General features: G+C 42.7%; 2 protein-coding genes across 10 annotated transcripts; one reads left to right on the top strand and one right to left on the bottom strand.

Moving 5' to 3' along the window:
* The first annotated feature begins 12,733 nt into the window (after positions 1-12,733).
* C33H2orf76 (chromosome 33 C2orf76 homolog) lies at positions 12,734-101,879 on the top strand. Of its 9 annotated transcripts, XM_061135593.1 has the most exons (8): positions 31,367-31,475; positions 67,154-67,223; positions 67,896-67,944; positions 68,526-68,670; positions 78,324-78,374; positions 86,716-86,753; positions 93,727-93,808; positions 101,703-101,879. In XM_061135593.1, exons 4-8 carry the CDS (start codon positions 68,538-68,540, stop codon positions 101,777-101,779), a joined length of 381 nt encoding a protein of 126 aa, XP_060991576.1. In that variant the 5' UTR covers positions 31,367-31,475; positions 67,154-67,223; positions 67,896-67,944; positions 68,526-68,537; the 3' UTR covers positions 101,780-101,879. The 9 variants fall into 9 exon arrangements, with proteins under 9 accessions (XP_060991573.1, XP_060991571.1, XP_060991569.1 ...); XM_061135590.1 differs by lacking the exons at positions 31,367-31,475; positions 67,896-67,944 and adding an exon at positions 12,734-12,756; XM_061135588.1 differs by lacking the exons at positions 31,367-31,475; positions 67,896-67,944 and adding an exon at positions 23,702-23,771.
* DBI (diazepam binding inhibitor, acyl-CoA binding protein) lies at positions 26,208-31,347 on the bottom strand. Its single transcript, XM_061135596.1, has 4 exons — positions 31,200-31,347; positions 30,064-30,181; positions 27,833-27,895; positions 26,208-26,494 (listed from the first exon to the last, which is right to left on the bottom strand). The coding sequence occupies exons 1-4, from the start codon at positions 31,206-31,208 to the stop codon at positions 26,421-26,423; spliced, it is 264 nt and encodes an 87-aa protein (XP_060991579.1). The 5' UTR covers positions 31,209-31,347; the 3' UTR covers positions 26,208-26,420.
* Positions 101,880-116,455: the final 14,576 nt, after the last annotated feature.

The raw sequence follows: 116,455 nt of genomic DNA, 5'->3' as shown, positions 1-116,455 counted from the left end.
AGGTTCACCACAGGGATGGGGGTACTGGCAGCAGCAGTCTGGGAAGGTCCCCCTTGGCATAAATCCTCTTGGACGTCACCAATAGGTCTACCATGGGGCTCGTAGAACCCAAGGCTGGGTCACCTCAGGCCAAAGAACTACCAGGGAGGAAGTGCAACCCCACTCATCAGCAGATAATTGGATTACAGCTTTACTGAGCAAATCCCTGCCCACCAGAGCAAGACCAGGTCACTCCCATCAGGAAGCTTACACAAGCCTTTTAGCCTCTTCCATTAGAGGCCAGACAGAAGAAGCAAGTAGAACCACAGTCCCACAGAGGCTAGAACAAAAGCCACATTACAGAAAGTAAATCAGCATGAGAAAGAAAGTTTTGTCCCAGATGAAGGGACAAAGTAAAGCCCCAGGAAAACAACCAAATGAAGTGGAGATAGGCCATGTTCTGGAAAAAGAATTCAAAATAATGATAGTGAAGATGATTCAGGATCTCAGGAAAACAATGGATAAGATACAAGAAATGTTTACCCAAGACCTAGAAGAGCTAAAGAACAGAGATGAATGATACACTAGAAGGAATTGATAGAGTAACTGAGGCAGAAGAGCAGATAAATGGCCCGGAGGACAGCACGGTGGAAATCACTGCTGCAGAACAGAAAATAGAAAAACGAATGAAAAGGAATGAAGACAGCCTAAGAGACCTCGCGGACAACGAAAAACACACCAACATTTGCATCACAGGGGCCCTAGAAGGAAAAAAGATAAAGAGCCTGAGAAAATATTTGAAGGGATAGTGGCTGAAAACTTCCCTAACATGGGAAAAGAAATAGTCAACCAAGTCCAGAAAGCACAGAGTCCCAGGCAGGTTAAACCCAAGGAGGAACACACCAAGACACTAGTAATAAAATTGGCAAAAATTAAAGACAAAGATTAAAGATTGAAAACAACAAGGGAAAAATGACAAATACCATACAAGAGAACTCCCATCAGGCTATCAACCGATTTCTCAACAGAAACTCTACAAGCCAGAAGGGAATGGCATGATATATTTAAAGTTATGAAAGGGAAGAATCTATAACCAAGAATACTCTACCCAGCAAGACTCTCATTCAGAATTGATGGAGAAATCAAAAGCTTTCCAGAGAAGTAAAAGTTAAGAGAATTCAGCACCACCAAAAGCTTTACAATAAATGCTAAAGGAACCCCTCTAAGCAGGAAATAAGAGAAGGAAAAGACCTACAGAAAATAAACCCCAAACAATTAAGAAAATGGTAATAGGATCACATATGTTGATAATTACCTTAAATGTAAATGGATTAAATGCACCAACCAAAAGGCATAGCCTGGCTAAGTGGATGAAAACATATGCATGTATGTACTTCCACTTACCACATCACTCTGCTTGACCCCCCCCCCCGCAAATTGTATGTAATTATTTTATATTGTTAAGTTAATCATGTTCCCATTATGGCCTGTGATTGTAATTATCTTTTATGCTTTTGTCTGGCTGTTGATTGTGAGGGCTTCCCTGGTGATAAAGAATGTGCCTGCAATTCAGGAAACCTGGGCTCGATCCCTGGGTTGGGAAGATCTCCTGGAGGAGGGCTTGGCAACTCACCCCAGTATTCTTGCCTGGAGAATCCCTGTGAGCAGAGAAGGGAGTCTGTGGGCTACAGTCCATGGGGTTGCAAAGAGGTGGACACGACTGAGTGACTAAGCCGAGCACATTGATTGTGAAAATCGATAAAGATTTTTTACTGTTGTGATTATGTAACTATTACCCACTTAATACCATTGTTTCATGATTGGTCAACAGAAAAATAATAGAACCCAATATGACCAAAACTATCATTTAATAGAAAAACCTGTAATCACTTTTTAAAATCCAGATGCATATCAGAATTATCTTAGAATTTTTTGAAAAATCCCCAGAAAAAAAGAAAAAGCCCAGGTATTGCTTTTTCTCTCCGGAGCTCCAGATATGTTTCTAATGAGCAACCAAGGACTGGACTATATGACACTCTTTCACTTTTATCTAGATTCTTTCACTTTTTCTATTTTATATTCAGTGCTCCCATTTCATTTAGTTTACGTTTTCCAGCTTCTCCATCTCTGTCTCTTTTTTTGTTTTTTGATGTTCTTTCTCAAGACTTTATCAAACATAGTAGAAAAGCTTTTGTATACATATATGTAAATAGTATGTATAATACATATTTTAGAAAGCTTATGAATTTTTGCCTGACTAAAAAATTATGACATTTTGATTCCACTTGTTTGACAGTATGAATAGAATGTTAGATTTCTAATTAAAAAACTAGATATGCAGCAAGCGACAAACATTTACTGTATAGCATGGGGAACTATAGTCAATATCTTGTGATAACCTGTAATGGAAAATAAGCAGAAAAATAATATGTGTGTGTGCATAACTGAATCATCTTGCTGTACGCCTGAAACACTGTAGGTCAATTATACCTTCAATAAAGAATATATATTAAAAAAAAGAATATATATTAAGAAAGAAGAAATTAATCCACTTCTTTCCTATAACTTTGTCTCTCAGCAAATTCTTTCTGCGATGAGACATGAAGAGCTTTCATCAAATCCTGAAACCAGGTGTGTGACCTCAGTTGGAAGACTGGGTTTTGGCTGGGTTCGCGTCCCGGCCACATGGGTTCGAGTCCCAACCTGAGTTGCATGATTGCACCAGGTCTGAGCAGAGCAGGTTGGCAGTGCCCACTGCATTCCCAGGTGAGGCAGTGAGAGGCTGGCAGTCCTCTCAGCAGGAGGTGACCATCTGGAGGGGCAGGGCTTCCCAGTGCGGGGTGGGAGCGGGGAGTTGGCAGGGGCAGAGGTGCGGGGGAACGAGAGGGCGGGCCCTTCCGGGGTGAAAAGCAGAGCAGCCTGGAGTGAGTGGTGGGACAGCAGAGAAGCTACCTTCTTGCTTGGCTCCATCTGCCTTTTCTCCACCTGTCCTACTTCTAGGCCTGGCCAGTGTCGGGGAAAGGGGACCAGTATAAAGAAAGCAAGGATGTGGCCCCCACTTGCCCCTCTGACCACTCTTGTCTGATTAGAAAGACTCAGGCACTTGTCTTTTTTTTTTTAATTTTTTTTATTTTTAGTTTTTTTTTTTTTTAGTTTTATTTATTTTTTTTATTATTATTATTATTTTTTTTTTGTCATACATTGATATGAATCAGCCATAGATTTACACATATTCCCCATCCCGATCCCCTCTCCCACCTCCCTCTCCACCCGATTCCTCTGGGTCTTCCCAGTGCACCAGGTCCGAGCACTTGTCTCATGTATCCCACCTGGGCTGGTGATCTGTTTCACCATAGATAGTATACATGCTGTTCTTTTGAAATATCCCACCCTCACATTCTCCCACAGAGTTCAAAAGTCTGTTCTGTATTTCTGAGGCACTTGTCTTATAATAGAACATCCCAAGGCAAGGGCACAGGTATCATTTAATGACTCAACTGGCTCCGTCAGCAAGTACCGCCCACCTCTAGACCTTCTTACTCTAGGCTGCTTCCTCTGCCCAAAATATACTTCCTCAAGACCCTCACATCTAAGACCCACCACCTCACCCCTCTGCCGTGATTGCCACATCTGAAACAGAGCTTCTTTGTTCTCTTTTCGCTTCCCCCTTACCAGCCCCCACACACATCTCCTCTCCCTCCACAGTGTAAACTCCAAGAGGCCAAGGGCTCTGCCGTGTTCACTACTATATCCCTGGTGCCTAGGGCAGAGCCAGGCACATGTGCTGTTGTTTAGTTGCTAAGTCGTGTCTCTTTGTGACCCTGTGGACTGTAGCACGCCAGGCTCCTCTGTCTTCCACTATCTCCCAGAGCGTGTCCATTGAGTCTGTGATGCTGTCTAACCATCTCATCCTCTGCCGCCCCCTTCTCCTTTTGCCTTCAATCTTTCCTAGCATCAGGATCTTTTCCAATGAGTCAGTTCTTCACATCAGGTGGCCAAAGTATTGGCGCTTCAACTTTAGCAACCGGCACATAGGTGCTCAATAAATATTGACTATATGGATGAGTTAACTGTATACCTCTTGTGTTTCCACTGTCCTGGCTAATGAGAGACAAAGAAGCAAAAGATAAAGTTCCTGTCAGGGGTAAGACGCTTGGGTTTTAGGGTCAAAATCTGCCTCCCCTTCATTTCAGCTTCCTCCCCAGCCCCCCCACCCCAGTTCAGGCCCACATCCTCCTCCTGTCTGTTCCCTCACATCCTGTTCCACACCATCCTCTTCTGTCCCCGGCTCTAGGCTCCAGCACCTAACATGGGTGACGTTTAACAGCCTCCTGCTGGACCCGCCTGCCTTCACTCTCAAGCTTCTCTGTCCCTGCATGCAGCTTCCCATTCCTTCCTTCCCCAGGCCCGCGAGGCTGCTGGCTGCTCTGCCCTCAGAGCCTCATGCTCTCGGCTGGCTCGGGCTGCATGTGCCCACTGGCACCCTGCGTGGGCAGCTCTGTCCAGTCCCTATGCTCATGGTCCCCTGGCGTGACAGGCCTTCCCTGGTGACAGCTGGACAGGCTGTTACCTCTTCAAGGACCTCCGTTGACTTCGCCAGCCAGAGTAGCACCCCCACACACTTGAGCCTGTTACTTTCATATTTTTTTTCTTTTCTTTTGTATACATTATCTCACTCTTTTAAAAAAAAAATGTATTGAAGTACTGTTGATTTACAATGCTGTAGACCTTCATATTCTCTTGATCATTAGCTAAACTTCTCCACTGGTCTGTTTCCCTCTCTAAAATACAACATACAAACTCAGCACTAGGCCTCTCTCTCACCCCTGCAGGCCCATGGCCGTAGCAGGGACTGGTCCATACAGCTTGCTATTTGATGAAGCAGCCTCAGATGCACTATGGGCAAATCACTTTTCTGTGAGCCTTGTCTTTCTGTCAAATGGGGAAACGCATCCTTCTTTGTGGGGGTCATGGGATTGGATGGGAGCAGTGGGTGTGTGGGGTCCGGCCAACTGCCCGGCACAGAGTATGGACTGACCCCTGACCCCAAGGAAGCTTAGAGGGGGCAGGCGGCTCTGCTTGGACATTTAGTAGGCTCCTGCCCTGGGGCTTTCTCTTTTCAGGAGCTGGGGCACAGGGTCTACAAGATGAGGTGGGGCAGACACCCAGGGAGACTCAGAGGCAATAATGGGGAATCTGTTACGAGTTGCCTAGTTCACTGGGCAATGTCAAAGCTGATGACTACCTCTGCCTGCCCTAAGCCTGGACGTCGGTTCCCTCCAACTCTCACCTGCCTTATGGGTCAGCCCCCTTGCCTGACCCCTGTCCTCCCCACCCTCTCCCCACCACTCTGCCCTCACCCACCGGGTCTTCCTTTTCTCCTTGCCCCCTCCTTGAGGTTTCTTGATTCCAGCCCAGTCCCATCCCCTCCATGCCAGACCTCCCTCGTACTTTGTCTCTCTTCCTGAAGGTCCAGCCCCGCATTCTGACCTCCTCCAGGGTGCCTGATTGCAACACAGACTTTGTTTACTGCATTCTAGTGGCCCAGGGGCTTCTCTGCCTGCCCTGGGGCTTTACTCTATAGCACGTCCCCCATGGCCAGGCAGGCAGCAGGTGTGAGGGCCCTAGGGCATCAGTGATGGTGACGGGGAGGTGGGGGAGGGGACTGAACTGACCAGTGGAAGGGATGAATGAATGAAGCAGGAACCAGACATCTTACCTGAGTATCCCTGTATATCAGAACCACCTCTCTGCCATGTTGTCTGAAGGTGAAAGGGAGTGATGTAGGTGGGCTTGGAGGGTGGTCTTTCTGTAGGGTCTCCCCTGTCTAAATTCAGGTCTGCCCTTGAAAATGGGTGCCCCTTGAGGGCACCAGTACCTGCATATTTTCAGGCAGAGTCAGAGATATTTCTAGCGCCTTCTCTCTCTTTTTTTTTTTTTTTGGCTATACCGCAGGGCCTAGGAGATCTTAAGTTCCCAGACCAGGGATTGAACCCATGCTCCCTGAAGTAGAAGCGCAGAGTCTTAACCACAGGACCACCAGGGAAGTCCCTCTAGCATCTTCTTTGCAGGGTTGGGCCTTGGACTTACCAGCACTCACTCTGAGACACCAGTCTCTAGGGGATGGTCTCCACTAACCAGACACACTCGACATATCCAGGGTGCTTATACAGAGCAGACTTCAGGCCTGTCCCTTCTCAACATGCACTGGTGCTCTTTCCTAATCAGTGTACCCCACCTGTCAGATCAAAGGGTCCAAAAAGCAAAATTAGATGCCAGGAATTGATCATGAGCACGAATGGTGACAAGGGAATTTAAATGATTTGGACAGGGCTTCACCTAACTCCTGGGGAGGCCCAGGCAATATCCTACCACCCACTTAATAAGATTTGATGTTTACAAGGAAGGCAGACTTTCCTTCCCTCAGAAGGTCCAGAGGAGTGGTAAGGGAGAGAGGTATGGTCTCCCTGGGGAAGTAGAGGGATGGGGTGGGGGGTAGCTTCCAGGCTTTGAGCCAGCAGGGTCTGGGAGTCTGGCTACTTACCACCTCAGTCTGTAGACACGTTAAAAGCAAAAAATGTCAATTCAAAACTTGGGAGGTTTGGGGGACTTCCCTGGTGGACCAGGGGTTAAGAGTCTTCCTGCTAATGAAGGGGACACAGGTTCAATCCCTGGCCCGGGAAGATCCTCCATGCCTTGGAGCAACTAATCCCATGCCTCACAACTACTGAGCAGAATCTAGAAAGAAGATGATTTGGACCTCCAAGGGTCCTTTCACTGTGTGAACAGTGGCCACTTTGGATGACTGCCCTTTGGATGGATGGCCTTCCCAGGAGGTGCTAGTGGTAAAAGAACTCGCTTGCCAATGCAGGAGACATAAGAGATGCAGGTTTGATTTCTGGGTCAGGAAGATGCCCTGGAGGAGGGCACGGCAACCCAATCCAGTATTCTTGCCTGGAAAATCCCATGGACAGAGGAGCCTGGCAGGTTATAGTCCATGGGACTGCAAAGGAGTCAGGCACAACTTATCAACTGAGCACGCATGCCTTTGGATGGACTGTTCTCTCTGGGGCCCCCAATCTTACCCTCAGATCTGTTCACTTCACCATGTTGCATGCCTGGCCCTTGTAGAATTTAAGTTGATAAGCCCAGACCTGTGTTGTGCTGGTAAATAACCCAGCCACACCTTCAGGGTCTGTTTCCACCACTTCTTCCCTGCCAGGCCCCAGATTTTATTCTCTGTAACTCTGCCTGCTTGAGACCCAGCCATCTCTCTTGTTCAGATTTCAGAACTTCTGCTGCAGTTTCACCCCCATGGCAGTGATTGCCCCCTTCCTGGCTCAGGTTCCTGAGAGAGAATCTCCTTAGTCCAGGAAAGTGAGGTTGCTCGATGTAAAGGAAGCAGATGGCCTGAGTAGGTCACTCTGGGGCTAGGGGTCCAATCTTGTCCAAAAGAGCTGTAACCAAGAGCTGGGGTCAGGGCATCCTCCTGAGCAGCAGAGGCTCTGGGCAAGAAAGCAATGAGGCAAGGGCTGTACGCTCAACAGAGAACCCCTCCCTGGAATAATGGTACCCCCCATCCTGGTTCCCTCCCCCGAAGTGGCGGAGGGTACGCTGTCCAGCCAGGCCTCTCAGACTCTCCTCTGTGCCAGCCTCCAAGCAGACTGCCTCCTTTCCATCTGGTATCAACTCGTGCGTGGTGAGAGGACCCTTGCTCCTCTCTTCAAGCTTTGCTCTGGGTGATATTTTGTCTCTGACCTCGTGAACTGATCGTTTATTTACACTTCAAGAATTCTAAATGCAGCATTTTCCAACTTCGATATGTCTCCTGGCTATTCATGTGATTCTCAAACTTCTCCTGTAAATGACCCACCCTCATCTTGTGTTGGACTGAGGTTCAGAGCCCAGCCGATCATTCTTAGACCGTAGCACTTGAACATCCAGATCCTCTTGGAATTTCTTTTCCTTTTTTCATTTCTCCAATGGGACTGCCTCTATGTATTTGATGTATATCCTTAACCATTGTGTATCCTTATGTGTGTGTGTGTGATTTTTGCTTTCCTAAGTGGCATTATGCTATAAATCTTGTTCTGTTTCCCACTATTCTCACCCAACAGCATCATGAGAGGCCATCCTTATTGATAATATGTATAAATCTGACTCAATGTTTTATACATAATACGTTGGGTCCCAGTAGTGGCTGGTGAGATCAATTCTGCTGGGGCATGATCTCCATATACAGGAAGTGAATACAATATACAAGACAATATCAGAGTGCCTCAAACATCATTGGGGTAAATATTGTTTCATGGGAGCTTCCCAGGTGGTTCAGTTGTAAAGAATCTACCTGCTAATGCAGGAGCCACAGGAGACCCAGGTTCAATCCCTGGGTGCAGAAGATCCCCTGGAGGAGGGCATGGCAACCCACTGAAGTATTCTTGCCTGGGAAATCTCATGGACAGAGGAGCCTGGTGTGGTATGGTCCATGGGATCACAGAATCAGACACAACTTAGTGACTGAACACACACACATTGTTCCATGGATTTTTTTCCAAAAATAGATTGATTAGACTTCCTTGATGGTCCAGTGGTTAAGAATCTGCCTGCCAATGCAGGGGACATGTGTTCGATTCTTGGTCCAGGAAGACTTCACAAGCCACCGGGCAACTAAGCCGATGCACAACTACTACTGAAGGCCGCTGCTGCCTAGAGCCAGTGCTCTGAAACAAGAGAAGCCACCGACAGAAGAAGCCCTCACCCCGCACCTGAGGAGTCGCTCCTGCTTGCTGCAACTAGAGGAAGCCCGAATGCAGCATTAAAGACCCAGTGGAGCCAAAAATAATACATAAAATGTTAAAAAAAATACTAATAAAAAATAGATCGACAGATATAGGTTGCATTGTAAAAAGTATTCTTTACTGAGGGTCCCAATAAGAAAACTTTAAACAGTCAAGTTCATTGCTGCTTATTGCTTTCGATGGCTCTGTTATTCATCCACTGCATTTTATTTCTTCACCTTCGTGATGAACAAGAGGTCACTCCAGGACCCACAGCCTACCACCAGCCACACTGATGGATATCTTAATGCATGTCAGTCATGTGAGCCCTTATGTCTTGGATGCCTCCAAGCATAACACCAAACTGGCTGAGCCAGAGTTCACAAAATAGAAAGGCTCATAGGCCAAATTAGACGCCTGGATCACACAGACTAATAAGTCAATTTAAAGCACACAGCGAGAAGACCAGGTGGGCAGGAGAGATGGAGTGGGTTCACCTGCAGACCTAGGATGCCGAACAAGAGGCTGGGAGGTATGTACCACCTGAACCTTGGTATGTGGTCCCCAGCTGTCTTTTCCTTCTTACTCGCTCTGGTATTAGCCTTTTCCAAAGAAGGTGAATTGTTAGTGCAGCTGTTGAGGTTTGAGCCAGGGTCCCAGCAGACAGGTGACGGAGGGCAAACACTCACCCTATGAGAGCCAAAGGACAAAGGATGAGTAGGTCTGGCCACAGCTGTAACTCAACATTTAGTCTGGTAGACAGCCCTGGGCTTTTGCAGCAGAGGACCCTTAGGGCAGAATGGATGTCACCGAATAATAGCTGCATCCAGATCATGACTATTATGTGCCTTGTATGTACCTAATGTTTTATAGTCTGTGCCTCATGAAAACGGAATGGGGCATCTTCTGAGCATCTTCTGGGCCCTCCACCTCCTTTCATCTATATTCACAGTGTGTTCTCTGGATCTGTCTCATAGCTCGTATCTACCTATACTTCACAAACCTTCTGAGTTTCAGCCTTCCCATTTGCCTGACGGAGCGGAATGTTCTCCAGCACCCTGGCCGATGCACATTACCTGCTCCCTGGCCGCCAGGTCAGGGGCACATGTTACACTCAGATTTGTTACACGTGCCCGTGGCTGCACAGAACGACCCCTCAGTGGACACGAGCACCCAAAGCTGCAGAGTTTTCATCACCCAACATCCTTGCCAAATGTGATTTTCTCCTCCTGCTAACATTTGCTATTTTGATGGGTATAAAATATTGTGATGGGTACATAACTTCATAACCTCACCGCTTGGTATCCTGGGTGCTCTTCTTAAAGGGTTTCACAAATCTATCTCAGATATTTCCTAGAGACTTTGCAGAATGCCAAGCCATTGAGATGGTGAGCGGGGAACCAGAAAATGCCTCTCTCTGGGGAAAGTATCAGTGGGGACTGGACAGAGCGGGAGAATTGTGGATCTGGGGCTCTCAGCCTACCTGTCCCGTCGCCCCAGGCAGTCTGGCCTGGCTAGGCAGTGCTACAGACAAGGGAAGACCCCTCTGTCACTCTTCCCTCCCTTGCCACTCACTCCAGGTTGCCACCCACAGAACTGGTCCCAACTGGGAATACATGGGGCTTCCCAAGGCTTGTCTACTTGGGCAGGATGCCACAAAATCCCAGCAAATCACTACACCTCCCTCTGCTGGCCTCTGCCTGGTATTGTTACTGAAAGGAATTCGTGGGTCCGGCTGCTCTCCACTCAAAAGGCAACAAACAGGTCAGGTTGGTGGAAAGTTTGTTTTATTTCAGAGCAGGGCAGGGTGGCGGACATCTGTCCAAAGGCCCCCTCTCTGCCCCTGTCAAGCGGGGGGTGAGAGCTTTTACTGACAGAGTTGCCAGGGGCGGGGTTTGCGAGGGGGCGGGGGGCATGTTACAGGCAGAAACAGCACAGTCATCTCTAACAGTCGTCTTCAAATTGGTTATCAGTGGTCTGACCAGCATCATCTTGATTGTTTTAGGTCCAGTTAATTTTCAGTTCCGGGGTGCACCTGTTCCCACTTCTCTGTGGTCCATTCTCAGAACTGTGGCGGCTCAAGTCCTGGGTATGGTCATCATGTAATTAACTCCTCCACCTGGGGTTTTGGTATCTCTAAGACAGCTCACAGGATATGGCTCAGAATATTATCTATAGCCCTTGAGAAAGAACTGAAGGTCCTTGACCATGTTTAATGACTACGTTATTATTATTTAGTCTCCTTTGACTGTTTTCCTCTGTTTCCGTATTTCTCACATCTCTGATTAAACTTACAGTTTGACTAAAGTTTTCCACGGGCAAAAGGCAGGCAGAGGGCATGGCGCGGGGTGGGGGGCCTATGGTCCTGCTCTGTTCCAGCACTACAGTCAAAGAATCCACTTGTAAGTCCCCCAGCAAAGCCTGGCCCCCCGCTGCCTCCTCTAAACACACACCTCTGCTGACGCTGCCCGGTTCTCCTGGACAGGTACGGGCGTGGGGGTTGTGGGTGGAGTCTTGTCCTCTTGTCCACGTCACTCCATCCCACTGAAGCCAGGATCTCAGAATCCACGCCCTGACTGCGACAATAGGCACACAGTCCGGGGCAGCAACAGTGATGGGCCTGATGGGCGGACACATAACCCAGAGGGGGCAGTCCCGGGCTCCACACATACACACTGTGCCAGTCCCCTTGCCCTGGGTCTCTCAGGCGGGTCGTCAGCCTGGGCTGTGTGTGGCCTCAGCCCTCCTTCTGGCGTTAGGTAACCCATCCCGGGCAGGAGGGAAGCAGGCCAATGTCTATTTTCCATAGCAGAGCATCACAGCTCCTGGATCCAGTCAGTGTGGGCTGCCCAGTTCCTTTCTTGAGAGCAGGGTTTGCTGTGGGAGTTGAAACAAGTGGAGAAGACCCCGTAGGAGGAAGCTGGGGGCTCCGTAGAGGGGTGGTCACTTTCCATCCTATTTTTTGGATATTCAAGATGTATCATATACGAACATATATTTTTTGGCTGGCAGGATCTTAGTTCCCTGACCAGGGATCGAACTTGGCCCCTCGACAGTGAAAGAGCCAAATCCTAACCACTGGACAGCCAGGGAATTCCCAAGATGTATCATATTTTAAATCTATGATTATCATTTTGTTTCCAGATATTTTACAGCTGGTATGAATGCAGATTACTTTCTTATACATAATAATACAATTGAATAGAGAAGGTCATGAGCATAATGTTCTTCCTTATTTCTTTGTATTTTGAGAGAAATTGTTAGGTGAGAGAAAAACACAGTTTGAGCCCCTTCCTGGCAAGGTCCAAGGCATGACAACTGTGTCCTAGTGCTTCAGATAGTTGTCTCTTTCTTGGAGTCATCTCTGGCTCTCAGTTTCCAAATTGAGACAAGTCCAGAGTTTTCCACCTTTATCTTCTGCTTCAGTTACTTGTGACTATGATCAAGACTGCATCGTAGTTAACCACGGAGGATTTTATTCCAATCAGAGTTGCCATACCATGTATCTTAATAGGTTGACGATCCAGCAAAGAATGTGATGGTGGAAATGGGCATCTCTTTTCTAGGAGAGAATAGGTTTTCCTTTCCAGTGGCCTAAAAGACTGATGACGCTCTTGTTCTTCAGGCTGTGGCTCCAAAGAATGAGGCATGTCCCTGGCAGGAAAGCAGGCATGGCTGGAGCAGGGCATCACCAGCTCCATCAGCGGAGAGGCTGAGGCACTAGTACATTGAATGGCTTTGCACCCCGGCCAGGAGGGGGCGCGTGTCCTCCGACTGCTGACCCTGAGCGTCCTGCTCGGCCTTCAGTGGCCGGCAGGTGGCGCCAGAGGCCTCCTGTCCTCGGCACGGGCGCATGCGCACCTCTCCGGCGTCCTTGGCAACGGAGCGGATTTTCCCTCAGGAAGACCGAGGGCCCGCCACGGTGGCTCTGGGGCAGTTGCCTGGCTTGGTCGCGTCCGAGGCGGCAAAGCGCTTCCGGCTACGCCGCGCGTCTGAGGAGGTGATCCTGTGAAGGGGCTGGTTGTGCAGCGGGAGCCGGGACGGAGGTCGTGCTGCCGAGACGTCGGTCAGGCGCAGGGTGGTTTGTGGGGGACCGCACTGACGTGTCGTCCTGGAGGGAGATGCGTGCTGGGACCCCGCAGCCCCGGGAGAGGGGTGAGCGGGACTCGGGGCCGGCCTGGGGAGACGCGGGATCCCTGGGCAGAAGGGAAGTTTACAGTTAGCCCCGTTCTTCCGTTGCTGTTTCCTCACCTGCCCTCGAAAGGATATAAAAACCTCTGTTTTCCTTAGTGACTGAGAGTGTTTGCCTCCCCTGGTCCTTAGGGCACTGAGCTCTTCAGTCACTGGCGCAAAGATCTTTACTAAATTCCTGATACGTGCGGACAATACGGATACAATGGATTAGTAGTTGAAAAATACATTACTTTAATATTTTAAGTATGCAAAAACCAGAATTTTCTATAACTTTAATTTCCTGACTTTAAAGGAACACAAATTATCTAAAATACACTTAATATACTTCTTAACCTCATTTCCAGATTAAGATATTGCCTTGCTTGACAGTTACTTTTAACACACTGACCATCTTAGATATGTGTAAATATTAGGTCATTGAAACATCTTTTGCAGAATGACAATGCAACTAGACATGTTAAAATAATAATATCCAGGCCACTACCAAGTTTTTATAAGAATATAATGAAGCTATGGCAAATCACTTTTAGAAGATCCAAAGACAGTTGTGATTAAAAAAAAAAAAAAAAACTAGCCATTGTGTATTACTTAAGACAATTTAAGATGAAATATATTAAAACTCAAAACTGTAGCATATTTAAGAGCTGAGACAATGGGTGCTTTTTGTAAATTGGACACTTTTGTTGCAAATTAGAAACTTTTGTAAATTATAAGCTTTCTCCTAATAACTTCAATATCTGAAGGCATTTAGATTAATTTTGTATATCTCTATTTGAATGGTAAATTAGAGTGTCTATAATCTTATTTTTTAATAAGCTCCTTTCCCAAAAGAATTGATGTTTTTATATGTAGTTCTTCATTCCCCATTTCTTTACTTTTCCTTTTTGTTATTTTTTAGATCAGAAAATGTATGTCTGTGTCTTGTTAAAGCTTTTCATTCTTCTGACGTATTTCAGGAGGTGCATTCTCTTCCTGTAAACAAGGAGAGAGCCCTTCTAATAAGCATGTATTATATATATAATCAGGATTTTTCCAAGGAGCACGTAACAGTTTCCACTTGGCTTACAGTATCATCCTGTTTTGAATCCTGCATAAATATTTGTACAATAATGTCCTGTTACCAACACGCTTCTGGTTTCACCATAGTGTATTTCCTGATATGACTTTATCTTATTTTTCATTTCACTTTATGTTCTTTATTGGAGTGGAGTTGCTTTACACTGCCGTGTCAGTTTCTGCCGTGCAGCAAAGTGAATCAGCCACATGCACACAGATATCCCCCCACATATCCTGTTTTTGGATTTCCTTCCCATCTAGGTCGCTACAGGGCACCATGTAGAGTTACCTGTGCTATCCAGTAGGTTCTTCTTCTTAGTTGTCTACTTTATACCTCAGAGGTTAAACCATCTGCCTGCAATGCAGGCAGGAGACCTGGGTTCAATCCCTGGGTTGGGAAGATCCCCTGGAGAAGGAAATGGCAACCCACTCCAGTATTCTTGCCTGGAGAATCCCATGGATAGAGGAGCCTGGCAGGCTACAGTCCACAGGGTCACAAAGAATCAACATGAGTGAAGCAACTTTGCACACACGTGGTGTATATATGGCGATCCCAATCTCACAATTGATCCCACCCCATTGACCCCATTAGTGCCCATATGTTTGTTCCCTACATCTGTGTCTCTATTTCTACTTTGCAAATAAGACCATCTATACCATTTTTCTAGATTTCAAATAATGGTTTTATTTTAAATATTAATCTAATAATACAGTATTTTTTACTTTGTTTTGTATCATATACTAATATATGCTTTAAGAGGACACATATTAATATTTGCTAAATGTGGTTAGTTTTCATGAGATGGTAGCTGATTGCATTTCATCTTGATGCCCATTGGACATTCTTATGAGTGTTTAAAGTACTTTTTAGAACAGATATGAAAATATCTCCCATCAGGAAGCTTCCAGAAGCCTCTTATCCTTATCCAGAGGACAGACAGAATGAAAACCACAATCACAGAAAACTAATCAAACTGATCATATGGACCACAGCCTTGTCTAACTCAATGAAACTATGAGCCATGACATGTAGGGCCACCCAAGACAGACAGGTCATGGTGGAGAGCTCCGTCAGAATGTGGTCCACTGTAGAAGGGAATGGCAAACCACTTCAGTATTCTTGCCTCGAGAACCCCATGAACAGTATGAAAAGGCAAAAAGATAGGACACGGAAAGATGAACTCCCCAGGTTGGTAGGTGCCCAATATGTTACTGGAGATCAGTGGAGAAATAACTCCAGAAAGAATGAAGGGGTGGAGCCAAAGCATAAAACAACACCTAGTTGTGGATGGGACTGGTGATGGAAGCAAGGTCTGATGCCGTAAAGAGCAGTATTGCATAGGAACCTGGAATGTTAGGTCCACGACTCAAGGCAAATTGGAAGTGGTCAAACAGGAGATGGCAAGAGTGAACATCGACATTCTAGGAATCAGTGAATTAAGATGGACTGGAATGGGTGAATTGAACTCAGATGACCATTATATCTGCTACTGTGGGCAGAAATCCCTTAGAAGAAACGGAGTAGCCATCATAGTCAACAAAAGAGTCCCAAATGTAGTACTTGGATGCAATCTCAAAAATGACAGAATGATCTCTGTTCGTTTCCAAGGCAAACTATTCAATATCACAGTAATCCAAGTCTACACCCCAACCAATAATGCTGAAGAAGCTGAAGTTGAATGGTTCTATGAAGACCTACAAGACCTTCTAGAACTAACACCCAAAAAAGATGTCCTTTTCATTATAGGGGACTGGAATACAAAAGTAGGAAGTCAAGAAACACCTGGAGCAACAGGCAAATTTGGCCTTGGAGTACAGAATGAAGCAGGGCAAAGGCTAATAGCATTCTTCCAAGAGAATGCACTGGTCATAGCAAACATCCTCTTCCAACAACACAAGAGAAGATTCTACACATGGACATCACCAGTTGGTCAATACCGAAATCAAATTGATTATATTCTTTTCAGCCAAAGATGGAAAAGCTCTATACAGTCAGCAAAAACAAGACCAGGAGCTGACTGTGGCTCAGATCATAAATTCTTTATTGCAAAATTCAGACTTAAATTGAAGAAACTAGGGAAAACCACTAAACCATTCAGGTATGACCTAAATCAAATCCCTTACGATTATACCGTAGAAGTGACAAATAGATTGAAGGGATTAGATTTTATAGACAGAGTGCTTGAAGAACTGTGGATGGAGGTTCATGACATTGTACAGGAGGCAGTGATCAAGACCATCCCCAAGAAAAAGAAATGCAAAAAGGCAAAATGGTTGTCTGAGGAGGCCTTACAAATAACTGAGAAAAGTAGAGAAGCTAAAGGCAAGGGAGAAAAGGAAAGATATACCCATTTGAGTGTAGAGTTCCAAAGAATAGCAAGGAGAGATAAGAAAGCCTTCCTCAGTGATCAATGCAAAGAAATAGAGGAAAGCAATAGAATGGGAAAGACTAGAGATCTTTTCAAGAAAATTAGTAATATCAAAGGAACATTTCATGCAAAAATGGGCACAATAAAGGACAGAAATGGTATGGATCTAAGAGAAGCAGAAGATATGGCAAAAATACACAGAAGAACTATACAAAAAACATCTTTATGACCCAGATAATCATGATGGTGTGATCACTCACCCAGAGCCAGATATCCTGGAATGTGAAGTCAAGTGGGCCTTAGAAAGCATCTTTGTACTCTCTTAATGGTGTTTCCCACTGTGGTTTCAAATGAAATTCTAGGTAATGAACAGTTTTCTTTCGTCTCAAGTGAAAACTTGCTGGTGGGCCCTATAGTTTGATACTTTCCTCTCACATAATAAAGTGTCCTTAGATGAAGTGAAATAAGCCTTACACAAAGGATATACAGGTATGATTTCATTCACATGAAGTTGTAGAACAGGCAAGGGAGAAAAAAATGAGAGTGATGTTTGCCTCTGGGAGCATGATGACAGACAGTGACTGGAAAGGAACGTGAAGGAACTTTTTGGATCAATGATAGCGTTCTATATTTTTGTTGCAGGAAGGGGGACCCCTTCCAGGGCCCTAGACTGAGCTCTTGTCTAACACTCAGAAATGGATTGTCCAGTGCTAATAAAGCAAGAGACTTTATTGGGAAGGGGCACCCCAGTGGAGAGCAGGAGGGTAAATGAACCCAGGAGAACTGTCTACCATGTGGTTTGCAGTCTCCGGTTTTAGGTGATGTACTGTCCAGATTCTCTCTGGTCAGTCATTCTGGCTCCAGGTCCTTTGTGGTATACACATTGCTTAGCCAAGATGGATTCCAGCAAGGAGGACTGTGGGAGATTGGTAGGACTTTTGGCGTCTCTTGTTGACCTTTCCCGAATTCCTGTGGTTGGTGGTGGCTTGTTAGTTCCATGTTCCTTGCCAGGACCTCCTGTTGTAAAGTAACTGGTGCAGATGATTGCTATCTGGGTGCCTGGCCCAGGGCGAGTGGTTTCAGTCAGCGTTTCCCCTAAGATTTTGATAGGGATCTGGGTTGTACAGGTCCGTGTACTTGTTGAAACTTACCAGCTGGTATATTTAAGATTTTGCATTTTATTATAAATAAATTTTATCCCAAAGAAATAATAAAACTGTAAGCAAGTGTTGAACTGTAATTAATAATATTCCGTAACATCTTACAGAAACACCAGAATGAACTTTTTGGCCAACCCTATATATACGCTTAAGTATTCAGGGAGAAGCATATGAATGCCTGCAAGTTACTTTGAATGGCATCCAAAAAATGGCTCAGGTTGCTGGATAGAGTAGTGGATCTAGCTATATGATAAAACAGCTAGAGTAAAATGCTGTGGTAAAAATCTAGGTAGGGAGTACTCGAGAGCTCACTGTAAAAAATAGTATTTTCACTTCATGTTTTCAGTTTCATTAAAAATGGGCAGGAATAAGTTGAAAGTCCTTGAAAAGTCCTTTAAGGTTCAGTGAGGCTAAAAGAAGGCCAGCTTCTCTTGCTCTGCTGTGCTGTGCTTAGTCGCATCGGACTGTTTGCAACCCCATGAACTGTAACTCGCCAGGCTCCTCTATCCAGGGGAGTCTCCAGGCAAGAATACTGGAGCGGGTTGCCATGCCCTCCTCCACGGGACCTTCCCAACCCAGGAATTGAACCCAGGTCTCCCACATTGCAGGCGATTCTTTACTATCTGAGCCACTAGGGAAGCCCAAGAATACTGGAGTGGGTAGCCTATCCTTCTCCAGAGCATCTTCCCAACCCAGGAATCGAACTGGGGTCTCCTGTATTGCAGGTGGATTCTTTACCAGCTGAGCCACCAGAAACTCCCCTCTTGCTCTGCAGTCACCTGTTTCTGCAGATTCTTTCTCAGTCTGTGTCCTCCTGTCCTGCGGCTGCCAATGCAGGAGAGCGGCTTCCTCCCTCCTAGCCAGGAGCTCGTATTCCCATGCAGGCTTGTGTGTCTTGACCGGTTGGCCTGGTGTAGAAGGACTGAGTCCTCACCTACCGCCTGCGGTGACTTCAGGAAAAGCTAGGCACTTAGCCTTCTTCTCCCAGCCTGTGGCATCCGGCCTGCCCAGCCCCAGGGGAGGCACCTCCGCCCCATGCCGCTTTCCTGGGCGCAGTCCAGCTCTGCACTCCTGCCATCTCCAGGGGCTTCCTAGTTGACCATTTCACATACATGGCCTTGCTTAATGGAAAACGTCTGGCCTTGTGCTCCCTGGCAGAATGAGACTTTGGAGAGCAGAGGTGAAACCGAGAAAGAAATGTCTGCTCCGAAGAAATGAGCAGAAACTGTGCAAGATGGTGAAAGATGGCCAGGAGGTTGAGAGAGAGAGAGAGAGAGAGGGAGAAAGAATCTGTAGGAGCAGAGGTCACTAAAGAACCTGGAAAAGACAGCCCTCAAGCACTCTCACTTTCAAGGAAGTCTCAAACTGCAAGACACCACTTTTTACCTGCCAGATTGTAAAAACAAAAGAAATTTTAAGTGATAATATTCAATGCTGGCAAGGAAGTGATAGTGAAAAGGCACTATTGTACATTAGCAGTAAGAACTTTTTATGGAAATAATTTAAAAATATGTATAAAAATGATACATTTTGAATCAATAAATTACATTCTAAGAGTGAAAAATCAAAATGTTTTCAAAGATTTGTATATAAAGATGTTTAACAAATTATCATACTAATAGCAAAAAGTGGATATTATCTATCAGGTTACAAATTAAATTATAGTCCAACAAAGTAATGCAACTATTTTGCAAACATTTTTCACGAAATGGTTTTAGGAGAGAAAAATCAGGTTACAGAATTTTATATACATGTGATTGCCATTGTATGCTATAAGATTATGAGTTAACTTGTTCTCTTTTTCACATTTCTGGCATTTCCCAAGTTTTCTGCAATGCATGCGCATTGTTTTTCAAATCAGAAAATTTGCTTAATTTTTATTATTTATTTCATTTTTGGCTGCGCTGGGTCTTCATTGCTTTGCACGGGCTCTCTCTGGTTTCTGAGAGTGGGGGCTGCTCTTGATTGTGGTGCGCCAGCTTCATGCGGTGGCTTCTCTTGTTGTAGCGCACAGGCTCTGGGAAGCTTGGACTTCAGCAGTTGCGGCATGTGGGCTCAGTAGCTGCTGAGCACAGGCTTAGTTGCTCCGAGCATATGAAATCCTCCTGGACCAGGGATTGAACCTGTGCTCCCTGGATTGGCAGGCGGACTCCTGTTCACTATGCCACCAGGGGTGTCCAGAAAAAAATTGTTTTTAAATGCCGCACAGCCTGGGACTGGGATATGAGAGCGATGTCTGCATAGGGATTTGGGATATGTTGTAAAGAAACTGTATCTGAAAAGACTTGTTTAAAAACTCTTAAAAAAATCAATTTCCAAAATCTTTTGCTTATAATATAAAAGTGCAGGTCCCAGTTTTGGATCGTATTGATGTCAATGTTAAGTTGATAGGTAGAAGGAACAAAGATTACTGCTTATGAGCAGAGCTCTGTCTGTACTGGGCTGGAGCCATGTATTACAAATTTCCTGAGTGTACTTGTAGGCACAGGGTATGAACTGCCCATGATGATAAAGGTTGCTGCTACCGCTGTTTTGCAACATAGATGGCATTAGTTGCAGATTCTCACTATCCACAGGGGAAATCAGTCATTGGAAGGAGTGGGGGTAAGAGAACTTCCAATTATGGAGCTCCTATAGTTTGCACTGTGCTGTGAGTTTTGCAAGCATTAGCAACCATCTAATCCTTAGAGTAGCCCTGTGACATATTGTTATAGTGTTGTAACCAGGAAGTGACAGAAACCCATGTTAAACCAGCTGAAGCAGAATGGGAGTGTAGTGGTTCAGTTATCTGGAAAAGACAGTTTGATGGCAGCCACATGCTATATGGTCATAAATCTCTGGCAGGTTATATTAATATTTTCCCAAAAGAGCAGCAACAGTGTCTCCCATCTCACCAGCCTTTCCATCAAGAATGGGGTCCGTGTTCTTCCTTCTTGAATTTGGGTTGGCTTGTGACTATGGTAGAGGTCATGCCATGAGACTTTCCAGGCTAGGTTATAAAAGGCAGTACGGATTCACCCTGAGTCTCTTGGGACACTCACTCTGGGAACTCAGCCACCACGCTGTGAGGAAGTCCAAGCCACGTGGAGAATTGTGGGTCGGGGTCCTGCAACAGCCAGCATTAACCACTAGACATGCGGGTGAGGAAGCTCTGAGGTGACCCCCATCCCCACCATCATCTAGCCTCAACCGCATGAGCCATCCCGGACAAGAGCCACTCAGCTGAGCCTAGTTAAGTCCAGAACCAGGAGAATGATAATGAAATCGTTAAGTCACTAACCTTGGGGGTGACTTAACAGCAACAGATATCTTTTTTCTTCTGGTATCCAAATAGAATCTCAGTTAAGAGATTTTATTGAAATCATTCTTTGCTATGCCAAACAGCTTCTTCCATGCTTCTGGGAAAGATGGCAGCAAGCAGCTCCCACTTATAAAGTCCCTACAGTTAGAGATTTTGGAGGATGGGCGAACTTTCCAACAAGGCCTGGCCACTTAGGTTCTATGCCCCTGGCCTTGAGATTGGTACAAAGACAGTCAAGTGACCCAGGCAATCATTTTTCCCTAGGATTTTCATGCTGGGACCTTCAGGAAAAATGACCCCTCTTATACTCTAGGACTCTGGTGGACTAATTGCCCTGGAATAGGGGAGGGGGCGTTATTCCTCAAAAGCAGAAATGCCGGTCCAAGCACACACGAGCACAAAAGGTACACAGTTTAAGATCAGGGAAGAGTCTGGGCTATCTCAACCAGAACCTCTCAAATTTTAATACTCTAAATAGATGGATCCATTCCTTAGTCGTCCTAAATGCTTTTGTTGATAGTGTGTATTCATTTTTCTTTTTTGTGTTAGGCGTTTATTAAAATCTCCCCTCAATTCTGCACCATAGAGATTATCCCTATTTTACAGACCAAAAAAAGAAAAAATTGAGGCTCAGAGAAAATAAGCTGGCTCAAGGTCAGAAAAAGCAAAAGTAGCCACTTTGTGGTTCAAATTTAAATCTTTCTGGGAAGCCCATGCTATTTCCACCACTACATATCTTCTGGTGAACTGAGTGTCCCTCAGGGCCACACTTAGGCAAAGCTGTGTGAAGGGCTGAGGTAATCCTTCTCTCCGACCCCCTCTCACTTTGCAGTCCCCACCCTCTTTTGGTAAGTTTCATGCCCTGGTGCCCGTGGGTGATTTCTAAGTGTGGTCACGTTAGCGGCAACCTGAGCTCTAGCTTTTTCTTGATTTCCACCAAAACCGTGCTGGCTCCCATACCTTAAGGCTGGTGATTTTTAACTGCTGCTGCTGCTAAGTCGCTTCAGTCGTGTCCAACTCTTCGTGACCCCACGGACTGCAGCCCACCAGGCTCCTCCGTCCATGGGGGTTTTCCAGGCAAGAGTACTGGAGTGGGGTGCCATTGCCTTCTCCGGACTTTTAACTGAGGTGAGCCCGATCAGGTATTCGCCAGAGAGCCCTCCGGCTACTGGTGTCTCATTTGCACTTGACAAAGACCTTAAGGGTCTTCTGAAGAAGGGCCACTGCTGGACGAGACCAGCCCACCGACAGCCATATGAGGATTATTAGCAGGCATATTAGTTTCCTGGGGCTCCTCTGACAAATCACATAAACTGGATAGTTTAAAACCACAGACATTTATTTTACTACAGTTCTGGATGCTAGAAATCCAGATTCAAGGTGTCGGCAGGCCTGGTTCCGTCTGGAGACCTAGAGAAGATCTGTCCCAGGCCTCTCTCTTAGCCTCTGGTGTTGCTGGTAGCCCTTGGCATTCCTTGGCTCCTAGATGCCTAATTCTAGTCTCTGCCCCCGCATTTACATTGTCTTTCTCTCTCTGCATATCTGTGTCTCAAATTTCACTTTCTTTTCTCTTATAGGAACAACAGTTATTGGATTAGGGCCCAGCCTTAATCCAGGATGATCTTGTCTTGAGATCCTTATCTCAATTGCAACTGCAAAGATCCTCTTTCCAAATAAGGTCACATCCTGAGGTGTGGTGTGTGTATTTGGGGGCAGTGGTGCTTAGGACTTGGACCTATATCCTGAGGGAACACCGTCTATCCCACTCTAGCAGAGCATTTGGAAGCCCCACAAGTTACACGCTGAACCTGTTTGATATTACCCCTCCTACCAAGTGCAGAGTCCTTTACCGTCTTTGATATCTCACTGATTACTCTGGAAAGGCTTTGCAGGGGTATCTAAACGTTTGCAGGCTAGACTTATATTAGTTTGTTCATTCCTTACTCACACTCACTCCTGAGCAAGGATACTTATCAAAACATCATAAAACAAAAAAGGTGTAGGTCTTCTATTCCTGGTCCTCCAAGGATCGAGTTGCATCCGAGGCAGGAGGGTGTTGTGAAGCAAGGGGGGTTCTCTGCTTGGAGGTGCACAGAGGGCACTCCCGGGCCCTCCTGGCGCGCTTCCTGGTTTACGGCTTTCAGAACAAGGAGGGCATCTGGTGGGGCTTTGCTCATTTGGGGGGGTCTGTTCTTAGCTACCCCACGTCCCTTCAAAAGACAGGTTGTGTGTACTCACGCAAATAAATAAAAGGGAAGAACCGTTCTGCCCCTTTCTTTCCTGGGAGCTGCTGAGGGCAGAGGCGCTGTCCTGCCCTGAGCCAGTCCAAAGCCTCAGCTCTTTAAAGCCTGCCTCCGCTGGTTATTTCTTTTGGTTCATCCTCAACTCTGAATACCTGTAATTTTACTTTATACCTTTATGCTGCTTAAACTGCCCCCTCAAAACTTTCCAGCCTGATTCCTGCAAGCCAGGAACCCCTGGGGCCTTCTCATTCCCCTATTCTGCTCCCCTTCCTTTCTGTACTGGACCCCACGACCTTCTGCTCAGCCCCACTTTACTGATGAAGAAGCTGAGGCTTACAGAGTTGACACAACTTGCCCTATGTCTGTGTGACTTGGGCAGTGCTTAGCCAAGGTCCAGTTGCAATCCAGGGGCCTTTCTGTGGCCCCTAAGATGCCTGGTCTCTAGCAGCAGTTCCCAGGCTTTTTGGATCTTGGAACTACTTTAGTGTAGGGAAAACATGGTGACCTGGCACCCCCCCCCCACCCCCGCCCCCGGCTAGGGAAGGCCTCCAGGCTGCTAGCAGTCGCTGTTTGCTGGGCATTGTGCCAAGCACTTAACCCATTTTATCGGCTCATTTTCCAGATGGAAGAAAGTGTGGCTCAAAGAAGATAGATGATTCAGCACCTGAGAGAGGCTGGAGTGGGATTCACATGTGAGTCTGTCAATCACCTGCAATGCAGGAGATCTGGGTTCAATTCCTGGGTCGGGAAGATCCCCTGGAGGAAGGCATGGTGACCCACTCTATATTGTTGCCTGAAGAATTCCATAGACAGAGGAGCCTGGTGGGTTGCAGTCCATGGGGACTGCAAAGAGTTGGACACGACTGAGTGACTTTGACTTTATGTTAGCCTAGCGAGACAGGGGTCACCAGGTAATGAGTGGTGACTAGAGGGGATGTGACAGACGTGGACAAGCAAGGCCTTCCTGGTCAGAGAGCCCTGGGTTTGGATCAACTCATCACCTGAGCCTTCTTTTCCTCATTTGAATAATGGGCATGGTAACACAGCAAAGAGGTACAGTTCCCACCTCAAGGCACTGTGGATAATTTCAGAACTGAAGCAAAGAGCCTGACCCTGCAGGTCCTTTGCAAATAATGGCCATTCATCAGAGGCCATGCCTTTGGTGGGCAGAGGGGTCTTGGGTCTGTCTTTTCACTCCAGTGTCTCTCCCATTGGTATCCACTGGAGAAGAGATAAGAGTCGTCATAGTACCATCTAAGCAGTAACTGCAGAGGGCCACACTGTGCTCTTTGTCAGGGCTTCCCTAAGCTCAGGTCCACTCTTCTGGGATCCTGGCTGGCAACGAGGCAATGACATGTCTGAGCACAAGTCTGCGCTGCCTTTCCAAGCTAGAAATAGGGCAGGGTACCAGGTAGTTGATTTTCTTACCCACACCATCTCCAGTGTTAGACTCGGGCTAGGTCCCTGACTGATAGATACTGCAAGGGATGCTGCCAGGGACAAAAACTGGTTTGAAGGAGGGTGAGAGAGAAATTCCTGATAAAGTGCCACACACGTGGTACCTCCTTTATGGCAGGACCTTCTCACACCCCCTGGAGGCTACACCAGGCCTGACCCTGGAGCCAGGTCTATTTAAGACAAGCGCCATACCTTGGACTTTGTTTTTCCTCTGGCTTACTCCCCAAAACAGCCAATAACTGAGCAAAGATGATCTAAATATGGGTCCAGGTGGGTGGCTACGGCTCCTTACTGCCTCCCTTGGGGCTCAGAGGTGCCCCCTGCGCTGGGTGGTCTTGGCAGCCTGGGTGGAGTGGAGCTGGGTGGGAGGCCAGGTTCCCTGCCTCGTATGCCCTTGATCACATCAGCACCTAGGAACTGGCACTGCTCTTCAGGGCATCCCCTCACCTCCACCGCACATCTGAACTGTGGGGCTTCGTTTTCCATGGGCAGCCTGGGCTGGAACTGGATGACTCAGTATTCTCAATAATCACCGACAGTCAGACTGACCATCTGAACGCCTTGACCCCTGCAGCTCCCCAGCACCTATGGCCAAATTCTGTACTTTTAAACTTGGCTGTCAACTTCCCACTACCTAGTCTCCTTCCACACTGAAGGCACGCTGTATTCCAGCCATACCAGATGCCCTCCCTGCTTCCTCCTGCTTTTCCCACCAGTGCTACTCACTCCTTTGAGGCCACCTTGGCTGGTACAGGTATCTGATCCAAGAAGACCTGCACCTGAATGCTGGTCCTGGGTTTCTTTACCAGCTGAGTGACCTTAGGCAAGTTACTGCAGTGCTCAGGTCTCACTGCTTTGGAGCAAGGCTGACTATGTCTAGGAGCAGGGCACTGGCTCTGGAGGGGAGATCTAAGAGCTGCCTGGCCTCAGAGAGCCTCTTTAAATTCCTTTTTGCCTCAGCATCCTCACCTGCAAAATGGAAATATGACTGCCTCCCTGGCAGGACTTTGGAAGTGACTGAAGGGGAACATGAGGCACAGAGGGTCTGACTGCTGTCTCCTTTTATTCTTACTATTCAGCCACCTGCAAAGTCAGGCCTCAGCCTGTCTTCTTTGCAGCCTTAACCCCTTGCCCTTCCGAGGTCCTGACTGCCCTTCTCCCTGCTGAGCCCTCACTTCCCCTACTTGCTTTTTGCCTGCCCAGCTGCATGTCACCAAGCTTCCCCGATGGACACTGGGGATGCTCCCTGAAAATGCATGTTTCACCCTGACTGGGGCTTCCCTCCTTGCTTGTTTACCCTGCAACCATGGACTGGTTGGACCTCAGCCAGACCTCAAATGCTCATCAACCCTGCCTTCCTCAGAGTATGAGGCCAGCAGTGTTCTTGACAGAGGGCTGGCAGTACCTGCAGATTGACGTCTCAGCCCACCTGACTGGTGTAGTTGAAGTTGGGGAAGATGGAGACAGCGAAGGCCACTTCTGTGATAACTCCTCTGCACCAAGGTGAACACATGCCAGGTCTGAACAGGTGGGTGCGCCTGCCCACTCCAGCAAAGTGTACAGGGGGAGCTAGAGAAGTTCGAACACTTCTAGATGAAATCTTTAGAAAAAGTGAGGAAGAGAGATTGGAACAGAGGACATTATTTCAAGAGCCCAAGTTATCAAAGACGTAAAGTAACAAAGATACTTTTAATTCATCTACTGATAAAAATTACTCAGCAAGGATTAATAACTGTTTCAGCTCCTAATCTGTTAGAGTCATATCCTGGGCTGTCTTGAGCTCCTGGTTTAGCTAGTTATCTATTAACTTCATCCACAGTATTAGAAAAACAAGGCATTAAGTCAGTTTAGGTGAAATGAATGGCTGGCAGCCAAACCCACTCTTATATTCCATATTTTTTCTTTAGTTCTTCTACTTTGTCAACGTAAGCTTTCATGGCATCTTCTTTAGAAGTCCCTGCAAGGCATCAACAAGATTATTTGTCAGAGAGGCAGTGCTGTAGAAAGGCAGCAAACTTTAGAGCCCCAGGTTAATGCTGCGAGCCTCAGTTTCTCACCTGTGAAAGGGCTGGGGGTTCTACCACCTACACCGCACAGACCTGGCCAGGACGTGACTTTTGAAGTCCTTAAGGAGCTTGGCCCGCAGGGAAGGCTCCATAAAGCACTGAGCTCATAATGTGTGTGCAGCTGCCCGAGGCCTGTCACTGGCTTGCTGGCCAGGTGAGTATCCCACTGGGGACACAGGTTGTGTCCCACTGACTTTCACGATTGGCTTTGATCTATCAAATGTTTCTCTGTTGGGCCCTTATCTCTCAGAGGTGTTAAGCTGCCAGGGAAGAAACAAAGCCAGATACCCTCTTCTCCCCAGAGAGCAGCTTTGGGAGCTCTGAAAACAAGCAGCTGGCCCTTGGAGGGGAAGACAGAGGACACTGGAGATATCCCTCAGAGATAGTGATGCCTGGTGTCCTGGATTCTACGCTGAAGGAGAGAGACTCAGTGGGAATCAGTGTGTGTTCTGGAGTAGGGGAGAGTACATGGGGCCTCAGAATGGTATGGAAATGCCCAATGGGAATGGACAGTCAGAGGGGCATTCCTGTTTCACTTACTTGCAGATCCTAGGAGTGTATTTATTGTATTCTGGCCCCTTTTGAATTCAAGGGTTTCTCATTTGCAGGAAGACAGAGGGCTTATTCAGAAACGAGCAAGCTAGGACACAAAAGCTGGCAGGCACTTCAGTGCCAACTTCTGGGTCTTGCCGCCGCAGGTGGCATGTGATTAAGTCACAGCCGGGATACTTCTTGGCCTCTGTTCTTAGCATATAATAGCTCCATTCACCGAGGCTACGATGTGCCAGCAGCCTGCCATACGTTAATTCATTTCTTTTTTTAGGTGCCTTTCTGGCTTGAAGGGAAATAGGGAGGGCTACTTGGGCCAGGGGGTCACTGCCTGGCCTTGTAAGGGAAAGGAAGGTGTGGACAGGAAACCATCCCTATTCTGAATATTATAAAGCCCAAGGCAACTTATCCCCTTCCAGTCTGTTTGTCAGTGGCCTGGTCCCCTGCCCCTCCACTCTCCAGATGATATTATGACTCAGAGATGGTGTTTTTGGAAATGGCACAAATGTATCATAAGTGGTCTAGTTTTTTTTTTTTTTTTTCCATTCTGGTCTAGGTCAGACTGGTTCCCAGCATGTGCCTCATCCATTCTGTTCTCTCTCCTCACCCCTTACACTCCTTAATGAAGAGTATTTCATTACTGGGGTTCCCAAATGAGGGAAGCGTATTAGAACAATTACCTTTCAGCTCATTCCAGGCATCCCACTTGGCCTTGCCTTTGAAGTCCAACATTCCAGGACGTTCTTAAACAAGGGAAGGAAAGACATTAGACCTGCTGCAAGTTCTGATGGGGAACTTTATCCATTTTCTTGCCATGATAGCCATATTTTATCTTCTTTTTCCAGGCTCTGCTATGGAGTTAAATGGGTCTGGTATGGTGGGTTCTGCCTTCAGAAACTCACATGTACAGAAATTCAAACTTAAAATCTAGAGAAAATAGGAGGAAAACTGTTCTCATTACTGGAGAGACCCTTTCTTATAAATTAACTCCAAAATTTCTTTTAAAAACCGTACTTTATTTTTTTTAAACAAGTACCACAATCCATTCACCTGGCTTAAAATTCAAACACCACAAAGGGATTACTATAAAGTTTCCTTCCACTCTTCCCACCCAAGGTCTCTCTCCCATGTTATTGTTATCAGTTTTGTAGGTGTCCTTTTCTGTGAACTGTCTGTTCATATTCTTGCCCCATTTTGCCACCAAATTGTTAGTCTATTTCTTATTGTTTTATGGGAATTTTATTCCCCCCCACCCCAACCCAAGGGCAAGCTTCCTTTAAGATATACCCTGGTTTTACACCTGCAGACCTGTTATCAGGTCTGGGGAGCCTGTTCCCCTGGGGAACACACTTACCACCTCCCCGCTGACCTAGTTCACTGCCATGCTAAGAAGAAAGCCCAGGGGAGCAATTGCAGTGTCCACAGCCAGGACCACAGTGTCTGAGAAACATACAGTCTCCCCCGAAGTGCTTGCCAGGAAGCATTCCCAGGGACACCTGAGGGAAACTGCGCCCCAGAATCATCATCAGAATCTGAGATTAGCACATCCCAGTAGCCCTCTCATGATGATGGAAAGGTGGTACATTTGCACTGTCTAACTCAGGGTGCAAGCTGAGCACCTGAAGTGTGACTGGGGAGTGAACTATTGACTTTATTTTAACTATTCTCAGTTTAAATTTAGATAGCTGCATGTGGCTAGTGGCGGCTGTATTGGACCGAAGAGGCCTAGAGTGAGCTGATCAGGAAGTCATAAGAATCCCAAGCCAGTCTACCTACACTAATGTGAAAGCAGGGCAGAGGACAGTCTCTGTGACAATCATGTTTGTCAGAAAAGTGTCTCAGTCACTCTGGCCACCCCCACTTCATTTCCCCTGCCTCCCTGGGAAGGCGCAGAGTTTATAAACCCAGGGTAAAACTCACCTTCACCACAAGATCTTTCTTAACTAAGTTCTCCCTGTGATTTTTATTTTAAAATATTTTATTTATTTGGCTATGCTGGGTCTTAGTTGCTGCATATAGGATCTTTAACTGTGGGATCTAGTTACCTGACCAGGGATTGAACCTTGCCCCCTGCAGTGGGAGTATGGAATCTTAGCCACTGGACCATCAGGGGAGTTCCACTCCCTGTGATGTTTGATTTGGCACTGCCCAGGATCCTTAGCAGCCAGCCCACCTGCTCTACCCTCTGCCCTAACTGCAATGGAATTAGGGGCTACGCCCACCCTCCTAAACAGGAGCAAGGGGTGACCTCCTCTATGCTACTGTGGCCACCATCTCTGAGTACCTGTGTACAATGCATCATGCTATTGCCATATACTCCTGAGTTTGAAGAACTTAGGGGCAGAATGAAAACTGTCCAAGCGAGAAAAGACATTATAGAATATGGTGGTCCAAACCAAGGTCTCAAATCTGTACCTAGATTTTTTGACAGGGAACAAATGGGGAATTGCTGTCAGAAAAAAATGCTTCTGACCTGACGCAGAAAGCCAGCCTACTCTGGCTGTAGCAGCTGACATCAGGCTTGGCCCAGCTGCCAAGCGCCCTGACTCTGATCCTGTCTGACTGGGGTGGAAATAGTGTGGTTCAACAAAACTACTACTGAGCTGAGAGCTTGGAGCAAGTCTCTTCAAAGCTGGGATCTTTGTTCCCCCCAAATAGGTAGAAAATGCTGGTGATAACAAGACAAGTCCTCAGACTGGGATTTGAATTCTGCTATCTGGGCCACCAAACCCCACTCGGGAACATTATCTTTGGGTAACCTCTCCCAGCTTAAACCCCAGGAACCACCTTAAGTGTAGGGCTGTGGGTGGTTTTGAGAATGAGCTTGCCAGAGCTAACAGTTTCAGCACCAACCAAGGCTGCCAAGCCTACTTTGATGAATCTGGGCCCTCCCAACTCCACCTCAACATACCTGTATTTACGTCACCCACAGTTGCCTGTTTGTAGTGGCTGTAGAGGAACAGCATCTCCTCATCTGCTGGCTTGGCCTTCAGCTGCTTAACTTCCTCAGCAGCTTTGTCAAACTCAGCCTAAATATGAGGGAGAGAAGAGGCCTGACTAGAGTTCGGTAATGAGGATGGAGGGGTTGGAAAGGAAGCACTCTCTTGCCCTGCTGGTGAGGAAAAGCAGTCTTCCTCATCTTCTCAACAGGGCAGCTAGAGAGATTCAGCAAAACCAGGAGGGTATGCACATCCCTTCACTCACTTCGACAACTATGTATGGGGCTGTCTCACTAAACCAGATATCACGTGCTGGAAACAGAGGTGAAGGAGGCAGGCTGACGCTGCAGTGGACACACACTTCACAGAAAAAGCACGGCCAACTGGCTGACCCGACAGAGGTCTCAGGACAGCCCTGACTTGCGATAGGGCTGGCACTGGGTGACTGAAACAGCGGAGAAAACTGCATGAACGCAGCGCTTCAGCGGCCAGAGCCCGCTGGCCCCCTCCCTCCGAGGCCAGGGAATCCGGTGCCAATCCCTGTCCCAGCGTCCGGACTGGAGACGGGGGAGGAGCCAAAGATCGCCCCCCACTGCTGGGTCCCGGGAAAGCGTCTACAGTCAGAGAAGGGAAAGGCCTCTCGGTCACCCCTCCTCAGGCTGCGACCCTCCCCTGGCCTCGCGCTGGACACTCGGCCCCTCCTTCCCCTGACCTCCAAGCTCTCGACCGCGGCCTCCTGGCTTCTCCACTATCTGGCACCCCTACTCCTGCCTTGTCCTTCCGGATGGGGCACTCTGTCCCCTTAGTCTTTCATTCTATGAAAACCATTACATCCCATCTGTCCATGGTGGACGCTAGCTTCCGACCTCAATTCCTGCTTCACTGCGAACGAAGTCTTCCCTATGGCAACTTGCCAGCCGTTGCGGGCTCAGTAACCGGAAAGTTCCGCTTACAGGGCTCTGTTCAGAGTCTGGGCTGGGCAAGGGTCCAGAAATAACAGCAGAGCACGGAAGGGAAAGACCCTGCGGGGTTGTGTCTGCGGGATAATCCCCGCACCAGCTTCCCGCCTCGTGGCACCTTCGTAGCCAAGGCTGGGCACGCGTATTACCTGAGACATGCCGGCGGTGTTGCAAAGATTCCAGGAAGCCCGCGGAGGCGGCGAAGAGCAGCAAGCAGTAGCACGAGATACTCAACTGACAGCGCCTTTGGAAGCGCAGCCTTAGGCCTCTCCAGCGGTGCTCGGACCAGCGAGAGACAGCCAATCAGGAGCCAGATGTACGCTGGGGGCGTGCCCAACCGCCCCACGCTGCCAACCCCGCTTGAACCCGCGGGGTTTGCTTGCGCAAGCGCAGCGGGGAGGAGCCGAAGGGGACGCCGGGAGCAGGTGAGGATCGCGGAAGTAGGGCGCTCTCCGTAGTGACTGCCAGGTGGTCAGAGCTGGAGTTGGGTTCCCGGGTCACCGTGGGGAGTGACCCGCGAGGCAGAGAGGGGGTTGGAAGCTGAAGAGCGGAGGTTTTAAAATTTGTTTCATTAAATCTTGTGTCCTGCGTGAGATGCCGGAAGTCGCGCCGCTGGACGAGTAACGGCTCACGCTTGGGGAGGGCGAGGGGCCCGGTCCTTTTGTAGGGTCTAGAGACTTTCTGGGGGTGGTCCCTGGAGAACTGCGCGAGGGTGGGAAGCTGGAATGGTTCCCAGAGGGTCGAAGCCAAGACCTCTTTCTCTGAGTGATTGACACGTTCTGTGACTTGCCATTTGCCGTGATTTGCAGTCCTGTTTTGTTTGTGTGCGGTAATCCATCTGGTGCCCTCAAGTCAGGGACAGTGTCTTATTTGTCTTGACCTCCCTGGTGTCTCAGACGGTAAAGAACCTGCCCAGCAGTGTGGGAAACCCAGGTTGGATCCCTGGGTCTGGGAAATCCCCTAGAGGAGGGCACGGCAACACCTTCCAGTATTCTTGTCTGGAGAATCCCATGCACGGAGGAACCTGGAGGGGCTACAGACCATGGGGTCGCAAAAAGCAGGACTCAACTGAGCGAGTAACACTTTCACGTTAACAGACTCGGCCCGGACTAGGTGCTCAGCAGACAGCTGTTATGACTTTCCTTCGTTCATGAGTGTGTACTGAAATCTTGTCAGGTTACTTGCATTGCTCCAGACCGTAGGGTGAAGGATTAAGGGAAGGTAACTTTTGAGAAAGCCCCTCAAGAGGAAGCATTCCAGGCAGAAAATGAGTGTAAATGTATGAGCAGGAAGTGAGGGGAGGATAGGAGATGAGGCTGGAAGGTTAAGGAGGTGGCAGGCTGGCTAGATGATGCAGAACTTTGAGTTTTATTCTGAGTGAAATGGAAAGTTAGAGGCTTTTGAGCAGAGGATAAGGAGACTAGGGCAGTTTTGCAAAGTTGTTGCAGAGGCTAATATTCTCCGTGGGAGAAAGGTGGGTGGGGAATTTGAAGGTGATACCTAAAGACCAAAGGGAGAATTTTCAGGCTGCGGTTACAAAGGAGCTAGGTGAAAGGAGGGAATTGATGGAAAATAAGTCTCCAGAGATCTTTTGATAGAGACCGTTCCTCTCCAGTTCCTAATTTGTAAAGAGGAGTGGACTGCAGATCAACCTCCAGCTTCTTCCCACATTAGTTTGTAGCTGTAGGTGTTTAAAGAAAGGCCAGGTAGACGCTTTCAGACATAACTTACTAACTTAATGGAGGTCAGGCTTAATGAAAAGAGGAGAAGTGGAGATGTAATAGCAGGGAGCACATCTCGAGTCTTCAGCCCATGTGTAATTTTGTTTGAGAAAGCAAAGCCAAACGAATTAACAAATTTTGGAGCTAACTTTGGGGAAATTACATTTGAATTGTAAGAGATGTGAATTTCCTCCCAAATGACAATTCAGAACTGTCTTTTTGCCCTTAGTCCCATATGAAACTTGGATTCACTTTTGCCTCCATCCTTTGGTGCTCACAGCTTCCTTGATGAGATTCAGGTTATTCCCTGTGTGGATCGTATTTGCAGTCAAATATATTTTCTAGTAGGCAGGTTTTGTGCTTCCCTGGTGGCTCAGTGGTAATGATTCTCCCTGCAGTGCAGGAGCCCCAGGAGGCGTGGGTTAACACAGTTATTGTGTTTGTGTTGTGTTTGGCACATTTGAAAAGATTAGGTGCCTCTGAAAATGGAATTTTCTTTTTATTCCTCCAAGGTTGGCTAGTGTCATTGAATTTTGACTGAAGTTAAACATTGCAGAAAGCAAAGCTAGTGTTTTGAATTAACTTGGTAATCTCCAGCTTAAGTGGGGTTGATTTTTTGGTTGCTTCTTTGGAATATATGCCACTTAAAAAAAAAAAAACCGACCTTCCACATGGTGGTTTTGTGCCCAGGTTGCTTAAAGTGACTGAAGTATGGAACTGGTCTCAGGGAGCCTGAGTTTGCAGCGGCTTCAAGTGGGGCTTCAGTTCCTTAACCAGAGATTGAGACTGGGTCGTTGTGGTGAGAGCCCCAAATCCTAGCCACTAGACCAGTGGTCAGTGACAAGGGCCCTGGCCCTTCAGCTTTGCAGAAGAGAATTTCCACAAAGTCAGAAAGTAGTGAAGCAAGTGGAATATTTATTAAGAGGAAAAAGAGTACATTATATGTGGATAGGGACACAGGGGGACTGAGAGAGAGTCCCTTAGTTTTACCTTCGTGGTAATTTGAATTACTTTTATGGGACATTTCTTCCAAGTTTCTGTTGGCCAGTCATTTTGAATTGCCTGGTTCAGAGTCCATGTTTGATACATCTCAGGATCCTCTCATGTGTGTGCATGTATCTCTTAGCCAAGATAGATTATACCGAAAAGGCCTAAGGGTAGAACATTTCTTATCATCACTTCCCTTTTGACCTCCACTGAACCCTTTTGCACATATGTAGCTGGGGAGTCGCCTGACTTCAAGAATGGGAAATATGTGGTCTGGGCAGGGAACAGCCTCCTCTCTCAATTTTCCTGTTATTCTCCTGGTGGAGTTTTGGCCCACAGAAAATGAATCTTCAATTGCTTTACCCTAGGGGGGTGGGGGTGGGGGGTGGGAGGGGAGCCATGGCATCTGCCTCCTGCCTCAGAACTAGTAGTGATTGCAGATCCCAGGGAACCGGGTGCTATGTGATCTTGAGGAGAAGGAAGAATGTTTTTCCTTGTTGGGGATCCAGCCTAGGCCAAGTTTTGAAATAGCTGAAGACATGCTTGCCTTGTGCTTCCTTCCCTCACTTTTCAGTGACTTCCGCCTATGGAAATGCTGCTTTATGGCCTGTTACCATCTCTGCTCTAGGGAATTGGAATGTCACTCAGCTTTTAACATAAAGAGAGGGTAACACGTCAGCAGCCGGTATTTAATTTTTAAAAGTGAATTTTAGAGTATATTTGGGGTCAATAGATTATATGAATTTTAAAAAAACAAATTTATTTGTTTTTGGCTATGCCGAGTCTTTGTTGTCAGGCAGGCTTTTCTCCAGTGGAGGCTAGCAGGTGCTGCTCTCTAGTTGTGCCATGAGAGCTTCTCGTTGCAGTGGCTTCCCTTGTTGGGGAGCATGCACTCCAGGGCACACGCAGGCTCCAGTAGTTTTGGCTCCCGGCTCTAGAGCATGGGCTCGATAGTTGTGGTGCACAGGCTTAGTTGCTCTGCGGCATCTTCCCGCACCAGGGAACCATTCTCCGGCACTGACAGGTGGATTCTTTACCACTGACCCCCCCAGGGAGGCCCAGAATTTTTTGATTCTACATTTTGACCCTCCTGGAAGGGTCTTCATATTCCCAAGAAAGGACAAGGTTGTTAGCTCTGTTCATCTTCTTCTTAGCAGCTATCACAGTTGGTGATTATTTTTTGTAATTATTTTATTTACAGTCACTTTTATTTTAATTTACTCCTCTACTGTCTGAGCCCCGGCCCTACCTAAGTCAGGGAGGATACGGATCACTGAGTATCAGTTGGTGCTCCGTCTCCAAGTACCTGGCACTTAAATGGTGGGTGAATGAACAGAGTGCTTTTCTCTCTATGAAACATTTTCCTTCTGATTAGGCATGAACTTAGAAACCAACCAAGTTTATTAGAACTAAATGTGAAACTACGAGCTAGAGTAAAACAGGTGAACTCTGGTGCAAGGGCTGTGTCATCTCTTTGTTCTGCCCTCAGTCTTGGAAATAGAACACTTGAAATGTTAGGGGAGATGAGAACCTGATGAGCTGACTTGTCAGCCTAATTGACCCTCCGAGTTAGTGGAGGGGCCGTAATCATTACTGCAGTTTCCCCCACATCCTTGTCTTGTAGTTTTCCCCCACATCCTTGTCTTGCCAGTTCTGGCTACTCACAGGCTTCACTTGCTGGGTGTCAGTGTAAAGCCAGCCAGGCAAGTTATATTAACAGGTGAAAGCAGTTCTTGCCCAGTGGGTGTGAATAGTAGTTTAATATTATGTTTCTTGGTGTAAACTAAACCTCTAATTTCTAAGAGTAACCTAGTCATTAAAACGTGAAAATCATTACCAAAAGCTTTATGGTAAAGCTTTACTAGAAGGCAAGGGTTAGGGTATTCACAAATGATGAATTATATTCATTTTGTATTTATTTTCCGGTTTCTTGGCATAAGAGACTGGGGTTAATAATTTTTGTGACATTTTATAATTGTAGTTTCTAGTTTCAGGAGTCAGGGAGCTCTGGTTTACCATTCTCTGGCCAGGTAGTCCATGGCTTGGGGGTCTATTAGCAGCTCATGTTGTCCTGGAGAAACAACCTGAGTTTGTTCATTAATGATGATACCTATAATAGCAGTTTTAGAAAGATGTTATCAGTAACAGCGATTGTAGTCATCTGACTCTGGTTGCTTACTGCTCAGTACCCAATTGAGGTCAGAAGGGATAAAAAAGGGAATAAAATTTTGGATAGAGAGATTAACCATCAACTTGGTAAGGGAACTTGATTTTAGGGGGACTTGGGTTCAGAGGCACTTGGGAACTGCTGCTGGGATAGGAGTGGGGAGAGCTGGATAGAGTTAGGGCCTTTATTTTGTGAAGGTGTGGGGAGCTGACAGCTGAGGTGAAAATGTACCTTTTCTCCCGCCCACCCCCCATCCCCCTGCCTTTTCTCCTCTTTTGTCTCTTTTCCTTTTCTGATGAAAAAACTGGTAAGAGGAGGCCTGGTTACCAGAGATCTTAACCAGCCCTTGCCCTTTGCCGTTCTTTTCTTCCTTCGGGTATTTATATTTGGAGAAATTGGGTGAGAGAACGGGCACGTGGGTAAGACATCCATGAGTGTATGAGTCTCACCTTGCCCCTGTCCTGTTTTTGCCCAGCCAATATGGGGTTGGGGGGGTGGTTTGGGCTTAGTTGAGACATGAAGACCAGGGCTTGCGTAGAGGTGGGGGGTTTTCCTGGCAGGAAGTGACCTCCACTGGCTGGGAGTTAAGAAGTAAGGAAAGTTACTTATAAGTTGGTCATGCGCTGGTGACGTGCTGCCTGTGTTCTCTTTAGAAATACTTACAAATGTGGGCAGGCATAATGAAGTGCTTTACAAAGATAACTTAAGTTCAGTACAGTAGTTGCTGTTCAACTTCACTAGAAATAAAAACTCTCCTCTAAATCTACTTTGTCTTCCTCACTTTACCTGTTTCCCTAGCTTCAAGTTGTACGTGACAAGCTCTTGGTAAATGCTTTGAAACTAGGTTGTTAGAAATGAATTTTCTAGTGTGCTTTCCTATTGCCTGTCAACAACGACAAAAAATAGAAGTATTAAAATTTGATGACAAATGATTTGGCTGATAATTCCTTTGGAGATAATGCAGTTTTATTTATTTGCTTATTTTTGATTTTTTTTTTTTTGGATGTGGACCATTTTTAAAATCTGTATTGCTTTTGTTACAATATTGCTTCTGTTTTATGTTTTTCATTTTTTTGGCCCCCAGGCATATGGAACCTTAGCTCCTTGACCAGAGTTTAAACCTGTGCCCCCTGCAGTGGAAGTGTGGAGTTTCTTAACCCCTGGGCAGTCAGGGACGTCCCTCTGTGCTGTTATCCCTTACACTCTTCACCTGTTTCGTCCTGGTGGTAACAGCTTGCACAGCTATTGTACATACCACAAATAGTACATTGACAATAATAGGTTGAAGATACAGAACATTTTCATCATCGTCCTTTTATTGCCCTGTGATAGCCACAACCACTTCCCTCCTCTCCTTACTCCTCCTCTGCTCCTGGCAACCAGGAATTTATTCTGTTTCTATAATTTTGTCATTTCAAGAATGTTATGTAAGTGAAATCATGTAGTTTGTAACCTTTTGGGATTGGCTTCTTTACTCAACATAATTCTCTAGTGATTCATCCAGATCATTGTATGTACCAGTAATTAATTAATTCTTATTGCTGAGTGTATTCCATCATATGGATGAACCAGTTTGTTTAACCATTCACTTGTTGAAGGACATCTGCACTGTTTCCACTTTTTAATTGTTACCAATAAAGCTGCTGCTAGTCACTCATGTACAGATTTTTCTGTGAATGTTTTCATTTTTCTGGAATGAAAGCCCAGGAGTGCAGCTCTGGGCCATATGGCCATTCCATGTTTGGTTTTGTAAAAAATTGTCATTGTGTCTGTACCATTTTACATTCCTATCAGTAATAAAGGAGAGATCCAGTTTCTCTACATCCTTGCCAGAATTTGGTGTTATCACTTTTTTATTTTCAGTTCAGTTCAGTCACTCAGTCGTGTCCAACTCCTTGCGACCCCATGAATCGCAGCATGCCAGGCCTCCCTGTCCATCACCAACTCCCGGAGTTTACTCAAACTCATGTCCATCGAGTCAGTGATGGCATCCAGCCATCTCATCCTCTGTAATCCCCTTCCCCTCCTGCCCCCAATCCCTCCCAGCCTCAGGGTCTTTTCCAATGAGTCAACTCTTCGCATGAGGTGGCCGAAGTATTGGAGTTTCAGCTTCAGCATCAGTCCTTCCAGTGAACACCGAGGACTTATCTCCTTCAGGATGGACTGCTTGGATCTCCTTGCAGTCCAAGGGACTCTCAAGAGTCTTCTCCAACACCACAGTTCAAAAGCATCAATTCTTTGGTGCTCAGCTTTCTTCACAGTCCAATTCTCACATCCATACATGACCACTGGAAAAACCATAGCCTTGACCAGACGGACCTTTGTTGGCAAAGTAGTGTCTCTGCTTTTTAATATGCTATCTAGGTTGGTCATAACTTTCCTTCCAAGGAGTAAACGTCTTTTAATTTCATGGCTGCAATCACCATCTGCATTTTTTTATTTTAGGCATTCTTATAAGTGTGTAGTGGTATCTCATTGTGGTTTTAGGTTTGCATTCCCTAATTATCAATGATGTTGAGCATCTTTTCATGTGTTTATTTGTGCCATGTGTATAATCTCTTCTCTCAATTTTCTGTGTCTTTTACTTGTGTTTAAATTGAATGTTTTTAAATGTTGAATTTTGAGAGTTCTTAATATATTCCAGATACTATTCCTTTGTTGGATATGTGGTTTACAAACATTTTCTTCCAATTTTTAGTTTGTTTTTTCATCTTCTTAACAGTCTTTCACAAAGCATAAAATTTTAATTCTGGTGAAATCCAGTTTTTCCAATTTTTTCTTTTATGGATTACACTTTTGGTGCCATGTCTAGTAAATCTTGACCTACCCCTAGATTCTGACAATTTTCTCATTTTTTTGTAAAAGTTTTATAGTTTTGCATTTTAAAATTCACCAAATTGATTTTGAGTTAATTTTTATAGAAAGGTATAAGATTTAGATTGAGGTTCTCCTCCCCTCCCTCACCTTGGATGTCTAATTGTTCCAGCACCGTTTGTTGAAAAGATGTATTTCCTTTAATGAATTTGCTTTTTGCACCTTTGTCTGTAATCTCATGGGCATATTTATGTGGTCTTTTCTGGGTCCTGTCTTCTGTTGATCTGTGCATCTGTTCCTCCACCAATACTACACAGTCCTGATTATTGTAGCTGTGTAATAAATCTTGAAATAGGGTAAACTAATTCTTTGTACTTTATTCTCCTTTTTCAGAATTGTTTAGTTATTTTAGTTCTTTTCTCATTCCATATAAATTTTAGAATAAACTTGTCTATATCTAGAACTTATAGCACTATGTTCTAGAACCATAACTATATTGAATAAGAGTGATGAGAGTGGATACATACTTGCCTTGGATTTGTAGGGAATATTGGTCTGTGGCTTTTGTTTTTATAATGTCTTTGGTTGGTTATCCTGTAACTATTAACTTCATAAAATGAATTAGGAAATGTTCCCTCCTCTTCTGTTTTCTAGAAGAGAATGTGTAGAATTCTTCAGTGAAATCTTCTGGACCTGGAGATTTCTGTTTTGGGAGTGTCAAAATTATGGATTTTCCTTAATAGTTTCTGTAAAAGTTCCATTCTGATTATCTATTTCATATTGGGTTAATGGTGGTAGTTGGTATATTTCAAGAAACTGGCCCCTTTAATCTAAGTTGTGAAATGTGTGTATGTAGATTTGTTCATAGTATTCCCTTGTGATAGGTACAGAGTCTTAGCGAATATTTCTTGTTTCATTTCTGATATTTATCATTTAGATCTTCTCTCTTTTTTTGGCCAGTCTTGCACAAGATGTGTCAATTTTTTTTATCTTTCCGAAGAACTAGCCCTTTTTTCATTGATTTTCTCTTTATTGTCTTTCTGTTTTCAACTTTATTGATTTCTGTTCTCTATTATTTCTTTCCTTCTGCCTATTTTGGGTTGTTTTGCTTTTATTTTTCTAGGTTCCTGAGATGAAAGCTTCCTGACTCTCCACCAGGCCCCCTCTGACACTAGCTGCTTTGTTACATTAACATTTGTGAAGTGGAGCATAGGTGGCTGGATGGTGACCTGTGGTCAACGGAGGACCGCAGAGAAATTGAAATAGAGAAGTTTATTATTCACCCGTTCTGGAGGAAGTGCACGGCACTACCCGAGGACCCACATGGGGAGGAGGTGAAGACTGAGCGCAGGGAGAGAGTGAGCGGTAGGACCGGGAGCGCGTGGTCTGTGGTGGAATCCCTGGGCTCCCCAGCCTGACCCTGGATCGGTCAGTTCAAACCGAAGGTGCAGGGTTCTAGTCAGCTCTGTGGGGTTTTATCTAAGGAGTGTGAAAGGGCAGGCCCTGGAGGCAGGGGACACTGGTGATCACAAGGGCTGTCGGGAAGTCTTATCAGGAGCTTGTATTTCCTTGTGATTCAGGGCTGTTATCTAGGGCACATACTTCCATGAGGGGGCAAGTTTCAGTTTAAGGTCCTTGCAGGGCTATACTGCCAAACAGAATGTTTGCTGGGGCAGCAGTACCTCGTAGTAGCTCAGCTAAACTCCACAGCGCCCCCGTGGGGAGGGGATGGCCTTTTATTCCTGTGCAGGTGGGGGTCCGAGCTCTTGACTGACTCCAGGATGCAGAGGAATCAAGCTGATGATTGTCCAGCTCCCTACTCAGCCTTCTCTAATGTGACCCTGGCGGGGGGTTGGGGCTCCTCCTTAAGGCCTGGGAAGGGTAGAAGTCTAGGCTCCAGCTCTGCCTTTGCTAGTGGGGGTGGGGCTGCAGTTTCTTATGTGATTTCTGGCTGGATTAGAGGGCTCGTTTGTGTAAAAGTTTTCTTTCTTGGCTAGGCTGCCCCTTTTCCTGGTCCTTTGGCTAGATAGAGAAGACTTTATTCAAGCTCTCCCCATCCCCCGCCCCTTTTCCTGCACCTGTTTGTGATTCTGGGTTGCTGACTTCAGCTCTGTGTCCAAGATATGTGAAAACCCGGGGACCTCTCCACCATGTTGTTCCTTAGGTCTGTAGGTCCCTAGCTAATCTGCTGCCCTCCCTCCACCTTTCTGATCGTCTTACATTTGTTTTATAGATAATGTCCGGGATTTTTAGTTGTATTTTTATCAGGACATATAGCAAAAGGTACATCTACTCCATCTTCTTAGACACAGAAATGGAGAATAGTACCACTTAAAATTCATCGTTATTTTCTCCGTGAATTAGACTAGGTTCTGAATTCATAACCTAAGTTGTGGCTTTTAAAGTTGAATAAAAACTCAGTGTTCTCCGTTCTTTTCAGAAGAGCATTAGTTCTGTTTTGGCTTTTGAAAGTTGTTTCATGTGGTTGAAGCTTACAACCTCCCAAATTCAATAGCAGGATTATTTTCTTCTTAAGAAGCCAAGTGGTAGGGGAATGTAGCCAATATTTTGTAGTAAGTGGAGTATAACCTTTAAAAAATGTTGTTTACTTGTAACTTATATAGTATTCTATAGCAACTTCTTCAATTAAAAAAAAAAGAAGCCAAGTGGTCAAACACAAGCCAAGCCGTTTGCCATTAAAAGTGAGTTTGTGCTGTGCTATACTAAGTGGCTTTAGTCATGTCCGACTCAGTGCAAAACCCTGTGGACTGTAGCCCACCAGGCTCCTCTGTCCCTGGGATTCTCCAGGCAGGAATATTGGAGTGGGTTGCCATTTCCTCCTCCATGGGATCTTCCTGACCCAGGGATCGAACCTGCGTCTCCCACGTTGCAGGTGGGTTCTTTACCACTAGCATCACCTGGGAAGCCCAAAAAGTGAGTTTCAGTAAGGCCAAATCCAACTTTAGCTAGTGTTTAATATAATGTATGTTTAAAAATATTAACTTAGAAACAATTTATTTTAAAAAGCATCCTTCCTGGGATGGGTGATACAAAAAGTAAGTCTTGAATTTATCTTAACAGTATTTTCGGGCTTTCCAGGTGAGGCAGTGGCAACCCGCTCCAGTCCTCTTGCCTGGAAACTCCCATGGATGGCGAAGCCTGGTGGGCTGCAGTCCGTGGGGTCGCTAAGAGTCGGACACGACTGAGTGACTTCACTTTCACTTTTCACTTTCATGCATTGGAGAAGGAAATGGCAACCCACTCCAGTGTTCTTGTCTGGAGAATCCCAGGGAAGGGGGAGCCTGATGGGCTGCTGTCTGTGGGGTTGCACAGAGTCCGACACAACTGACGCGACTTAGCAGCAGCAGCAGCAGATAACCCTAGTGGTAAAGAACCCACCTGTCAATGCAGGTAGAAGTAAGAGACGTGGGTTTGATCCCTGGGTCGGGAAGGTCCCCTAGAGGGGGGGCATGGCAACCCACTCCAGTATTCTTGCCTGGAGAATCCCTGGTGAGGGATTCCAGAGGAATCCCAGGCTCTAGAGGAAACTCCAGACTCCAGCCTGGAGTTCGTAGGGTCCCATAGTCCATAGGGTCACACAGAGTTGGACACAACTAAAACGACTTAACCACATGACAGTATTTTCTGATTATGTGTAACAGTATCGGAAATGTTGCTGCAGTGACACTGATTGTTCTTTAGTAGAGTCTGCCAAATACATTATTTGTGTATAGGTAGCTCTTGATGGAAGTCACAAGGCATGTGTTCTAGTCTTGTCTCTGCTACTGAGTTAGCTGTGTTATTCTCGACTCACATATCCTTTGTTTCCTCATCTGCAAAATGGGGGCAGCTGTACCTGCTTTACTGATAGGTAATTGAGGATTATTAATGATATTTCTAAAGCATTTAGCACATTCATAGTAGCTGTTATTCTCATCCTTATTGCAGTTTGTTAAAGCAAAAACCTTGAAGCATATTCATAACAAAATTAGAGATAACTTGCTCCAGTCCTTCTTAGAAGATCATAGAGTTGGGATTGAGGAGTCTGAGACTTTTCTTCATTGACGCCATTGTAATTTTTCAGGGACTGTTTGCAGTACCATTTAATACGGATTGGTATAAAAACAGACAGTTACAGATTGTTTTTTTTTTGGGGGGGGGGCCTGGTTGAATTGTATTTCTAGACTCAATTCTAGTGTAAATATATGGAGGCTTCCCCACATCAACAAGCAGTTCTTGATGCTAGGAGGGTATTCAAAAATTCAATTCAGTTCTGACACTATCTGCCCAGATAGAATCAGATACAGTAGATAAAGGGCTCAGTTGCACAAGTCTGCCCTCCTCTGCAGAGGCCAGTCACACAAGTTGTTATCTGTGCTTTTGACCAGCTACAGCCTGGAGGTTCTGTTGACCCCTCCAATTCAGGATGTCAGCTGCAAGTCTAGGTTGCAGCCCATACTTCTGATCAATTGGCTGTAAATCAGAGCCACAAGTCCCTCTTGGGGTTCTATTAGCTTGTTAGAAGAGCTCACAGAACTCAGGAAAACCTGTTTACTCACTAGCTTACCAATTTATTATAAAAGGATATTAAAGGATATACATCAACAGCCGGATGAGATACATGGGTTGAGGTCCTACAAAGGGACTTCTGTCGTCACGGCTGATGAAGCTGAGCATGGGGGCATGTGGAAGTGTTCTGGTTCCCCAATGTGGAAGTTCTCTGAAAAAGGTCCAAAAAGCTTCTTTTGGAGTTGTTTATGGAGGCTTCATTACATAGTTATGATTGACTAAATCACTGGCCAGTGGTGATCGATTCAACTTCCAGCACAGGGTCGGACTGAAAGTTAGTTCTCCTGACCACCAGCCCCCAGTTTGTGTGGCTCCCCAAAGTCACCTTCCCTGGAGCGGTTTTCAGAAACTGAGGATGAGAGACCAAATACCATTCCATTGTTCAGGAAATTCAAAGAGATTTGGAAATCATGAGCAGGAACTGTGGATGAGGACCAAATGTATATATATTTCCTATAAATCATGACATTTCTGTGTAGTGAGGCTTCACTGTAACTGTAGTTCATATGTATTTTGGACTGCACCCTGCAGCATGGAGGATCTTAGTTCCCTGGACCAGGGATCCAAATCGGGCCCCCTGCAGTGCAAGTGCTGACTCATAACTCCTGGACCACCAGGGAACAGCTGCTGTTCATATTTTAATAGTTAGGTTACTTTCAAAAAGGAAAGTTTTCGTTTAAGCAGACAAATGTTAAAACTGTCATTCATGCCCCTTTATCCACTGCCTCCCTCTGTAAGAACACCTTTCACTTCTATATATGTCTTTGCAATTTGGCATTTGTGTTAGTCTCTTAGGGTTGCTATAGCAAAGTTATCATCAACTGGGAGACCTGAAACAACAGATATTTATTGTCCCATAGTTCTGGGGGCCAGAAGTCTGAAATCAATGAGCAAGCCTGATTCCTTGTGAGGATTTTGAGAGAGAATCTGTTCCTTGTCTCTCTCTTATTTTCTGGTAGCCCTAAGCATTCCTTGGCTTGTAGAGGCATCACTTCAGTCCCCCATCTTCACATGGTGGTCTTGTGTGCTTGTCTTTACAAGGCCGTCTGCCTTCATAAGGACGCTAGTTGTGTTGGATATGAGGCCCAGCCTACCCCAGTACGACCTCACCTTAATGAGTTACATCTTCAGCAACTGCATTTACAGATAAGGTCACATTCTGAGATACTGGGTAAGGGTTAGGATGTCAACTTAACTTTTCAGGGAGAACACAGTACCACCCACAACAACATTCACCTAAAAGTCAGAAATAAATGAATCGGTATTAAAAACAAGCGCTTTCCCTCATGCATTGTTGTTTTATAGTAGGGAGAAAGAGAGCAAAGGAATAATAAGTGGAGCCGAGTCCGTCAGAAAAGGTCCTCCTGATGGGGTTCCAATTACACTGATAGGGAGGATCCAGTTTTAGAAAAAGCAAGAATGTTTCAAGCTAGAGAACAACCTGTTCTCTAGTTTCTGGAATAATCCAGAAATAGCTGGATGTACTGGAAGAACTGAAGGAGGACCAGTGTAATTGTTGAGCAGTGGCATAGTGGGGGAGATGGTGTCTAGAGCCAAACCATGCAGGGACTAGCTGGCCATAATGATGAGTTCACTTCTTTCCTTTAGGGGCTCTGGGGAGCCTGTGAAGAATTTTAAGCAGGGGAGACATATTCAGATTTACATATTAAGGAGATCACTCCTGGTGCTGTATGTCACATGGATTGAGAGAACTGGACTGGTATTGGGACCAAGACCAGTTTCCATTATTTCAGTAGAGACAGTGAGAGTGGAGGCTTAGACTAGTGTAGTGGAATTGGATAGAAATGGGGAAATTCAAGATACGTTTTGGGGAAAGAGCTGAGAAGATTTGCTGGGTTAGCTAAAGAGTAAGGAAGGAGGAATCCTCTGCTGATGGCTTGAGTAACTCGGTGTAATGGACTGAGATGGGGAAATTAGGATTAGGGGTTGGGGTCAGATTTAACTGCCAGGTTCAGTTTGGGATATGTTAAATGCATGGGGTGATATCTAAGTAGAGAAGTTAAGTAGCCCACTGATGTCCGAGTTTTGAACTTAGGTCTGAAATGTATTTGAGAGAGTGGTCAGAGGAGCAGTAATATTTCAAGGTCTCAGAGAGGAGAGGAGCCTGGAGAAGATCTAGGAAAGGAGCAGTGCAGTAATAGACAGCTGGAGAGAGTGTGTCCCAGAGGCAGACAAGGATAAGCAGGTCCTTCAGCTTTGTTGAGTGCTTCTAAGAAGTTGAGTGTGATCAAAGGGATATGAAGAAAAGGAGAGAAGTGTATTCAGTGGATCCGACCTCTGCCATTTTAACTGAGGGGTGAGTGCGAAGTCTTTCAGTTCTATTCAGTTCAGTCACTCAGTCATGTCTGACTCTTTGCAGCCCCATGGACTGCAGCATGCCAGGCTTCTCTGTCCATCACCAACTTCCAGAGCTTGCTCAAACTCATGTCTATTGAGTCGGTGATGCCATCCAACCATCTCATCCTCTGTTGCCTCCTTCTCTTCCTGCCTTCAGTCTTTCTGAGCATCAGGGTCTTTTCCAATGAATCAGTTCTTCACATAAGATGGCCAAAGTATTGGAGCTTCAGCATCAGTCTTTCCAATGAATATTCAGGACTGATTTCCTTTAGGATTGACTGGTTGGATCTCCTTACAGTCCAAGGGACTCTCAAGAGTCTTCTCCAACACCACAGTTCAAAAGCATCAATTCTTTGGCACTCAGCCTTCTTTATGGTCCAACTCTCACATCCCTACATGACTACTGGAAAAACCATAGCTTTGACTAGATGGACCTTTGTTGGCAAAGTAATGTCTCTGCTTTTTAATATGCTGTCTAGGTTGCTCATAGCTTTTTCTCCAGGGAACAAACGTCTTTTAATTTCATGGCTGTGGACACCGTCTGCAGTGATTTTGGAGCCCTAGAAAATAAAGTCTGAAGCTGTTTCCTTTGTTTCCCCATCTATTTGCCATGAAATGATGGAACTGATGCCATGATCGTCGTTTTTTGAATGTTGAGTTTTAAGCCAGATTTTTTACTCTCCTCTTTCACTTTCATCAAGAGGCTATTTAGTTCCTCTTTGCTTTCTGCCTAAAGGGTGGTGTCATCTGCATATCTGAGGTTATTAGTATTTCTCCTGGCAATCTTGATTCCAGCTTGTGCTTCATCCAGCCCAGCGTTTCTCTTGATATACTCTGCATATAAGTTAAATAAGCAAGGCGACAATATGCAGCATTGACGTACTCCTTTCCCAATTTGGAACCAGTCCATTGTTCCATGTCTGGTTCTAACTGTTGCTTCTTGACCTGCATACAGATTTCTCAGGAGGCAGGTAAGGTGATCTGGTATTCCCATCTCTTGAAGAATTTTCTACAGTTTATTGTAATCCACACAATCAAAGGCTTTGGCATAGTCAATAAAGCAGAAGTAGATGTTTTTCTGGAACTCTCTCATTTTTTTGATGATTGAATGGATTTTGGCAATTTGGTCTCTGATTCCTCTGCCTTTTCTAAATCTGGAAGTTCTCAGTTTGCATACTGTTGAAGCCTAGTTTGGAGAATTTTGAGCACATCTTTGCTAGTGTGTGAGATGAGTGCAATTTTGCAATAGTTGGAACATTCTCTCTCTTTTGCATTGATCACTGAGGAAGGCTTTCTTATCTCTCCTTGCTATTCTTTGGAACTCTACATTCAAATGGGTATATCTTTCCTTTTCTTCTTTGCTTTTCGCTTCTCTTCTTTTTACAGCTGTTTGTAAGCTCCTCAGAAGCCATTTTGCTTTTTTGTGTTTCTTTTTCTTGGGGATGGTCTTGATTCCTGTCTGCTGTACAATGTCACAAACCTCCGTCCATAGTTCATCACGCACTCTGTCTATCAGATCTAGTCCCTTAAATCTATTTCTCACTTCCACTGTATAGTCATAAGGGATTTGATTTAGGTCATACTTGAATGGTCTCGTGGTTTTCCCCACTTTCTTCAATTTAAGTCTGAATTTGACAATAAGGAGTTCATGATCATGAGCCACAGTTAACTCCTGGTCTTGTTTTTGCTGACTGTATAGAGCTTCTCCATCTTTGGCTGCAGAGGATATAATCAATCTGATTTCGGCATCAACCATCTGGTGATGTCCATGTGTAGAGTCTTCTCTTGTGTTGTTGGAAGAGGGTGTTTGCTATGACCAGTGTGTTCTCTGGCAGAACTCTATTAGCCTTTGCCCTGCTTCATTCCGCACTCCAAGGCCAAATTTGCCTGTTGCTCCAGGTGTTTCTTGACTTCCTACTTTTGTATTCCAGTGCCCTATAATGAAAAGGACATCTTTTTTGGGTGTTAGTTCTAGAAGGTCTTGTAAGTCTTCATAGAACCGTTCAACTTCAGCTTCTTCAGCGTTACTGGTCGGGGCATAGAGTTGGATTACCATGATATTGAATGGTTTGCCTTGGAAACGAACAGAAATCATTCTGTTGTTTTTGAGATTGTATCCAAGTACTGCATTTTGGACTCTTTTATTGACTATGATGGCTACTCCATTTCTTCTAAGGGATTCCTGCCCACAGTAGTAGACATAATGGTCATCTGAGTTAAATTCACCCATTCCATCCGTCTTAATTCGCTGATTCCTACAATGTTGATGTTCACTCCTGCCATCTCCTGTTTGACCACTTCCAATTTGCCTTGAGTCGTGGACCTAACATTCCAGGTTCCTATGCAATATTGCTCTTTACAGTGTCGAATCTTGCTTCTGTCACCAGTCCCATCCACAATTGGGTGTTGTTTTTGCTTCGGCTCCATCCCTTCATTCTTTCTGGAGTTATTTCTCCACTGATCTCCAGTAGCATATTGGGCACCTACTGACCTGAGGAGTTCATCTTTCAGTGTCCTATCTTTTTGCCTTTTCGTACTGTTGATGGGGTTCTCGAGGCAAGAATACTGAAGTGGTTTGCCATTCCCTTCTCCAGTGGACCACATTCTGTCAGACCTCTCCACCACAACCCAACCGTCTTGGGTGGCCCCACACGGAATGGCTTAGCTTCATTGAGTTAGACAAGGCTGTGGTCCATGTGATCAGATTGACTAGTATGCAGAGTACATCATGAGAAATGCTGAGCTGGAGGAAGCAGAAGCTGGAATCAAGATTGCTGGGAGAAATATCAATAACCTCAGATATGTAGATGACACCACCCTTATGGCAGAAAGTGAAGAAGAACTAAAGAGCCTCTTGATGAAAGTGAAAGAGGAGAGTGAAAAAGTTAGCTTGAAGCTCAACATTCAGAAAACTAAGATCATGGCATCCGGTCCCATCACTTCATGGCAAATAGATGGGGAAACAATGGAAACGGTGGCTGACTTTATTCTTCTGGGCTCCAAAATCACTGCAGATGGTGATTGCAGCCATGAAATTAAAAGATGCTTGCTCCTTGGAAGAAAAGCTATGACCAACCTAGACAGCATATTAAAAAGCAGAGGCGTTGCTTTGCCAACAAAGGTCCATCTAGTCAAGGCTATGGTTTTTCCAGTAGTCATGTATGGATGTGAGAGTTGGACTATAAAGAAAGCTGAGTGCCGACGAACTGATGATTTTGACTGTGGTATTGCCAGGCTTCAGCAATACTTGAACCGCAAACTTCCAGATGTTCAAGCTGGTTTTAGAAAAGGCAGAGGAACCAGAGATCACATTGCCAATATCTGCTGGATCATCGAAAAAGCAGAGAGTTCCAGAAAAACATCTATTTCTGCTTTATTGACTACGTGAAAGCCTTTGACTGTGTGGAGCACAATAAACTGTGGAAAATTCTGAAGGAGATGGGAATACCAGACCACCTGACCTGCCTCTTGAGAAACCTGTATGCAGGTCAGGAAGCAACAGTTAGAACTGGACATGGAACAACAGACTGGTTCCAAATAGGAAAAGGACTACGTCAAGGCTGTATATTGTCACCCTGCTTCTTTAACTTATATGCAGAGTATATAATGAGAAACGCTGGGCTGGAAGAAGCAGAAGCTGGGATTAAGATTGCCGGGAGAAATATCAATAACCTCAGATATGCAGATGACACCACCCTTATGGCAGAAAGTGAAGAGGAACTAAAGAGCCTCTTGATGAAAGTGAAAGAGGAGAGTGAAAAAGTTGGCTTAAAGCTCAACATTCAGAAAACTAAGATCATCGGATCTGGTCCCATCACCTCATGGGAAATAGATGGGGAAACAGTGGAAACAGTGTCAGACTTTATTTTTTGGGGCTCCAAAATCACTACAGATGGTGACTGCAGCCATGAAATTAAAAGACGCTTACTCCTTGGAAGGAAAGTTATGACCAACCTAGATAGCATATTAAAAAGCAGAGACAGTACTTTGCCAACAAAGGTCCGTCTAGTGAAGGCTATGGTTTTTCCAGTGGTCATGTATGGATGTGAGAGTTGGACTGTGAAGAAAGCTGAGCGCTAAAAAATTGATGCTTTTGAACTGTGGTGTTGGAGAAGACTCTTGAGAGTCCCTTGGACTGCAAGGAGATCCAAGCAGTCCATCCTGAAGGAGATAAGTCCTGGGTGTTTATTGGAAGGACTGATGCTGAAGCTGAAACTCCAATACTTTGGCCACCTGATACAAAGAGCTGACTCATTTGAAAAGACCCTGATGCTGGGAAAAATTGAGGGCAGGAGGGGAAGGGGATGACAGAGGATGAGATGGTTGGATGGCATCACCGACTCGATGGACATGGATTTGGGTGGACTCCAGGAGTTGGTGATGGACAGGGAGGCCTGGTGTGCTGCAGTTCATGGGGTAGCAAAGAGTCAGACACGACTGAGCGGCTAAACTGAACTGAATTGAACATTCTTTAGCATTGCCTTTCTTTGGGATTGAAGTGAAAACTGACCTTTTACAGTCCTGTGGCCACTGCTGAGTTTTCTAAATTTTCTGACATATTGAGTGCAGCACTTTCACAGCATCATCTTTTAGGATTTGAAATAGCTCAACTGGAATTCCATCATCTCCACTAAGTTTCTTGGTAATGATGTTTCTAAGGCCCACTTGACTTTTCATTGCAGGATGTCTGGCTCTAGGTGAGTGATCACACCATCATGGTTATCTGGGTCATTAAGATCTTTTTTTGTGTAGTTTTTCTGTGTATTTTTGCTACCTCTTCTTAATATGTTCTGCTACTGTTAGATCCATACCATTTCTGTCCTTTATTGTGCCCATCTTTGCATGAAATGTTCCCTTGGTAGCTCTTATTTGCTTGAAGAGATCTCTAGTCTTTCTCATTCTATTGTTTTCCTCTATTTGCATTGATCACTGAGGAAGGCTTTCTTATCTCTCCTTGCAATTCTTTGGAACTCTGCATTCAGATGAATATATAAATTTCGTTTTCTCCTTTGCCTTTCACTTCTTTTCTAAGCTATTTGTAAGGCCTCCTCAGACAACCATTTTGCCTTTTTGCATTTCTTTTTCCTGGGGATGGTTTTGATCACCAACTCCTGTACAATGTTAGGAACCTCTCTTCTAAAGTCTTCTTTAGAATAGATTGAAGAGAGAATGGGAGGTGGGGAATTGGATCAGCAGAGTAAACACACCAGCCCTGTGCTGGGGGCAGACACTATCTTCCAAGGCCATAGGCTATATAGATATCCTGAGAAAAGATAGCTGAGAGCAGAGGCCGCCAGTGCTTCTGCTCAGTAACGTATGCAGAAACTCAAACTCATGGAAAATTGTCTCTGGCTAGGAGCCACTCCCAGGTGGCACTGGTGGTAAGGAACCCACTTGCCAGTGCAGAAGATGTAAGAAATGTGGGTTTGATCCCTGGATTGGGAAGATCCCCTGGAGAAGGGGCAACCCACTCCAGTATTCTTGCCTGGAGAATCCCATGGACAGAGGAGCCTAGTGGCTACAGCCCACGGGGTCACAAAGAGTCAGACATGACTGAAGTGACTTAGCACGCCCGGCAAGAGCCACTCCTCATTTCTATAGCATATTCCAGTGAATTTTCCTTTGAGTATGCCACTCTCTCAGCCAGTCTGGTTAATCTGCCGAAAGGCTGGGACTAAATCAATTCTGTTCATCTCAGACAGCATTTCATTAGGACTACTGTCAGTAAGACTCCAAGCCACAAGCCTAGGGCAACCTGCAGTATCGACCTCCGCCATACCACCAGGGTCCTGAGCAAATCCCGGAAACCACCCATGGGTCTTAGAAAACCAGGGGCCTTTCTCTTTAAGTTTCTGTATTGACCTTTCCTCTGGGTGCAAGACATCAATCTAGGTGCAGCAGCTTGTATTAGCCTTGTCACAGACTCCACCCTGGGCAGAAGGCAGGAGTCTAGAGTCTGCCACCCATAGCCACGCTGGCCAGTGAGTGAACCCTTGCTAACCTGCTAGTGAGGTGGTGTTACTTATCACTTTAGCTTAAGCTGGGGATGGATTTCAAACCACCTTTTCTGTTTGGATGGCTCACTGGGGGAAACTGCCCATAGGGTCTACTTAAGATAGTTAACCCTCCTGGAAGCTTTCCTGAGTTCCCTAGGGCTGTTTTGGAGAGATTGCTACCTCTAATCTAGTCTCCGGTAGTCTGAGATCTTACTCATGTGTGTTCTTAGATCTGTGTTTTGGGGGAGAGGCAAGTGGTCTGGATGTGCGCGCACACACACACACACACACACACACTCACGCATACAGTCAGTCACAGGCCTGGAGTGCATTTGGTATCCCTGGAAAAAAATTTCTTTACAGTTTGCAACTGGGACTCACATGGTTCAGAGCACACAGGTTGTCAGGGCCTCCAGTATGACCCTTGACCTTCTCAACCCAAATGTATCACTTGGGTTCACGTTATTGCACTTGGGCCTTGTTTTTGGAGGCACTGCCTGAGGGCCTGCAGTCGGTCTGTCTTGTTGGTTTAGGCTGCCCGCTGAGTGTCATTGTCTGTAACATGACGTGCTGAGCAACGGCTGTGGGGATGGGGTGAAGACGTCTGGAGGTGTGGACAGATGTCTTGTGTGAGAAGTACAGGAGCCGGGACAGATGTTCTGAGACACTTGTTTTCTTGGTGACAGTGATCACATTGGGGTCAGAGCCATCTGTCAAGGGGTGGCAAATTCAGGAGTCAGTTAAATTTAAAGTGCTTATACCAATTTTGGGGAAGCTTGTCAGGGTGTTTTGCTTCATGGAACTGCTCCAGGGCAGTTCAGAAAGATGAAAGATCGTTAAGGAATGGTCCTTCCCACCTGTATCTCCTGGGGTACAGGTTGTTCTCTTCAGTGGTGAGGTTAATTCCCTCCCTCCGCCTCCACAAAAATGTGTGTGTCCCATTCCAGGCCCATGGACACCGCTGGGTTTGAGCTTAGCCAAACCATCCGTGAACTGAATCCAGGCATTTAGGGCAACCTCGTTGAACAGAGCGTCCTGCTGAGTCAGTAGCTGTGTCAGAGAGGTGAGGAGCCCGAAACGCAAAGGAGTGCCTCTGAATGGAGGCTGTCTCCCTTTGCTAGAGGCTCTAGTTTGCAAAATCATCAGCCACAGAGACTGGTACCTCAATGAGGTCGTTGGGTTGTGGGAACCAAAGTTAGAGGTGTATTGCAGCTTGTTGGACCACTTTTGATGCAGCCAGTTGATTTGGGCACCACTCAGGATGCTGCCTTTTACGTTAAAAAGACCATGTACAGTGTCCATGTGAGGACTGTATCAATCAGGATTCAACTGGAGAAGCAGCAGAACCAGTAGGGACAAAATGCACAGACACACACACACACACACATGGAATTGACTTACTCTGTGGTGGGGACTGGATAAGCAGGTTGGAAATCCGGAGGCCAGCAGTCAGGAAGCGCCCGTGAGGAGCAGACTGGACCCCACAGACACCAACCAAGGCTCGTGGTCCCAAGCAGCGGTCAGGAGGGAGGACCCAGGGGAAGGGAGAGCAAGTGCAGCCCTCACGGTAGTTTGGACTCTGAGCTCAGGGACGCCTACATCCTCCTGTGCTGTGCTTAGTCCAACTCTTTGCGACCCCATGGACTATACCCCGCCAGGCTTCTCTGTCATGGGGTTTCGCCAGGCAAGAATACTGGAATGGGTTGCCATGCCCCCCTCCAGGGGATCTTCCCAACCCATGTATCCAAACCAGGTCTCCTACATTGCAGGCAGATTCTTTACTGCCTGAGCCACCAGGAAGTCCTCCTAAAGGGCTTCTAACTGATTAAGTCAGGCCTGCCCAGGAAAATCTCTCTTTTGATTAAGGCCAGTTGATTATGGACTTTAATTGTATCTACAAAATGTATATGCTACAAAATGGTCACTGCCCCCTTCTTCCTCTGACATTCTGGAGAGAATATCCCTTGTGCATTCTGGGGACCATAGCTCAGCATGGCCATGATGAACCACCCCAGGCATATACTGTCTCTAGTACCCAAAGAGTGTAGCAAGGTGCTAGGCTTTCTCTTTGGTGGTGGGAGGCTGAGGAGACAGCTGTTCCTTGATCACCAAAGGGCTTGGGCATTGTGAATCCACCCACATAATCCCAGGAAGCTTTACTTGTTGAGTAGGGCCCTGGATTTGGCTGGCAGAGGTGTGGTAACAGCACAGGCAGGACCGTGGAGACAGGTGTCTGACTTGCCAGCCAACAGGACATCTTTTATATGTTGAAAACTTTGAACATCAATGGGTAGGGAGGGCAATTACATGTTGTCTTGACCCACCCTGTGATGACACACAGCAGGGGAGCTTCTCCCACTAGCATTTCTCTATAGCTCTTCCTCCTGGGGGAGAATCTCCTCTGGCACTGTGGACGGGGAAGTATTAAGGGTATATAAGCATCATTTGTACAATCATGTAGAAACACAGCAATACTTTGAGTTGGCCTGAAGCACCCATCTGCTACATCATGTTAGTTTCCCTCTCCCATTGTGAATCTTGTCCAGATTCCGTTAGCTGAATCTGAGTACCTCCTCCTGCACAGAGCCAAGTAGGACAGTGACGTGGGTGCCTGTATCCACAGAGCCACAGGTATTTGAGTCCCTCCTTTCCTTGGAGTTCTCCAGTGTGCTTGGGTGCATCAGGTCTTCAGTCTGTCTTGGGGGCAGAGAGACCTCAGGCCACCCCTGGTGCCTCTCCTAAAAGCAGATGTCAGGGTAGAGGGCCCAGGGCAGGATCAGAGTTAGAGAGGGATAGAGGAGCTTTGTGCCAGTAAGCGTGCGCGTGTGTGTGCTATGTCGCTTCAGTTGTGTCCAGCTCTCTGTGACCTCATGGACACAGGCTTCTCTGTCCTACCAGGCTTCTCTGTCCATGGGATTCTCCAGGCAAGAATGCTGGAGTGGGTTGCCATGCCCTCCTCTAGGGGATCTTCCCTACCCAGGGATTGAACCTGTTTCTCTTACGTCTCCTGCATTGGCGGGCAAGTTCTTTACCACTAGCGCCACCTGGGAAGCCCCACTTATCTTTAATTTCATATGGCTGGGTGGCTATACATGGCTCAGCTTAATGAATTTTTCAGTTACCCAAGAGCTCTGCGTCCTCACTGATGACATAATCTGTTTCAGCTCTGAGGACTCTACTCAATAGCTGTAGCCACATTGCTCCTCATCTGGAGCCAGGGGCTTGTGCTTCACCGCCTCAGTAATACCCCTTCTTCCTCCCACCCGAGGGAGCGTGAGCAACAACAGAAGGTCCTCGGGCCGTTTGTTTCAGTCCTGTCTTCTGCTCCTTGTCCTCTAAGGTTAATTAGCCCTAACACCCATCACTTGGAGAAGAACCTTTGTTACTGGATCCCAGGGAATCTTCTTGTGTACCCTAAGTCCATGGGACCCTTGTCTTTTCTGTTCCAGAAAGCCATGTTTCTGCCAGCATCCCATCCTTGTCACCTACTGTCAAGAACTGTGAAGAGTCTTGAGATTTTACCCAACTTGGAAGCCAGCACCTCAGCCTGTCACAGTTTCCTGGATGCTGGCAGAAGACATGGGACTTGTGGTTCTGAGACAAAGGACTGTGTGTCAGCACAGCCAACAACACGAGCTCCCTGTCTGTGCCGTTGCCTTTTGCCCCATGAGTCCACAGCTGTGGAACCCTGAATTTAGGTAATCCAAATATTGCAATATTTTTCAAAGAACTATAGCCAGCCTACCCAGCCTTAGCCCAGAGGGAGCCATTGCGTTTGTTACACTAGACAGGAAACACACCCGCCCTCTCTTCTGGAGGGGGAGCATGTCTGTCTTCCTGGACTGTTTGCTCTGTGCACACCCTTGGAAAGAACATTTGCGCGCTGGAGCAGCCAATGCCTCTGCTCACAGGGTGTGCAGACGTGTGAGAACACCATGGGGAGGTGTCTGCAACACACTGATGGTTGTGTATCGGGAAAAATCAAATTTGTGTCCATGTACCTTGTTATACACAGGAAGGACGGCGTGAAATATTTTTTCCAAATGGTTAGCTCTTTTTTTTTTTCCATTTATCTTTATTAGTTGGAGGCTAATTACTTTACAATATTGTAGTGGTTTTTGTCATACATTGACATGAATCAGCCGTGGAGTTACATGTGTTCCCCATCCTGAACCCCCCTCCCTAACTCTTAAACCCTTTGGAAAACTCAACTGTCCAGAATAGTTAGTTCTCTGAGAGTTTTGTTTTCTTCCTTGAGCAGAGAAACCAGATTATGATTTTGTGTATTTGTCCCAAATCAAAGGTCATAAAGGCAGGTCTGTGGAATTGTAGGTGTTGATTTGTCAGTGAGTGATACAGTCAGGGTGAACAGCAAGAGTTTACTTATTAGAATTGACCATGACTCTTTCTCAGGAAAGGCTAGCTGCTAATGTCATCTTGCAGTGAAGCAGTTACAGAATGAGCATTACTTGCATAATCATCTGATTTAGCTAATATTTGTTGTTGAGTCTCTAAACTATGTCTGACTCTATCGACCCCATGGACTGTAGCCCGCCAGGCTTTTCTGTTCATGGGGCTTCCCAGGCAAGAATAGTAGGATGGGTTACCATTTCTTTCTCCAGGGGATCTTCCCTTCCCAGGGATTGAACCCACATCTCCTGTATTGGCAGGCAGATTCTTTACCACTGAGCCATCAGGGAAGCCTTAATTTAGCTAATTATTTGTCTTGCACCTTCTGTGTTATCTTAAACATCTAATGTATGAGATTTTATTTTTTTGACCTACCTAAAAAATGGCTCAGGTCAAAGACTTTAAAGTCTTTCATAAGTTAATACATTGAAAATCTCTTTCTCAAAAGTTTTGTGTCACTGAAAGATGAATAAACTGATTTTTCTAATATAGTAGTGTTTTGATTTGAATTATACAACTAAACATTTGGAAGAAAAAGACTAGGAGATTTTCACATGTTTATTTGATTCTCTGATGGACCTGTTCTATAAAGTTATAGCTTATGATCTTAAAAATTATGCTTTTGAAAAGATTTAAAGCAAATTTCTGTTAACTTTTTTCTTTTTATCATAATGACCAGTTTTGGTATTTCATTTTTACCAAGGTCTATTTTTAGAATAAAAGTTTGTTCATTTATGAGTTTAAAAATAATTACACTTTTAAAGTAGGTTGGAATAGATTAGAATGGAATTAACATTTTAGGCATAGTCTAAAATAAATGACTTGATTATAATTTGTCATTCTTATCAACTTTAGTTAAATTGGAATTTTGTATAAACTTACTAGTTTGCCAAGGTTATGTTCTCTTTAAAAGGTGAACATTTCTCATTCACGTATTTAGCAGTGTGCTAGGTGCTCAGTACTTTTAAGAATAGTATAAAGAATGTAGGTCAATTGTAGTGAGGTGGATGAACCCAGAGCCTGTCATACACAGTGAGGTAAGTCAGAAAGTGAAAAACAAATATCATATATTAATGCACATACTCATGACCCTGTTTACAGGGAAGGAATGGAGATGCAGATGTAGAGAACGGACTTAGGCACATAGCAGGGGAAGGAGAGTGTAGCGTGGATGGAGAAAGTAGCATTTACATATGTACACTTTGCTGTTGTGCAATCGCTAAGGTGTGTCTGACCCACTGTGACCCCGTGGACTGCAGCATGCCGGTCTCCTCTGTCCTTCGCTGTCTGCCAGAGTTTGCTCAAGTTCATGCCGATTGAGTCTGTGATGCCATCTAACCATTTCATCCTCTGCTTCCCCCTTTTCCTTTTGCCTTCAGTCTTTCCCAGCATCAGGGTCTTCTTCAGTGAGTCGGCTCTTCCCATCAGGTGGCCAAAGTATTGGAGTTTCAGCTTCAGCATCAGTCCTTGAAGTGAATATTCAGGACTGATTTCCTTTAGGATTGACTGGTTTGATCTCCTTGAAGTCCAGAGGGCTCTCAAGAGTCTTTTCCAGCACCACAGTTTGAAAGCATCAATTCTTGCACGTACCATACATACACTATCATGTGTAAAATAATAACCAGTGGGAAGCATTATATAACACAGGGAGTCCAGCCTGGGGCTCTGTGACCTCCTGGGGCGTGGGGTGGGAGGGGGGAGGGAGACACTGTAGGGAGGGTGTGTGTGTATAATTACGACAGCTTCGCATTGTTCAGAAGAAACCAGCACGGCATTGTAAAGCAGCTATTCTCCAATTAAAAAAGGCAAAAACGTTAAAGGAAAAAAGAACGTAGGTTTTCTCCCCTCTCCCTCTTTGGCCTCAAACAACTTTTTCTAGGGGTAAAATCACATATTTGGGTGATATTTAGTAGTACATGTGTTTATTTTCTTCAAAATCATTTTCATATTGAGTAATTTTCATCTTAGCAGTACTCTTCTTTTTCCTACTTTTATGCCAGTTTAGTTTCCTCATATAAAAGAACAATAAACTATATTTCTTCTTTTTATTGATTTTTTTCAAAAGGAAGGCAAACTAACTCTGCTCTGTTTTATTAGTTCCTAAATCTAGAGGAAAATCAAGCATTTAGTGTAATATATGTTTTTTGTATGTGCTTAGGACACTAGTTTTTTGAAAGCTTTACCTTTTTCATATGGGTAAGACAAGTTTTAAAGAGAACTTGGTATTGTGACAATTTTGATTTTACAGTACTTAAATTTAGGGGGTAGATATAACTTTACAAAATACGTTAGTTTTTCAAAGTGATTCACCTTAGGAATCTGTTAAATTTCAAGTTACGTACACCCTTTCTCCTTCCTGGTGATTACAGAATCTGAATGCTAGCTGCCTGAGTGGTGAGTGCTTTTCTACGCTTAAAACTTCTGATTCTTTACGTGTATGTGTATGGCTGAGTCCCTTCACCTGAAATTATCACAACATTGTTAATCAGCTATACGCCAGTACAGAATAAAAAGTTTTTTAAAAAAGCTTCTCTTAAGGACATTTGGATTCTCTTCCATTCTCTGACAAAAAGTAAAGAGCATGCTTTCTTCAAATACTGGAAAGCACGTGAAAGTGAAAGTTGCTCAGATGTGTCCAGCTCTTTGTGACACCATGGACTATGCAGTCCATGGAATTCTCCAGGCTGGAATACTGGAGTGGGTAGCCTTTCCCTCCTCCAGGGGATCTTCCCAACCCAGGGATTGAACCCAGGTCTCCCGCATTGCAGGTGGATTCTTTACCAGCTGAGCCACCAGGGAAGGCCAAGAATCCTGGAGTGAGTAGCCTATCCCTTCTCCAGCAGGTCTTCTCGACCCAGGAATCAAACCGGGGTCTCCTGCATTGCAGGTGGATTCTTTACCAGTTGAGTTATCCCAGGAAACCCGGAAAGCACATATCCTTTTTTTTTTTAATTGTAATGCAGTCAATCCTTGTTATTCACAGATTGTGTATTTGTGATTTGCCTACTCGCTAAAATCTCCTTGCAACCCCCAAAGCAATACCCGGGCACTTTCTTGGTCATTCTCCAGTCTGCAGGGCTGTGACATATTTGAATCAACAAAATTCACATTGCCAGCTGAAGTAAAAGGAGGCAACTTGCTGCCTTCTTGTTTCAGTTCATATTGTAAACAGGTGTCCGCATTCTGCTTCGTTTAATGCCATGCTTTTCACATTTTTATGGTTGTTTGTTGGTGATGTCACTTTAAAATGGCCCCCAAATGTCTTGCTGTCTGTGTGTGCCTTAGAAAACATGTGTGTTAAGCAAACTTTGTTCAGGCACGACTTGTAATACTCCTGGCTGTGAGTTTAACCTTTATGAATCAGCAGTGTAAGTATATATCAAATAAGGTGTCTTTAAACAGAAATGTGCATAAAATAAGGTTATGTATTTACCAGTTGGTGAGAATTGTGACTAGAGGAAACAGGTGTCCCAGACCCTGACTCTGTATTCCCCCCGGAGCAGTGGTCCAGTATTCATGAATTCAGTGTTCGAGACCACTTTACAGACAGCATCCGCTGCAAGTAACTGGAATCCGCTGTAGTTATTTTATTTTATTTTGCTGAACTGATGGAGATCATCAGTCAAGTATTTTCCGCATGCGTGTATTTCGTGTTTATGTTAATGCTGGGCTGTGCACTTTGATCTCAGGAGCGCCCTGGCGAGTTTCCAGCTCGTCAGCTCAGAGCTCTGCCTCAGGGAGAGGCACCAGCTCTGGAATGAAGGCCGTTGCGTGGTTAGGGAGCCTGGCTTGCAGCTTGGCTTGGCTTTCCCTGACCACTCCATGCTGACTTTCCACCTTCCCTTTTCGCACTGCTGCAGCCTGGGCCATGAAAAAGCAGCTCTGACCTGACCTGTGAGGCTGGCCCAGGAGGGGAGGATACTGGGCTGCATTGGTTCTTGGCTCTGATGGTGCAGGGACGTGGGATGTGGGCGCTCCACATGAGGGTCTTCCTATGTGGGTTTCGTGCTTGCTTTGTTTTTAAGTTTTGCTTTGCTATGGTTATGGGTTTTTCTTCATTATCCCAAACCAGCTTGGTAAAGTACCAGCCAGAACAAGTTTTTTAGGCAGGGAAGTTTAAAGACCTTCCTAAGCCCTAGACACTGTTACTTTTCAAATCCCCACCCTACATTGTAGAAAATGGACCTGTATCCTGTATTAAATCTAAGATTTATATGTAAAGTTGAATTGCTGTTGAAATGTTACTTGTGTTGTAGTTACTTAAATGTTAAATTTGATTTTTTGAAAATTTCATGTTCTAGAGCAGTAAGTTTTTTCTCCAGATCTCAAGCATTTTCATGGGCCCTGGAAAAAATTCATAGGCACCTGGGTGCTTCTCTAGTGGCTCTGTGGTAAAGAATCCGTCTGTAGTGCAGGAGGTGTGTGTTTGATCCCTGGGTCAGGAAGATCCCCTGGAGAAGGAAATGGCAACCCGCTCCAGGATTCTTGCCTGGAGAATCCCGTGGACAGAGGAGCCTGGTGGGCTACAGTCCATGGGGTCACAGAGTCAGACACGACTGAGCAACTGAACAACAATAACTGTGTCTGTGGTGCTGGACTGTGTGTCAGGAATTCAGGTGTTCCTTAGCATTGCAGTTGTCCAAACACTGATGGCAGCTCTGATGTGCCTCGTGACACATATGTTCCTGTGGTACCAAAACAAGCCATGAACGGATTACTGCGGTAAAATGTGTCTGGTGCTGTGGGTGGGCAGAGGGCCTTTAGCTGAGTTGGGGCAGAGGAGAAGGTATTGTGATGCTGTCCTGGAGCAGATGGTGCCAGGCCAGGTTTTGGAGGCTGTCTGTGTTGTAAGGTGAAGAGTGGAGGGACAAAGGGAGTTTGCAGAAAAACTGGGGGTGGAAAGGTGTGGCAGGGGCTTGGAAACAGCCTGATGTGTGTGGGAAATTATGGGCTGACATTACTGCTGGGGTATTATGTAAAAAGTGGGTTGTGGTGGTGACCGATACCATCAGAGGAGCAGGGAGGGGCTGAGTATGGAACACCTTTTGTGCTTCTTAGACAAGTGTAAACTTGTCCTGGGCATGTGACCTGCTTCTAGGGCCTCTTGACTGCTGAGTAATACTTTCTGGATTTATCAATAGTTGGTATCCTTCAACACATATCAGTAATATAACTAAGTTTCTGACCCTCTCTGTCCTTGCCAGTATTTGCTAAGTTCTGTTTTGTTTGCCTTTGTTCAGTAAACTCTTTTTTCTTAAAGGAAATGGAAATACCTTAGTTTTAAAAATAACTTTTTGTTGATGTATACCACATACCTCAGAAAAGTGAAAATGTACGTATATAGAGAAATTAACCTAATTTCAAAACACATGCTCGTTCTTAAAACATCAAGCAATATTAAAAGTTTATAAAACAAGTAGCAGTCTCTTGGATTTCTACCATTCATAGCTGCTGTGAACATTTTGGTCAGTGCTGCTCTGGACCTGTCTCTGATCTTATGCAGACACCATACACCCATGGTTTTCTATCTTATTTTTTCATTCACTAATATTTCATAGCCATCTTTTAAAGTTAATATCCCTGGATTCATTTCACCCTTTAGTGGCTGCAAGGGATTTCATTTTATGGCATGATGTAATTTACTTCATTGATGAACTCAATTGATTCAATTAATGAATTCAGTTACTTCATTGAATTCTAATTTTTATAAACTATTAGAAACACATCAGTGGAAAAAAATCTTCCTTGAATGTACTTCTTTGTATACTTTTCCTCTCTTAAAATAATTTTATTATTAAAATTAAAATAATCTTAAAATTAATCTTAAAATTTCAAGCATATAAAAATTGTGTAGTATGATAAGGTCCCATATACGTCCAGTTTCAGCAGTTACCAGTGTTCTACTTTTTTTTCAATCTACACATCCATAATTGTTTTTCCTCTGTCAAGAGTATTTGAAAGCAAGTACCAGTCATAATATTTTATCTATATACCTCAGTCTTCTAAGTTAGACTCACAAGCGTAATAATATTAAATAAAGAGAATTGATATTGATTCCTAATATCTTCTAGTATTACACAGATTAAGATCCATGCATGATCTAAACATTAGTTGATATATCTCTTTTAAGTCTCTTAGTTTATAACCTTCCTCACCTTCTATGTATTGCATGCTAATTATTTGTTGAAGAAAACAAGTCATTTATTTGGTAGAATTTTCCAGTCTGAACTTGGCTGATGACCTCCTTATGGTGTCATTTAACTTGTTCTTGCAGACACTGTCATAACCCCTAAACTGGGAGTTAGATCTAGAGGCTTAATTCATTTGTTAAGTTGGATTCATTTGTTAAGTTGGATGACTAAGTTTAGCCCCTGAAGTATCCATTCTAAAGCTTCTCATCAATCTTTTACCTAATGGTTTTGTCACCCCTTTATGATCACTGCCTACTTTCATTACTACATTAGGGTTTCCAAAATGATGGCCTTTAGCAACTTTTTATTTTGAGATAATTGCAGAGTCACAAGCAGTTATGTGAAATAATACCAGTGATCCTTTCTGCCCCTCATCCAGTTTTCCCTAAGGGTGACATTCTGCTTCATGGTGGTCTTATATCAGTCATATCTAGGGAATTGATGTTGATACAATCCATGGACCATATTCACGTTTCACTAGTTTTACATCTTCCTCTGTAGGCATGTGTGCATGTGCATGTGTATTTGGTTTTAGGCAATTTTATCACATGTGTAGATGAGTGTGGATAACACCACGGTCAAGAATTAGAAACTTTCCGTCACAAGGATCTCTTTTGTTGCGCTTTTATAGCCAGAGCCACCTCCTTCCCTCCTTGCTAACCCCAGGGACGCTAATTATTCTCCGTTTCTATCCTTCTGTCATTACAAGAATGGCATACAGAACTTCCCTGGTTGTCTGATGGTTAAGAGTCCATCTTCTGATGCAGAGGGCATGGATTTGATCCCTGGTCTGGGAAGATTTCACATGCCACAGGGCAACTAAGCCCATGCGCCCTACTGCCCGTGCTCTGCAACAAGAGACGCCACTGCAGTGAGGAGCTGCTCACTGCTGCTGGAGAGCAGCCCCTGCTTGCCGCAGCTGGGGAAGGCGCACGTGCGCGGTGAAGACCCAGAACAGCCGGGAACAAACAAACAGAAGTCTGCTGCTGAAAAAGAATGCTGTATAGTGGAACTGTGCAGTATGTGACCTTCTGAGATTGAGTTTTCTTTTTAATTTAATTCCCTTAAGATCTATCAAAATTGTTATGTGTATTAGTAGTTTTTTCTTTTTTATTATCCAGTGTTTCGTGATATGAATAGACCACACTTGGTTTAACTATTCACATGTTGAAGGATGTTTGGGTTGTTTCCAGTTTGGGGTTATTAAACATGGATATACTATGAGCATTTATATATAGATTTTTTTATGTGAACATAAGTTTTCATTTTTCTTGCATACATGCTCGAGTGCCTTTGCTAGGTCTGTGATAAGCATGTGTTTAGTTTTATAATAAATTATCATATTCTCGTCCAGAGTGGCTGTACCATTTTGCATTTCCATCAGTAGTGAATGAAAGATTAGTTTCTCTGTACCCTCAGCAATATTTGGTGTTATCATTGTTTTTATTTTAGCCATTTTGATATTTATGTAAATGATAATTTTTAAATTCTGTCATTCCTTCAGTGCTTTTTTAGCTGTCATTCTTCTTTAAAGAAGAAACTTTTCATCAGCTATTTGGTAATCTTGAAATACAAACTGTATAAGAATCTGATTATTTTTCTCATTTTCAATACCCTGTTCCCTACCTTGGTAAGCCAGTTTTCAGGAAAACAAATAAGTGCCCCTTTAGCTTCCAGAGTGACTAATTGACTTAAAAAAATATCATTATAAACTCATGGATTCTTAAATATTTGATGTGATTGTCTTCTTTGGGTAAATTAGTAGAAGGAAAATTGTCATGTCAAAAGGTAGGCAAATTTAAAATTTTGATATCGGTTATCCCACTCCTCTCCAGAAAGTCTATCATTTAATGTTCTTGGCAAGAGTATGTAAAATATTTATTTTTCTATATCCTTGCCAACGCTGGTGTGGCCAGTTTTTAATTTAAAAGTATTTTAACAATCTGTGGCTAATCAGTTTCTTACTATTTCTATTTTCAGTTCTATAGTTACCAGTAATATTGACTTAAAAATTTAGCCTATTGCTCATTGATTACCTTTATCCACGTTTCTATCAAGACATTTGTCTTATAATTTTTTTTTGCTATATGTCAACCTTTTCCTTGGTGGTTGTTGATTTTTATTTGTTTAGAAAAGTCTTTTCTACCTTAAGGTTATAAAAGTTTATACCCATTTTTTGATGCCTTCCTGTGATTTTATAGTTTAGTTTAAGTATTTGTTCTACATATAGTTTATTTTGTATAAGATATGAAATAAGGATCCAGAATTATCTTTTTCTAAATGTCTGACCAGTTTTCCTAATGCCGTTGATTAAGGTGTCTTTTCCCCACGAGTGTGAAATGCCATTTTTGTACTAAATTCTTGACTCTTGAGTCTTTTCTGAGTTTTCTTTTCTCTTCTGCTGATTTGTCAGTCTTCAGTGTCACGTAGTTTATGGTACTGCTGGTCTCTCTGTCTTTCTTTTTTTTTCTTTTATGACTTTGCTAAGTTCACAAGCATTTTCTTCTAGATTAGAAATACTTCTTTTAAATCCAGACCACCGTGTTATATTTTGATGGGGATTTTATTTAATTTATAGATTAATTTAGGGAGAATTATTTCTTTACAACTCTGAGCTTTCATAGTTAAGAACATGGTCTGTCATTTCATTTATTCACATCTTTTTTCTTGTTTTTGAATGTTTTGTTAATTTACCTCTAAATTATTGCTTTTGGCTTCTCTGTCCCTTCATTTGAAGGATACCTTTTAAACTTGATCAGATTCGTTTTTTAAATTAGGTCAAACCTTCTGGGAAAACATCGCATTTATAATTTGTAATACTCGCATTCCAAGCTGTCTCTTCAGTATGTCTGCCTCCCTAAACTAACAACCTATATTTCCCACAGTCCTTGAGACAAATTAAATAATGGCCTCATTCTAATAGTAGCTAATATGGCTTAGTTACTGAGTATAAATTACTACAAATTTCTGATGAAGATGACAATACATTGTTGATCAAATTAGACAGTAATGCACATTTGGAGTTTTAAATTGAAAACTTCAACTATTTAAGTACAGCATATGGGGCAGCTTTTTTTTTTTAAGTGGGAAAAACAAGCCTACAATTATAAAAGTTTCATAAGGCATACATGCGCTAGCTTGCTTGGCCTCTTTTTTTTTTTTTTTGCTTGGCCTCTTTCGTTAGTCCATTTACATCATGTATTTCATTGCACCTGGGAATCTTGTATCTTTGTTTGCTGCCTACATGAGCTGTATTTATGCCCAAACTTGTTTAATCCCAAGTAGACCTTTGATAAAAGCAGCTACTATTTATTGAGATCCAACTATGTGTTGGGGCTGAGAAGCAGAGTCAATAATTAAGTTTGATCTGTCCAGCTCTGAACTCTTTAGGAGTTTGGATTTCATTGTAGGGCTTCTGTGTGTGTGTGTGTGTGTGTGTACTGCATTATAGGGCTTCTGTGTGTGTGTGTACTGCATTATAGGGCTTCTGTGTGTGTGTGTGTACTGCATTATAGGGCTTCTGTGTGTGTGTGTGTGTGTGTGTGTGTACTGCATTATAGGGCTTCTGTGTGTGTGTGTGTGTGTGTATGTGTGGTGTGTTTTGGAGAGCTTCTTTGTTGTTTTGGGGGCTAGGTGAGAGGAGGAAGAAATTGGTCATAATTTTCACAAACCTGTTAACACTGCCTCTAAAATATGGATGCTTTTTTCCTTTATTTATTTATTTATTTATGTATTTATTTGGTTGCTTCGGGTCCTAGTTGCAGCGTGCAGGATCTTTGTTGTGGTGGGGGCTCTCCAGCTGTGGCTTGCAGGCTCCAGAGTGCGTGGGCTCAGTGATCGAAGCACTTAGTTGCTCCTCGGCGTGTGGGGTCTTAGTTCCCCCACCAGGGATCACACTTGCGTCCCCTGCATTGCAAGGAATTGCAATGGATTGTTAATCACTAGACCACAGGGGAAGTTCCTAGTTTTTTATGGTATCCCTTTCTTGAGAGAGATTCTTTATTAGGTATCTCAGTAAATTTTAAATTGTAATTTTGTAGATGTCTTGCTAAACTGCCATTATTTGGTAAGTTTTAGGGTCAGAATTTTGGGGAAGCCCTGTAAAACCAGATTTAATAACAAATAGTGTAACAGCTAATTATGGAATTTCCAAAGATTTAATTTAAGCTCTCAAGCCACAAAATAAGATTATACAATGAATCCTTTATTTTAGAGGAAAAATACTATTTTTAATTCAAGACAATTTAATTAAAACTATTTAATTATAACAGTACACTATAATCACAGATTATTTTATGCATTAAAACAGCTTGAACCTTTGCTTTTCACACTTAATGTGCTGTATATTCCCTCAAACTTAGTGAAACATTTGTGTAAGCATTTTGTGATTCAAAGAAACTTTCCAGATCAAATTAGTGTGGCTTCTTTGTGTATATTATGAAATATTATGTAATATTATGAAATAGTCCAGACACACTAAAAGACTTGAAGAATAGTAGCTATACTGTCCCTATACTTAACATCCTGCTTTAAGATATAAAATGCAACCAGTATGATGGAAACACCTGTTTTACTTCTCCGTAGTTGCATAATCCTTTCTTTGCTCCAAGAATTATCTCTTTTTCAATGTAATAAAACCTATGTTTTTGAATTTTGTGTAAATGATGTGTTATTCTGATGCTTTTGTGACTTGCTTTTTTTGCATTCACCATACTATTTCTGAGATTTCATCTGTGTTGATGTGCATGGTTCAAGTTCATTCATTTTCACTGCTTGAAGTATTTTGTTGAATGAAAGTACCATAATTATCTATTCTCCTGCTGATGGACATTTAGTTGTTTCCAGGTTTTGCAATTAACAAAAAGTGTTAATATTGATGTTCTTTTACAGTTCTCCTTGTGCACACATGTGAGAGATTCCCAAGAGTACCTACATATGAATGACATTGCTGGATTGAAAGGTATATGAATCTTCAGCTATACTAAATATTGCCCAATTGTCTCCAGAAGTAGAATCCATTTGGATGCCCACCTTAACTGATTAACTCTCATTGTTCTGCACTCTTGCCAACAGTAGGTATTGTCAGGCTTTTTCACTTGTCAGTTTGATGAGTAATATATAGCTCATTGTTATTTTGAATTTGTCTGATTACTGGTGAGGTTGGACAACTTATTTTATCTTAGCATTACAGATATTTTTTTTTTAGTACTTGTGTATTATGGCTGAAAGTTATATGCAAACTTGAAAGCATGAAGTAGATGCTGCTAATTAGAAATGTACCATAATTTTATTTTTAAAACGTTGGCAACTTTGCAGATTTTTTGGAGGAAATTATTGGGTGATTTTTTTAAAACAGTATATTATATATTAGATCATGAAATTTGGAATTAAATTGGTGCTTGAATCCTGGCTCCATTTTTTTATGACCTTGGGCATTTAGTGCAATGAATTTTTCCTCATCTTAAAATAAGTATGGTTTGGTAATAGAATTAAATCTGATAACATTAACACTGGCATGCAGGACTAGTTTAGGGTGAAATAAACATATTCAAATTAAACATATTCAAATAGTGTGGACAATGGGTGATACTATGCATGCTAAGTTGCTTAAGTTGTGTCCAACTCTTTGCAGTCCTGTGGATGCTAGCCTACCAGGCTTCTCTGTCCATGGGATTTTCTAGGTAAGGATACTGGCGGGGGTTACCACGCCTTCCTCCAGGGGATCTTCCCAACCCAGGGATGGAACCCTGAATCTCTTTCGTCTCTTGCATCGTCAGGTGAATTCTTCACCACCAGCACCACCTGGGAAGCCTGGGTAATACTATGACACATGATTAAATCAGTTCTGAAATCTGACAGCATTAGTGAAATGAAAATGCAACCCAATAGTTGATGCTAATGTAAGTGAACTTCCTTGAAGGCCAAATGAGACTGGTGGTGTAGCACACCAGAGCAGTAACGGGTGCAGCCCCACTTCTCCACATACACCCACACTCCTGAGTCGGTGTTCATCTTCTGTACCTTGTCAGCTTTCTGCCTGTCAGAACATCAGTGACTGTGGTTAAGCTGTCCAGGATCACAGTGGGTAGGTGGGAGCGACCTCGGGACCCTTTGGTTGTCCCGGAATCTGGCCCTTTGGTTGTCTGGGAACTCTGTCGTTAACTGTGCAGTGTAGGAGAGGCGGGCTGGGTGCCTTAGAGCTGATGGAGGAAATGCAGGCTGGTGGATAATTATGAGTTGATTTTATTATCCTTTGCCACAGGAATTTCTGCACATGGCTTCCGAAGATGTGACCATTACAGTTCGCCTCATTCGTTCATTTGAGCATCGCAATTTCAGACCTGTAGTATATCATGGAGTTCATTTGGACCAAACTGTAAAGGATTTTATAGTATTTCTAAAGCAAGGTATGAGATGTCTCAGCCACTTTTTTTTTTTAGTGTTTCAACAAGGAGTAGTTGAGTATTAGAGTGAAGTAATCTTTTAAAAGCACTTTGAAAGATATTAATCTGTGTTCTAAGCCAAGAGTGAGGCTTGCTCCTGCTCTGGGCCTTGTTATCAGCAGCAGTATCTCTCCAAGGCTTATTTAGCAACAGGTGTGCCTTCCTCAGGGATTGTCATTATCATGTTTGACTTCTCCTTTTTTTTTTTTTTTTTAAATTAAAAAGAACTTAAGATCTCCGATTGCTCGTGACAAATGGCTTTGTGTATTTGGAGGCTCGTTAACAAGAGAAGGTAGTGTTACCTGGCTGAGCAGAGGGCATCCTGGGGAACATGACAGGAAGGTAGCAGGCTTCTGTCTGTGCAGCCAGGAGATGACGAGCGCATCTGGTCATGTGGGCACAGAGTGACGACCGCCTCACTGGTGTAGTGTATCATTCCAAGCTCGGCATACCTCAGGTGTGAATGTAGTTTTCATTTAGATAGGTCCTTGGTGGGTTTCTATCCTCTGGTCTTAATTACAGAAGTGTTCCAATCATCAACATTTGATGAAACATCTAGAATAAGCTTTTATTGCTTTAATTGAATTGCAATTTATATATGGTGTAATGTACAGATCTTAGTATACAGTTCTGTGAATTTTGGCAGATGTTGCACTTTATATCCAGCTTAATTTTTTTCAGCTGTCATAATTTGAGACAGAGTAGTTGTGAAACTCCTAAAAGCTCTTCACACAGGTTCCCCAAATGTCAACATTTTGTTACATTTATTTTCTCTCTCCTCCTCCTCCCCAATTCGTTTCTTACTCTTCCACTTCATTTTGCTCTCTGAACCATTTACAAGTGTGTTGCAGACATGATTCCCTATTACCTCTAAATATTTCAGTGTAGGGGGTACTCTTTTGCCCCCTTCTGATGCCTATGTCAGAAGCTTTCTCTATCTCCTTTATAATTTAATAAAACTTAAAATAAATAAATAAATAAATATTTCAGTGTATATTTTCCAAAAACAGGGAATTTGCTTATATAACTGTAGTTCCAGTAATGAAAATCAGAAACTTAACATTGAAACAATGCTATCTCTTCAAGAAAACTAGAGATACCAAGGGAACATTTCATGCAAAGATGGGCTCAATAAGGACAGAAATGGTATGGACCTAACAGAAGCAGAAGATATTAAGAAGAGGTGGCAAGAGTACACAGAACTGTACAAAAAAGATCTTCATGACCCAGATAATCATGAAGGTGTGATCACTCACCTAGAGCCGGACATCCTGGGATGTGAAGTCAGGTGGGCCTTAGGAAGCATCACTATGAACAAAGCTAGTGGAGGTGATGGAATTCCAGTTGAGCTATTTCAAATCCTGAAAGGTGATGCTGTGAAAGTGCTGCACTCAATATGTCAGCAAATTTGGAGAACTCAGCAGTGGCTACAGGACTGGAAAGGGTCAGAGGATGAGATGGTTGGATGGCATCACTGATTCAATGGACATGAGTTTGAGTAAATTCTGGGAGCTGGTGATGGCCAGGGAGGCCTGGTGCGCTGCCTGTGGTCGCAGAGTCGGACACGACTGAGTGACTGAACTGAACTGAACTGAAGGTGATAGCTGCCAGGTTTCTCTACTGTAAATTTTGATTGTACTTGAAAAGTAACTTGTTAGGGATACGCTCTGAGACTACGTGAATGTTCTGTTACTTCCCAATCTTCCATCCACTAGTTTAGCATTAATTGATGATTCTTGCCTGAATCAGTTATGATGTTTGGCAAATGGTGATTCTTCTTATTCCATCGTTCCTTTTACATATATTAGTTGTTTTTCTACAGTACGGAAGAGCTTTTTACCCTACCCCCCATTCCTGCTCCTGCCCCATTTATTTAATCTTTGGTTTATATCATTGTGGACTCAAGGATTCTTACTTTATTCAGAGGACTGTGATTCTTTATTTTTATTTTATTTTGATGCTCTAATCATCCTCATTTTGGCTGGGGGTAGCCAAAAACACTATTCAGAATTGCCAATGAAAGACAATAAAGCACTCCTGAATGAAGAAATTAATTAAGATTAAAGGAACTGAATTAACATATGTCCTTGGATTTTCTTTTGTTACAGAAAGAAAGGACACGGCCCCGTGTCCTTGTAACATGTCCACGTTGTTCTTTGAGCACTTCCTTACTTTTTGATCTAAGATGTTCCAGATGTGTCTTGTTCTTTCCCTACCCCAGCCCTGGAATCAGTCATTTCTCTGAGAAGCTATGATTCCATTACTGGAGAATGTTATTGGGAAACCACAAACTTGGTTTATATGTGTGCAATGCAAGTGTACATAGTTAACATTTAAAAATGTAGTGAATTCTTGACATTTTCCTTCCTGATTGACTTTGTAAAATTTCTAAACTCTTCTGCCTTACTTTTTTTTTTTGTTTTCATCTAATTCGAGTGGTTTTACTGCTCAGTGTTACTTGCCTAAGAAGAAAGCATGGTGTATTAACTCATAGAGAAGACAGGCTAGTCACTCTACTTGTTAGGGGGAGATTGAGAGTTGGTACTAAGATATTGCCAATTACAGAGTGTCCTGTTTTTGAAAGGCTATCACCAAAAGTATATTCAGATTTTGAAAGAGAAACAAATCCCTATTTTTTTTTATTTTGAAATCTGTGTGTGTATTACAGGTTACAGTGTTTCTTAGTGTTAGTATGGTAAGTGCTCTGGTGTTCTTGGTACAGTGCAGAATAGATCCTCTGAAGCCCTTGAGAACAAGATGTAATCTTCAGGCTGCTCCAGTGCCAAGGGAAGATATATTCTCCCCAGGGGCACTGTGTTCTTTTCCTTCCCAAGTACTGCAGAATTGCTCCCCATTAGAGCAGTGGTGTGGATCACTGCAAATGCTCAGCACAGCCTACTCACATCTTTCACCTGTTACTTTTTTCTATTAATATTGTGCATGTGGGAAATGTGTTCCACTGATTAAAAGATAAACTTTGGGCTTCAGGCCTGTTTGAGCTGTGTGCCCTGTGCCTATCTTTGTCCTCTGATTTGAGGTACGGTGGAACCCTGCAAAGTTCATGAATTTACCTTTTATGAATTGTGTACATAACAAAGACCAAATAGCTTATTACTGAGGAGTTTTTGAACTAATTTGTGCTAAGAGCTTCACGTAGATTTTCTCGTTTCATCCTCACAGCATTCTTCTAAATTAGGAACTGTTATTATCTCCATTTTGCAGATGAAGAAACTGAAGAACAGAGAGAGAAGTCGAGACGCTTGCCTGAGATTACATGGCAAAAAATAGGCAAAGCTGCAGTCCAACCCTTGCAGTTTAGCTATACAATCATGTACTCCTAAACAGTACTCTCAGTTGCCTCTTTATTCTTCTCTATTGCATTGCTTGCTTAAATAGAATCTCTGAAACAAATGGATTTGCTTAGAGTCAAGAGTCTTTGAATTTAGTTCATCATGCTCTACTGTTTTATTTTTAGTTGAAGTATAGTTGATTTACCATGTTTCAGGTATATAACAAACAGATTCACACACATACGTATTCTTTTTCAGATTCTTTTCTATTATAGGTTATTATAAGATATTGAATGTAATTAGTTCATTGTGCTATACAGTAGTCCTTGTTGTTTAAATTTTATACATAGTAGTGTGTATCTGTTAATTTCAAATTTCTGATTTATCCTTCCCACTCTTTCCATTTGATAACCATAATTTTATTTTCTATGTCTGCGAGTCTATTTTTGTTTTGTAAATAAGTTCATTTGCTTTATAGTTTTAGATTCCACAGATAAGTGATGTCATATATTTGTCTTTCTGTGTCTGACTTCACTTCATTTAGTAAGATAATGTCTAGGTTCATCCATGTTGTTGCAAATGGCACTACTTTGCTCTTTTATATGGTGAGTAATATTCCATTATATGTGTATACCACATCTTCTTTGTCCATTCCTCTGATGATGGATATTTAGGTTGCTTCCATGTCTTGGTTTTATAAATAGTGCTGCTGTGAACATTTCAATTAAGAGTTTTTGTCTTTTTTTGGATATGTGCCCAGGAGTGGGATTCCCAGATCATGTGGTAACTCTAGTTTTAGTTTTTTAAGGAGCTTCCATCCTGCTCTCCATAGTGACTGCACCAATTTATATTCCCACCAACAGTGTAGGAGGGTCCTGTTTTCTCCACACACTCCCCAGCATTTATTATTTGTAGACTTTTAAAAAATATTTTCATTTATATATTTATTTGGCTGCACCAGGTCTTAGTCTCTGGGCATGTGGGATCTAGTTCCCTAACCAGGGGTTGAAGCCAGGCCCCCTGTACTGGGCACATAGGGTCTTGACCACTGGATGCCAGGGGAGTCGCCTATTTGTAGGCTCTGAGGGTGGCCATTCTGACTGGTCTGAGGCCTGGTCTGATCTCATTATAGTTTTGATTTGCGTTTATCCAATAATTAGCAATGTTGAGCATCTTTTCATGTTCCTGTTGGCCTTGCTTTAGTTTTGAACACCGAAAGCTGGAAGGATGCTTGACATCATGGCATAGAGAATTTTGTATACAAACCGAATGTTCATTGTGGTGAATGACTTTTTGGAGTTATTTTAGATGCCTTCTTGCCTTTCCAGTTGTCCTTTTGATAAATCACTTATTTCATCCATAGCTTAACATGGTCCTTCCCATAATTGTCTGTTTCTCCCTCAACCAAGAAACTTTGGTTAAATTTGATCCATTCTGCCTTGAGGATCATTGAACCACTATATCATGCCATTAAAATCTAAAGTTGTATAAATATAACAAATAAGTGTAGTGGATATAAACTAGCATTTGTAAATAAGTGTAAATATAATAATACATAAGATTGTATCCATATATAAGCATATAAATATAATAAAACAAATCTATTATTAACATACGGAAAATGGATATTGATCAGATATTTTGATCACAGAGGTGCCATGTATTACTTTATATAGATGACAAATTTTCAGACTAATATACAAACCAATTATCTAGACTAACTACATTTTAATTATTTGTTGATCTGGCATTTTAATACTTTGCAATACTTTAGATTTGGGTTCTGAATGTAAAATTATTTTGTCTATTAAATAAAGAAAAGCTATGGCGATTTTATCCAGACTTCCAATTGAGAACTCAATTCTTTATACCCCCCTTACTCCTGGTGAATTGTTACTTTGTAGAGCAGTCTGTTCTGTTGGGTGACTACTAGAATAGTTAGAAAGATTTTCCTTATCTTTTTAATCTTTATTTATTTGTTTATATCTGATTCTCCCCTCCACAGTTTCCCCTACTATTAACATATTAGTATGCTGCATTTGTTGCAGTTAATGAACCAATATTGACGCGTTATTAACTACAGTCCATAGTTGATTCAGGTTTCCTTAGTTTGTAGTGATGTCCTTTTTCTGCTCCAGAACCCCAGCCAGGATACTACATTACATTTAGTTGACATGTCTCTCTGGGCTCTGTGAACTCTGGCAGTTTCTCAGATTTTCCTTGTTTGAGGACTTCGACAGTTTTAGGGAGTACTGATCAGGCTTATTGTAGGATATCCCTCTATTGGAATGTGTTTGATGATTTTTCTCATGATCTGTCATGATTTTTCTCAGTCTGACCTTCCCCCTGTTTTTATAAAGTTTATTGAAACACAGCCACACCCACTTATTTACATATTATATGTACTGCTTTTGTGTTTCAGGGGCACTTACATAGTTGTGACAGAAACCATATGGCTCACAAAAACTAAAATATTTTTTACTGATCTTTACAGAAATAGTTTGCTGATCCCTAATGTTGGTGATTCCTCCTCATTGCATCATATCAGGAAGCACTTGGTTATTGGTAGTATTTATGAACTTACTGGATCAGCCATTTATTAGAGAAGGATTAAACGGAGGAATGGCCAGAGGGAAAATATGCATAGGACAAAGCATGGGGAAAGGGGATGGAGCTTCCATGCCCTCCTGGAGTGCAGCATTCTCCCTGGTATCACCGTGCGTTCACCAGCCTGGAAGCTCTCGTGATAGATGTTTAAGTCATTTGGTGAAGAGGCTGTCTACTAGATTTCTCTGTTTTAAACATATCTTTCCAACTAATAAATAGTTGAGACCATATGTGTATGTTGTTTCCAACAGTTTTAGCATCTATTTTGTTTTTAAATTCATTTTTAAATTTTTTGGCCACGCCAAAACTGTTCCTCAACTAGGGATAGAATTTGTGCCCCCTATATTGGAAGCCTGGAGTTTTAACCACAGGACTGCCAGGGAAGTCCCGGTTTTAGTATCTATTGATGATCTTTACCCAAATCTCTGGTAGTTGCAGTAACTGGGATTTTTTTCTAACTCTGTGATTCCTTCTATGTTTATTATCTAGCATTTTTTCTGTAAAGAGGCACTCCCCTGGTGCCCCTCTTATTTAGAAAGGAACAGGATAATTTTACAGTAGCACCACCACAGAAGATACCAGCTTTAGTCCTACCCTTCTTAGTGTGGCAGATGGAAGTTGGGAGGGCTAGATTCTAGTCCTGGCTCTTGACACTTTGGGCTGATCGACTTCCTTCTTGGGACCTCAGTGCTCTAACCTGCTGATTAAAGGGATTAAATGATGCATTTTTACTCATGTCTATTTTTGAGCACCTGCCATGTGCCAGGCACTCTGTTAGGTTTTGGCAACATGATGAAGGAAATAGGCTGTCGTCCCCACCCTCAGGGAACCAGTATTTATTAACATATAATGTGCCAGGCACTGTCCTAGGTTTTGGGAAGACAGGCCATTGTGTCTTAATCTTTAGGAATTTATAAATTAGTAGAGAAGAGAGACCAAACTAAGTAAACAAAGCTCTAAAATTGTAAAAAATGTTATGAATGGAGGAATATGAGAGGAGACCCCTCTTTTAGTAGGGCTGTCCAGGAAGGCCTCTTTGTGGAGGTGACAGCTGAGCTGAGATCCACAGATAGAAGGGAAAAACAGGCTTCTTTCATCTCTGTCATAGTCTCTCCTCTCAGAAGCCTAGACTGAAGGTAAGGCGGTGATTCGGTGTCTTGACTGTAGACATCTCTAAATGAGAATAGTTTCGTGGCACTGTACCTTAGTCCTTTCTTCAGGGAGTTTTGCTGTCTAGGAAATACAAATGGCAATAAATTAAACAGATCTAATTCTTCTTTCTGATATATAGTTAATACTTCTTTGGCCTATAATTCAAAAGTGAGAAGCAAAAGATAAAATGAAGTTCTGTCTCGGCTAAGGCTAAAACACAGGTTTCAGATGGAGGTTGGGCGGGTGAATGTGGACTCCACAGACAGGTTTCCTTTGGCCTACGGCATTTTTTTTTTCTTTTTTGGCCGCATAGGCTCTTTGTTGCTGCGCGTGGGATCTTCATCGTGGCTCATGGGCTTGTTGCCCTGTGGCATGTCTTGCCGGGGAAATCCCATGGAGAGAGGAGCCTGGCGGGATACAGTCCATGGGGTTGCAAGAGTAGGATATGACTGAGGGACTCAACCACCACCAATGTGGGGATCTTAGTTCCCCAATCAGGAACCGAACCTGTGTCCCCTGCATTGGAAGGCGAATTCTTAACCACTGGATCACCAGGGAAGTCCCTGCCTACAGTATTTTAAAAGTCAATACAATCCACCCAACCCCCCCCCCCCCCCCCCCCCGCCCCACCCCAGACTTAGTGTTCCCATTTAAATCTTTAGGTGACCAACTAGAGTGAAGGGACCGCCCCTCCTTTAGTGGGACGCTTGCTCGTGCCTCACGGCCCTCTCCTGATTGCCCAGCCTCACTCAGTCCTGTAGTCTGGTCGGCCTCCTGTGCTTGTGTTTGTCTGAGAATCATCTCAGCAGGTTTTCATTTTGAGTCTAAATATGCTTGGGACTGGCCGGCCGTGAGTCTGATCTACGGGTGTGGGGCTGGGTGATTCTGGCGTGTGGCAGGTGAGATCAAAGCCCTAACTGTGAACACACCTTTGTTAAAGGATTCACAGGGAGGGTGCCCTCTCAAGAGTGGGGACTTGTCTCAGCAACTTCTTATTTGCCCTGTCCCTGGAATACTTGGTAGTGGGTACTTTAAATGCTTATAACATAAATGAATAAATCATATTTTAATTTTGGTATTTATTTGGGCTTTAAAATTTGGGCTTTCCTGGTGACTCAGTGGTAGAGAATCTGCCTGCAATGCAAGAGATGTGGGTTTAATCCCTGGGTCAGGAAGATACCCTGGAGAAGGGAATGGCTACCGACTCCAGTATTCTTAGCTGGAGAATTCCATGGACAGAGCAGCTTGGTAGGCTACAGTCCATGGGATTGCAAAGGAGTCGGACAAAACTTGGCAACTAACACTTTTTCACTTTCATTGACCTTTAAAAGGTTAAATGTAGTTAAGCACTTTTCCTAATTCATATGTGTAGGTTTTAAAAAAGTTTTCTTTGGTAATACATTCCTGTGGTTTTTAAGATGAATATGTAAAAAGGAATACAGTGAAAAGTCTCCTTCCCACTTCTGTTCTTTATCTGACCAGTGCATCATGCTCTCTCCCATGGAAGTGTAAACAAGAGCAAATATATATTCTTATTTTTCCTCTCTTTTTTTCAAAAGGTAGTGTACTAAAAATAATGCTCTGCCTTAGGCCTCCTTTGCTCTTAAAAAAAATTTTTTTTTTTTTTAATTTGTTTAATTTTTGGCTGTATCAGGTCTTTGGGGGCTGCTCTCTGGTTGCTGGGCACAGACTTCCACTGTGGTGGCTTCTCTTGTTAAGGAGCACCAGGCTCTAGAGCGTGGGTTCAGTAGTTGTGGTGCACAGGCTTGCTTGCTCTGTGGCATGTGGGATCTTCTGGACCAGGGATGGGACCCACGTTCTCTGCACTGGCAGGCAGATTCTTACCCACTTGGACCCCCAGGAAGATCTGCTTCCTTTACTCTTGACATATCTTGAAGATCTTATCATATTAGTAAAGAGCTTCTCCTTCTTTTTTGGTTGTTTTACTGGTTGTTGAAAAATATGTTTAATTGTTTGGACATATTATAGTTTATTTAGGAAGTCCCCTCATTGAGAGACACTTGGATCTTCCCAGGCATTTGCTATTGCAAACAGAGCTACAGTTAGTACCTTTGTTTAAGTCATTTCATACACACACACACACACACACACACACACACACACACGAGTGTGCAAAGTATATTTCTATGGTGAATTCTCCAAGTGGAATTGTTAGGTCAATGCATATGTAATTTAGATATATGTTACTTAATTTCCCTCTGTAAGGGTAGTAGTTTAATTAATTATTAATTAAAACTAATACTAGTGTTTGAAAACACTTTTAAAAAAATTTTACTGTTTTCTTTGCTGAGTTAGAGTAGTTACATTATAGGTTACATGAATTTTGGTAAGAGTGATAAGATTGTTCTAGATCATTGGTTTCTACTACTGACCCCAAGAGATTCTCAGATTCATATGCTAAATGAACATCGACTATATAATAATGTTTCACACATATGTACTATATATTTCAAGTGTATGTAGATGCTATTGTATAATAAAATGCCAATTCTCTTAATACTATGACTATTTGAATATTTTATAATAAAAATACTTTTTATCTTACAGATATCCCTTTGAGGCCCAGCCTTCCACCACCATTCAGAAATTATAAATATGGTAACCAAATTTTCTTATTCTTTTAAAACATAAATTTCACATTAGTTTTATTTTGAAATGAATTTAAATTTGGTTTTCAAAAATGAGTTTGCAATCTGTATATAAAAACCAATATGGAAGTTATTTAAAAATATAGGAATTCTAGTATATCATTAAAGTATATACTACTTGTGTCATCAAGTTCTTTCTTTATGGCCTTTGTTAAAAAGTCTGTTTTGTCTGACATGAGTATTTTGCCACCCCTGCTTTCTTATCCTTTTTGTTTGTACAAGATATCTTTAAAAATCTATTTTTTTGTTTTATTTATTTTTTTAATTGAATTATACTTAATTTATAATTTCTGTTATACAACAAAGTGACTCATATATATGTATGTATGTGTGTGTGTGTGTGTATTTATGAGGAATAGCATGTTTGGAAAACTGTTTGAAGTGAATTTCTTTGTCAGGTAATCAGATAAAGGAGAAATGATTAAAGACTCGGAACTAAAAGAAGAGATTTAACATTTTAGATGTCAATAACTTGAGTATGTTGGCTTCCCTGGTGCCCCCGTGGTAAAGAATTTACCTGCCAATGTAGGAGCTGCCGCTGCTGCTGCTAAGTCGCTTCAGCTGTGTCCGACTCTGTGCGACCCCGTAGACGGCAGCCCACCAGGCTCCCCCGTCCCTGGGATTCTCCAGGCAAGAAGCTGGAGTGGGTTGCCATTTCCTTCTCCAATGCGTGAAAGTGAAAGTGAAGTCGCTCAGTCGTGTCCAACTCTTAGCGACCCCATGGACTGCAGCCCACCAGGCTCCTCCGTCCATGGGATTTTCCAGGCAAGAGTACTGGAGTGGGCTGCCATTGCCTTCTCCAGCCAACGCAGGAGAGGCAGGTTCAGTCCTTGGGTCAGGAAGATCCCCCGGAGAAGGAAATGGCAACCTACACTAGTATTCTTGCCTGGGAAATCCCATGGACGGAGGAGCCTGGTGGGCAATAGTCCGTAGGGTTGAAAAAGAGTGGGATTCTACTTAGCGAATAAACAACAACAGCAACAACTTGAGCATGTTACATAGTAATTTTATATGTTGCAATCACTGATTTTAAAATGTAGTAATAAGTCAAGAAGCTAGGTTTCATTATTCATTATAAAGATGGTACAGTTATTAACCTTCAGGATAGTGACACTCACCAAACTTTGGATTTGAGACTTCACTTGAGAATTACGATGCACCTAATAAATATTTCTGTTAATTGGTGCAGACATTTTAAAGCATAAATTTTTAATTACCCTAGATCATTTCTGGAGTGTTTTTTAATTCTGCTGCCATTTGGTAGAGCAACTTTTGACATAAAATACTTTGAAATCACAGTCTTCACCGTGTGTATGCATTTTAATATCCAGAGACTAATTGTGAGGTCACAAGGGGTAGTCAAGCAGAAGTTAAAGGCACTGAGTCAAAAGTACTTTGATTTATTGGACTTAAAGAATTTACATACTAAATATTGAATAAGAGAAAGGAATAAAAAGCATGATTAAGTAAATATGAAACTTTTCAGTTCTGTCTTTCACGGCTTTCAAAGTGTCAAGCCTTGAGTTACAACCTTAAACTTGAATCTGCCTACAGATGCCACTTCAAATTAGCATAGTTACATGTGGGTTCCCTTTTTGCATGCTGTGGATGTGTATTCAAACTTGTGTTCCATGGAAATTATTTTGAAAGATAAGTTTAAGATAATGAAATTATCAAAATATCTGGCTGCTAATCATCATGATGGTAAATAATGTATTCCTTCAATTTTTCCCTTTGTTGGTATTTGTGTATTTAAGTATGATGTTGGGTACATATATTAGTTTGTTAGTGGGTGGAGTATCTTCTTGTATTGATTCTTTTATCATTTTATAGTGTCTTTCTTTCTTTATGGCCTTTGTTAAAAAGTCTGTTTTGTCTGACATGAGTATTTTGCCACCCCTGCTTTCTTATCCTTTTTGTTTGCACAAGATATCTTTAAAAATCTTTTTTTTTGTTTTATTTATTTTTTTAATTGAATTATACTTAATTTATAATTTCCGTTATACAACAAAGTGACTCATATATATGTATGTATGTATGTGTGTGTGTGTATTCTTTTTCATTATGATTTATTCCAGGACATTGAATATAATTTCCTGTGCTATACAATAGGACCTTGTTGTCCATCCATTCTATATGTAATTTTTGCATCTACAAAACCCAAGATTGCAGGGAGAAATGTCAATAACCTCAGATACGCAGATGACACCACCCTTATGGCAGAAAGTGAAGAGAACGTCAAGAGCCTCTTGATGATGGTGAAAGAGGAGAGGGGAAAATCTAGCTTAAAACTAAACATTCAAAAAATGAAGATCATGGCATCTGATCCCATCACTTCATGGCAGATAGTTGGGGAAACAATGGAAACACTGAGAGACTTTGTTTTCTTGGGCCCCAAAATCACTGCAGATGGTAGCTGCAGCCATGAAATTAAAAGATGCTTGCTTCTTCAAAGAAAAGCTATGACAAACCTAGACAGCCTATTAAAAAGCAGAGACATTACTTTGCCGACAAAGGTCTGTCTAGTCAAAGCTGTGGTTTTTCCAGTGGTCATGTAGGGATGTGAGAGTTGGACCATAAAGAAGGCTGAGTGCTGAAGAATCGATGCTTTTGAACTGTAGTGTTGGAGAAGGCTCTTGAGAATCCCTTGGGCTTCAAGGAGATCAAACCAGTCAATCCTAAAGGAAATCAACCCTAAATATTCATTGGAAGGACTGATGCTGAAGTTGAAGCTCCAGTATTTTGGCCACTTGAGGCGAAGAGCTGACTCATTAGAAAAGACCCTGATTCTGGGAAAGATTGAAGGCAGGAGGAGAAAGGGATGACAGAGGATAAGATGTTTGGATGGCATAACCGACTCAATGGGTATGAGTTTGAGCAAGCTCCAGGAGATGGTGAAGGACAGGGAAGCCTGGCGTGCTGCAGTCCATGGGCTCACAAAGAGTTGGACACGACTGAGTGACTGAACAAGAATAAACCCCAAAACTCCCAGTCTGTCCCTCCCCGCTGCTCTTGGCAGCCACAGATCTGTTCTCTGTGGTTTTGAGTCTATTTCTGCTTTGTAAACTCATTTCTGTCATATTTAGATTCTACATTAAAGTGCTATCATATGGCATTTGTCTTTCTGACTTCACTTAGTATGATAATCTCTGGTTGCATCCATGTTGCTAGAAGTGGCATCGTTTCCTCCTCTGTTATGACTGAGTACTGTTCCGTTGTGTATATGTACCACGCCTATTTATCCCTTCCTCTGTTGAAAGACATTTAGGTGGCTTCCATGTCTTGGCTGTTGTGAACAGCGCTGCTGTGACCGTAGGAGTGCATGTACCACTTTGAATTATAGTTTGTCCACATGTATACACAGGAGTGGGGATGTTGGGTCATATGGTAACTCTAGTTTTAGTTCTTTAAGGAAATTCCATAGTGTTCTCTATAGTAACTACACCAATTTACATTTCCACAACAGTGTAGGAGGGTTCCCTTTTCCCCACACCCTCTCCAGCATTTGTTATTTGTAGACTTTTTAATGATAGCCATTGTGACTGGTGTGAGGTGGTACCTCACTGTAGTTTTGATTTGCATTTCTCTAATAATTAGCAATGTTGAGCATCTTTTCACGTGCTTATTGGTCATCTCTTTGTCTTCTCTGGAGAAATACCTGTTTAGATCTTCTGCTCGTTTTTTGATTGGGTTTGTTGTCATTGTTGTATGAGCTGCTTGTATATTTTGGAAACTAAGCCCTTGTTGGTTGCATCACTTGCAAGTATTTTGTCCCTTTATGTAAGTTGTCTTTTGTTTTGTTTATGGTTTCCTTGGCTGTGCAAAAGCTTGTAAGTTTGATTAGGTCCCATTTGTTTATTTTTCTATTGCCTCTTGCCTTGGGAGACCAACCTAGACCAACCTAGACAGAAACCTATGACCACCTAGACAGCATATTAAAAAGCAGAGATATTACTCTGCTGACAAAGATCTGTCTAGTCAAAGCTATGGTTTTTCCAGTAGTCAAGTATGGATGTGAGAGCTGGACTATAAAGAAAGCTGAGTGCTGAAGAATTGATACTTTTGAACTGTGGTGTTGGAGAAGGCTCTTGAGAGTCCCTTGGACTACAAGGAGATCAAACCAGTCAATCCTAAAGGAAATCAGTCCTGAATATTCATTGGAAGGACTGAAGCTGAAGCTCCCAGTACTTTGGCTGCCTGCTGTGAAGGACTGACTCATTTGAGAAGACCCTGATGCTGGGAAAGATTGAGGGTAGGAGGAGAAGGGGACGACAGAGGATGGGATGGTTGGATGGCATCACCGACTGATGGATATGAGTTTGAGCAAGCTCTGGAAGTTGGTGATGGACAGGGAAGCCTGGCGTGCTGCAGTCTGTGGGGTCGCCAAGAGTCAGACATGACTACGCGACTGAACTGAACTTGGGAGACTGACCTCAGAAAATATTGGTGTGATTTGTGTCAGAAAATGTCTTGTCTGTGTTCTCGTGTAGGAGTATCATGGTGTCTTGTCTCAGGTTTACGTCTTTAAGCCATTTTGAGTTTATTTTTGTGCATGTTGTATGGATGTGTTGTGACTTTACTGATTTACATGTGGCAGAATCACTTGCTAAAGAGACTTTTTCCCCTTTTATGCTGTTGCCACTTTGTCAGAGATTAATTGACTGTGTGTGTGGTTTTATTTCTGGGCTCTCTGTTACGCTCCATTGATCTATCTGTCTGTTTCTGCCCCAATACCACGCTGTTTTGATCACTGTAGCTTTGTAGTATTGTTACTATTAGAGTATCAATTGACTCCTTCCCGAATTCTGGGAGGGTTTGCCTCCTATTTTGTTTTTTTTTCCTCAGGAGTGCTCTGGCAGTTGTGGTCTTTTATAGCTCTATACATGAATCTTTGCTGTCCCCTCACTTTCAATGTATGTGTGTCCTTCACTGTAAAGTGGGTCTCTTGTAGGCAACATATTGTAAGCTGTTGTTTTACTATCCAGTCTGTCACTCTTAAGTCTTTTGATTGGAGCATTTAAATAATTGATAATTAAGGTAATTATTGCCAGATATGTTTTTATTGCCATTTAAACCTTGTTTTGCAGTTGATTTTGTACTTTTTCCTTGTTCCTTTTTCTTTTACCATGGTGGTAGATAATGTATCTTTCTTATTAGTCCACCTTATTAACATCCACTTGTCCTATTGTTTCTATCCTACTCAGATGAGTTGGCAGGAAAAACGAACACATTTGCCTGTGAAGAAATTAGAGAAGCACCATGGTTTTGGTAGAATTCAAGTGTCTGTGTTTGGCCCTTTAACAGTCTGCCACTTCGTTTTTGACAAGAAACGCTGAAGTGCTCCTTGCTCACCTGTCCTTGTCCTGCAGTGTTGCTACACTCTCTGTGGGCCTGAACACACTGGGTGTTGGGAATGGAAGGGGCACAGAGTCAGATTTCATTTTTGTTGGTTGCCATCTCTGTGCCCTTGGGCAGAGGTCCAGTCTCTCTGCCAGGCTGTGAAGTCAGAGATTTCTCAGAGCCCTGCCTCCCATTCAGTTGGCATCTGCATCTATTACTGATTTACCCTGGCCCGACAGTGTGTTCCTAAAGCACACACCGTATGTGCGCAGTGAATGTTTGTTGTTGTGCAATGTGAGGCTGCTAGTTCTGCTTGTTTCTAAGGCTGTGTGAGATTACAGTAAACAATGTGAACACATTAAATACTCTGAAAATGTAAATCTTGTTTTTGTCTTTATGAGGTTGTTTTCCTCAAGAAATCTGTACTAAGGAAATAGTACCAGCAGAAGTTGTTTCTGTTAATAATTAAAATTGTTGTGTTTTTTTTTAAGAAGTAAAAACAAGTGGAAAAGATGATTTAACAAAAAAGGGGCATTTATTTTCTTCCCAATTCTTACCAATTTCTGTTGGAGAGAAAAATCTGGTGAAAATTTATGTTCAAAGCATTTCTTTTTCTGCTAAAAATAAAAATTGCCTCTTTATTGTGGGGTTGCAGAGCATATCAGAGTAAAGATATTTCTAACTTAAAGAATTATTAGCAAAATATATAGAACATGATGACACTTGGAGAGGTCAGTCTGCAATTTTGCAGGTCGATTGTAATGGACTTTAATCAAGGTCCTTTTGTTTAAAAAAAAAACAAACTACTATTGGCTTCTCTAACTTGTCTCTAGTAACAAACAATATATATTTATAGTGAGAAAAAGAATAGGTAACTCAGTATAATAGATAATTCAAAAGTCATATCTGTTTATTTTCTTGTGTACATTGTAAGCTTATTTTTAGCCATTATGACCTATTTTATATCCTACATGTGTATATTTTGCTTAGGTTAGATTGATTTTTATAAGGCTGACCTTATAATGAAAATTGTAATAGGCAATTGAAAGTTTACTATTTAAAATAATGAGCATTTCAGAGTGCCTGTTCTTAACTAAATAGGTACCCTAATTTTTCTTTATTATTAGAACATAGTTAAATCAAGGTTTTTTTTTCTTTAACAGAGTCTTTCATTTCACTGAAATTCCTTGTTGACTCAAATAGCATGATTGATAGAAATGAATTTTAGCTTAAGGTTAAGAGTTTATTCACATATAATAATATGTGTAACTATAGTAAATTAATTAAATGGCTAGGTAAAACTGAGTGGAGAATTAGAAACTTTCTGAATTTAAACCTGTTGAATGCTATGAAACACAGTATAGCCTGACTTCAAGATAAACAGATTAAGGAGTGAAGGAGAGATTGAATAAAGCAGATTAGGTGGTGTGAGCCTGTGTAGTATTTGAAAACCAGGAGACAGATATTGGAAGTCTTTGGGTATTAGCAGCCTTGATCAGATTACCAGTGCATCCTTGATGGTGTTATATTCTGAGAGTGGTAGCAACTTGTTGCTATGATCATTTGACCTCCTGTCACTGAATCTCTTCTGAGAGATAAGTAGAAAAATAGTAGTAGTAGACATTAACAAAGACATACTTTTTAAAAAACCTTATTTGCTAATCTTAGCATTTAGGGACTCTAACAAACAAGATAGAGTTATGTCATTCAGCTGTCTTCTAAGGGCTGAGTTGACTGCAGGTTATGGTACAAACACAGTTGTATTTGTCAAAGTTCAGTCGCTCAGTCGTGTCTGACTCTCTGCGACCCCATGAACCACAGCACGCCAGGCCTCCCTGTCCATCACCAGCTCCTGGAGTCCACCCAAACCCATGTCCGTAGAGTTGGTGATGCCATCCAACCATCTCATCCTCTGTCGTCCTCTTCTCCTCCTGCCCTCAATCTTTCCCAGCATCAGGGTCTTTTCAAATGAGTCTGCTCTTCACATCAGGTGGCCAAAGTATTGGAGTTTCAGCTTCAACATCAGTCCTTCCAATAAACACCCAGGACTTATCTCCTTTAGGGTGGACTGGTTGGATCTCCTTGCTGTCCAAGGGACTCTAAAGAGTCTTCTCCAATACCACAGTTCAAAAGCATCAATTCTTCGGCACTCAGCTTTCTTTATAGTCCAACTCTCATATCCATACATGACCAGTGGAAAAACCATAGCCTTGGTTAGACGGACCTTTGTTGACAAAGTAATGTCTCTGCTTTTTAATACGCTATCTAGGTTGGTCATAACTTTCCTTCCAAGGAGTAAGCGTCTTTTAATTCCATGGCTGCAATCACCATCTGCAGTGATTTGGGAGCCCCAAAAGTAAAGTCAGCCACTGTTTCCACTGTTTGCCCATCTATTAGCCATGAAGTAATGGGACTGGATGCCATGATCTAGTTTTCTGAATGTTGAGCTTTAAACCAACTTTTTCACTCTCCTCTTTGGCTCCTCATCGGCCAGGGCTTTAAAATATTTTATACAGTGATATTTAATTTTAATGATATGCAAATGTAATATTTCTTTTACTGCATGTTAGATTTTTAAGTGAACCTGATCATAAGGCAGGGACCCAGATTTCTCACTTTCCTAGCTGCCACCCTCCCCATCTCACCACAGACCTCATCTCACTTTGTGTATGTGTGCACTCACTTGTGTCTGACTTTGTGACCCCATGGGTTGCAGCCCACCAGGCCCCTCTGTCCGTGGGATTTTCCAGGCGAGGATACTGGAGAGGGTGTCACTTCCTTCTCCAGGGGATCTTCCCGACTCGGGGATCGAACCCTCATCTCTTGTGTCTCCTTCATTGGTAGATCCTTTACCACTATCGCCACCAGGGAAGCCTTTTAATCTCACTTCGATAAGTTTGAAATGAAGCTTTAGAATAATTTTAGTAAAAAGACTGTTTTTTTTCTTTCAGATAAACTGAAGATTGTTCATCAAGCACATAAATCAAAGGTATGTTTCATATGTACAGTATCTGGCACATAGCAGGTAATCAATTTTGGTTGACTTAGTGAATAAATGAATGAACATGTGTACTTCTTTTTTTTTTCCATTTATTTTTATTAGTTGGAGGCTAATTACTTTACAGTATTGTAATGGTTTTTGCCATACATTGACATGAATCAGCCATGGATTTACATGTGTTCCCCATCCCGATCCCCACTCCTGCCTCCCTCTCCATCCCATCCCTCTGGGTCTTCCCAGTGCACCAGCCCTGAGCACTTGTCTCTTGCATCCAACCTGGGCTGGTAACACGTGTACTTCTAAGATATTTTTCATTATAATAGCATTTTTCATTTTGAATTTACCCTTTAAATAGCCTTTTATCTATTAAAAGAAAAAAAAAAAAACCCTCTAAAATCGTATTCCTGTTGGTAATAGATTCTTTTTTTTAAAAAGTGTTAATTTAAAAAAAAATGTTGTTAATATATTGAGTTGACCAAAAAGTTTCTTCGGGTACAGAAAAACGAACTTTTTGGTCAACCCAGTATATCAAGCAAATGTTTAACAAGCATAAAACTTGTTGAAATAAATTCAGCTTATAAATAAAGGAAATCAAATATTATATCTAGTCCAATTTCTTTGATTTTCTTATTTCTATACCAGAAGAGAGCATTATGAAAATAATGTGTTTTCTCTCATTTGACTCTCTCTGTATGTTAAGAGAAGGCCCCGTACTGTGGCTCTTGGAAACAGACCTACTAGTTTCACAGAGGACATGGCCCGCCCCAAAGAGGACTGCTTAGTTATGTGTTTATAGTATGTTTACATTTCCGTCTTCATACTTTTTTAGAACAATGTTTTTATGTTTGCATCTCATGTAGATAGATGAGAGTGATCTTTTTTCTTGAATCTCAGTGACCTCGTATAGACTTCTCACTGAAATAATAATCTCCTCTATTATAGAAACTACTCAAGGACAAGGGACTGTATTTTATTCCTCATATCTCCAATACCTAGCACAATGCCTCATTCAAAGAAGTGTTTCCGTAACAATTTTTGAAGGAAGTATTTATTTATGGATTCATTTAATTGCATTCTCTTTGCTAGTCATAGATGATGCCCCCGATAAACTCAGTCAGCTTTCAAATAAACGTATGACAAGAGGTCATAAAGAGGATGGCATGAGGGTATGTCTGTTGACTGTGGGTTAGTAACTCAAAAATTTTTTTTCCCTGTGGCTTAAAACAACACACATTTACTGTCTTAAAGTTCTGGAGGTCAGAAATCTGAAATCAGTTTCCCTGGGCTAAAATCAAGCTGGTTCTTTCTAGTAACTTTATTTTTCTATGCCAAGGACTATGTATACAAATTTGACAGCATCCAGTTGTCAAATGCTTTGAAATTTAGTGCTTGTGTATGTCTGGGACTATGGTGTGGAATCTTTACTTTGTATGGATGCTAGAATTGTACCTGGCCACAGACTCCATCCGTTTTCTCTTGTCCAAGCCAGGACTGTTTTTAGGCTTGTCCCTAAAATATGGAGAATGGGAATCTTGATCTTATTGTAGAAAGAAAATAAAGTTAAAATGAAACAATAGGCTCTTTAAAAATGTTGTCATCCTCCATTTAGTGTTGCATTTATATCATAGCTTGCCCATATGCTTGTTTCTAAAGGGAATAATAAGTAGAATATTCCTGTATCCTAATGAAGACCTAGTTCATAATATTCAAATTAATCAGTATTATGACATTTTAAAAAATCAGGAAGTTTCCCTGCTATAGTTGGAAATATCTTAGAATTGTTTCTTATATTTAAAACATATGTTCCATCTTGGCACATTAGAGTTGTGAAATTAGAGCCCATTTTTCAGTTGAGCAATGTATTTACTTAAAGATTCGCCAAACAAATTGAGTCACTGAGGATGTTTCTGGAATCTGGCTTTATAAACTTACATCTAAATCATAGAGATTCTAGTTGAGATTGTTGTTATTTAGTTACTAAGTTGTGTCCAACTCTTTTGACCCCATGGACTGTAGCCCCACCAGGCTCCTCTGTCCATGGGATTTCTCAGGCAAGAATCCTGGAGTGGGTTGCCATTTCCTTCTCCAGGGGATCTTCCCGACCCAGGAATGAAACCCATGTTTCCTGCATTGGCAGGTGGGTTCTTTACCCCTGAGCCACCAGGGAAACCCAGTTAAGAGATAGTTCTTTAGATTTCCTCTTTAACTTTTGTAAGGAAGGAGTCAATATATTTTTACAGATACGATTTAAAACTTTTACCCACATGTTCCTCATTTGTGCCTTTTCCAACTGCCAACCATTTTTCTCATTTTTGCATGTGCATTCTACTTCCCATTTACAAGGCCTATAGACATCACTGGCCCAGCCTGTCAGTTTTCCAACCCTGCTGTAATCTTAGTCTTCTTCCTTAGCCAAAGAAAGTTAGTTGGAGAAACTTCCAACTAACTCCTATATCTTAATGAACTTGTTCACAAAAGGCATGTTCCCCATTTCCCCAAATTTCTAGGTTTAGACTTTCTTAATTGAAATTATCAGATGTCCACAGAAATCTGGTGCCATCACCACAATAAAAAAGTGATTGGACACCTTCCCACCAAGCCTCCTGTTTGGGTGATGAGCTCAGTGTTTGTTGAATGAATCAGTAGTCCAATGCAAGTAATTACTATAGTATGGTTTATTTCAGCAAGAAAATGTACTTGTGTGTCTATGTGTGTAGTATGGAGTATAATCAGTAGGCTTCTTATAAAGTCATAATAATTCCTATCAAAAAGATTTGAAAGAAAAACCCCAATTTCTGTCTTACATTTTGTGAGTTTGGAAACCGGATAGCTATCCTTGTTAAAAGTTTATGAGAGGAAGAAGTCACACCCTGCAGTAAACTTTGTAAGAAATATGCAAGACCTTTAAGAAGGAAGCTTTAAAATTGCAGAGAGGTTATTTGGTTGTCGAGACTCATTGAGCTGAACTTCTCTTAAGAACTATGTGCTATCTTTATATGAAATTCCATCTTAATTTAACAGAAAAGAAAAACATGCAAAGAGGGATATAAGATGAGATTTAAGTGGAAATGGAAAGGACATTTGGATGGGAAGAGGCAACAGTATGAAGATGTCAGTTCTCTCATAGTTAATTTACAAATTTAATGCCACCCAAATAAAATTCTAGTAACAGTTGTGTGTATATATGTATTTGTATATATATGTGTGTGTGTGATGTATATATAAAAGCTAAAGAAACTGATTATAAAACATGCAAAAAATAAGTAATGAAGAATAGTCAGAAAATAGAGAAATGAGAGTGACTGACCCTGGCACATTAAGACATACTGTAAAACTATAGTAATTAAAACAGTGTGGTACTGTCACATGAACTGTTAGTTCAAAGACACAGAATCAGAAGTCCAAAAATGGACCCAGTTATATATGGGAATTTAGTATATAGTGAATACTGCATTTCAGATTTATGGAGAAAATATGGAGGATTCAGTAAATGTTACTGGAGCAGCTGGAAAACAGTTAAATTGAATCCATATCCTTTTCCTTATGCCAAAATAAATACTCAAATAAGTCTAAGATGAAACCCATAGGTGAGGATAGAGATTAACTAGATTAACATTAGTGGATAATATGTTCAAGCTGGATGTTGGGTACATGAAGGGTTCATTGTACTATCATGCATACATTTTATGTTTGAAATACTCTATGATTAAAAGTTTAAAAGATGAAGTTAATTACAATATTTTAAGGAAACATGGGATTTTAAAGTAATCTTACACTGAAGGTCTTTTTAAGTATGATAGAAAAATAAAAGATTGATACATTTTCCTTTATTCATTCAGTAGACATTCAGCACCTTCTTTAAAAAAAAAGGCACTAGAAGGAAAATGAAGGAACAAAAGAAAACTGGGAGATTTTCTAACTTGTATTACAGAAAAGACCTAATTTTCTTAGTGACAAGTAAGTGTTAGTCACTCAGTTGTGTCCAACTCTTTGTGACTGGCGTGGGTAGCCATTCCCTTCTCCAGAGGATCTTCCTGACCTTGGATTGAACCCAGGTCTCCTACATTTCAGGCCGATTCTTTACCATCCGAGCCTTCAGGGAAGCCCAGTTTTCTTAGAATGTAACAGTATTCCACAATTCCATTTAAAAAATTATCCTACAAGTTTATTAAAAGATAGAAGCTATTCACACCTTTGGAAAATCCCATAGACGGAGGAGCCTGGTGGGCTACAGTCCATGGGGTCACTATTCACACTCAAGTAAATATAAATTAATACTCTTCTTGGGGGCTTCCATGGTAGCTGAGTAGGTAAAGAATCTGCCTACAGTGCAGCAGACCCAGGTTCAATCCCTGGGTCAGGAAGATCCCCTGGAGAAGGAAATGGCAACCCACTTCAGTATTCTTGCCTGGAAAATCCTATGGATAGAGGAACATGGAGGGCTACAGTCCAGGGGTCCAAGAGTCAGATACAACTCAGTGACTAAACCACCACCACAACACTATTCTTAATCTACATTTGCTAGATTGGCAATATCAAAATCTTTCAATAATGCACTGTGCTTGTGAGGGTATGGGAAGCAGGGACTCTCTGTGATGGGTAGCGGTGGTATAAGTGGGTACCGCTTCTTTGGAGAGTAATTTGGAGACATCTGTCAAAATAAAAATGGTACTTCCTCTCTGACCGAACAGTTCTACTTCTAGGAATTTATCTTACAGACAAAACTTGTACATACACCAAACGATACATGGACAAGGATGTTTGATGCAGGACTGAGGAGGATAGGAAGAGATAGGAAACAACGTGGATGTCCGTCAGTAGGGACAGAGAGAGTGTTAATCCTTCCGTTGGAATATACTGCGGCCTTGATAAATTATGATGCAGCTCTTAAACTGATTTTGAATGACTTTAAGATATTTCATGTTGTATTGGGGTATAGCTGGTAAACAATGTTGTGATAGTTTCAGCTGAACAGCTAAGGGACTCAGCCATACATACACATGTATCCGTTCTCTCCCAAACCCTGCTCCCGTCTCGGCTGCCGCATGACATGGAGCAGAGCTGCATGTGCTGTACATTAGGTCCTTGTTGGTTATCCATTTTAAATAGAGCTGTGTGTACGTGTCCATCCCAAACTCCCTAACTATCCTTTCCCCTCATCCTTTCCCCCAGCAATCGTAAGTTCGTTCTCTACGTCTGTGAGTCTCTTTTTGTTTTGTAAGTTCAGTTGTATCCGAATGACTTTGAGGTATTTTAAGAGAAGTTAGAACACAGCATATACCATGCCGTCATTGGTGTGTAAAAGTTTATAGGCACATCTCTGCCTGCACGTACATGTACAACAACAGTCTCTGGAAGGTACAAGGACAGTCTCTGGAAGGATGCATAAGAATTAGTACAAATTCTCTGGAGGAGAACTGGGTAGCTGGGTGGAGGAGGGAGGAGCCTACTTCTCATTCTGTCCATATGTACTTGGAGAATTTTGTCTTGTGAGTGTGTATTACCTATTCTAAAATGATTTTTTCAGTAAAGTTTTCTCCCCCCTTTTAATCTGTGTGCGTTTAAGCCCCCGTGCTCCTTCTAGTGAGTAAAGCTGTGGAGCATGGCTCCCGGGGCGGCTCTTTTGACTGCTGAGAGGCCTTTCTTTTGCGCCTCTGGCTCAGCCATATTCTGGAAAGAGAATCTGGTACTAAACAGCTGCGTTCCGGTGGGCAGGTGGTGCTGTGTGCCCGGCGAGGGCTCAATACTAGGTGCTGTTTAGAGGCAGGCTCAGTGTTTTTGACGTTTAAGTGGATTTGTGAGTAGCATTGGAGAGCAAACTCTCCCTAAATCACAAAGACAAATGTTAGTCAACAGGACTTGGGACCAAGTGTTTGTTAGATGGAGGGGTTTTTAAATATGTGAGCTTTCAGCGGAGGCAAACTTGCTTCTCTTCAGAAGTCAGACTGGTTAAAACTGGATCTGTTGCGGGAAGAGGGACACCTACTAGGACCCTAGACTGAGCTCCTGTCTAAGACTGGGAAATGAATTGTCCGAGGAGACACACATGCTGAGAAAGCCGGAGACTTCACTGGGAAGGGGCTCCCGGGTGAAGAGCAGGCGGGTACGGGGACCCAGGGGCACTGCTCCGCCATGTGGCCTGCAGTCTCGGGTTTATGGTGATGAGATTAGCTTCTGGGTTGTCTCTGGCCAGTCATTCGGACTCAGGGTCCTTCCTGGTGGAGCAAGCATTGTTCAGCCAAGATGGGTTCCAGTGAGAAGGATTCTGGGAGATTGGTAGGACATGTGGCATCTCCTTTTGACCTTTCCCAAATTCTTCCAGTTGGTGGTGGCTTGTTAGTTCTGTTTTTCTCACTAGGATCTTCTGTTGTAAAATCATGCAGATGGTTACTGTAGTGCCTGACCAGGGTGGGCGGTTTCTGTCAGTGTTTCCACTAACAGAACCTTAGTCCCCTGATCACATCCTCTGAGCCTGTATCCTAGCCTCTCTGAATCCTCCTGGGTTATTGTGAGGATGAGATGATGATGAAACAGAACACTGACAGCTACCACTACTCCCCATGTGACTGGCACTGCACTGGGGGTTTACATACTCCATCTCTCTTCATCCTCACCACATGGCAATAAGAAGATGCATTGCTACCCCTCTTTTTTTTTTTTCCTAAGGCTATGTAATTTATTGAGACCACGCAGCTGGATATTTGTGGAACCTGAATTTTTAACCCAGCTCCAGCACGAAAGCTCTGTGTTCTAGCCCTGTCTCCCTAGTGCTTTATGTAGCGTGTATTTAGTAGGCACTCACCGTGTACCTGTTCACTGCTTTCCCTACAGTGATGAGAGCAAAATGTGATTTGGATTATTACTGTGACCCAAAGTAACAATTCAGTTGTCTTTGAGGAATCTCACTAAATGTGAAACTAATAAAAGTACTGGTAAAAAGTAGATTTTTTTTTCTTTCTAGACAAATGAACTTGTGTTGAGTTTGGAAGATGATGACAGACTCCTGTTAAAAGAAGATAGCACCCTGAAAGCAGCTGGAATCGGTGAGAAAGTGTGTGTGTGTGTCTGTGGAGCTGGAGGGGGCACTCGCTTTCCCGGCCTGGATGGCAATGTCTGGCTGATTATATTTGGACAACTCAATGCAAAGTAAATGCTACCCTTGGTGCTCTTTACACTACCTGATAATTATTCAGAGGGGAAGGACAAGAATGATGTACATTCAGATCATTTGACTGAGGGCAGTAGATATCTGCTCTCCCAACGTTCAGCATGCAAATAGTTCTTTCGAGAAAGTATGCTCAGAATTCTGCTGAGGGTTATTTTAAGTGATTGACAGGTTATTACTCACTTAATAACCTACTTACTCATATCAGCTTCATTTGAGCTGATAGTTTAAGAGAAAAGGGCCCGATAGAAGTATCGTGGAATAATGAAGTGAGATGTTGTTTGTATAACAAGCAGCGTGGTTTCTGATAGTTATCCAAATCACTCCGAGCCGAACAAGTCATGGAATTTCAAATAGGAGCCTATGGTGTGCAGTTGAAAAATTGCCTGATTTGACCTTTCAATTTGGAATATGCATGCAGTTTTATTTTAAAGAAATCCTATGTGACATGTGTTGTGACCATTAGATGTCACTATAATTCTACTTACATGTATACTTAGAGATGATGTGGTAGTGCAACGAAGGTTTTGAGGGAGAAGTGAGCAGTTGAAGGCATTATGCCTCTGACAAATCACACTTACTTTCTAATTTTTTGTATGCACTGGTTAAGGGACACTCTAGGGTTCATGAGGTCCATGTTAGGAATCCTTAAATTGTTTTGGCAGGTGTTTAATTGTTGTCTCATCTGCCAGGAATTCATTTTTAAATGACACATGTGGTTAAAGTGGGCTCCTGACATCTCTAACTTAGATATGATTTTGAATGCCATGTTATATAATCTCAGACTTGTTTTCTGTGTCTAAGTCTATACTCTTGGCTAGATTTAGTGTCTTTCCATATTGTGACTAAATAAGATTGATTGCTGTTATTTGAAAAAACAATGTTTAATTTGGCCTTTATTTCTTCTTAATTTGATGCTTATTTTATTATAGCAGGTAGCACTTAACTGCTTATTAAGCATAAAACTATACTTGTTATAACAGGCTGGTATTGATACAGGCCAGAGAAGGCAATGGCACCCCACTCCAGGACTCTTGGCCTGGACAATCCCATGGATGGAGGAGCCTGGTGGGCTGCAGTCCATGGGGTCACTAAGTCGGACACTGAGCGACTTCACTTTCACTTTTCACTTTCATGCATTGGAGACGGTGGAGCCTGGTGGGCTGCCGTCTGTGGGGTTGCACAGAGTTGGACACGACTGAAGCGACTTAGCAGCAGCAGCAGCATTGATACAGAAATCGACAGCTCCATGGAAAAGACTGGAAAATTAAAAAACCAACTAAAAAACAGTTTCATGGTATGAAAAAATTTTGACATCTCAAATAAGTGGAGAAAAGAATGAATTAGCCAGAAACTGTTGGGACCATTGCCAAAACATTTGAGAAAATAAAACTTAAGTTCTTAGTCCTTATTCTAAAATAAATTCTATATAGATTAAATGTTTACAATGTAAAAAAGTTTTTAGGTAAAATGTAGGTCAGTAGTTTCATAATCTTGGGGAGAAGAGCTTTCTAAGCATGCCCTTGAATCCAGAAGCCATAAAGCAGGGAGAAATGATAGATTTAACCACATAAACAGAGTTAAAGGAGAAGCAATAAATTGTGAAAAAATATTTGCAGCATATATGACAAAGAAAGCCTGACTTTATAAAGAGGTCTTATAACTAGTATAAAAAAGAGAAATAAATTACTGATAGAAGAAATAGCTAACATAAATAGTTCAGCCCTATTAGTAATGAGAGCAATATATATGAAAATAGAGACTGAATTTTATGTAGTTTACTACTCTAGTGATTAAGAATTAGAGGCTGAAGTCGGAGTGCTTGGGTTAACAGCTTGACTACTACGTACTGTCTGGGTGACCTTGGGCAAGCAATAATTTAAGACTAGCAGACATGAAGAACAGCGGTTGTATCTGAAGGAATGTTAGAAAATGTATGTTCCCTTGTACTACTTTTGGGAAGGTGTATTACCTCTAACTTTGTTGATCAATTTGACCAGTAAGACTTTCTCAAACTTACTAAGTAATTTTCTGTCATATCTATTACCAAGCCAACAGAAGTATGCTTCTTCAACTCTGTGACTCCTCCCAGGTTGTGATACATATTCAGAAGTGTTAGCTCTCACCTTCCTGGTTTGAGATGCATTGATGTGGAGCTTTATTGAATGGAAATAGAAAATGTATTGTGTGATACCATTATTATTTTTAGATGTATTTACATGTCTGTATATGTATATGAAGAAGAGATCATCTACTAAAATTATAGAAGTGGTTTCCCTGGGTGGTGGCATTGCCAGCAATTGTTTCTTTTTTTTCTTTATTCTCCATTTTACCTAATTGTTCTTGTAATTTAAACTTTCTTGTATAATTTACATGTGTTACTTATAAAGTAAGGGCCCAATTTTAAGGAATCAACTCCTAAATTTAGGGAAAATTGGTTTGAATGTCGGCTCTGCATCTGTGACCTTCTGGAAGCCATTTAGACTCTCTGAACTTCCACTTTGATTTCTGTAAAATGAAACAAATAATAAACGTATTTCAGAGGGTTGTCATAGGGTTAAATAAAAGAATGTATATGAAAGCATCTGGAGCAATGCATGTAAACGCCCTCAAAAACACTTCATTTTATTTGGAAACCATTTTGGAGAAAGCAATTGGCAAGTGTTTTGAATTTGTTAAAATCTCAAGTTGTTGGTTTAATTGTCATCAATTTCAGATTTATATAACAACCACCTATAAAGGTATAAATCAAATCACTTTTTTTGGGGGGGTGATTCTTGTTTTAAGGCCATGTATATCTTCGATCAGAATTGGATCGTTTTCATGGGTTCTCCACTGGTTTCAGGTTGTTACTTCAAACTGTTCTCTTGCCCTGGTTGAGGGTGTCTTCCATCCCTGTTGGGAGCAACCCCCTCTTCTGCATGTTCCCCTTTGTTGCTGAGAGCAGTGTTTCTGTACCCTTGAGAACAAGCCATAGTTATTACACATGGGGAAGGAGGTGATGGCCCCAGGAGAGGAACAAAAAATTCTCAGTGGGAGTAGAGTTGTAAAAGCAGTACTTGAAATGTGTGATTTTTCTAGGGAATTTTACCTCCTTTGGTGCTGTGCCTGGTTAGGTTTTTAAGAGGTTTTAGGACAAAAATTCTCAGTCATCGCTCTCTCCCTCCTTACCACTTGATCTTGCTGTAGCGCTGTCACTCTGCCATCACAGCCAGTTGCCATGGGAATAAGGCCAGTGTAACAAATGTATCATTATGACTTTCCTGTAAAAATCATGAAAGGAAAAGAAAGCCTGTGGGGGGGAAATTAGGGGAACAAACTGGTTTGAAGATTTCTTTTCTCACCGAGAAATTCTCTAGCCTTTCATCTACATTGCCGACCCCAATTGTATATTCTACGCTTGACGTCAGGGAAGGTTTTTGCTTGTGGATTTAGTCCTAAAATACATCAGTAAAAAGATTTGTTTTGTGGAAGAAGGAAGAAGGCCTTACCTAGAATTGTTATTTATAATTTAAAGATCTTGTTGTTAACAGTTGTGGTTTTATGGACTAATTCCCCTAAGTGATAAATTTTCATGTTAAATATTTCTGGGGTTATATTTTATCTCTTTCATTTTGCTGCGTTCTACTATTGCTATCTTTTTTCTCCGGTTTAGGAAAGAAACTGAGATAGGGTAACTCTTCTGAAGTCAGTTTATGTTTTACTGGAAATATTTTAAAACAAGACACGGTCTGGCAAACTAAGTGCTCACCTCTGGGAAGAGTGCGCATCAAGCCACATCTTGTAATAATTCCCTGATTCCCTTGTGGTTTGTTTTCACTTTCTGTGTCACTCCCCTATCGTCTGCCCACAACCGAAACCCAGTCTTGGTGCCCGACCCCTCTTGGTGATCTTGGCTAAGCGGCTCAGATTGTAGGATTCCTTGGCTCCACTTCTTTAATCAGGATCATGTATGATTAGTGTTTCCTGAAGGTTTGAGTCCCTGTTCCATTCTCTTTTAGGTGGTAAATATCTTGGGGCATACATGCTTTCCTGCTTTGACAGCGTGTTTCACTGGCTGTTCATGTTAACGTTATAGCAGCAACGATCTGGTGCTTGATGAAATAGGTGGCAGGCCCAGGGAATTTGGGATCCCAGAGAAAGAAGATCAGAAGGAACCTCCCAGACATGATTCTTCCCTTTTGGCCCTCCCCTCGGGCTTCCCTGGTAGCTCAGATGTAAAGAATCTGCCTGCTGATGCAGGAGACACGGGTTTGATCCCTTGGTCAGGAGGATCCCCTGGAGAAGGGAATGGCAACCGACTCGAGTATTCTTGCCTGGAGAATCCCATGACCGAGAATCCTGGAGGGCGACAGTCCACGGGGTCACAAGGAATCGGATACGACTGACCGACTAACACTTTCATTCTGCATGCTGATGTGGAATCACAGTGTCCAGTCTATCAAAGGTCAGACTCATTTCTATATTTGTTTTCTCCAAACTATAGTTTGAAATCTTCTCAACCAGCTTGAAAACAGATTCTCAAGTAAATAAGAAATAAAAGACACACGGTTGTTTGGAACTACTTGTTGGATTGTTGACCTCCTTTGTTGAAAAGTTAGAAGTACAACACAGCTGTGGGCATGGTTTTGAATGATTTGTAGATTAGACTTTTGTGAAACTTGCAAGGATGAGTCCTGGACCAGGCGAGACAGTGAACCTGTCCTTTTGGTGTCAAATTGCTGCAGAAATCACACCTTGCCCTTCCTGGCTTTTTTTGTTTTGCCAATGACCTGGAGTTATTATTCACATTACAGCCTGCTCTGATCATTAATTGTACTACAGCCAGGACACATGTCTCAGCCTCTTTTCTCAGACGACAGTTGCTGTGCTGCACGCGACTTTGATGTGAGGCTCAGGATTTAGAAGCCATACAGTAAGTCCTTGTTGATAGATGGCTTTATTGAAACAAGTTAGTTGAGGATTTTAAGTACATTTTACTCAACTTTCCTGAGATTTCTACATTTAAAATTGGTTTTTCTTCTTTTTATAAAAAATTTGAAGTTATTATTTTCCCATTCAAGGTGTATATGTGTGCATTTTATAATGGAAACATTATAAAATTCTTAATCCAACATTTTAATGTCCTTGCTTGTGTTTGTTTCATTAAACTTGAAAGTCAGTATTAAAATGATCCACAGATGTATTTGGCGAGCCCTTACGTGGTTTCATTTGCTAGTCAGACAAAGGGATGTGCTGGTGGCGTATTTATTGGATTTGAGAAGCACATTCATTTCACATTCTCATGCCAAGGCACCCTGCACCTGAGTGCACTGCCCTGCAGCACATTTAATTTAAAATCAGGTGCCCTAGGGGACCAGCATGTGGCAGACTTCCTGAGGTTCTTCTGGAGCCATTTTAAATAGAATTGGGCATGATGGAGGAAAGGGTGATTACGTAGAGGTCTTGAAAATCTTTTGTAATTTGTTTTCATTGTAATTGGCAAGCAAATCTGCAGTCTAAATATGTGAAATCATTGTCTCAGACATTTTTCAGTAAGGTTCTGTAGATTTAAGAAAAAAACATTATGTTCTGTTTTTGCTTAAGGACCACATTACTAAAGTTTAAAATCCACCTTACGTCTTTCTCCTGAATGTTCAAAGCAGCTAACTCCTAATTTGTGTGTTATTCTCCAATTTGTTAAGGGTGAACATTTTTATCAACCTGGACCATTTGAGTTTAACCCATTTGTCAATGTAGTTTTCCTGAAAAAAAAGTCATTCATCTGAAAATAAAATCTTTACCTTAGATGACCTCATTTTTAAGCCTGTAGTATATAAATAATGGATTGATCTATAACTTAATTAGACCCAGGAGAACTTATGTGTCAAAACAGAAATGCTTTGTTAGTTCTTTCTATACATTAATTTAATTCTAAACCTATTACTGGTATCCTGAAGAGCCGTAAGATGTACTAGTTTCTCAAAAGGGGTATACAGATAAATGTCAATTGCAGTAAGTGAAAATTGTAATCACAGTTAGTGTGTATTGAGCGAAGTGCTGTGTGGGCAAATCACTGTGTAAAGTTCTATATGTAAATAGCACATTGTGTATGAAATCTTGCATTGTGATTATTAAGAACAGGGGACTTTTGCTTATTCTCCTAATATCAGGAGGAGGATATTAGAATCACTTGCAAATTATGTAGGTCTACCTTTGGGCTTACTTCTCTTCAAAAAAGGAGCTCTTTATATAAAGGATAGATCTCAGAATATCTTCTCTTTGAATACTGAATTTTTTGAAGCCCCCTTTTCAACATTTTACTAATTCCCAGTATAGAGGTCTTAGTTTTTAATTTAAATGCCATTTTCTTGTAATATTTAACTGTACATTAACTTACTGTTTGCCCAGGGTGTATTTGTTTACAGCCCCTCTCATCGGTTCCCAATTTCTTTCTGCTGTGTCTTCCCTGCTGGCCTACACACACACACCCAGGCTTATTGTGACAAGAGTTCCTGGTCTGATTTTTATCAAGATTAATCTTCATTTAATCTTGAATTTATAAAAGGGCTGGAATGAGGATCTGAGACACTGGGTGATTTTATTTTCTTCTTTCAACATTTCTATATTTTCTGTAAAGACCACAGGAATTTAGGTTTGAGAAACATCAAATTTGGTATACTTAAAACCAGCAAAAACACTTTAAATGAAATGTTATGCTAAGCTGTTTAATTTCATTCTTCTGTGATAAATTCTAATGAAGAGATGAGCGCTTTAAACTGGGAGACCAGTGGTAATCCTTGGCATCCTTCCTTATTATCCTATTTATTTGGCTTGAGGAGTTTCACTTGTCTGTTTTTAGAGAATATGTTAATGGAGTGATCAGTATTCATTACAAATAATCTTGCCTGTTTTCTTGTCAAGATTCTAAAGGCCCTTTTGCTCTTTCTGTAAAAGCTAAGCAGGCTGTATTAACTTCTGATTTAATTTAAAAAATGGGAACTTGTTGGCGCAACACCTTAAAGAATTGCATGTTTAATAATTGGAAGGCTTTCCATCAGATTTGTCTCCAGTCTGAATTAATAATGTTGCTGACTTATTGTTTTAGAAGACAGAGTCCTTGACCTGCTAGGTTGAAAGAATTGTGACTGCTCTGAACCTTTGTGGGTCCTTTAGCTGTGCCATATCCCTTGTGAATAATTAGAGGTATTTGAAGGTATTGCGGTAGAAGCCAATTTGTGTCTTTCACTTTGCATATTGTTGAAGCCTCATGAATTAGTCATAAGCGGGCAAAAAATTAACTTCTTCAGACACATATTTTGATGGGTCATGAGGGAGAATGTAAAGTGATCTGTAAAATATTCTACTGATCCTCTAAGTATTAAATTATTATACCTACAGGCTAATTTCAGAGCGGGGAGAAAAGAGTTTTCCTCTTCCTTCAGGAACAGAGTAACACATTTGGAAAAAAAAATAATGGCTTATTATTTCTAGGATTGTCAAGAGGACTATAAATGAACAATTTTATGATTTCTTGAAAACCAGATTCATATGTTAACTCTTGTTTTTAATTTTTTTGGTTATTTTTCTTTTTACTTTTAAATCGGTTGAATTCTAGATTCTCGTACTTAAACTTCTTGTTGATTTTGTGAAATGTGAAACCAAACTCGCTTTTCTAACTTTAGGCCTTGGAAGCACTGAATCAATGAAATATGGATTTCCATACTTATTTAAAATCTAGTTTTACATTAAAAATTTTTTTCCATTTTCTGTTTTTCTTTTTTTTTTTTCAGCCAGTGAAACTGAAATTGCATTCTTCTGTGAAGAAGACTATAAGAACTACAAAGCTAATCCCATTTCATCCTGGTGAAAACCTCACAGAGCTTCCTTTTTTGCATACTTGTATTAAGCTGTTTATTCCACTAGTGAGTTTCTGAAATTGACAAATAAACTTAAAAAAATTAATCCCAGCCTCTGCCGTTTGAGGTAAAATCTGTGGTGTGTTCTCTCTTGTGCAGGTCTTATTTCTTTCTTTCTTGTTGTAAAATAGTGTATTCATTTATAGGAAAAAGATCTGGTTTTAAGTGAAAGAAATAATTGTTCAAAAATCACCATGGAGTGTTGGCTCTTTAGTTATCATTTGTTTCTCGAAATTAGAGGTCATTTTGGTGACTTGCATGTTGGATTCTTTAAAAAAGATTATAAGACTAAGGGCATTCTCTTTTATTTTGCATTTTCTCCAAAGTTTCTAATTAGAGCCCCTGTTACTATCTTTGTCTGGCAGGGATTCTTATGACCATGAATGACCATAAGAGTCTCTTACGACCATGAATGCCATCTTTTCACTCACTGTGATAAGTACCACCACACATGAAATTAAACTGGGTATATTTTAGGGAGGTTTTCTGATATAAGAGAGTTTCTTCTTTCTTTTCCTGTTACAGCCCACACAAATAACATTGCCGAAATGTGTTTTTCTGAGCTGTGTTTCCTGACTTCAGGAGCAAACTATAATAGAATCAAACTCATTTATTTGGCGAGAGGAGGTAGCAGGAAGTTTACACTTCTGGAAGAAAATTGTCCATTGAGAACAAGTCTAAGTCATTCTTTCAAAATAATATAATACTTTGATGTCTGACTACCAGCATCTGAAGAATAGTGGATTCAAGGGGGCCTCTCAGCCAGCGTGTATCTAAGCAGAACTCTTAAGAGAGGTTAGTTGGCTCTAGAATTGTTCCATGAAGCCTTAAATTGCTAGTAAGTCTTCATTGTGGTGAGGCTAATATAAGAAAATCTATTCTGCTAAAACAAAGAAACTAACAAAACAAAAATCAAACTTGAAAATCTGGTTCACATAGCCAGAAGAAGCATTGCTTTGTTTAAAGGCAAAGTACTTGGAGTATAGAGGAAGAAAAGGGCAGAAAGTCCATTGAGCTAGGCCTTATAAGTCATGCTAAGGAGTTGGAACTTTACATAGTAGGTAGTTGGGAGCCAATGGGAAGATTTAAACAGGTAAATTATATGATTAGATGTGTATATTAGAAAGTAAGCTTTGGCAGCAGTGTCCATATGGCAGAGAGACTAGAAGACAGTTGTCATAGACCAGGTGCAGTTTGGAAGGCCTCAACCTAGGACCCAGCTGAGGGGAAGGGAGAAGAGGAGACCTTGCTGAAGTAATGCTAACCTTTGGTCATGCATTAAATGGCAGGCATTGTGTTAGCTGTCTACATGTGTTATTTAATTTTTATCACAACTCCTTAAAGGGCTTCCCAGGTGGCACAAGTGGTAAAGAACCCACCTGCCAAATCAGGAGACACAAGAGACACGGGTTTGATCCCTAGATTGGGAAGATCCCCTGGAGGAGGGCATGGCAACCCATTCTAGTATTCTTGCCCGGAGAATCCCCTGGACAGAGGAGCCTGGTGTGGGCTATGGTCCATAGGGTGGAAAAGAGTCAGACATGACCGAAGTGATGTAGCATGCACAGCTCTTTAGTCTTGATAGTGTCATATCTGTTTGTAGATGAAGAAATCAGGGCCCAGAGAGGTAAAGTAACTTACCTGAGGCAACACAGTGATGTGCACTGCAAGCGGGGCCAGGTCTGTTTGAAATTCTTGACCTTGCCCATTTTATCCTGTGGCCTCCTAGGAGAGCTATGAGGTAAAATCTTTGGGGCTTGCTGAATGGCTGTTGTGGAAGGTGTAGAAGAAGGAGGAAAGGAGACTTTAATTCTTCCAGATTATTGCTGGAGCGAGTGACTGCATTGGTGGTGACAGCCTGAACCCAAACAGAAAAGTAAGTAAGTAGAAAAATAAGTTAAAAGCACATTCAGTTTGATTATTTTTCAAACGTTCAGTTTACCCAGACTTTTTTTCTTTTTTAAGAAAAATTAAGCATTCTTTACCTATATGTTTTCTTTTTAACAAATAATGCAAAAATATGTATGCATGTCTAATCCTTTGTTTTGGCCTGTATTTATTTTCCTTGTTAGAAAGTTACATATAGCCTTTTCTCACTTGTAAACACAGATGTAAAAGTCAGAAATTAAAATATATTATGACTAAGAAGGACTTTTATCAGAAGTGAAAGATTGGTTGAAAACATAGAAAATTTATCATTGTACATAACTTGCAAAATCTATAAAGAAGAAGGAAATTGTGCTATCTTGAGAGATGCCAGAAAGAAGCATATGATGATGTGCAACCCAATGTGTGAATAACAATAGAACAGAATCTCCCTAACCTGATGAAGGTTACCCACAGGAAGCATACTAATGGAGAAGTGCTTAAGCAAACCTATGAGATGAATGGGACGGGGTTGGTGGGGGGTAGGGCACTATTACCAGTGAGATTCAGAATGGTTCTGCCTCATATTGCAGCCAGTACAATAAGAAAAGTAGTGAGAATCACAGGCATTGGAAAGGAGGAGACAAAACAGTTATTTGCCGGTCATATGATTGCAAGAGAATCAACTGACAAGTTATGAGAACTAACAGGAGACTTTGAGTGCTTAATAATGAACTTAAAGTGTGCGCAAAAGCTATAAAACTGTTAACTAGAAGATAAAAGAGACCTAAGTAGAGAGATACTACACGTTCATAGGTGGAAGCTTTGGTGTGTAGTAAAGATGTTGACTTATACCTAATCTGTAATCTAGTGCAACCTCAGTATTTATATTGGGATTTGGCAAATTAATTTTAAGGTTCATTTGGAAAAGCAAATGTGTAAGAACAGCCAAGATCAGTTTGGAAAAACAGAGAGGGAGGATTGCCTACCCCATGTCAAAATATATTGTAAAACTGTAGTAATTAAAACAGCTTGGTTGTGATACAGCAAACCAAAAAATCAATGAATAGAAACTGACTAATGTCTATGGAAACTTGGTATATAGTAACGGTATTTATAATCAGTGGAAAAAAGATGGATATTTAGCACCTGCCTAGGCCTTAAAAAAATGACTAAGGACCTTACTTCCTACCATTCACTGAAATTTCAGATGGATTAAATAAACATGAAAAAAGAAATGAACTTTTTAGAAAAAAAAAGATTATTTTTATGACCTCAGGGTAAGGATGGCTTTAAAACACAAAATGTTCAAATGCTATCATTTGCTGAATTTGGTGTATTGGTATGAAAAACTAGATTCTCCTCCCACCCCCTGCCAATATTAACAGATTGAAAGGCAAAGACTGGGGAAAGCTACTTGCACATATAAGGTAGACAGAGGATTAGTTTCCAGAATATATGAAAAACTCTTATAAAAATCAATGAGAAAAGGACAAACCTGCAACAGAAAAATGGACACATTTTGTAAAGACGAAATTTGTAAAAATGGAAACATATGGCTTATAAAAATTTGAAAAGACACACATCCTGTGATTCAAGGAAATTAAAACAGCAGAGAGTCATTTTTATTCATCAAGTTGGCAAAAAGTTACAGGTTTTGTTAGCAAGTATTGACAGTGATGTGTGCCTACACTGGGAGTATAAATTCGTGTGCAGTCACTTAGTCAAGCAATTTGATGTACTGTCTGTTAAAATAACAAATGCGTGTCTTCTCTTGACCTAGCAGTTACACTTCTTAAAATGAATCTCAAGGAAACCCTCTAATGGCTGCAGAAGAAGGCATTTATAAGAGAATTGACTGCAGAATTATTTTTAGCAGACAAACACTAAATGCTGCTAGTAGAGAGCAGCCAAGTGACATTTGGCGTATCTGTATTTTGTGTTGCTACTTAATCTAAAACAATGAGGGCCATTCATATTACTTAGTGACATGGGATAATCTTTGAGACGTCTTGATGGGTGAAATTGCAGAGGTTATCTGCAATTCTGATGCAAACTGATGTCATTTGTTTAAAAAAGGCCGAATATGATAATATATATAATGTTATGTATACGTGTGTATGTGTGAACACACACACTGTATACACATATGTACATATACACGAAAGAACATGCACCAAACTGATAACATTGATTACCCCTGGGTAGGGGCCTAGGATTGGGAGGTGAAAGTGGTAAAAGGCTTCATCTGTAATATTTAAGGAGAATGTATCTGTGTTAAGAATAAGTAAAAACTAGTGCATGTATAGAAATTAAAAGAGGCAGGAAAAGAACCCATGGGGCAATTGCTATTAATATTTTGGCATAGTCCACCTAGGTTATTTTTTCTGTGTATTTTTTTAATGTTTCTGATCTTTTTGATGTGTTTTGAGTTATACAAGTAATAACGTGCTTGTTAAAAACAACTCTAGAGGACTTTCTTGGTGGTCCAGTGGTTATGAGTCCAGCTTGTAATGCAGGGGATGTGGGTTCCATCCCTGGTGAAGGAACTTAAGTTTCACGTGCCACGGAGCAGCCAAGCCTGTGAGCTGCAGTTAGTGAGCCGTGCACTGTGACGTTCAAGCGCCACAATAGGGAGTCTGTGAACAACCACAAAAGATCCCAAAAGACGCGACGAAGACTCGACGCAGCCTAAGTAAATGACTAAAAACAGCTCTAAGGTGAAATAAAATGCCCTTCAATGGTCTCTTTTTTGCATGACTTGGTGTTCAGACTTTAGTTTTTTTTTTTTTTTTTTTCCTGCACATATATCAGTTTTTAAGTGTGCATTTTAAAGCATTATCATTTGAATATTTTAAAATATTCTCTTATATAGAGAAGTCTCATTTTCTTTCTTTTCTAAAACTTCTTATTTTTGGCTGTGCTGGGTCTTCGTGCCGTGTGCGGGCTTTTTCTCTAGTTGCAGCGAGTGCGGACTGCTCCCTAGTTGTGGTGCTCAGGCTTCTCGTTGCAGTGGCTTCTCTTGTGAAGCACAGACTCTTGGGCGAGCAGGCTTCAGCATTTGCAGTACTTGGGCTCAGTAATTGTGGCTCAGGGGCTCAGTAGTTCTGGCTCACGAGTCTACTTTGCCATGAGGCATGTGGAACCTTTCCAGACCAGGGGTCACACTGGTGTCCCTTGCATTGGCCAGGTGGATTCTTAATCACTGGACCACCAGGGATGTCCTGGAAGTCTCATTTTCCTTTTGAAAAATCACTGTGTACCAGACACTGCATGTGTTGTATATATTAAGTCCTCTCGTTGGATAGAGCTATGAGTATCTCCATCTGTGAAGGGGAGGTGATGATGCCCACCTTACAGGGTCTTAGTGTCAAGAGAGATACTGTCCACAGGGCACTTATTAGGCAGGGCCTGGTCTAGGGTAAGTGCTCATCGAATGTCTTACCGATACTCCTGAGTCATGAAGCAGCATCACCTTCAGTTTGAAGCCCCAAACCCTGATGCACTCAGGCATTAAGCCACTTGCCCAAGGCCTAAAATCTGGAAGGTCAAAGAGCAGGATTCTTCTGGCTTCAGATACCATATTCTGCCACTCTTGAAAAACAAGGTGTGTTGGGCACTTGGAGAAACGTGATATGAAGGTTGTCAACCATGGGCTGAGAGATAGTGCCCCATTTTTGTTGATTGTCACCCCTTCTCCAAGCATTTTTACCATTCTCAGTTGAAGAGAACTTTCTTCCTCTTCTTGTGCCAAATGAACATACAGGCCCTAGCCCCACTTAATAAGCACACCTAGTTTTATGTGTCTGAGACTTTTTAACACAGCAAAGGTGTTTTATTTCCCTCTCTCTCTGCCTGTTTTAGATATATGCAGGAGAGGTGGTGACGCTCTTGCCTGTGTGGGACACCGAGAGAGCTGGCCTGGCCTGGGCCTCTTGGGAAACTGCTGCTCATTGCTAAGGAGGGGAGGGGAGGGGAAAATGAGGCTTTCTTACTTCGGGCATGCAGGGCCAGGGGCCAGAGGAGTCTGAGGCTGCTGAACCACATCTCAAGAACACAGAAAAGTCCAAGTAAGACAGTGTCCCAGGATCTGGACTTGTTCATTTTTTCTTCACTCTGTGGGCAGGCATGTGTGTTGGGGGAGGGGTTCTGATTATGGGTTATAGGCAGTTTCCTTTTATTTTACTCTTAAAACTCATAGTTAATCAGGTTAGTTAGCAAAGGTAACTGAAACAAGTGCTACAGTTAATTTCTTGGTTGAGGTGAACATTTTGAACCCTACCATCATGATGGGGGGGCTTGGGTGTCTGAGGGCCTGGAAAATACCCGTCTTTCACTTTGAACCCCCTGTGTGAAGCTCATGACCACTATTGACCTTTCACTCAGCACTTCCAGCATGATAGAGAAGAGTATGGCTTTTGCCATATCTCTCCATCAAGGGAGACGTATTTCTTCAATGAATCAGACCTGAGACCAGTTCTCCCATCCCCAAGTGTGCGTTTTGGGTTATAATACTAACACTGACCTTGGATATCGGCCCTTGGAGACTCATTTTTTTTTTTTTATTGTAAGTCAGTGAGAGGATTATATAATGTGCAGTGACTTAAAGGAAACATACAGGATATGTGTCATGCTGCTTCATGATGTTGGTTTTCTAGAGAGCAGTGACTCAACTCTTCTGTGCTTCTGGCTCTTCACACAAATATTCAGTAAATAATGTCATTCATAGGCAGCGAGATTTAGGATGGAGAAAATCCATTTCAGGTCTCAGGTGATGTCATATGACTCCTGAAATATGTGAAGGCAAACGGTTTGGGGAATGCTGGGAATGCCTTAGAGATCAGGCCTTTGGTTTTAGCGTCATTCCTAAATCCAATACACAGGAAAAATGCCATCCCCAATAATAAAATTTTTGTCGTTCATGAGTGAGCAGAGGCTCTGATTCTTTAACAGGACTAAGGCAAGTGATGAAGACAAGATTGTGGAGGCTTCTTTCCCCCATTCCTCACTTGGTGGGAAATGAGAAAGATCAAGGACTGTTATCTGCATTCCTTTCTTTGTTCAGTCCTACTTAGTGAAAAACAAGAACCCCAGTTAATTTCCTCATCATTATCGCCTCTTTGCCTCTCCCTCCCTCACATAATCCCCAGTTTTGTGCTTTCTGCCATCAAGTCTGATGTACACCACCTGCCAGCCCAAGCCCTTGTTGCAGGACCCAGCACCAGTTCCCCTTATTCCTTGCAAACTCAGGTCAGCTTTTGGCTCAGGCCAATACTACTACTGTCATGATTTGGTATAGAGGAGCCTTCCAGTACCATGGAGCCTTGCACTCGACTGTCTCAGCCAACTGCTTTCTCTCATGTTCACCCTCTAGCCATAGTTATCATCACTCATCACATTCTAGTCCATAACTTCTCAATATCATGCCTCTCATTCATCAACCACTGTGTACTCTCTTTCTAGTTCTTTCCCTCTGGTGCCCCCTCCTGCAGTTCTTCAGCCTTGCAAGACTCCACCAGCATTGACTGTACCATCTTTTCACTGTCCCTCCTCCTAACCCCGTTGAGACTCTCTGGTCCTTAGGAGAAGACTCTTGAGAGTCCCTTGGACAGCAAGGGAATCAAGCCAGTCAGCCTTAAAGGAAGTCAACCCTGAATATTCGTTGGAAGGACTGATGCTGAAGCTGAAGCTCCAATACTTTGGCCGCCTGATGTGAAGAGCTGACTCATTGGAGAAGACCGTGATGCTGGGAAAGAGTGAAGGCAGGAAGAGAAGGGGGCCACAGAGGATGAGACAGTTGGATGGCATCACCAATTCAATGGACATGAGTTTGAGCAGGCCCTGGGAGATGGTGAAGGACAGAAAAGCCTGGTGTGCTGCAGTCCATGGGGCTGCAGAGAGTTGGACATGACTTAGCGACTGAACAGCAACAACTGGTCCTTTGTATGGATCCTGGGTTCCCTTACCACCCCCAAGTCCCCAGGATTAATTCTACCCTCTGCCTTCTCCACATGTGCCTGGCTGGATAAAGACATGTGGGCTGACAAACCATTTTGTTTGGTTCGTGCCTGCTAAACTCAGGTGAGTTCCTAATGCTGCACTGCAGTTCTTACACTTTCCTAGTTCCATCACTCTCCTTGGCCCTCCATTTTAACACTTCCTTTCCAACTTTGACCTGCTATCCCTGCTTCCTATTTCACTTGAGAAAATAGAGGTCATCAGAAGATAGCTTGCTTCTGTCCCACCACAGTTACTGATGAAAGAGAAGACTCCTTTCGAGTCTGGCCTCTCCTTGTGTATCCGTCCCTGCCTTTCAAGCAGCACCACAGCACTTCGCCTCTGTCCCTCTCCTGTGCGGTCACACCCGCCCTGTCCCGCAGGTCCTTCCCACCTGTGTGTAAACAGAGACACGCTGTAACGTCTATCATCTGGGCCCACAACACTTGCCTCATTTTCGCTTTATAGCAAAGTTCCTTAACAGAGTTAATCATACCCTCCTTCTCCCACTTTCTCTCTTCCCAGTTTCCCTTGAACTCACTCCAGTTGGGCTTTTATCCCCATCACTGTACTGACTTGGGTCTGGTCAGGATCACCAGTGGATTCCCTCTTGCCAAAGGAGTGTGATGCTTCGGCTTCAAATTACTGGACCTTTCAGGAGCATTTGACACAGATTCACTTGGCACCCTCCTGCTTGTGAAGACTATCTTCATTTGGCTTTCTGGTGCTCCCCCGGCCTCTCATCCTGATTTCTTTTACTGGTCCTTCCTCATCTTCTTTACCTTTCTACTCCCTTGATGACCTCATGCATCTCACAGTTTCAAATGATAACTAGATGCTGTGGACTCCTGATTTTTTAGTAATTTTATTGATTCATTCATTTTTGGCTGCCCTGGATCTTTGTTGCTTTGCGCAGGCTTTCTCTAGTTGCGGTGACAGACTTCTCATGGCAGTGGCTTTTCTAGTTATGGAACACAGGCTCTAGTGTGAGGCCTTCAGGAATTGCAGCACGTGGGCTCAGTCGTTGAGGCATGTGGGCTTGCTGCTCAAAGGCATGTGGAATCCTCCCAGATCAGGGATTGATCCTGTGTCCCTTACATTGGCAGGCAGATTCTTAGCCACTGTGCCACCAGTGGATAAGTTAGAAGTTCAGTTAGAAGCCCCTGCTAACCCTACTCTTAAAAAATCTTTTTCTGGTCAGTCTCCTACCAGGATGTTCCCAGTATATAGAACTGTGCTGGCACTTAATAGGACAGCATAAATGTTTCTTGAATGAATGAATGCCTTTGGGACTATAGCTTAATCGTAAAGCAAAACTTTACAGACTCTTGAAGCTCATCTCTTAGCAAAGTAGACCCGAAGTAGATTGGATAAGTTCTAGACACTTTTTTACTTGAAGACAGTCATCTAGATTTGTGTACTAATAGACTGGGCCCTGTAGTAATTGGCCAGCAGTCCTTAGTGCATATGTGTTTCAAATGGTATTGAGGAGGTGAGATTAAAAATCTTGTTACAGTTGGTGTTTATTTGTCTGAACCTGGTGGCTGTCACACCTGCCTATGCCGCTGACAGCTCTCTTCACTGTGCAGTCCCTGTGTGTGCCTGGAGGCCACCATGCGCCTCGCGTGAGGGTGTTTTACCAGCTGGAAAAAAACACAGTGTTGAGTACTCACAATAGACAAGACAGGTGTCCTAGATTGTCATCTCTCTCTGTTTGAACTGTCCCTGGAAAGCTGAGTAGAAAACTGCACAGTGGATCCTACAACTGTACAAATTACGGCAGTATTTCTCCCCCTACTTGCCTTAAAGCAAAGTTTCTTGTTTTAAAAGTGACCTAGAAGTGAACTTGTGGTGACATTTAAAATTATACAAATTGAAAAAGGCAGATGGTACACTTCTGCCTGTATTGGAATTGTTTATCTTTCAGTGTTTGCTTTAAGCAAGTGTGAGCAGGAGGAAAGAGCATCGGCTCTGAAGTCAGCCCCGGGTGGGAAGGACACACACACTGTCACTAGCATGGAGGTGTAACCTTGGGCAAGCCACTCGGCCTCTCTGAGCCTCAGTCTCTCCTACTGTTGTTGTTTAGCCGCCAAGTTGTGTCCAGCTCTTGTGACCGCATGGATTGTAGCCCTCCAGTCTCCTCTGTCCATGGGATTTCCCTGGCAAGAATACTGAATTGGGCTGCCATTTCATTCTCCAGGGGATCCTCCCAACCCAGGGGTCGAACCTGTGTCTCCTGCATTGGCAGGCAGAGTCTTTCCCACTGAGCCACCTGGGAAGCCCCTTTTCTCCCCTTCCATGGGGGGATAATAATGCTGACTGCACAGGATTGCTCTGAGCTTTTGCAGAATGGCCTGCTCAGTGGCTGGCATACAGATAGTCTATTTTGGGAGGAACTATCGTGTTGGCTGTTTTCACAAAGAAGATCATTCATCCTATTTAGGGACAATCTAAACAGAGAATGGGGTTGTCCCACATCAAACACTGGGAAGTAGAGCCAAGCCTTTACAAGTATTTCCTGCTGCTTGCCAATTTTCTCTTGACCTGTTGGTTCCGATGATATAGCCCAGTAATGTTCTTGGGAAATGGGGAAGAATTCATTTTTCTTTTTCCAAGAAATCTTCCTATCATATTCCCTTTCCTGAAGAGCCTTGTCCTTGAATGCAGCTAACCCTTAACAATGTTAAATGTTTCTTGTACCTGCCCCTTTTCTTCTGAGTGGCCTTGTTCCCAGTTAGGATTGAGTTAATTGCCAACAGCAGAACAATTTAAATGCCCCCTTTAAAAGAATAAGGACTATTCTTTATCTATTCTCTGGATATAACTTGCTTAAAATGGGGATGAGGGCAGGAGTTGGTAGAATGAATGGATTCCAGACAGGTGGATACAGAGGTTGTTTAAACAAATTTCATCTATGGGAATAACAATTTTGAAAAGCAGGTTTTGCCATTTGAATTTTCTAGATACATGCGTGGGATTCTTTATTAGTGCTGATTAATTCCTGGCCATTAATGTGATGATTGTGAAGAGCAGCTCTTTCTCTAACGTAACATCATTCTTGCTGTTTTAGCCCATATCCACTGCAGAGCAGAAGTCCAGGCAGCAGGTCAGGTGGGGGGAAATCCTCTGTGGACTCAGCGCCGTCTGCCTGCCGTCTGCCACCAGGTGTCAGCAGAGGCCGCTGGGCCGCAGAGTTGCCAGGGCAGAGGACCGAGCCCTTTGTCAAGGACTGTGCTTAGTGGATGGGCTTCCCAGGAGGTGCTAGGGGTAAAAACCCACCTGCCTGGGCAGGAGATGGAAGAGGCGCGGGTTGGATCCTGGATTGGAAAGATCCCCTGGAGGAGGACATGACAACTCACTCCTGTATTCTTGCCTGGAGAACCCCACGGACAGTCCATAGAGTCACGAACAGTTGGACACAACTGAAGAGGCTTAGCAGCAGCAGCAGTGGATAGGTTTGTACACCTGTCAAGTCGGCCTTGCAGTACTTCAGCAGAAGGTCAAAGCCTTCAACCAGCGAATGATTTGTTGTACTCCTGTTCAGAATGATCGTGTGGTTTCTACTGCCTAAAATTTTGTTTTCGAAATCAGCGCCTAATGATTACAAAACCAATGGCTCCTTTTAGTCTGTTGCACCTCTGTAATCTTCCTTATTTCTACAATGAATACCAATAACGTGTTCATGCTTCAGAAAATGCTCCTATTTATTTGTTGAGGATGATTTTTTTGAAGGTGAGGATTGAGAGGTGGCGCGCAAGTTTTAATAGATCCTTTGTTAAAAGCTTCCAAGTATCCTGCATTATGTGCAACTTCCTTTGTTCGGCTGAGGTTAGATGCTTAAGCCAGTTCCTTCCCAAACCAGTGATATTTGTGAAAACATTCTGCTTGGTGGAAGGCCTTGGGAGCTCTCTTTTTTTGAGCTTTAAAGCAGTGCCCACAGCTCTGGGAGCAGAGTGACTCGCACCTCAAGGACACAGAAATTACTTTGCTCAAGGTGGTATCTCTCTTCCCTTTTAAAGGCCGAATGTCCTCACACATGATTAGGCGATGTCTTTAACCCCGAACAGTTTGCAAAAACCCCTGTGTTTGTTTCTGAGTTATTTAAATTTTATCTTAAAACATCATTTTGAGTTAGTGAACAGAATTAAAAACCAATCTGGCATCGTACAGAGTTACCTCTGTGGCTTCTCTTCCTGGTTCGGCTTCAGTCTGGCCGTTAGAAGAGAACTTTTTGTGTAGACAGAGGGCTGAGCTGGTGCTGGGAGTGGGGCCGAGAGTAGATTTTAAAACTTGGAAAAAGAATTCTTTATTTTTTATTTTTGGCTGTGCTGGATATTTGTTGCTGCGGGGGCAGGGGAGCGCTTTTTCTCGTTGCAGAGGGTGGGGGCTTCTCTTCACTGCTGTGTGTGGGCTTCTCGTTGTGGTGTCTTCTCTCGTTGCAGGGCACAGGCTCTTGGCACACAAGCTTCAGTGCTTGCAGCGTAGCGCGAGGGCTCCGTAGTTGCGCGGCATTTGAATCTTCCCGGACCGGGGATTGAACTGGTTTCCCCTGCTTTGCAAGGTGGATTCTTAATCACGGGGCCACCAGGGAAACCTCTGACAGTAGGTTTCAAGTAGCTGTGTCTTTTTATAGCTTTGGGGACTCTATTGGTGTCTAATTTCAGCTCCCAGTGCTATGTCACTCGGGTCTTTCATGCATGTACCACAGCTGGTAGATGCTTCTAGACTAAGACACTGATGAGAGACTTGGCGAAATGTAGGATGAAACACAGTGGCTGAAAAGGAGGAGGAGAATCCTAAGAAGCCTATTGGATGTAGGAGTGAGTCCAACCCTCCCCTGCCTCTCCATTTTCCAAATTCTTACAGCCCTGGGATGAAAGGGACTTCTCTGATCTAATGAGCATTCTGTGGCCTTAGGTCTCCTGTATTTCATGGAAATATATTGGGACCTGTTGTGCAAAGGGCTGGTGACCGGCCTTCCTCAAGGTCTCCAGCACAAGGGGACAGAGAAGTATAGAGACAGGAATTTGTGTGTGGTCCTCTATAGTCTCCCCTCTTCTTATTCTAAGATAGTTGGGCTCTTTGGTGTCCTAGCCCAGGGATGCTTGAAGGGTTGAAAGCAGAAGCAACTTGAAGATAAATTCTATAAGTCTTTCTTGGAAGCCTTAGCTGGTCAGGCACAGTTTGGAAGGCAGGATGGGGGAGACTGGGAAGCTGGGGTGATTCTCCAAGACCGGAGGGGAATGGAGGCCTGTGAGTTCTACCGTAAGCAGGTGTCTGCATTCTTGGGGCATGGTGGGTGCGTCTGACCTTGGAAACAAAGATAGTTCTACGCGGGGAGCACTCCAACTCCACCCAAGACCCCAGGCCTCTCTGTTTCTCATGGGAGCAGCCAGGTTGTTTAGCCTCTCGGAACCACATGGATTGAGATAACAGGCATCTCTGGGAAAGCAAGTATGAACCGAAGACTAAGAGCCCCAGAAATATTTTGCCCTAGGACCTTTGCATAACCCTCAGGTAGGGGATAAGGAAGCTCGGTGATGTCTGAGGTTGAATTTCAACCCAGAGAGGGCCTTGAAATCAGACTTCAGGAAATAAAAAAATATGAAATTTCTTTTACACATACGTTCGTAATCGCAAATTCGTACACAGTATACCATGAACTCCTTGTTGCCAAATTCAGACTTAAATTGAAGAAAGTAGGTAAAACTGCTAGACCATTCAGGTATGACTTAAATCAAATCCCTTAGGATTATACAGTGGAAGTGACAAATAGATTTAAGGGATTAGATCCTGATAGACAGAGTGCCTGAAGAACTATGGACAGAGGTTCGTGACATTGTACAGGAGGTGGTGATCAAGATCATCCCCAAGAAAAAGAAATGAAAAAAGGCAAAATGGTTGTCTGAGGAGGCCTTACAAATAGCTGTGAAAAGAAGAGAAGTGAAAGGCAAAGGAGAAAGGGAAAGATATTCCCATTTGAATGCAGAGTTCCAAAGAATAGCAAGGAGAGATAAGAAAACCTTCCTCAGTGATCAATGCAAAGAAATAGAGGAAAACAATAGAATGGGAAAGACTAGAGATCTCTTCAAGAAAATTAGAGATACCAAGGGAACATTTCATGCAAAGATGGGCTCAATAAAGGACAGAAATGATATAGGCCTAACAGAAGCAGAAGATATTAAGAAGAGGTGGCAAGAATACACAGAAGAACTAAACAAAAAAGATCTTCACAACCCAGATAATCACGATAGTGATGGCTATGATGGTGATTACTCTAGGTGATCACTCAGAGCCAGACAATCTGGAATGTGGAGTCAAGTGGGCCTTAGGAAGCATCACTTGTAACAAGGCTAGTGGAGGTGGATGGAATTCCATTTGAGCTATTTCAAATCCTAAAAGATGATGCTGTGAAAGTGCTGCACTCAATATACAAGCAAACTTGGAAAACTCAGCAGTGGCCATAGGACTGGAAAAGGTCAGTTTTCATTCCAATCCCTAAGAAAGGCAATTCCAAAGGATGTTCAAGTTCAGTTCAGTTCACTTCAGTCACTCAGTCGTGTCCAACTCTTTGCGACCCCATGAACTGCAGCACGCCAGGCTTCCCTGTCCATCACCAACTCCCGGAGCCTACCCAAACTCATGTCCGTTGACTTGGTGATGCCATCCAACCATCTTATCCTCTGTCGTCCCCTTCTCCTCCTGCCCTCAATCTTTCCCAGCATCAGATCTTTTCAAATGAGTCAGCTCTTTGCATCAGGTGG

The sequence above is a fragment of the Dama dama genome, chromosome 33 (genome assembly GCF_033118175.1).
Source record: "Dama dama isolate Ldn47 chromosome 33, ASM3311817v1, whole genome shotgun sequence".
Lineage (NCBI taxonomy): Eukaryota > Metazoa > Chordata > Mammalia > Artiodactyla > Cervidae > Dama > Dama dama.
This window is presented reverse-complemented; position numbering and strand designations above follow the sequence as displayed.

What these genes read in the sequence shown, in the direction of transcription:
- DBI (XM_061135596.1), bottom strand. An exon ending in TGTGGGTGACGTAAATACAG is followed by an intron (nt 27,896 to 30,063) that starts GTATGTTGAGGT and finishes CCCTTGTTTAAG; the next exon opens with AACGTCCTGGAATGTTGGAC. An exon ending in TGCCTGGAATGAGCTGAAAG is followed by an intron (nt 26,495 to 27,832) that starts GTAATTGTTCTA and finishes GATGCCTTGCAG; the next exon opens with GGACTTCTAAAGAAGATGCC.
- C33H2orf76 (XM_061135590.1), top strand. Translation starts at nt 68,538, where the DNA reads ATGGCTTCCGAAGATGTGACCATTACAGTTCGCCTCATTCGTTCATTT. An exon ending in ATTCAGAAATTATAAATATG is followed by an intron (nt 78,375 to 86,715) that starts GTAACCAAATTT and finishes TTTTTCTTTCAG; the next exon opens with ATAAACTGAAGATTGTTCAT. An exon ending in ATCAAGCACATAAATCAAAG is followed by an intron (nt 86,754 to 93,726) that starts GTATGTTTCATA and finishes TTTTCTTTCTAG; the next exon opens with ACAAATGAACTTGTGTTGAG.